This window comes from Sarcophilus harrisii, chromosome 1, assembly GCF_902635505.1.
Source record: "Sarcophilus harrisii chromosome 1, mSarHar1.11, whole genome shotgun sequence".
Taxonomy (NCBI): domain Eukaryota; kingdom Metazoa; phylum Chordata; class Mammalia; order Dasyuromorphia; family Dasyuridae; genus Sarcophilus; species Sarcophilus harrisii.
Window position 1 is genome coordinate 418989584 of NC_045426.1, and position 144179 is coordinate 419133762.

At 31.5% G+C, this 144179-nt stretch overlaps 1 protein-coding gene across 1 annotated transcript; it reads right to left on the bottom strand.

The window, feature by feature from the left end:
- Positions 1–29663: 29663 nt before the first annotated feature.
- CDH9 (cadherin 9) lies at positions 29664–98243 on the bottom strand. The gene is made up of 10 exons (XM_031946144.1): positions 97851–98243; positions 89337–89456; positions 88552–88719; positions 61467–61654; positions 59265–59518; positions 43932–44068; positions 42753–42874; positions 33291–33408; positions 32949–33200; positions 29664–30658 (listed from the first exon to the last, which is right to left on the bottom strand). Exons 1-10 carry the CDS (start codon positions 97861–97863, stop codon positions 30171–30173), a joined length of 1860 nt encoding a protein of 619 aa, XP_031802004.1. The 5' UTR covers positions 97864–98243; the 3' UTR covers positions 29664–30170.
- Positions 98244–144179: the final 45936 nt, after the last annotated feature.

Genomic DNA, 144179 nt, shown 5'->3' on the forward strand with positions numbered 1-144179 from the left:
ATGTATATATTTTTAAATCATTTTATTCTCTGTGTCCCTAAGATATGATCTGTAAGCAAGAGACAGCCTGCTATGGTAGGCACAGTATGTTAATATTAGAGTCAGCATGAGTGATATTCAAATGGATTTTGAACTCAAATTCTAATGGACTTTTAAGAAATTAAAAAAGAAAGAAAGAAAGAAAAGAAAAGAAACCCAACTAGGGTTCCAGTTGAATGGCCCACTAAAGAAAGAGTTGGACCCAAGGATAACTGTTCTTATAATTAATTGTTTTTGTATTTTATAAAATAAATGCTTTCATCAAATTTTACTCAAATGACTGGGTATTATAGTGTAGTTAAGAAGAGAGAATTATATAGTTTTTGTGAGTAAATCCATTAAGTAATAATATATTGCAGTATATTCCTCTCATTGTAGGTCTATGATAAATTCTTGAAAGTGTATAAGTAATATGGATGTATTTGAATCAAATCATATTATCAGTATAATTTAAGAAATGCTTTTCAAACTATATTTGCCCCCACCAGTTTTAAGTTGATCTATCAAGGAGCATATATTAATAATCTACTATGTGCCTATCAAAATTCCATTTGCTAAAAATACAAAAACATTGAAGGAGATAGTATGCTCTCAATGAACTTATTTTATTCATTCAATAAACAAGAAAAGTTTGCTTTTGACAATGTATACCTATTTTCTCCATAAAATAGATTTAAATGAATCAAAAGAAAGTATCTACATGATTTTTGCACACATAATTAAAATATATGGAACTGTTGTACACTACACATTTTATTTATATGTCTCTGGATATTCTGGATAGTCCCATAAATCTTGTATATCTATATAATCCCACTGACTATACCAATGCCTTATTATTATTTGAGCTACCCAATATCCCTCACAACTGGGTTATTATCACTAAGCACATAATAAATGGTTGCTGACTAAATTTATGTCAAGGATTATCAGGTACATTGATTTTTGATGTAAACCCAAACTCTTTAGTATATCTAAATTAAGAGATTAACATTTGTTCCTATGATGTTTGAGTCAGTCATTAAGAAGTTAGAAATTAACTTTAGCCATGTAGAATTACTGTCTCTTCTGAAGGAATCCAGAACACAAATTGGCATTAATTCTTTAGGAAATGTGTGACACCTGAGAAAATATTTGTTTGTTTGTTTGTTTTTTCTGATTAATGATTGCCAAACTTCAGTGGCTTTTATTTGTGGTTGTTTGTTTCATTTTTATTTTCTTCTAAAGGGGGAAATGATGACTATCTAATTGATGGTCATAATGATAATGATAGTGAAGATGAAGATTATGTTTTCTTGTCTATTTTATTTGAGAGTTTCAAAATTATTCCTTAGCTGTATTTAGTGACTCAGCATGGGAAGATATATCTTCAATTTGTCCACAGCAATTCTCTTGTATGAACTGGAAACTTCTTATTCCTAAGAAAAATGAATCAAAGTGGGGCATGGGAGCATTTCTGCTTTTTGTTCATGTTGCTTCTTAACCTGTTCATCTTTTCTCCAATTCTTAGTTTTCTAATAGACAGAAAAGAGACTCATAATGAATTCATTAATTAAAAAATTTTCAGTTCTTACTGTGTGGCATGAATTGTGCTAGCCACTGGAATTACAAAATAAAAAAAAATTAAAAACTGCCCTTTCCTTAAAATAATAACCACTTTATTAATACTGGGTCCCTAGAAGATTACAACCTCAAAGAATGGCAAATATATCAGTTGCAGAATTCTGAATGAGTAATTATAAGCGGAGTATAGAAACCTTGTCTTCAAAAATAGCCTAAAATTTCAACTGTGAATTTTACTTTAAAAAACTTGCAACTCATCCCAATTTAAATCATCTGTCTAACCACAGATTATCTATTCATGCTCTCCCCCTACAATTCTTAAACTCTTTTTAGAAAATAATGTTGACATTTGTTTGTTTGTTTTTCAGATTTCTTTTTGTTTAGCTTTTCTTTTTCACATTTCCCATTTCCTTAAAGGCTAGACTTAGGAAATTCTGCCAAATCCCCATCTACCATGTGCCTTAAATTGACCCTGAATTTGCCAATATCCTGTCAATGTTATGTCTGTGATAATATCTGACAATCTAATCCATATATTGGGAGAGCTACTGTAAAATCTCTTTTTCTTGTGTGAGAGCACCAAGAATTAGCCAGAGTACCTATGAGTCCTTCAATTAGCATCAACAAAAGTCTCATTAGATTAGAAATGAGTAAATTTCCTTAGTAGATTTTATCCATTAGGGATGTTAATTTCAAATTAAATTTTAATGCAGTAATTTCTTCTTCCTTATAAATTGAAGAATAAGGATGACCTTGATTCTTTTTTCTTGGTTGGAACAAATTTCTCTTGAAATTGCAGGCATTTTATGAGACTTACTTGATGTTTAAGTATAGAATTGATTTGTTTGATCACTTACTTTGAGGTTTTCTTAGGAATCAGTGAATTTAGATATTTTTGTAAAGAAGGAAACATTTTTACTAAACTTTCAATTCCACAGTCTTGTTCCTTGATTCATAATTCTTTTATATTTTGAAAAAAAACACATGCAAAAATTCATCAATAATTCATGGATGTTAAAACATACATGAGTTTTTCTTTTGTAGATATAATTTTATTTATAGGCCTGTGGAGCCCCCTAGCATACATATTAATGCAATTCTTAAATGGCGATAGAAATATATTTAGTGAATAAATAGTACATATCTTTCATAAAAGTACTAAAACTAAAAACTCATGTTAATTAATTTCTCACATATGAACTAACAACAAGCAATTTAACACAATTAGTTCTAGCTGAATTACAGCAGAATTTTAACTAAAATTTAGCAGGGATTCAAATCACTCCTACATTTGACATATATTTGCATTTAAATATCTTTTAACATTGTTTCTAAATTATTAGTTATTCAGGGAGCAAAATTTATGATTATTACATTGAAGCTTTAATGAAAAAGGGTTGAGCATATTTTAATATAATTTCATGATTATGAGAAATGAGAGTAGATTAATAATGAAAAATTCATAATACTATTTTTCATTATAGCTGGGAGGCTAAGGAATTAATTTTATAGAATAAGAAATGAAAATATGCTTCTCATTTTAGAAACCAATGCTTAGATCAATGTAATCAACCCAAGCTATCAAATACAATGTCATCTATTCATCAATTTGTTCTATACCTATATTTGCAGCTCTGTATTGGATTAAACTATGTTTCATGCCATCTACATAAGAATTAGATTATGGCATCTAATTATTAAGTATTATATTATTTTAAGATAAAATATGTGTGATCTTATAACTTCTATTTTCTTATGTTATCGTAAGAATAATTGGTTTCCATCACTAAAAAACAAAAGAAAAATTTTAAAAATGACTTTCATGGGTACAATCCTTGGAAACTGGTTAGTTTAACTACAATTTGAGAAGCTTCCTTAATCAAATAGATGGTAATGTATAAGTCATGATCTGATTGTTCTAGATAATAAGAATAACTGATTAATAGAACTTTTTGGCCTGATTTAGTATTAAATTTGAAATTATAAATCATGGGACACATTCTCTGAAGGAGGAAATTTTCAGATGGACAAAAGGAGAATATGGAAATAAATGTTGGACATAAATAAGTTTTAGAATATTATGAATGTTGGCTTAGGTCTATGAAGTGGAATGTATTTTATTTAAAAAATACAGGTTAACAAGGAAGTGAGCCAATGAAATAATGAACACTAAGTGCAATTAAAGGTGAGCTCAAGTACCAATTGTACCTGAAAAACTTAAAGGACCCAGAAGATCTAATAGTATTTATTATAGATCTTCAAAGGTGATTTAATGGAAGGATATATGTGTGTGTGTGTGTTTGTGTGTGTATGTATATCAATATCTCTATATCTATGTATATAAACATCTCTATATACATAGATATAGAGATTTTGATATACATTCATACCTCTTTGTATAATGCAATTGCTTTAAGCTGATAATATGCACAGAAATTACTGCCTCATTTCAATGGCTGTTCAGATTTTTATATATTATGCTGTCTAATATTTTCTTATTTATTATATATTTATGCTTTCTTATGTGTAACAAAGTATAGCTGCTTAATGTCTTGTTTCATTTCTAGTGGTTTCTATGAATACTTAGTAAGTGCTTAAAAATTCTAGTTTTTGAGTATGTTTTCTATTTTTTTTCTCATCCCTTTAAATGTTCTGGAGTCTTATTTCTTATCAAAAAGGTAGGATCAGCTGGTGTGTTGTGAAATGCCCATTGTCAAGGATTTTCAACATGTGCCTAATAAACCTACTCATTAAATAGCACATATAGATCTGACAATTACAGGCAAAACAAACAAACAAACAAAACAAGATATTTTTTCTCCCCTTATGGAACTTCCCTTTTAGTTCTATGTCTATTATGACTTCTTTGTGAAAAGTAATTATAGCATGGAATATTGCATGGACTAGCTCCAATTTCTAGGCATGCATCTTCACAAATAAAGAGAGGCAGGAAGTGGCAAAATATTTTTTTTTCCTTATGGGATTAATCTCAGGTCTAGCACAAGGTATGTTTTTTAATCAAATCCAGCCATTGTAGCAGGCTTTTTATTTGCAAAAATATATGCATGAGTAATTTTTCAACATTGACTCTTGCAAAACTTTCTGTTTCAAATTTTTCCCTCCTTCCTCCCATCCCTATATGGCAGGTAGTCCAATACATGTTAAATATGTTAAAATATATGTTAAATCCAAAATATGTATGCATATTTATATATATATATATATATATACATGTAATGTTCTTCTCTAAAATATATTGTTCTCTGGGAGTAGGTTTCTTGGGGGGCTTCTGGGAGCAGCCTTCCTTTCAGTTCAATAATCACCCCAAATGCAGCCAGGAGTTAAAAGTCCAAATCTTTTATTGTTTCTCTCAAAGTTTTGTCTCCTTCTTTGGGCCCAGTTAGCTTTCTTAGAGGCCTATCTCTCTCCTTGGTTCCAAGAGCTCCTGCTGCTAGTCCTTTGCCTCTGCCAGCTTCTGTTTCTAGCTCCCTCTGAATGTCTCCAACCAGCACAAAGGTGGAAGATGGAATGAATCTATCTTCTTCCCCAAGAGCTTCTAGTGGGCTCCTGTTCTTTGGCTCTGAAAGCTCCTCCTTATATATGCTTTCTTAAAGGTATGAATCTTGTGGAATTATAGTAAGTACTAACTACATGTAAATTAGAGAATCATTTATCTCATCAATTCCACTGACTTGGCACCTTGTAAGAATCCTAACAAGTTATCTTGCTGCACAAGAAAAATCAGATCAAGACGGAAAAAGAAAACCTGAGAAAGGAAACAAAATTCAAGCAAACATCAATGGAAAGAATGAAAATGCTCAATTCCCACAGTCTTCTCTCTGGCTGTTGATGGCTCTCTTCACTGAACAATTGGAACTGGTTTGAATCATTTCATTGTTGAAGAAAGCCACGACCATCAAAATTGATTATTGTATAATCCTGTTGTTATCATGTATAATGATCTCTTGGTTCTCCTTAGTATCTTAGTTCATGAAAGTCTCTCTGGGCTTCTCTGAAATCATCCTGCTGGTCGTTTAGGAAACATAGGAAAAACAACAGATCTGGAGAACATATCAAGAAAAGAATAATTGGACTACCATAAAGTTCTGACCAAAAGGAGAACCTTGACACAATAATGCAGGAAACAATCCTGGAATTATATCTACCAACAATCAAAAGAACTAAGCCTACAGCCAAAAATATATCCAGCAAAATTATCTATAATCCTAAATGAGAAAAAAATGGGTATTCAATGTACTTGAAGGTTTTCAGGGCTTTCTATCAACCAAACATGAACTTAACAGAAAATTTAACATATAAGAGCTAATATGAATGATAAATTTTAAGAAACTTAATATGGACAAACTGTTTAAACATGGATAAATCATTTATATTTTAATATATATGTATATAATATTCATATCAACAAAAGGATAGGTCAAAAGAAAGATTGGTGGGATTAAGTAAAAATAGCAATCATTGTATAAGTAAGGTTCAGAGGAAGAATAGACACAGAGGCATTAGAAGGGGGGAGGAAGGCTTGTAGTTCACAAAATGTATACACATCAGAAATGGGTTCAATAGGGAACACTACATATATACCATAAAGTATAAAGCATGCACTGAAATCTATAAAGAAATAAGACAGGAAGTAGGTGAATGTTAAATAACAGCAAGACAAATTATGGAGGAGAATTTAAAGAGGCAACAAGGATAGGAAAGACATATGTGTATATGTGAGGTGGGTGTGGCTGTGAATGTGTGCATATATGTATGTGTATATAGATATATCCATATATCTATATACACGTAGATATATGTATACATAAATAAATATTTTCTTGAATGTAGCTTGCTTGGGAGTGGCGGATGAAAAGAAGAAAGTAAAGAAGGTGAGCAACAGAGAACCAAATAACAATTTATAAGGAAGTAAAGAAAAAAATAATCATTAATGACTATAATTAAAATGAATTAAGTTATATTCATTAATATATACTTTCTTGATCTGGTAATTTGTTGTTATGTATTTTGAATTCTCTCTGATGTTCTGCTCAGTGTATGACAATATTTTCTTTTGTTTTGCTTTTTTTTTAATAAAAGAAAAAAAATTAAAAAATCAGAAAAGGCCAAATTATAAAGGAGTCACAAAAAGCAAATGAGGAGATTGCCTTAAAAAGCATTATTGGCCAAATTAAAAAAAAAAAAAGACAAGCACAAAAATATACTAAAGAAAAAAAAAAAAACTCTTTAAAAAGAGCTGACCAAATAGAAAAGGATCTTCCAAAGCTCCCTGAAGATAATGATTCCATAAAATTAGAGTAGAAGCTAGTGATTTTATAAGAAATCAAGAAATAATAAAACAAAACCAAAAGAAGGGGGAAAAAATAGAAGGCTATCTGAAATACATCATTGCAACCACAAGTGATATGGAAAATAAATCCAGGAGAGAAAATTTAAAAAGTCAAAAAGGTAAAAAAACTTATATGAACAAAAATATTTGCAGCAGTGCTTTTCTTGCTTCAAAAACCTGGAAATTTAAGAGATGCCCATCAATTGTAAAATGACTGAGTAAATTGTGATATGTAATTATGACAGGATATTACTGAGCTATAAGAAATGATCAGTAAGATGCAAAAACCATGAAAGATTTCCATGAGTTTATGTAAAATGAAATGTGCTGTGCACAAAGTAACAGCCATATTGTAAGATGATTAGCTGTGAATAATTTAGCTATTCTCAGCCAATACAATGACCTAAGACAACTTTGAAGGACTTATGATGAAAAATGCTGTCCATCTCAAGAGAAAGAACTGATGGTGTCTCAATTACAGGTTGAAACTTTAAAAAAAATTTTTTTTTTTCTTCAGTGTTTTTATTTATTTGTTTGTTTCTTAATATATGTTTTCTTTTACAACATGACTTTTAGGGAATTGTTTTCACAGTTATACATGTATAATCTATATAGAATTCCTTGCTTGTTTTCTCAATGAGGTAGAGGAGGATAGCAGAAGGGAGAGAATGTGGGACTCAAAAGTTTCAAAAACAAATGCTAAAAATTGTTTTATACATGTAAAGGGAAAATAAAATACTAAATTTATTTTGAAATAAAAGAGTAAAAGACAATGTTAATCTCCTGTACTGTGCTTTCTAGAGCACCCAAATTGAGGTGCCAAAATGTATAGTGATTTTTAGAGCCCCCACGCTGGGGTACCAAAATATACCGGCCAGACTAGTTCTCTGGAATATCTCGGGACCAGCCCAAGTCCTTGGTCTTAAAAGAGGAATAAAGAAGGCAGGAGATGCACAAGGCTGGTCAAAGATGGAGTCCTTTATTTCAAGTCCTCTCAGCCCTTAAATATCTTAGGATGATTACATCACCTCAGCACACTGTGCAAGTGCTAACTATAAGCACCCTGCTGTTGACATGTAAATGCCTCTCTTTACAGTAAGTATCCCTTGCTTCAAGTGGAACACAGGTGGTTAAGCCCTCCTTAACTTCTCAGGAAGAGTGAGAGCCCTCAGGGGACATGAGAGCCATTGTCAGCAGGTTCCCTTCTGGGCTGAAAAGTCTTATTCCTTACCCAGAGTATCTCCATTATCTGCAGCCCACTACAATCCCCTACCTTTACTTCCTTTGCTATTCTATTCATATTGATCTATATGTCTTATCACACACCAGCTAATTTAAATAGCCTTCAATTTCCCACTTAATCCTGTGCCACCCTTTCCTTCTTTTTTCATGCTTTTGCCATTAATATATACACCTTGACCCACTGCCATACACCCTTCTATAACCCACCTTATTCCTGCCCCCTTATTTCTTTATAGATCTTGGTGTGTGCTATACTTTTCATGGTGTGTGTGTGTGTGTGTGTGTGTGTGTGTGTGTGTACTTCCCTATTTAACCCATTTCTAATATAAGTAGGTTTTGACAACTAGTAGCCTTTCTCTTCTATCTAATGATTTTGTGCAACTCATTTATAGAGATTGATTATTATTTTTTACCTTTTCATAGAGAATTTTGCTTATATATGTAAAATATGAAGTTTGTTTTTATTGAGTTCATGAAATTCACCTTTGATATTAACATAAATATATTAAATTTGATATTAAGTTTAAGTTTGAAACAAAATCCTGAAAATCTGTGATTTCTTTGAATATTCATTTTTTTCCTAAAATAGGATTAATTTTGTTGTATATAATGTTTTTGGCTATAGTCCTACTTGTTCTGATTGGCGATATATAATATTTCAGGATCTTCAATCTTTTGTTGTAGGTGCTGATAAATACTGCACAATTCTAATTGTAGTGCCATAATGTTTGAATTACTTTTTTTTTTTTTTTGTTTTGTTTTGTTTTTATAAAATTTTCTCTTTGATCTGGAGGTTTTGACATTTAGTAGCAATCAATGTTCCTATATGTTTTCCTTGTAGGATCACTTTGAAGTGGTGGTTGATGGATTTCTTCTATTTCTAATTTCCCTTCTTGTTTTATAACTTCAGGACAGTTTTCTTTCTTGTATCATTGTGCCATTTTTTTTTCTTTCTTTACTTTTTTTTGTTCTAGCTTTCAAGTAATACAATTATTTTTATATTTTCTCTTCTTCATCTGTTGTCTAGTTCTGTTGTTTCTCTTGCAAGATGTTTCACATTATCGTATATATTTTCATTCTTTATTTTTTGCTTTGTTATTTCTTAGTCTCATAGCTTCATTAGCTTCTTTTTGCCCAATTCTAATTTACAAAGAATCATTTTCTTCTTTTAGACTCTGTATCTCCTATTCTGGTTGGTTTATTTTCTTTTCATAATCTTCTTGTTCTTCTTAGATGAATCTTCTTTTATAACTAATTTCTGGGCAGATAGAAGAGGCTTTTTTTTACTTCACTTTCTTCTTCTGAAGACTGGTCATTCCTATTCCCATAGTAAGTTTCTATGCTAGAGTTCTTTCTCCTTTCCCTTCTTCTTTTTTAAAAAAATAAGAGCTTATTACTGTGATAGCCTTTAAATCCTAGGGTGGAGTGGGCATAGTGCCTCTGACTTCATTTCAATTCTCCCCTCTCTTCTGGAATCTCAAACTAAGAACTCTAGCATCCTGCAAATGCCCACAACTATCAGCTTCCCGGGCCACTGCTTCTGCACTTGCAGGGTGTATTGATTCCTTCTTCTCCAAGGCTGAGTTTCAGCAGCACAGCTGGGCCTGATATTCCTTGTAAGTCAAAGTTCCCTCAATCTTGCCACACTCAGATGCTCTTCATTCTTTAAAAGTGTCTTAGCATTTGGAGACTTGCAGGTAGATTGGATTTAAATGAGGAAGGTCTGTGTAAAATCTATTTCTCCTCCAGAGTCATCTGGGTTCTGTGGGAAAATAATAGATCAGGATGACAAGAGATGCCCTAGATGCAATGGGAAACCTCAGCCTTTTGAAGTTTCCAGATCTCATTTTATTTGAGACAATACCCATTCAGTGATTAAGATTAGGTAAGAAATAAGAGGAAGAATAATTTCTTTTACTTAGTTCAAAAAAATCAGTCTGGGAGGGCTAGATTCTTAGGGTTTCTGGACAAAGCAGCAATAATTGTTTACTTTCACTCTGAGCCTTCAGGGCCCAAACAATGACTAAGTGTAGCTTGATTTGGGATTTATTATGGGTCAATCAATGAGAGCCAGAGTAATTTATTTGGGTTTAAGGCATCATCCTTAAGAATGAAATCTTGTCTGTAAACTTCAAGATCTCTTTCAAGTTTTCAGAGATCAAAATTTATATTTCTTTGGACAGAGTACCTATACATAAGGATATGATAGTTTGTGGGGAAAGAGGGAGAAGAGGAAAAGGAAGAAGGGAGGAAGGAAAGGTAAGTGAGAGAGTGATGGAAAATGGGAAGGAAGGAAGAAAAAAGGAAGGAAGGAAGGAAGGAAGGAAAAAAATAAAGAAACTGTATTGTCCACTGGCATAGGCCAGTTGGGTCCCTAGTGGGGCAGCTCCTACTACTCACAGAAAGGGCAAACAATAATGTATAATGTACATAAAGTAATGGAAGTGAACAATTATATGAAGATATAATCAACTGAGTTTAGCAACAGCAATAAGACCTGTGGGAGCTGAAATAATAAAAGATAACCTTTGTGTTTTTTTTTAATCTGAGTGATTGAAGAATGTTTTTACCATCAATTTTTAAAAACAAACAAAAAAATAGGAAGAATGGATTTCTAGAATAAGACAATTTCATATTTTTATGTCAAAAATTCTTGATGTTAAATAGTGACATCCATTTTTGTGAACACTACAATTTTGCTTAATGTCATCTAGTATATCATTTGCTTTCTTTGCTGCTATTTCACATGATTCATTCATGTTGAGCTTTTCAAGTCTTTTTCACAAGAACTGTTATAAAGTTTTATCTCCCCCAATCTGTCTTTATGAAGCTGCTTTTATATATTTTCAAGTAAAACATTTTATATTTAATGTAATTACGTCATTTATTTGTTTTGTTTTTTGAAGCAATTGAGGTTAAATGACTTGCCCAAGATCACACAGGTAGCAAGTGTTAAATGTCTTAGGCCAGATTTGAGCTTAGGTCCTCCTGACTCCAGGGCTACTGCTCTCTCCATTGTGTTATCTAGCTGCCCCATTGTATTTGATTTAGTCTATGGAGTTAGCTACTGAGATCATTTTAGTTCCTTCTCTGACATGGAAAATATTAGTTAACCTTTTCACTATGTGGATTTATGAAGCACATCTTCTATACTTTCATCTGAATAGCTAGTAAAAATTAATTTAGAACAGTAAATAGATCTAGTCTTTCATAAGTTTTTATACATGTCAGACATTATGCTAAACTAAGATGATACAGATACTGATACAAATGATCTTACTATTGAGAATTATACATTTTATATTTTGAAAAAGAAACCACATAAAAAGGAAGGAAAATGAATACAAGGTAGGGAGGAAGATACAGACTTGTATTCTCACACAAAAATAAGGTTTTTCATGATGTGCTTGAGCAATCTAATTCAGTGAGTGAGTGGAGCTGGGAGTAAAATAAGCATGACTAACATATTTCTTGAAATGCATAGGCTCACTAATGAGAAGAACAGTGCCAAAGGTGGAAATTTACACATGGGCAAGGCTGATAATGAGAAGATCAAGAAATCTAGAAAGCAAATTGAACTTGGAAAATAAGCTCAAGAATGGTTCCCATGGACACTTTACTAAGACATCTTCCTCCAAGCTGATGATGAAAACAATAAAAAATATAGCTAACATAAGTTGCTGTGCATAAAGCTATGAAGAGTACTTTACTAATATTATCTCATTTTCACATCCATTTGTATCTGGGAGGTAGGTGCTATTATTATATCCATTTTGCAGATGAAGAACTGAAGAGAAATGAAATGACTTCCCCAGAATCATTCTAGTAGTAAGTATCTGAAGCCTGATTTTAATTCTGATCTTCTTGGCTCCAGACCCAGCACTCTATCCACTGTGCTATCTAGATGTCCTTGAAATCTGCCCACTAATGACTGTTCTTTGGAACTGGTTCAATAAATCTCTTCCAAAGGCATCTAAGAGTATCATTGCAATTACATCCCTATTTCTGCATGTTGATGAAAAGCACAAGAGAATCAAAAGATTCTTTGTCAAATCTTCAACTTTATTTGGATTTACTACAATTTTTAGTTATACCATCAAAAAATCCTTCATTACCTATTCTTTATTATGCTATACTGGCTTTTAATGATCACTGCTTTGCTGCTAAGTGCTCCTAAGTCATTTTTTTAAAATAATGTGCTCTCGAACTTGGCTAAGACAAGAAGTTATACTTATGAAATACTACTGCTCTCATTATTCTTTTTCCCCTTCATTTAATCTGTCATAAAGAGGAGGAAGGACTAAGGTTTTCAAGGTTTTGGCACCAAGGACCATTTGGAATTTTTAGTCATGACCTACTCAGGAGAAGAGTAATGTGGAGATTCTGACTGAAAATAAAAATGCAACAGAAATTTCAGAAGATATTCTCGGGAAGAATACATATTTTATATAGGGCAAAAAGACAGTCATTTTCTTGATTTTTGATACTTCTTTGCCTTACGGAATGTCTATAAGAGCTATTAGAAAAGATGAGACTAGCAGGGAGGGGGGTGCAGAGAAGGGGAGGAGAAGAGAGGGGGAGGGAGAGGAAAAAGGAGATGAAGAGGAAAAGAAACAGGGAGACAGACAGAGACAGAGATAGAGACAAAGGCACAGACAAAGGAAGCAACAGACACAAAGATAAATAAAGACAGACAGAGAGACAGAGAGAGAGAGAAAGACATAGAAAGGCCAAGAAAGACAGACATAGATACAAACAGACATAGGCAGATAGACAGACAGAGACATAGACACAGACACAGAAACAGAGAGACATAGTCATACCTGGAATGTGGCAGACAAGCATTCATAACAATTTTTTTAAAAATGTCTTTTCTTCTTCTCATTGCAAATCAGAATCACAAAAATGTTGGCTTGTTTACTTACTAAATAAACATTACTTGACTATTCATTATGGAAATTGACTTTGATTCAAGGAATAATTTAGAATGTTTTAAAGTAATTTTTAGTGTATTTCAAGGTAGACAAGTAGCAAACACAAACAAAGGATGTATTATTTCAGCCTAAATTAGTCAAGCAAAATTAATATTGTTATCATTTAGATTAACCTAGTTCAAAAACAGGGGGTATGTTATGTATAGTTTTTTTTTTTTTTTTTTTTTTTTTTTTTTTTTTTTTTTTTTTTTTTTTTTTTTTTTTTTTTTTTTTTTTTTTTGCCACTGCTGGTATTGCTGTTACTCGGTCATTTTAGTTGTGTCTGGCTCTATTTGACCCAATTTAGGAATTTTTTGCAAGAATATTGGAGTACTCTGCCATTTCTTTCTCCAGATCATTTTACATTTAATTAAATTTTACTAAAATATTTCAAAGATAATTCCATGTTATTCTTTTAAAAATTGATATGTAGGATAATCCATAATTAAATTAAAAATGGGAGCAGATTAATTGAACAAACTCAAAAAGTAGTCATGAATGCCTTCATTTCAATTTGGAAAGATACATCCTGTGATGAGTTCTTGGTCCTTTGCTGTTGAACATTTTTTTTTAATTATTTGGATGACATATTTATATTGCCAATGACAAAATACTTGGAGAGATAGTTAACACTTTGAATAATAGTATCCTAAAAATTACAGAAGATTAGAACACTAAATAGAATTTAATAAGATAAAATTAAATATGAATAAATATGTGAAATGATAATGAAAAAAATTATACATTTTATTTCTCACGTATGTGTTAGTAAAGCATGATTAGGTGGACATTTGAAATAAACAAACAACAACAAAAAAAAAAACAACAACAACAACAACAAAAAACCTCCTTTTGTCCATGAGTACCAATATGTACTAGTAATCAAGGCTTGAGTTAACAGCATTGTTGATGAAATCAGAGATAGTGAGGTATGCCTGGGAATGGTACCTTGTTCTGTGGAGTCAAAACCAAGTAAAGTAGAAGAATGGTAACTTCTTATCATTTAGGTAATAAAGGATATTCTTTTTATTTGTTTGTTTCTTGGTTGTTACTTTTATTATGGTCCCTCCTACTCTGGGATTCTGTGGTTTTATGAAAAGTATACAGTCTGATATTGACCTCTTTGTGATGTTTTCTTGTCAGAAGACTATCAGTTAGTATGGGAAGAACTCTCGGCACAAACATTCGGTATGTGTCCTTGGTTTAGGAAACAATGGATTGATGCCATCATCTGTGGGACAATGACAGAAAGCTTCTGTCAAACCTCCTCCTAAACTTAATGATACTATGTTGCTAAAAAACCATTGTTGGCTTCAGTTAATTCATCTCCACCTTGCTTTATTGCAAGCTCTATTTTCTGCTAGGAGTTATCAGATGCTGTTGCATGTTTTTTAATAAAAACTTTTTATTTTCAAAACATATACATGAATAATTTATATACATGGATAATTTTTCAACATTAACCATTGCAAAACCTTGTATTTCAACCCCCCTTCCTTCAACCCCTCCCCAAGATGGCAAGTAATACAATATATGTTAAACATGATAAAATATTTTATATCCAATATATGTTGGATGTTAATAAATAACCTACTTCTATTTCAAAGTGCCATTTTTAATATTCACCAGCTATCTTGCTAAGATCTGTGGAATGTCAGATCCTAATACTAGCTTTTATCACTTTATTTGTCTAATAGTGTCATGGCTCAGGGACCAGTCAAATTCTACTCCTAACATATCTCATTTCCTAAATTCTTAGAGTAAAACTTTTGGACTTGGTCAACATCTTTTCCTTGCTTTAAGAAAAGACAAAATTCCTGAATTTCCATCCCGCTGTGGGATAGGAAAATGGGGGGAAATTACACAATATAATGTCCCTATGTTCCACTCTGAACAACTCCATGAATTTGGAATGTGGGCAGTAGTCTTCAAGGAGAAAACCATTCAGTCATTTATGCCAGCTCTCACTCCCTACTAAGTTGATTGATGAGCCCAAATTTGATTTTGATTTTGAGAAAAAAAATACTTAAAATTTTTTCTTTGTTGTGGTGGATAACCTAGCAGTACAAATAAAAAGGAGAATCTATTTCTAAGGAGATAGTAGCTTTTGGGGGGAAAAAAAGAGAGTTGATAAGCATTGCAAGAACAAACTGGGAATTAGTTTTCAGAATTGGATGTAACACAGCCTTTACTACAACTCTTTAGGCATAGTTATGGTCTTTTTTTTTTCTTTTTATTACTTTGCATGGAACAACTTTGGCCATTGTTTTCTATCCTCCCAAATCTGAAGGTAATTCTGCTTTGTCATAAAGGCATCAGCTATTGGGCTCCTTTTGCCCTATAGAGTCTTTATTAAAGGTAATAGGTGAATATGTATTAGCTCATATTTACATATGCTAGACAGGCAAGGGAATACTTAATTCAGTGGCTTGAAGTTCAAAAAATAACCACTAGAAAAATAGCAATACAACATTACCAAAAGTAAATTTTTTCTGGAGACGCTCTAAGGGAGGGACAATTCATGTCTTTATTGTTATAGGGCTGCTGCTGACTTTTAATGTAGACATGGCATTTTTCTTGTTGGGGCTGCTCCCTAAAAACATGGAATCTCTGTGGCTTTACACTTGAGATTTCATCCCATTGGATACTTTTAATTTCTTACTCTCACTCAACTATAATTTATTATTATTTAGATTCTTCAGAACTTGTCATCTGTCTTTAAGCTTAGAATACAAAAGGTAAGTTTAATACTTTTAGAAATGTGGTGTCTTCATACAATTAATAATGAACCCAAGGAAAAATAACATTCTCTACATTAGGTGTGTATTTTATTAGCTTTCAGAAAACAAGCTTTTTTGGAACATATGCAATAAAAGCAAGTAATTAAATCATTGCACAAAATAATCAATTTATCTTTTGAACATACTTCATCCAGATAGCAGAATGAATATCTCTGATTTAGGGTTAGAAAATACTTGTTATACCCATTTATTCCCTAAGAAGGATTCTGTCTCCTAAAACTCATTTCAGGGGTCTATGCCAGAAACATATCAGAGGAGATGTGTAAGTCAGAAGCACCATGTTTTCCCTTACTGGTCTCTCCTCCCCCCATGCTGTAGATTAGAATGCAAATTAAAAGGAATCTTTGACAAGAACAGGAAAAAAATATGTAGAATGTTACAAATCCCCTATTTTGCATAACAGCTCCCTTGTTCAAAGTTTCTAAATTCCATATGAAAGTTTAGTAAACAACAAGCCCTATAAATTATTTGTACTCATATTCTATTCAAATCAGTATTGACCAATTTGATAAAATCATATCAAAGTTCTCTATATAAGGCTCCAGAGCTGTAAACTATAGATTCTAAATTCATTTGCTTATAGGAAATTAACTAAAGCCTTCCACTCTTGTTTTGCCTTGTCATGGTGACCAAGTTCAGCAAGATAGACATGACAACTACTAATTCTCTAAAAATATTTTTGTACTTCTAAACCAATCCCTTATCCAATGGGAACAGATGATCATCTTATGATCATTTAGGTCACTGACTGTGATAGCTTGTACCATTTCTTCCTATCCAACTTAAGGAAAAGCTTGTCCAACTTGTATGGAGATATTTCTTACTTCACTCAACTTAAGACCCTGCTGATATATTATTTAACTTATTTTAGTTTATGCATTACATATCAATCAATGGAATTCTGATGACTGGTCATCTAGCCCTTTAAAAATAGGGTCCTGGAGAGAGGAGGCATCTCAGATCATCCCCTTTATTAGAGGGGACTATGGACTCTTTAATAAAGTGCCATTGGCTCAGACTTCTGCCTCAATCTTGTTTATTATGGTGGGATAATTTTAATCCACACACATAGAAAAGAGAGCTGGGGAAGCAGGAAGAGAAAGGAGGAGAGTATCTGAGTGACATTTTCTCTATTTTGTTTTTTGTCATTGACTCTTTTGTCTGTAGAGACTACTTTTTATTTTCCCCTCTTTGTACCAATATATTTAACACATTCTTTATTTGTCATTATTTTCCTTAGTATTTCTTCTAGGCTCAGATTTTTTCCATCACTGGCTTTCCTTCACTATCATATAGTTCCTCTAACCAATCTTTAGTATCTACCTATTTACTTATTTGGATCCTATTGCCTTAAGAAAAAGACATCCAAATCTTCTCTATTCTTAAATTATATATATATATATATATATATATATATATATATATATATATATATATATACACAAACACACAAATATATGTATAGATGTATGTATGCACACATACATATATATGCACATACATTTATTCAAATATTAATTCTATTTAAATAATCCTTTATTACTATTCACGTAGTCTTAACTTGATGAACTTGCAACCAAACTTGCTGCTTCCTGAGGCAACCTATTCAATTTTCAGATAATTTTAATTTTTAGAATGTTCTTTCTCATGGTGATTCTGAAGAAGACTCCATGACTGCTGTTTCTTCTAACTATCCTCTCTTAGGCTAAGAAGAAGTAATCTTGTTCATGCCAGTCCCTCAGAAACTTAAAGGTACCTCTCATACCTACTCAAAGTCTTCTATTCTTCATCCTAAACATTTCCAGACATTAATAATGATTTTCATAGAATCTTGTCACATATTGATAGTCTTCCTTTAGACAAGATCCAACTCAATTTCCTTTCTTAAATATGACTCCCAAATGCTACATAATATTCTAGACATATTCTGATAAAAACAGAATATAACTTGAATAGCAGAAACTTTACCATGATCATTATATCAATACAACTCTTCCACTAATGCAACTAAAGATTGCATTCATCTTTTCAACTGTCAAACCTTTCTCCATTTTTCTTGCCTCCCTTACTAACCTTTCTCTCCATTTTAAAATAGCAATCAATGCTGATCAGATTTTCTGAACAGTTTCATGAACACTTTATTATATAGTCAGTTTTTAAATTAAGATTTGGAAGAGGAATTCTGATGGAAAGCACCAGCTATGAGCCAGTAAAGACAGCATATATTAGCTATAAGTGAAAATATAGGGTGGGGTGGGAAAATGGATTGTGGTTCAGGGTAACATAAAGCTTTATGGACAGTTGGAATAATAAGAATGCAGGAAGAACAGTCTGTAATACACCTGAAAGAGACCTATTCAGAGAAGAATTATTAAAATATTTATACTGCACAGAATTAAGCAAAGATAGATTATCACTTGTACTTTTATTTTTCCTAGGGGTTCTTGCTACAAATTCTTTTTATATCAATTTGTAAGCAAAACTGTTCATTCATGGCTTTCTTGCACCCACTGGAGCCCCTCATACTCCCACATGCCCTCAACAGTCAAAGTGTCATGATCAACAAGAATATGACAGTTTGTATCAGCATGGCTGATGTGAAATTCTCCTTTGAATGTTCAGGCACCCTTTTGCAGAAGAACCAGAGGAGATTAATCATTTCTGAAGATGTGGAGTTTTTTATTACTGCCATGGAAACTAGTGATAAGGAAGGTACCATTTGCTGACCTCTCCAATGTTGAAATTGGCACGAAGATTGCTCTGGAAGTTCTAGAAGATACCTCCAGGTATCTTGCCACATGTGTGTAAGTTCATGAAGTTCTGCATGAATGAGGACCAGCCAAGAGGCCCAAGTTTGATATGATTGTGCCCCTCTTAGAAAAGATGCAGGACAAATAAGAGCCTTATGGAGGCAAAAGGGTACACCTATACCCCCTTCCTAGCAGCAGGCCCCAGGGACCCTCCTCCCCTGGCAATGGTACAGCACCTCAGTCCACCCCTAAATTAGAGGTTATTCTCCCATCCCATCTGCCTACTTTGGGGGTAAGCTCAGCTTTATTTCACATCATGCCAAGCAAGCCCCACTTCTCTCTCCCCAATATGGAAGTAGCAGCCACCTGCTTCAATTACAATAAAAATTTATTATGAAAAAATGTTTATGTATTATGACACAAAAGTATACTCTTTTATAGGAGGAAGAGGAAAAATGTCAGATACTGAAAGTTCCAGATGTGTTGAAGCAAAGAGTCAGAAAAGTTAGCAAAATCTTAAAGTATACTGGAATCTTCATGTCAGGACTCAATTGTTAGTCAATAAGCACATGTTAAGCACCTACAGAGTACTAAAAACTGAATTAAGCTATAGGGCTCTTGAAAAGCAAAATAATAGTAACAATAATAGCAAAATTAACAATAATAGTAATACTTGTTCTCAAAAAGGTCACAGAAGACAACATGCATATAAATATATATGTTTATACATACATATCCAACACATACATACATATGTGTATATATTTATACACATAAGACATACATTACAAATTGGAGAGGAGGGAAATTGCTAGCATTAAGTGGTATCAAGGAGGGTTTCTTGTAAAAGGAAAGACTCTAGCTAGAACTTGAAGATGGCTAGGGAGGTCAGTAGATGAAGAGAGAAAAAAAAGAGATAATTCCAGACATTCAAAATAGTTGGTGAAAATGTTCAGATTCAGAAGATGGATTGTCTTATGGGAGCAACAGCAAAGCCAATGAGCCTGTACTGCAGAATAACTACACAGGAATATGGTATAAGAAGATTGTAAAAGTAGGAAAATCCAGGTTATGAAGGGCTTTTAAATATCAGGTTATTTCATTGTGATCTTGAAGGTGTTAGTGAATTATAGGCATTTTTTTGAGTAAAAAGGTCACACATTTAGACTTGTACTTTAGTAAGACTAATCTGAAAATGGACTGGAGTGTTGAAAGCCTTTAGTAAGGGAAACCAAACAAAAGAAAGACATTGCAATAATAAAGGCATGAGTAATAATAGTGTACATCAGTATAATTCCAATACCAGTAGAGAAAATGGAGTATTTATGAACATGTCCAAATATAATTGATGCAAAGTGATAATCCATTGGATATGGGGTATGAGAAAGTGTGAAAAGTCTAATTTGCAAGTCTGGGTGATTTGGATTATCCTAGGTAATGGCAACTAAGATAGCACAAGTGGATAGAACAAGGGCTCATCTTCATGAGTTCAAATCTAGTCTTAGACAATTAGTAGATTTGTGCAAGTCACTTAACTCTGTTTGTCTCACTTTTTCATTTGTAAAATGAGCTGAAGAAGAAAATGGCAAATCACTTTAAGGACCTTTGATCAAAAAATCCCAAAATAGAGTCAGAAAGATTTGTACAACAGAAACTTCACAACAATAAAGGAAGCAATGGAAAAATTAAGAAGGTAGTTAGGGTAAGTGTAAAGATAATGAATTTATTTCAGTTGCATTTAATTTAAGATGTTATGAAGACATTCAATTTGACTGGTCCAACAAGCAGTAGAATGCATGAATAAGAAGGTTTGGAGGTCAGAAGAAGTGTTAGAGCTAGATAAATGGTCTGAATATCATCAAGATATTATCATTCCTATCAGCTGATGAATGCACTAAGTCAAATAATATAGAGAAAGAGGAAAAGAGATCCAAGGATAGAGCCTTGTGGGACACCCATGATATTGATATAACAAAGAAGATTGAATAGGAATACTTAGATAGGGGGAGATCCAGGAGAAAGTATTATCACAAAAACCTCAAAGAAAGAGTATCAAGGAGATAATGATCAACATTGTCAGTAGGGATAAGAATTGACACAAATCTACTAGATTTGATATCATTAGTAACCTTAGAGAAGTAATTTCAATGAAATGATGAATGTTGATATCTATAGAAAGGAAGTCTTTTCTATGAGAAAGAACCTGAGGGATTTTTTTTTTTTTTGCTTCTCTAATCCTCTTATAATTAATGTAAAGCAAGAAATAAACCATGTAGAAATAAGACCAATAGTGTTTATAAAAGTTTTTTTGAAGATTTATTACATTGTACAAGATTCATACCTATGATAATGTAATTATAATAGAGTATATAAGCTGGAACACACTCAGCCAGGTTCATTCATTCCATCTCACATCATCATGGTGCTTTTTCTCCTTTGCTTCTCCACTGAAACCAAGACTTAGAGCGCTCAGAGACAGACTCAGAAGGGGTTTAGGGACAGACTCAGGAAAGAGCTCGGAGACAGACTTGTAGAAGACAGAAGACTGGAACTGGAGCACAAGCTCTCAGACTGAGATAGACTTCAAGACAAAGACCATGGTGGCAGTCCTCCTGCCTCCCCCACAGAAACCAAGACTCATTTTGGAGGACCTCAAGAAAGCTAGTCCAGGCCCCAGGCAAGGAAACTAGATTGTAAAAAAGATAATAAAAAATTTGGACTTTATCTCTGGCTATTTTCATGGTGATTATTCTGCTGAAATGAAGGCTGGTCCAGAGACCTCCAGAAAACCAAGCAGAACATTATATGAAAAACTATAAATAACAGTAAGAAGAACTATAGTAAATAAAAGAAGACGATTAGTCATCTGCATAGAGAAAACAAAATCAGTGAATAATAAATACTACCACTATTATGGTATCAAATTTGATAGGTATCCTATTGAACTAGTTTATTGTGAGATATCTCTTACTGTTATATGAATATATGTATGTTCACAAATTATATATATATATATATATATATATATATATATATATATGTGTGTGTGTGTGTGTGTGTGTGTGAATAGATATAGATATAAAAGTGTGTGTGTGTGTGTGTGTGTGTGTGTATGTGTGTATACTGAAAAGTTCTTCAAAATAAACTAAAGCCAAATAAAATAAAGCTAAAAATTGGGCTAACAAAAGTTAAGGAAAAGAATAGTAAGCTACTTCATATTTGGTATTAGTACAACTTATTCCTTTATATTAAAAAATCTAGTATTTTATCCTAATATATATTTTAATGATGTTAGATATTTTTGAATAATAGAACACCATAATGTCAGAAAAAACAACTTTGTGGATGTTTCAAAAGATAATGGGATTACCATATAAGAAACATAATGGGTATTTAGCAGGGTTAAGTAAACTATATTTCTAGGCCAAATCCAGCCTATTGAATGTTTTCAAAAGTACAGTTTCACTAAAATACAACTATGCTTATTCGTTTATATATTGTCTATGGCTGTTTTTATGCTACAATGGAAAAGTTAAGTATCAGTAACAGAATTCACGTGAGATGCTCTAATCTTAGACACTTAAAATAATGAAACCATCATGCTATTTTTTCATTTATTTATGTATTTATCCATATGTAAATATGGATACATATACATACAGATAAATATACGCATACATATATATATATATGTGTGTGTGTGTGTGTATTTTGAATACATAAAAAATATACACATGGGTATACAATTCATACCCATTCTCTTAAAACAAAACAAAAAAAGATGAAGGGAAAAATAATTTTATTTTTTCAGCACAAGGTCAAGGTTTTTTTTTTTTTTTTTGCCTGAATGACAAAGAAGGCCCACAACTTTAATAGAATAGTGAATGTCTTTGGAAATTAGATTTTTTGGTAAACTTGTTTTTCCTTGATGAATTCATCATAAAATTATGAGACAAAACAGAGCTATCATATGAAACATATTCCCTAAAGTCAATTCAACCACAATTAATGTTGTTTGAATCATACATAATGTCAAAACTATATTATACACATCATGTGTTGTCAAAAGTTAAACCAAGAAGACATTTTTAAGGAGGAAACATAAAGTCTCATTAACAGATAACATTAACAGATAAATATTGATAATCAATTTTGTCGATAGAGAACACTGGCTTTTTACCCCCAATTAAGCAAGATGTTATCCCACAAAAAAAAAAAAATCATTCTCATTAATAGACTAGTATTACAAAAGTGCTCTATTATTATATTTAAATACAATCATAGGTATTGTAAGTATATATAAATGATCTCACTTCTTGGTTTAACTTTTGACAACACAGGATGTGATCATAAGGTGATTATAACTGCACAAATATTATTATTCTACTTTGAAGTTTGTCAGCACAAAATTTGAGAGGTAGGCACCATTATTATATTCATTTTATTGTGAGAAAGTTGATGCAAATGCAAGTTAAATGACTTTCTGGGGATCACAAGGCTAGTAAATATATTAGGTTGGATTTAGACTTGGGTCTGATTCCAATGGGCAATTTTGCTACTTTTCCTATCATTTTCTATTGTTTAAACTCTCCATTAGTATCCTGCTGACTCATGCCTCAGTTCATCTTAGAATGAGAGCCCTGTCTTCATATCAGTAATTGTGCTAGGAATTGAGGTCCTGCTCTGAGTCCTGGGACTCTTGTTTAATGCTAAAGTCTAACATCCATAAACTTGGTTATTTTTTTCCAGCAATGTAAGGGTGCAAATGAAAGAAGACAAGGCTTTGACTTCCAACTGTCCTAGTTTCTGACTGATGCAAACTTCTATTAGGTGAAAAATAAAATGATTACATTATTTTAAATCCTCTCACAATCTTAACATTTTTTCACTGTCCCAAACCTCCTCACTTCCTGTCATCTGCTTTCTTTTGTATATACACTACTTCAATAAGTTAATATATCTTGAATGAGACTTAAGTCTCTATTGACTGTCTATCCTCATACTCTTTGGAAGTCTCATTTCTTTCAGATACTTGGAAAGTATCCTTCAGCTATTCTCTGTTTGGTTTTTCCTGGATCACTGTCAATTCTGTTTAATCATCGGATCTTGCTCATGATACCATTTACCAAACACCAGGACTAGCACTATTGGATCTGAATTTTGATGAATTGCCAATATTTCCATGAAATGAACATGCTCTTACATAAATATTGGCTAAGCAAATGACTGATTAAGGTTTAATGCTTGTGATTAAATTAAATCTTATGCAAAGCTAGGGGCACATTCAAAGGATAGAATGTGTGGATAATCTATATATATTCACAATCTACATTTTCCACTATTAACTCAAATTAACTTATATGAATTATTTATAATTTATAAAGGACAGGTACATTGTGGATATTTCTAAAATTCAAGCTTAGAGACATAGGCTGTTAATTTAAAAAGAAAACTCTAATAATGCTTTGTACTTCCAAGCATTTTGATTTCCCAGATTTTGATTCAAAATGATTTAATTTTGTGGGATTTAAGCAAAAGGTAGATGGTATATTTGTAAGTACCTTCTGTTACCATGACTAATTTGATCTTCATGAAAATTGCAATTAAAGTTCAAAATTATCTCATATTAAAAAAAGAAAATCAAACATACCCAAATCTAAGAATTTCATATAGAAATATTGTTATATCCCTAAACTGTTGATAATAGATTAACACATATATTATATTATCTATGTTATTTACCTCAAAAGAATGTGAGGCCCTTGGGGATAGTAACAAATTCACTTTTTATTCAAAGCATATTGAATGCACTTGTGCAAAGTTGGAATTTAATAGATGCTTATTTATTAGTTGATCAGAAGTCTATTAGTGCTCTATTATAAAATATTTACACATTTTTGGTAAAAAATTAAGCAATTGGTAAATTTTCAAAATTGACTTCTGATATTGGGATAAAGGAGCAATGATAGATGGATATAAAAAGTATAAATAATATAAAATATATTAAAAAGATAGTTATGCATTTATAATACTTATATATGATATAATACTTAATTATGTTTGTTATAATATTTATAATATGTATATATATATATATATATATATATATATATATATATATAAGATATATTTGTATATAACAAACAAAAAAAATAAAGCCTATCATTTTCCTCATTTCTGGTTGAGTCTAAAATTGCAAAATGATCAAAGTTTTCTTGATTCTATCTTTGGAGTTAAATAAAAAATAAAAGATTTGTTTTAATTCTCTGTTTCTGTCTTTATGACTCAGGTGGACTTGTTGTGGGATCATGGATTAAAGTTTGGAGCAACTATGCAGGGAGAAACAGATGGAATGATTTCATGTGTGAATGAATGTGAGGCTCAGATCTTTTATCTAAAGCAGATATCAAAGTAACCTCTTTGTTTGGTTCCTGAAACCATTGCAATTTGCAAAATATTGCAGCATCATGGGGTACCTAATGATAGGGTTACCAAAATTACTTGCATTGCTCTACTTAAAATCTACTGATATCACAACTAAGTTGCACAGATAATAGAGTACTAATTTTGACTCATGAAGCCCTTAGTACAAATTCTGCATCAGATACTGCTTAGTTTTGTGATCCTGAACAAATCACTTCACTTCTCTCTGCCTCAATTACTTATCATTTTGCCATAAGAATTAAATTACATATGAAAAAAATCCTTAAGAAACTACAAATCAATATAAATTAAAGCTGTGATTAGAATCTTTGTGATATGTTATGATAAAGAGCAACCAACCATAGGTCAACAATTTATTTGGTTGTTTTATATAAATATATCTTTAATATAATATATATAAATATTATAACATAAACATAATGTGTAAGTATTATATTATATATATACATATACTAAATATACCTAGTTCTTGCTTAATCAAAATAGGAAATAAGTCTTGGCAAAATGAAGTCACTGTATTATAAAATTCATTTTCAATTTGTCATCATCTCTAGTAACTGACTTTGAGAATAGTGATTAATGGACTAATATCAACCTAGAGAAAGATCTCATATATTGTGCTGCAGGACCCTTTGCTCAATTCCATTCTTTCTGACATTTTGATCAATGACTTGAATGAAGTCATGGATGATCTGCTAACCAAATGCATAGATAACTCAAAGTTGCAGGAATGGTTAACACATCTGATAAGAAAACCATGATACAATAGAGATCTCACAAACTTTGAATGATGTGATAAATCTAACACGACTAGATATAATATGAATATATATGAAGAATTGTACTTATGTCAAAAATCTCATTCATATGTATATATAAATGGAGCACTGATTTGCAAAATTTTACTTACCAAAGATTAAAGAAAAAAAATTGTACCAAATACAAATGCAAACCCTTGGGCATAAAGAAACATGTTTTTGTTTTTTGGGGTTTTTTTTGCAAAAATTTAGTCAGAGATTTTTCTTTGACAAATTCAATGTATCAGTGATGTGGTATCAATAAAAAAACTAATGAAATTCTTTAGTAAACTGATGAAATTAGAGAATCAAAAGTAGTGGGATCGATCTGGAAAGAATTTTGCTAAAAAGTATAACTTGAGGTGAGTCTTGAAGAAATCCAAGATAACCATGAAGCAGGGACAAAGTGAGACGATATTTCAGATGTAGGGGAATGACTAAAACTGAGAGTAACTAAGGGATATCAAGCCCTATGATGAGTTAGGGGTTTGTCTACAAAGCATGTGAAGACTTCCCAACACAATGATGTTAGGTGAAGTAGATGTGAAGTGCTTAGAGCTTGATTAGACATGGAAAACACGAAGGTCATCCACTTCATTTTGAGTCATCACCAGTCATCCTGATTCTGTCCTGCAATTGGACAGTAATAACGAAGATAGCCTGAAGCTGACAACTTCATGCAACTCTGCCTCACTTAAATCCAATTTAGAGAAGAATCAAAAGGCACCACAATACCATTTTACAATTTGGAAACTAGTATGGCAGAAACAAGGCATTGCACCACACCTAACTCTCTATACCAAGATAAGATCGAAGTGAGTTCATGATTTAGAATAAAGAATGATATTATAAGCAAATAAGAAAAACACAAGATAATTTACCTCTCAGATCTGGGGAGAAGGCAGGAATTTGTGACCAAAGAACTGGAGCTCATTTTTTAACACAATATAGATAATTTTGCTTATATTGTTATAAAGTTTTTATGCTAAAAAATAATACAGACAATATTAGAAGGGAAGCAAAAAATTGGGAATACATTTTTACATTTAAGGGTTCTGATAAAGGCCTCATTTCTAAAATACAAAGACAGTTGACTCAAATTAATAAGAATTCAAGCCATTCTCCAATTGATAAATGATCAAAGTATATGAATTGACAATTTTCAGATGAAGAAATTGAAACCATTTGTAGTCATATGAAAAGGTGTTCTAAATCATTATTGATCAGAGAAATGAAAATTAAGACCACTCTAAGGTACCACTACACACCTCTCAGAATGCTTACGATGGCAGGAAAAGATGACAAATGTTGGAGGGGATGTGGGAAAACTGGGACACTAATAAATTGTTGATGGAGTTGTTAACTGATCTGACCATTCTGGGGAACAATTTGGAACTATGCCCAAAGAGTTGTCAAACTGTGCATATCCTTTGATCCAGCAGTCTTTCTACTGAGCCTATTTCTCAAATATCTTAAAAGAAGGAAAGAGACCCATATGTACAAAAATGTTTGTGGCAGCCCTTTTTGTAGTGGCAAGAAATTAGAAACTGAATAGACGCTCATTAGTTCTAGAATAGCTGAATAAGTTATGGTATATGAATGTTATGGAATATTGTTCTGTAAAAAATGATCAGCAGGAAGATTTCAGAGAGGCCTGGAGAGACTTGCATGAACTGATGCTAAATGAAATGAGCAGAATCAGGAGACCATTGTACAAAGCAACAAGATTATATGATGATCAATTCTGAGGACATGGCTCTCTTCAATAATGAGATGATTCAGACCAGTTCCAATAATCTTTTAATGGAAAGAGCCATCTTCAGAGAGAGGACTATAAGAATTAAATGTGATTCACAACATAGCATTTTCCTTCTTTTTGTTATTGTTTGATTGCATTTTATTTTTTTCTCATTTTTTCCTTTTTGATTTAATTGTCTTGTGCAGCAAGATAATTTTATAAATTTGTATGTATATATTGGATTTAACATATATTTCTACTCTATTTAACATATATTAGATTACTTGCTATCTGGGGGAGGGTATGGGGAAAGGGAGAAATTGGAACACAAAGTTTTGCAAAGGTTAATGTTGAAAAATTATTTATGCATATGTTTTTAAAATAAAAAGCTTCAATTAAAAAAAAGACTATGCTTGCTGAATGCAAATTCTGAACCTAGATTAATCATATACAGGCCAAAGGCTACCTGACAAATCAAGGCAAAATACCTGATGCAGAACAAAGGTCTGCATACAACATTTGTAGATCTGACGATGGCTTTTCATAATGTCAGTCATGAGGGCTTATGGAAAATTAGGTGAAAATTGTGTTTCCCAGATAAGTTCATCAGTAGTGACATCAATTCCATAATGGCATGCTTGCCTGGGTTCTGGAGATGTCCTCAAGCTTTCCAATTCACCAATGAAATGAAACAAGGCTATGTGTTTGCTCTCATGTTTTTTAGCATGATTTTTCAGGCAAGTTGTCAAGTGCTTTTTATAAGGACAAACATGGCACCAATCAGCTACTGCACTGATGATGAATTTTTCAACTTGAAAAGTCTACAAGTCAAAAAAGTGGAGGGAATGCTAGTGCATAATTTTTTGTTTGTAAATGCTTTATTTGTACATATAGATGAAATTATTAGACTGATATTTAAACTAAGGCTTAAAGAGCACTTGTTGTATGACTGTGAACCCTTCATTGTATTTCAACACCATTCTAGGAAAGTGAATAACTTTCACTTGACTTGTATTAGGAAGATTCTGATTATCACCTGGCAGGATAAGATACTAGACACTGACATTCTTTCTCGCACTAAACTGCCAAGCATTCAAATTCTATTGCAGAGAGAGCAATTTTGGTGAGTTGGTCACATTATGCCAAAGAACATTTATGGAGAACTTAATACAGGTCTCTCTTAAGAATTTAGAATTGATTGCATGATATGGGAGACACTGACACAAAATCACCCAGCACAGAATGCCCTCATTAGAGAAGATGCTGTGCTCTATAAGCAAAATAGGATTAAATTAGCTCAGAAGAAACTTAAGATGCACAAAATTTAAAAAAAAATCACCCCAAATAGTCATAGGGACCATAGCTGTAAGTCCAGAGGTTAGGCATATATTAAAATAATATTTGACACAATTAGTAGAAAAATGATTTGATTTACTTGTTATCTTGAGAGAGCAAAATTGGATCAATGCATTGAACATGGCAGATGAGAAGATATTAGTGGTCTGAGAGATATCAGCCAAGAATGTATATTACAACTGCAAGAGTGACTAGTACACATCATTTAGTGAGAGGAAAGGACATCAGATTGTTATATACTTGAAGTGTTACATTAATATGCATGCAATATTAAAAAAAAAGTAAAGGATATTGGTTCATTTCTCTGTATGAAATTCATATAAGGAATATGGGTAAAATAGCATGAGATCAAAATTCTTCCATGGATTATATTAAATTCATATTGATGTATATATTCATATTGATATCATATAATTTATAATAATTAGAACTGAAAAGTGAACAGATGATTGCCTCAGGAGATAATGATATTCTTGTAACTGGAGGTATTCTAGCGAGTATTGATTAACTATTTGAAGTTTGGACATGGTTAACTCTAAGATTCTATGATTCCCTATTTAAAAATGGGAAAGGGAAACATCTTTAGAAAACAAGAAGCATTTGGTTTTTATAAATACTAATTTATTTCATAAAAATATAAAAATATAAATATACATTTATAAAAATATCATGAATGAGTCAACACAAAGACTTTTTAAATCAATAAATATGGCAGGCATAGTTGTAGTTGCTATTTAGATTTTTTTCATATTAATTTACAAAGTAGTTGCACAAATGTCCCATATAATAAAGGTGATTGTAAGCAAGATAAGAAATTAAAGTTTCCTTCACTTTGCAAAGGCACAAAAAGCCTTTTAAAGGTCTCTTCAATGCTGATGTGATGCATCTTTCTTCCAATATTTTTAGGCAAAGAGGGTCAAAACTTCTTATAGCTATACAGTTCATATTGATTCATGTGGACATATTGATTAAGCAAACCCTTAATAAGACAACACTTAAATTTTGTTTGTATGTTTGTTTGTACTTTCCCCCAAGTAAGAGAATGCAGGTCACTTAATTTAGTAATAAAGATATTACTTTCATTAATAATGACTTAACAAGTCACTAGTAACTTTTCTCAGTCTCTATCACTTTCATCTCCCCCATACATATCTGCAAGTTTTTTAAATCGGGGTCCCCAGTCACTGAGATAATCATAATCCTGGTTACCATCTGCAGCAAGAGATTCCAAAGAACTGAGGGAATCTGCTATGGAATCATTCCCCTCATAAGCATATGTTGCTAGGGAATCATAAGGTGGAGCACTGGGGTCTGAATCATTCTCTTTTAATCTTCTGTGAATAAAGTCTTGTACATCAATGTTTTCCCACAGTGGAACAGTCCTCCTTATCTGAAAAATACTTTCAGGCATTATATCTCTTCGGTGTTTACTGTCTTCTCTGGCTTCTGGATTCCGTAGTGTCCCAATGTCAAAAGCCTGTGTATCTTCTTCCCCACCCCCTTCATCATTGTAGGTTACAATATTGTCTCGAACATCATCTTTTGAAATGATTAAGGGTTCCTTTTTCCTCTGTCTCTTGAGTGCAGTGAATAGCACAACTAGAACTGAGAAAGAAAATGGAAAAAAAGACAAATTTTAAAGACTGGGATTAAAACATATAGCTAGATCTTTAGCTATATTTTTTAGCTATATAAAATTAATTAGTAAAAATAATGAATTCAGACAAAGTGATTACATTTTTTCAAATTCACACTACATATTTACATTGGGCTAAATTAATTACCATACTTTACATAGTCAAAACATTTAAAAATGTTTGTCTTTTTTCTGTCCAGGTCTGGAATTTTGTGTAAGCCTGACAACAAATTATATAGTCCTTTTCCATTGAGGAAAGAACTATGAAAAGTCAGGCTGTCCCTTGCATTTACTTAGTATCTTAGGGTTTGCTGATCTTCCTAAATTTAGAGGAAAAGCTTGTGACTTTAAGTATTATATATGTATTCTGCTTTTGTTTATTTAACTCTTCAGAAAGCAAGTAAAGCTTGATATGCCATTTATGAATAGACTTTTTTTGAAAAATACCATTTGGTATGGTGCAATGACTCATGGTGCTCCAAATCGACATTGTATTATATTTTACCTTTAAGTAGTTGGATTTTATCCCATTTTTAAACTAACTATAATGTAATGTGCCTTTATCCTCATCAATATCATCATAAAAATGTTCTATGCTTTTCTACTTTTTAAAAAATTGGCTCACAATTATTTAACCCACTCCTTTAAAACTTGTATCTTCCATTTTAATTCTAAAAATAGATATTTTAGAATGATTTCTTAATTTTTGTTTCTTTCATTTAAATTATATATATGTGTATGTATGTGTATATATATATATATATATATATATATATATATATATATATATATATTTGTGGGGGAGGGAAGGTGTTATACTGCCTAGCACTATGACTTTCAAAAGATGGTTTTGTGTATGATCATACTGCAGCCATCTTATTCACATAAGAAAAAGACAAAAGGAGGTTAATAAATACCTGTTTAGTATACTTTTTCTGAAGAATTTGTGCCATATAAATAACAGAAGTTCTAGAATGGGAGCAAATTTTAATGGAAGAAAGAACTAGAGATAAATACAGTAACTAGAAGGAATGGTTAAAAAGTGAAAAGAAGGCACTTTGGACTTTTCTAGTTGTTTAAGTTGAAAAGGGAAGAAACATGTCACTTCTTTGTTCAGAGAGAAAAGTAGATTGTATTTGATAAATTTTCCAAATTCAAGGAATTTATTGGAAATCAACTGTTCTACATATTATATGCTTTACTGATATAGAGAAATACAGAATTTATAGGGCATATATTGCACAAAGGTATTACTATGTGTAATTGAAAGAAACTGCTTAAAATAATAGTTCCTTATGGATAAAGGAAATGAGATAAATTCAGGAGTAGTTGGAGCAAATGTATAATCAAAACTAAATCATCTTGGGGACATAAAAAATATTTTTAATGTAGGTGAACAGTTGCATCCTGACAGCTGGTTGCAGTTATTTGTGTATTGGCTGCTGACATGATTTGCCCCTTCCTCTACACCAAGAAAATGTTTTTTTGTTTGTTTTTTAAAGAATTTGTATCATTTTAATTGCACAAATGATTTCTTGGCCATTTCCCTCAGGCTTTCACTGAAGTCCTGCAAGAGTTCCTGGCCAATGGGAAGTTATCCAGGTGGTCTGTAAGGGTTTTTAGTGAAAAGCTTCCAGCTTGGAATAACACTTGAAAATAAATTTGGCTAGCCTCACTGCCCTCAGCATAAGGATTTCTGGCTGAACAGCTAGGAAAATGAATGTTTTAGGGTTGTTTGACAATGGAACAACTGTTTAATTGAATCAAATGGTTGTCCTATTAGTATATACTCAAATAATACATTAGTTTTTGTGAACCCCACACTTATATGGAAAAAAAATTATAAGCCTTGCTATAGTCATGGTGACAAATCAAAATAAATGCCCTCTTTCATTTTTTTAATTGGAGCATTATACCTTTATATAAGAAATTTATATTGCATTATTAAGGTGTTCCTTATAATTAGTATGAACATTGCAAAAGTTTAAATGCATTTTACTTATTAGACACCGGATATTTTTACCAAACCCATTCTTATTTTGGAATTGTTTATAAACACCAGCAGTGTCAGTCTGCCCTTTTCAATATAATTACAAAGTAACCAGCTAATGTCACTATGTAAAACTTACTAAGAGAATATGAAAATGAAAATAGCATTGTATATTTTTCACCTACAAGTGTTTGCCAGATGTAATGCTGATTTAAAAAAGAGGCAGATATTTTCAACTTGAAAGAATATTTATTTACAGAGTTACTTACTAAGCAGAATGAGAATGCATAGGAGAATAGCAATGAGAGCTCCTGTACTCAGACCAGCTGAAAGGATCAAGGCTTCTGCATTGCAGGACTGCATATTTCCTTGTTTATCACAGGCACACACACGGATAGTTAGTGTTCCAGTACTACTTTGGATTGGATAATCATTGTCAAATATTAAAATTGGTAGGAAATATGTGTTCATTTTATGGCGGCTATACCCATCCTTTCGAGTCAGAACACCAGCTGTGTTATCTAGAAGAGTAAGAATGAGATATGATAAGCTATATAGTATCTCATTAAAGTAAATAACAGATAAATTTGATGATTAAGGTTCACATATACCTTTATTATCTACAATTGTGAAGTTTGGATTAAGAGGAAATTCTGGTACTGGTTCAAAGAAGAACTTGTGTCCTCGAGGAGGGTCATCTTTGTCCATGACACTGATTGTCTGAATCAACTGGAAATATAATAATTACATTGGCATTAGAAGAAAATTTAAATTGATTTGTTTGCTTGAAAATGTTCCACTAAATCATGTAGATTTTAGAATCATTTAAAGAAAAATTTCCAATGTGCTTATCATTATTTATTTGTATGCCTTTTTCTTTAATGCAACTGTAAGAATAAGAATATGCTTAATATATATTTTTTACCATTTAATCATTTCTTTAGTAGCAGCATATCAAACAAAAGGCTTTTAAATCAATTTCCTAAGAATTGATATGTAGATTCAAACTTTGAGCAATAATTTACATGCATATCTAACACTTGGGACTGAGCTTTAAAAAAAAAAAAGGTGATAATTGACATTTTGAGAGTAAATAGGATTGCAAAGAGAGCTTAAGAAGAAAAGTGGAGAGGAAATAAACACAGAATCTTAAGTATTAACCATGTTTAATAGATCACGTAGAGGACAAAGAGTTATTGGGGAAAATATTTTTTATATTACTGTTGTTATTATTGTTGTTGTTGTTATTGACTAGAGATAACTGGCCATATTTGCAGAAAGATGGGAAAGGAGAGACTCAAGGTAAATGAGAAAGATGACATAAATTCAGGATTAAGATCCCATAGAAGATGTGCAGGAATTGGCTAAAGAATACAGGTAGAGTTGTTATTTTAAGAAAGGGAATAGGATATATCCCCTTCCTCTAAGTTGAAGAAAGGCAGAGAAATGAAAGATGCAAAAGAGATGTGCTTAAGAGTAAAGAAAGGGAATAAAGAGAATTCTTCATAGTTTTCTAAGTCTTCTTAGCAAAATAGAAGTCTAACCTTTTATTCTATGTGTAAAATAAGGGTTATGGAAGGGACATTAATTTTTTTAATGATGATATTAAAAAATTTGAGGAGTTAAATAGAAAATTTTCCAAATAGAATTGAGGGCATAACAGAGTTTATACACACAAAGTTTCAGTTTATAATGAGTTGAAATGAATGGGATTCCATGACTTTCTCTAATATTGCCAAGGAATTTTGGAAGATTTTGGAAAGAGATAAAATAAGTGGTAGAATTTGCCAAGATTTAGATTTCCACTTTGTTAATGATGAAAAGATGATTATTAAAATGAATCAACAATAGTCCATCTATTTGACTATTTGACTTTAGTTTAGATATCCAAAAAATATTTTCCATCTCTCAAATTCTTCTTGATTCTGCTTGAAGTGATGACTAACTTATCCAAAAACTATATCTATCTATCTATCTATATACACTATAGTAATGTTTATGTGATCCTCTTTATTTAAATCTCCAGATTATTTGTAATAATTTCATTTTTAAAAGTTAGTTTATGGGGGACAGCTAACTGGTGTGGTGGATGGAGCACCAGACTTGAAGTCAGAAGGACTTGGGTTCAAATCTGCACTCAGATGCTTAATACTTCCTGGCTGTGTGACCCTGGACAAGTCACTTAACTCAATTGTCTTGGGGGGGAAATTAATTTACAAAGAGATTTCAAATTTTAGGTAAATTACAATGACCCAAACTTTAAGTTTTTATGGTAATTTGTCTCCCCATTCTACTCAATGTCTTCTTTTATAGTTATGGAAGAGTCTTGAGAAATCTCTCCAAACTAATTACTTTTGAATGTATTTAGTTCATCTTTGTCTTTTTTTTTTTTTATATAAAATCCAGAGGTTATAGGATGTTACAAGTAATAACTGTTTCTCTCATTTCAGACTATAATGAAGATGCATTGCTTTTGTTGAATGATTCCATTTTGCTCTCCATATTCAGAGAGAAATAAACCAAATAAATAAGAGAAATATCCTAATGATCAGACTGTCATTTTTTCTGCCAAAAAGGATTTACTAATATATTTTTTACAAAGTATAAATTAATTTCACTTTTAGAAGAGAAGATGAAAGATCTAGAAAATGTCTACTTTCCCAGTTATTTTTGTAGATGAATTATTCTGATTAATTTGGATTTAAAAAGACTTGAGGAGAATGGGGCGGGTGGTAGAAAAAGGTTAAAAAAAAAGTAAACAAAGATGAACATACTAAGCAATAAGAGAACTAAAACCAGAAACTATGAGTAAAAGGAAGCTGAAAAATAGAAGAATGTTGAACATTGAGAGAAAAATCTTTTAAGTATTTAGGCATAAGTTTAAGGTTCTTCTCAAAATCACCAAGTTTTTGGTAACAACTTTACAAGGGCTATAAAAGCATAAAGACTATCAATAGACAACATCAAGGAATTTGTTAACGAAAAACATATGTAAACTCACATATATATATATATATATATATATATATATATCTATATATATATATGTATGTATGTATATGTATATCTATCTTTCTATATCTAGATATAGAAAATAGATATAGAGTGGTAGATATAAATATATACATACATCTTTATCTATCTTTACCTTTCTATCTACTTATATATCTGTCATCTATTTCTAGGAAATAGATATTGCCATAGTCCACAAAGAAAATAAAAGATATTCTACTTATGATGGTAGCTTGTTAAGAAGAGTGGCAAAATATTCCAATAAAATAAGAACTATCTACCCATAATATAATTTTGAGATTAATAAAGACTCCTTAAATGTATTGAATCTGGTACTGCTACCATTTAAAGGATTTTCTTGAGAACTAGTGATATTAACAGAGTAATTCGATTGTTGTAAGATCATGAAACTTTGGGTAGAAAACTGAATGAATTAAGAGGCAAAAATATGTTTTCATCTCTGTTGTCAAATGAAGTTAGACATTTAAAGCAAAATAAAACATTATGCAGTGACATTTAAGAGATGGAATAGAAAATGGCTGGGAATGAGTTTGGGGTCTGTACAACATGCTATGCCACAAAAATTATAGTCTTGACCAGAGGTGGAACATTTCTAATGAAGTAAGAAAAAATGTATCATCATAAAATATTTTCTGATCTGATTAAGAGAAAATGAAAGGAGAGAGATAAATTATGATTTGGATGTGATAATAAAGGTCAAGAAGTAGAATATAAAAGGATAGGAAGAAAATTATCAATTTCAATAAATCTTTGAAAATTATGGAAAAAAGAAAGGCTATATTTATGAATTTGGTTGTCTAATACCATAGAATATTGCTAATATATAAAATATACTAGCAATATTAGCATAAGGAGACAAATATATCTTTTAAAGAAAGGTGAAATGAAGAATTCCTGGAAAAGTACAGTTAATAGGTATACCTAGTTCAAAAGAAATAGAGAGATGAAAAATGGAATGTGAATAACTTGGGGAGTTATGGAGCTGCCATAGTAGAATAAGTATACTAAAAGCTATTGAGTTTCTTAATACTAGGGGGAAAAAAAACAAGCTGAGGTTAGTTGACCATTTTGTTGGCATTATTTTAGAGAGGATTTATATTTTAGGTAAAATAAGACTGATTCAAGGATCCCCTAATATCCTAAAAAAACAAAAAAAACTATGATTCTAATGCAAAGGGAATTGGGAAGCCTCAGATAAATTTCCTTCCTAGCTACTACACTTAATGTCCTGTTCTGTATATCCTATATATATGTGTGTGTATATATATATATATATATGAGGATATATCCTATATCCTCAACAAAGGGGGCAGGGAGAAACTCCAACACAAAACAAAAAATCTTAAGTGTAAACATATTGTTACTATTTTATTGCTCATATTAACCTGCTCTTAATGCATTATCTTAATACAGATGTTATCCAAGTACATGATAATCACTGATTGCCTTATAAAAAACCTAGTGATTATATGACAGGCATTTAGAATTATTACATTCTGAAATCATGGCAGCATATAATGATTCCCTAATGCTTATGGCACTTAACTAGAATACGTAAAACTGCATTAGTTATTCAAAAAGTCAATTGAATAGTTCTCATATTTGTTTTAACTTTCTGTCCAGTCACATTTTTCTTTAGTTTTTCAGTATAAAGTGATTAGAAGTTCAGTAGAGTGGAAATGCGTGGTTAATGCTTTTGTAAAGTTATCTTTTTTATCCCTACCCTTTACATTCCATGATAGATATCATAATGACATTACCAATAATGACATCAATGAACATTTCATTAGCAAATAAGGCAGCACTTTTTATATATTTATGGTGCAAAGAAACTCAGGATTTCTTTTTAATTAACAAATAATCAAACATTTTATAACCCTATACTTCTTTCACATTTTTCAGACCTCTGGGAAAAATGCTTATCCAATAAATAGAAAACATAAGAAAACATTATGAAGCTTTGTAACAAATGCAGTTGTTGATTCAAAATAGAAGACAGACATAAAATAGAATAACTAATAAAAGATGTCAATATGCATATGATTTTGATAAAATTTTAATATTATTAATGCAATTTAAATTCTTTATTAAAATAAAATACATTTATAACTATTGTATATGCAGACCATTCCTCAAAATATTTAAGAATCAAATGATATTATACAAAATGTCCCAAAATTCTTAGTGCAAGTTAAAGTCAAAAGTCAATATAGTTTTACATTTAAAACTACACTAAGACTTTTACGAAACCCTGTATAGATTATCTCAATAGTCATTTAATTAACCACAAACCATGAGCTGGACACTGTGGCAAGTGCTGTGGTTCCATAGAAATGAAAAAAAAAAAAGTTCCTGCTCTCCCCAATAGGGAAGAAAACAATTATGTACTGATATAATATAGACAAGAGAAGTTGAAGATAATATTAGAGGGAAGGAACCAAAATTAAGAAGGGTCAGGAAAGGGTGTTTTTTGTTATTGCTGTTGTTTTTTTTTTTCAGAAAGTAGGATTTTCATAGAAACCTGAAGGAAGTCAGGGCAGGCAGGTAAAGTATTTTTCAATCATTTAAGCCATTAGGAGTCAGTCATCATAATCATCATCATTAATGATACTATTTCTATTATTACTAACAATACAAGACAAAATAGGCCATAATTTGACTTTTGTGTAATGATTTACATTCATTTGCATAGGTTCTTAGATTTTTAGAGTAAGGACGACCCCAGAGAAAACAGTACAATGCTAATATTTTATAGATGAGGAAATAGAGATTCAGAATAGTTACATAAGTGAATTCCTGTTAATTCCATATCTGATTTAGGCACATTAAATTCTTGAACATTCTAATTTTGGAAAGAGACAACTTGGAAATTATATGGAACAATGTAGAGTTCTAAATGATTCATTACTTTTCCATGGTGACTGAGATTTTAAGTGACACATTTGAGCTTGATTTTAAATATCAGTGGATTTTAAAATTAATCAGGTAGTGTGCTCTCTACATCCTGAGATCCTGTTATATCTCAGTTATAATTGCAGCTTTCTGACATATCAGTTAGAGAATTTGACTTTTAATGTATCACAATACTTTTAATTAATTCAGAAGTAAAGTTGAGAAGAATAGTACATTTGGCAAGAGGTCTGATTATATTAATTCACTTCTCAGTATAAAGTTTGTCTGACTCAGCTGCCCTGAACTCTAATGTGAAAAAGTAGTTACTGAATATTAATTCAAAATGACATGGTGCACATTCAAAATTCCTTTGCTTTGTCAAAAACAATAAGACTTACCAGTGGTAAAAAAAAAAAAAACAAACAAAAAAACTTTGCTTGATTTGAAATTTGGGTGGGGTAAGATGAAAGGAAAATTAGGTGATGATGGCTGGAGAGAGAGAAGGCAATATCAAAAAGATGTACTATGCCATATGATGCCATTGTAAGTAAGTCAGTCATTGATGGGGAGAGTAGATGTGCCTATTGTTTCTGGGTGTGCTAGGCATACATATATACAGCCAGAGTATGCTCCATGCATATTTATGGTAAGGAGTGTGTCAGGGGAGAAAACATATCACAAAAATACTTAAAATCACTTGGGAACATAGCCTTTGAATAGGACAAGTTGTTCATAGGCAATAAAATTTGACTTCTGGAAATATCACTATCACAATATATTTCAGCAGATTATTTTAAAAAATTCATTTTGTCAGGACAGAAATCAGCTCAGTGATATATGGCTTCACAACATCTTTCTTTTAACGTGTCAAATATAAAGTCCTCTGGCATTTATTGTCCTTCACAATGTGTCCTTCCTCCTTTCTACCTTTCCAGTCTTCTTACACTTTACATATTCCTCATACTTTTTCTTTTATTCAGTAACCTTGGCCTTTGTATTTTTTCCCACACAAAACTGCATCTCCAAACGCTAGATATTTTCACTTGTTAGCTTCCATACTTGGAATATTTTAACTCTTCATTTATTCTTTTATTTCCATAGCTTCTTTCAACCCCCAACTAAAGTTTTACCTTTAAAGAAAGTCTTTATCCAATTTCTCTTAATTGTAGTGCCTTCCCTAATAATTATGCCTTATTGTAGCCTTATTTGTACATAATTTTAAAATGTTGTCTCCTCCCTTAGATTTTGAGTTTGTAAAGGGACTTTCTTCTTAAAAAGTATATCCCTAGAGCTTTGCACATTGCCTGGAATTTAGTACATGCTTAATAAATATTCATCAATTTATTGACTGACAACACTCTTGGAAAATTAAACAGCCATTCTAACATGATTGACAGATCTCAGAATAAATTGGTTTACCTTATATTAGAGTAAATTAGTTTAATGTGTTTGTTGTCTTTTTACACTAAATTTACCTTTACCTCTTTGATAAGTACTAAAGAAGAAAAATTGGAAAAAATTATGACATTGTACCACTAGATTCACTAAAAATTTATGTTGTAAAATCTCACTGAAAAGAGACAAATAATTGACTCACCATCCCATTTACCAGAGCAGATTTTCTAAAGCTTTTTATTTTTATTCCAACCTTTCATAGTTCCTACACTACTCACTATTTCATGTAAGAGACTTGCTTCATGTTTTAATGAAAAAATTGAGATAAATCATTCAAAGACAACTCCCACTTTTCAACTCTTCTTCACCTCAATTTTACCAAATACTTTTTGCTACTATCTTTATATTTACCCTTATAACACATGAAGAAGAGATGTCCTTTGTCCTTGTCAAGGGAAATGCTTCTATTTGTACAAGTCATTCTATTATACTTTGTCTTCTCCAATAGATACCACTATCTATTATCCTACTCTTTTCTACTTATCTTCAAACTCTCCAAATTTACTGGCTGCTTCCCTGCTGTCTAAAAACATGTCCATGTTTTCCCCATCTTTAAAAAAAATCCTCACTTGATTTATCTATATTTGCTAGTTATTATCCTATACCTCTCATCTTTGTTGTGGCTAAATTCTCTAAATAACTAGACTGTGTGGGAAGTAATTACACAGCTAGGGGCACCTTGTTCTACAGAGATGAAACCAAGCAGAGTTGTAGATAGGATGTGGAGTGAGATATCTGCAAAATAGATGCTTCTGCTTTCTCTCTTCTTAACTGTTTATAGTTTGGCTTCCATCTTTATCATTCAACTAAAACTTTTCTATCTTAGACATTTCTTAATTGCTAAATTCAATGGCAGGCAAATCTACCTAAGAAATCACAGAATCATAGAGGCTCAAAGTTGGAAGATACTTAAAATACTATAAGGACTTACCAATGACTTAGCAAGAATCCTTTCTACAATTTATCTGAAAAGTAAACATCATTTATCCTGTATTTGAAGATTTCAGTTAGAAGGAAACCACTAACACCAAAGGTAATCATTTTGAGTATAGTTTGCTATAATTGATAAGAAATTTTCTCTTACATAAAATAGAAATCAAGCTTAATAAGTTATATATATCCAGCTTTTTTTTTTTTTTTTTTAGCAATTTCCACTTAATGTTCTAGATTCCACCATCTGGGACTTAGCAACACATTCCTAGAATAAAACATTACACTCAAAAAGCAATCTAACATGACTTACCATTCCTTAACTGATCTTGGATGCTATCTGTCTCTCAGTAAAACATAAAATCTCATCATCTTATCTATAAGAGGTTTCATTAATGGATTTTTAAAAAAATTATTCAACTATTAGGTCATGGTAACCATCCTAAAATACTTGCTAAGGAATCTGTAACTGAAATTTATACTGAACTACATTTATATGTGAATTCATCCTATATCTTTTTCAATTTGTTTTTCTCGTCAATTTGCAAATATCTTTTGAATAGAGCTGAAAAAACTTTTGAAAAAGTGAGAGAGCTTCACCTTTAAGGCATGAGGTTTCTCTTTACAGGGACTATCTATCTATCTATCTATATTCTTTAATTTACATCAAAATATGTGTCTAACACAGATATAGGAGCGCATTGGAGAGTTTCAATGTGCCTGTGTACATATGTACATGTGTATAGGTTATATATGGGCCACTGAGTCATAAATCTGTCTTTTAACAAAACATTTCCCTTTATTATATGTTTACAAATGATTTTAATGTTAATAGAGTTAACAAATTTGTGAGCTGTTTAGATCTACTTTAAGATAATATATCCTATGAATATAAAACTATTATTTATTATGCATGCATTTTACTTTTCAATTTATGAATTTTCAAGTAAAAATTTTTATGACTATTACTTAGAGTCATATATTTCTAATGCAAATTCCTTGCATGATCAATATTAGCCAGACCATTAAAATAATGGCGAAAGAAGCTCTCCTGGCAGAGCTTCTAAAAAAGCAGCTAAAATAATCAATAAGAGAATCATTACTCATAATTTTCTTTATTGTAGATAAAGTTCATCTTTACGGACTGCAAATGGCTTCCATAAGGATTTCCTTCCAGTGATGTGATGACACTCAATATCAGCACAATAATGACTATGCAAAATTGTCTAGGATCTATAGCATCTTCATTATATGTTAGCTAACTAAATTAATGCAAATTGTATTTTTCTTCTCTTATATTCCTAAGCATCTACAACAACATTATCAACAAAGAGCTTTCTCTGAAGTCAGAGTAAGCTGTGAGTGTTTATATAAAATAGGTAGGTGACAGAGGGGAAAAAGAACAAACCATTTACATTTTAGTATACTGATGCATGTGAAAGGAATTTGGGACAAGAGTATCAAATTGAAATCCTCCTAAAATGATGAAGAAGAAGAAGAAGAAGAAGAAGAAGAAGAAGAAGAAGAAGAAGAAGAAGAAGAAGAAGAAGAAGAAGAAGAAGAAGAAGAAGAAGAAGAAGAAGAAGAAGAAGAAGAAGGGAGAAAGAAGAAGAAGAAGGGAGAAAGAAGAAGAAGAAGGGAGAAAGAAGAAGAAGAAGGGAGAAAGAAGATAAGGAGGAGGAAAAAGGAGAAAAAGGTAGACAAAGATAATGACAGAGATAGGCTGCATGCAGACAACAATTTTATATATAGCATGCGTTTACCTGTCCAGGTTTTGCATTTTCACAAACAAATGTTTCATAATATTTGGCAAACTCTGGCGCATGGTCATTTATATCTAAAATTCTGATGAAGACAGGAATGTGAGTACTTTGCTTTGGGTTATCTGGAATAAAAAAAAAATAACAAGCAATTTCCGTCTCATTTACAAAATTACTATGATGTCACTTGTACTATCTGTAACCTAGCAACAAGTAACTTCTATGATTTTTCATTTTCTAGATTGGATTACTTATGAACTTCAGTATACTTAGAAGATCCAAATAAAAAAAAGAATTATTATAAATTAGAATATAATATTAATCCTATTAACTAATTATCTTAGCATGATAAATGATTTTATTTATGTTGTTTCCTCTAGATCACAAAAGGACCTAAAATGTCATGTTCATGTAGAGGTATGAATACATTATAAATGCATTTATCGTGAGACCAAGAACTGATCTATTATTTTATTAGTATAGGGAATTTCCAGTGTAAAAATAACTCCCTTCACTGATTCAGATGAGAAACTAGTCTTAGATAATTACCTGGTACTCTCAGAAGTTAAGTGACTTTGCTTTAATAATAGAATATATTAGATACAGGAATTGAGCTTAGATCTTCTTGACACCAAGAAGGATTGAATTCTTTGTTTCTATTTCTTTCTCTTTAATTTTCTGAATATTTTTTTCATTCAGTGTTTTTCTGTATATCTATATCCTTTATCTCCTTGTTTGTGTATGTCTCTCTGTCTGTGTATTTTTATAACAATTCTCCTAAATCTTCCTGAATATATGACCATATCAATAAAATATAATTCTTTCTATAAATGCATCATTTTATTTATTTATTTATTATGGTTTTGGTGAGGCAATTGAGATTATGTGAATTATTTGGGGTCACACAGCTAGTGAAAGTCAAATTTCTGAAGTCAGACTTGAGCTCAAGTCATCCTGACTCTAGGGCTGGTGCTCTATTCATTTCTCAATCTAGCTGCCCCTAAATGTAGTATTAATGATATAAAAATGTTTTTCATAAATGAATATCATGTAAAAATAGAAGCTATGTAAAATGTTATAATATAAAAAAGGAAAACAAAACCTCATAAGATTGATTCTTGTAAAGTATGGATATGTGCTAATGAAAAATAATAGCTTTGAATAGATCAATCTCCAACTTACTAATTTCAGTTGCAGTAATGGTAATGTTGTGCCAGGGAAATGATTCTCGATCAAGGGATTTCAGTGTGAAGATTGATCCATTTGCAGAGTGGATATTAAATATTCTGTCCATATCAGTGTGTCGATCCACTGAATATCTATCAGGAAACAGAGGCACATGTCAATATATTTCACAATTGTAAGCTGTATTATTGCTGTTTGAAGAAACAGATAATTTGATAAAATACATCTGGATGATTTATGGATTGTGACTCCAAGACTCTCTTAACATTGGTATTGACATTTTGGAATGAATCTACATACTTGGTGTTTTCTAGCTTTGCTGTTTTGTAACAATTAATTATGAAGCACCTCTAACATTCTGCTAAAGTTGACCTAGCTGCACTTTATTTATTCTAGGTTAACTTTAGCAGAATGTTGGAAATGCTTCATAATTAGTTATTTAATTGAATTATTAACAAATAATAGTTTAACATTTTTAAGGGGCCCATGTCTCTATCCTAATAGATTACAAATTAATTGATGCAGGTTTCTGTTTTGAGTGGAATTGGAATCATAACTAAGTGATCTCTGTTGTTAAGTTGTGTCCAACTCTTCATAATCTCGTTTAGGATTTTCTCAGGAAAGATATTAGAGTGACTTGCAATTTCCTCTTCCAGCTATTTTTTTTTAAGAATTGAAGAAACTAAAGCAAACAAAATTAATTCACTGGCCTGGTCATGCAACTAGTGTGAAGCAAAATTTGAAATCAGTTCTTCCTCACTTCAGAATCAATGCTTTATTCACAGTGCTGTCACCTGTCTGTACCAGGTGATTTGTAGTTAATTACAATAACATCAAAGACTTCTATGAAAGCAAAATTCTCTATTTTTAATGTTCTATTCTTCTTATTATTGCTGTTGCTTTAAATCTTTGCAGTCACTCCTTTTGCAGAGTATATTATGGAGCACCAGAAAGTTCTGATTCTGCATTCATTGGTTTTAACAAATATGTCAGGAAACACACTATAGAAAATATTATCTTATAATCTAACTGTCTGAATAGCTGCCAGTGATCTACAAGTAGAAATCCCTCAGTTCCCCAAAAGCTTAAATCCTTTATTAGCTAGCTTCTCAATGGTTTATTGCACAATATTTTAATTTCTTTTGTCAACTTTTGTTGAGTCCTTTATTGATGAAATAATCAATATTCTATAGCTGATATAGAAGCAGAGTATAAAGCAGCTTGCCAGAATTGGTCTTTATGCTAAACTAAGAATTGAATTAGCCAAGGGGGCAACTAGTCTACATGCTATTTGCTCTTATAACATATCAGAAAATTTACCATTGCATATTGCCCAAGAGACTAGGCAGTATCCAATTACTTTCTGATATAGTTCTTGCTGGCCTACTGACTTTATATCTATAGTAGTTAAGGACACAACATCTGTCAAGCATTATAGTGAGTTTGAAAATTACAGCTTTTTACCTACTATTTTCTTATATACTGTAGCTGGATATTGCTGTCAGTTTTAGCACTGGCTTATTCCCTTTGAATAATGACTACATAATTCTAAAACCAAACACTTCTCATTTTTCTATTTACATATATTAATATAAAACAATACATGTATGTGTATATACATATATATGTATATAAGAACATATATGTATCTATCTATGGCATGAAGGATCTTATTTTTAGCCTTTCAGTTAACTAATAAAGGGCATGAGTTGGGTTCTATTCGGCAGGGGAATTACAACTTATCCCTCAAACCCTTGCCATAACATTATATACAGCAGCAATTGCTGCTTATGATATTCCTTCATGTGAGATAAACTGTTGCTCTAGCATCATGTAAATTAAGTAGCCTAGAGCGTGTATGTGTGTGTTGAGAGTCACATTCTGTAGCCGTCTTTTAAGGGCATCCTTAAAATCAAGGATGGGTTGAATTTTTGGAGCAGAAGATTAGGGAAATTTTAGATAAAATTAATATTCAAAATCTGTTAAGAGAGGTAGTGGCAAGGGAAAAAAAAGATTTATGGCAGTAAGTGAAAGATGAAGTTGAATAGGTAATATGAAGACTGATAATATAAAACAATGGAATTTGAAATTGACTCATTCATCCTAAAGAAATCATGAAGATTTCTTTTTCTTTATTTTCTTATCATTTTTTTGAACCAAAGGATTATATACTGACATTTTGTAAGGATTGTGATATTCCTGAAAAAATAAATAACAAAGACTATTTCCAAAAGGAAACAAGAAGAAATATCTTCTAAAGTAATAATAAATCATATGCTTTTATGAACCAATGAACAGGAGTAAATTGGCAAATAAAAAAAACTTTATATTATTTAGAGTTCAACTCACATACTTGTGGCATATGGAAAAGGGAGTTCTAGTGCTTAGTGTTATAATACAAATCTGTACTGGGAAAATTAATTGATGGCAGAGAAAACATATTCCATAGAGGGGATGAGGGAAAATAATCTACATTAAATTACTTCTTACAAGGCATTGTTCTCTAAATAATAAGGGCACACTTTGTATGACAAACATCAATATTAATACACAGAATATTCTACCTTATATCATTGATTATGATATAATATTCTCTCTCTTCTTTTCCCATTCCCCTGAACTTCTTATTTTACTTTTGTGGTTTCTCATTTCATTCAGTCTTCATAAATGAAGACTTTTCAAACGAGTATGTGTGAAGAATAAACTTGAAATACATAAGTTAGAAATACCTGACTCAAATATGAACTCAAACACCTGCTACCTAGTACAAATCACTTAACCTCTGTTTGGTTCAGTTTCCTCAACTGTAAACTTGGGGTAAAAATTAGCATCAACCTCCCAGTTTGAGGATCAAATATTTGTAATGTGCTTACTATGTTATTGGTACCTAGAAAGTGATATAAAAATGCTATTATTACACCACCACCACAATCATTACTACCATTATTTCTATAAGTACTATTACAACAACTATTTCTACTAGAACTACTGCTACTGCAACTACTATTATTGCTACTACTACTGTCTACTACTACTACTTCTACTTCTACTATTATTTCTGCTTCTACTACTACTGCTGCTACCACTGCTACTATTACTACTGTACCAAATTTAGAGGAAAAGAACAACACAGAGAGAAGAATTTATATTAATTTTAAGAGAAAGAATGAATGACATGAGGAGTACTAGAACTGATGTTTTTATTACTGTTTTATTCCTATTTATGGAGCAGAAAGGTGGTATAAAGCAGTATTTCTCAAACTTTTTCCATTCCTGACCCTTTTTTGTGACACTGGGTACATAGGTATATAAAATAGATATACAAATCAAACATTTATTAATAATAAAATAACCATTTTGTGATCCCCGCATTCAGTTACAAGATCCCACATGTAGTTGTGATCCACACTTAAAGAAGGTGAAATATAGTGCTGACCCTGGAGCCCCTGACTTAAAATATAGTCTCAGCTTTGTGACTCTGGCCAAGTCATTTAGCCCTGTTTGCCTCAGTTTCCTCATCCAAGAAATGAGCTGGAAAAGGAAATGAGAAACCACTCTGGGATCTTTGCCAAGAAAATCCCAAATGGGATTAGTCAGACAACTAAACAACTGAATAACAACATAACTTATTTAAATGAATTCAAAAGTCTTTATGTTGATTATCATTTTGTTTTTTGATGTTCAGTGAAACTGTCATTTGTTAAAAATGGCATTCACATTTATCTGAAGCAAATAATTGCCAGATTATAATAAACACAAGCATACCTAGGAATAGTGAAATCCTTTTACAATACTAGAAATACTAGATTTGTACTAATACATGCTTCATAGTTACAAGATGCTGCTTAGGTTAAGAGCAATTCACTTCCTATTCAATATAGGAGTATGTAATACACCAAATATAGTTTTTCACTTCTATCCTACACATTTACATGATGAACAAAATGCTAGTAGTTAATGTAGAATACAAACATTAGCACTGACTCTGCAGTTAGAAGACTTAGATTCAAATTTTACCTTAGATCATTATTGTATGACTTTGAACTTAAATTCTCAACAAAGCACAGTGGAACCTCAGCATCACACAGTAATTGAGGAGCACATTAATGAATACATTCTTACAAACAGATGTGGTTATTCAGCAACATTTAGGAATTTTGCATTGGTGATAAGAAATGAAGAATAATGGAATAAGCAATGGGCAAGAAAGTTAAGGAACCTGAGTCTTGACTTCATTAATAAATATTTGCACAGAAATATGTCTATTTCTAGATACCTAAAATTCTTCATATATATCTAGATATCAAATGATTATATTTTTGGATATATGCACACATATTTATATATTCAGCATTCTTAAATTAAAATATGCATACAATATAAGGATTGGGATAGCAGTATCTATATAATGTATCTATGTCTTAAAACATGCATTTTGATTTTACAATCAATGGAAGGAAATTGGGTCTTTTCCTTGACTTCATTAATACATATTTGCATGGATATATACATATATTTATACATATGAATGTTCATGTATCCCCTATATTAATGAAATCACATATGCTCTACCTCTAGATACCTAAATTTCTTCATTTATATCGAGATATCAGATGACTATATATCTGGATATATGCATATAAGTATATGCCCACATATGTATATATTCAGCATTCTTAAATTAAAATATGCATACAATATAAGGATTGGAATAGCAGTATCTATATAGTTTGTCTATATCTTAAAATATGCATTTTGGTCTTACAGTCAATGATGCATAAAGCATGATTTAATATTTATTATTATCTATACATTCTAAAATGAGCTAACCTGGACTGTTTGTCTGTCACACATGACATTCTACCTGCAATCTCTATGCCTCTGTAATGTTATCCTTATGTTTGAAAAGCTCTCTATCATCTTCTCTTACTTTCTTTATTTTAGCTAAAATCTCAACAAATTCCACCATCTATACAATATTCTTCTTGGTCTCCCAGTTGCTAGTATCTTCACCTTCTCCTATTTACTTTCTAGATATTTTGTATACAAGTTGCTATTCACATGTATATCCTCTCCCAGTGATTTCAGCTCTTGGAAGATAGGGACCATTTTAACCATTCTTTGTGTTCCTAAAACTTAGCACAGAGAACCAAGCATAGTGAGTGCTTAAAAAAGCTTTTATATTGATTAGGTTAGTGAGATGATATATGTATAGCACATTGCAAACCTAAATGCATTAGATAAATGCCATTATTACTATTTTGTTACATGATAAGTAAATATATTCCAATTGAACTATGTTTTCACCCATTTGGTCACTGCTTTATTGATAAAAACTGTAATGAATCCATTTCTTCTTATCCAAAAGCACAGTTATCCATATTTTTTTTTCCCATAGGTGAACCACACACACACACACAAACATTCCATGCAACCTCTTACTGTAGTTTTCTTAGGTCTTTTTGCCTTTTATGGGAATCAGTGGAACCCTCAGGCTTTCCATCTGTTAATCCTTATTCATGCTATATAATTATCCCAATTCCCCTTCTCCTTAATAATAACTATCATAAAGATATCAATGTAATATGCTATATACTAATTCTAACTAAAGATAAGAGGAATTCTAAATAGATCATGACAAAGTTACTTTAGTATGGAATCTTTTATGTGGGTGTTTGTAGATAATGTGCTAATTGCAAAAACCCCTCTGATCCCAAACATTGAGGCCTTTCTTAATGCAATTCATTATAATTTGAAAGACATATGTCTTAAAATGTATGTAGAAAAAATAAGGACAAAAATACCCTCTTCCTTATGTCATGCAGTGGACATGAGAATCCATCAATACCTTGGATAGGCACATCAGAAGATGAATTGATTGGACCAAGTATTGAAAAGAAAGAAGAATTATGTTTTTTTCTTAGTAAAAATTAATCTTATTTTTATAATAATAAATGACATTTTCAGAATTCTTTTATGTTTCTAAAGGCCATCTTATCTTCACAACAATCTTGTAAGTTAAGTGCTATACATAATATAGATAGTACTATTCTTATTTTACAAATGAGGAAAGTAAGATTGACAGAAAGTTTCCTATAATAATAGCCAGCATTCATGCAGAGATTTAAGATTTCAAACTATTTAAAAATTTTATGTCATTTTGTCTTCACAACTCTAGTAGGTGATGCCATTTAAAAATGAGGAAACTGAGGCAAGATGACATTAAATGACTTCCCTCAACATCACATAGCTAGCATTTGAGACCAAATTGCATTGTCTAACCTCTCTTCTCTTCCTGCTACTTCTCATTACCAGTCCCCAACACCTGTGTCAGCAAAGGCTGTCCTGCAACTCCTTCAGATGTTATGATTCACAGCTGTGGAGGCCCTCAGAGAATTCACCTGTCCCTCAAAACTTAATTACAATATATGTATACATATTTATAGTTATAGTTTTATAACTCTACAGAGTTGTCTTCTTGCACAAGAAAAATCAGATTTAGAAAAAAGGTAAAAAGAAAAAAGAAAAAGAAAAATGCAAGCAAACAATAACAGAAAGAGTACAAATGCTTATGTTGTAGTCCACACTCATTTCAGGGGACTAGAGTACCCACGACGTAGTAGGCAATGATTATAGAAACATATTGTTTTATAAACACAATTTTCCCAGCTTTTGGAATAAGAAATCATCTGGCAAAAAAATTCTGGGAAAACTGAAAAACAATAGGATAGAAACTAGGTATAGAGCGACATTTCATACCATACACCAAGATAAGGTCAAAATGGGTACATGATTCAGACTTGAAGGGTGATACAAAAAGCAAATTGAGAGAGCAAGGGATAGTTTATCTTCCAGATCTGTAGGGAAGGGAAGAATTATGACTAACAAGAGAGAAATTATTATAGAATGTAAAATGGATCATTTTTATTACACTGTTAAAATGTTTTTGTGCAAACAAAACCATTGCATCCAAGATTAGAAGGAAAGTAGAAAGATGGTAAGCAATTTTTACATTCATTGTTTTTGATAAAGGCCTCATTTTTTAAAAATATGGAGAACTGAGTCAAATGTATATGAATATAAGTCATTCCCCAGTTGATAAATGGTCAATAGAAAGGTACAGGCAATTTTCAGATGATGAAATTAAATCTATTTATAATACATATAAAAATGTTCTAAATAATTATTAATTAGAAAAATGCAAATTAAAATAATTCTGAGTTCTCACTTTACACCAATTATATTGACTTTGATAATCATTGGGAAAGAAGTAGCAAAATTAGGACACTACTGTGCTTTTGGTGAAATTTGAACTGTTTGAAGGATTTTGGAGAACACTCTGGCACTATTCCCAAATCCAGCAATACAACTTCTAGGCTGATATCCCAAAAAGATTATGAAAAAGAGTAAAAAAAAACCCATGTATAAAAATATTGATAGTAGCTCTATCTACATATTTGAGGGGAAAAGAATTGAAATTGAAGGGATGGCCATCAATTGGGGAATGGCTGGATATGTTGTGCTATATGAATGTAATGTAATACTTGCCATAAGAAATGAACAGGTGAATTTCAGAAAGAAATTGGATAGTCTACATCAACTGAAATGTAGTGAATTGAGCAGAAGCAGGAAAATTTGCAGCTCAAAATCTTACAAAAGTGAATGTTGAAAATGTTTATCATTACATAATAATTGGAAGATACTATTAACTGGGGAAAAATAAACTGTGGTAGTTCTCAATTGCCTCCAAGATCCAATATACAATACTCTGGTAATTCAAAGTTTTTTATAACCTGCACACCTCTCACCCCTCAGAAACAAACAAACAAAAATAAAAACAAATCTGTCCATTCCAAGACTTTTTACACTTACTCTCCACCTATTACTCTTTAATCAAGTGACACTGGCTTCTCCCTATTATTCCTTGAACAAGATATCCTTGATTCTAGGCATTGTTTTAATTATTCTTATGTTAAGAATGCTTTCTTCCTTAATCTCTGCCTCCTGGTTTCTCTGACCTCCTTTAAGTTCTAACCAAGATTCCATTTTCTTTGGGAAACCTTCACAAATCCTCTTAATTCTAATGTTTTCCCTTTTTAAATCAGATCACATTATCCAATAGATAGATAGATAGATAGATAATAGATAGATAGATAAATTGTCTCCCACATTAGATGGTGAATTCCATAAAAGTAGAATTTGTTTTTGCTTCTTATTTTGTTTCGTTGTGTTTTATTATTGAATCATTTCATTTGTTTCTAACTTATGTCTAACCATTTGAGTTTTTCTTGTCAAAAATACCAGAGTGGTTTTCAATTTCTTTCTCTAGCTCATTTTACATATTAGTAAACTGAGGTAAACAGGATTAAGTTACTTTCCAGGAATCACACAGCTAATAAATATCTGAAACTGGATATGAACTAAGATCTTCCTAACTCAGGACTGATGTTTTCTCCATTGTGTCACCGTCAGCTCCCTCTTATATATAGTATGGATTTAATACATAAATATTAACAGATGCTCAGTTGTTGGGAAAGATTTGTAAATATTGAGAAATTAGTATCCTTTTTCTTTTGAAAATGGAGGTTATATTTCCTGTTTTTCTTCCACAGAATCTCCTTTAAGCAAATTATCAAGATTCATTTTGGATATTCTAATCTCAATAAATGGATTGTTAATAGAATTCCTAGATGTTGATGAATTAATTATCCTCTATGAAGAAGTATCTGATTCCCTTCAGACACTAGGGAGTAAGGGGCAGGAGGAAATTCTTTTCATTGCAGAGTAATTAATTGGTCTTACTACTCCTAAATGGATTTTGCATCAGTTTTATCATGCATTTATCTTTAGAGGCATCTGGTGGTATAGTAGATAGAATGGATTGAGTGCTGGCCCTGGAGTCAGGAAGATTAGAATTCAACTCTTACCTCAGACATTTGTTAGGTGTGTGACCTTAAGCAAGTTGTCTACTGTCAGGTTTCCCAACTATAAAATGCAGATAATAATAACTACATTCTGGATTACTGAACAATTCAAATGACTCAATGTCTGAACAAATGCTTGACACATATTAGGTTCTACATAAATTAGCTATTATTATTAACTTTTTCAGTATGGGAATGTTATTTTTAGTTCCATAATCTTTGAAATGAAATTCCAATCCAAAACAACAAACTGGAGGTCTAATGTCTTTACTTATACTTGGACTTTTTTTCTGTAAAATTATAATACCTTTGTCAGGAATTAATTGCCTTATCTTTTTCTTTGCATCATCACTGGAAAGAAAGCAGCTTGCTTTCTCTTTGATGCCTCTCTTTGATAAACTTCTAACTTCTGAGTCATAATGAAATACCTCGGCAACAAGTTGTGTTTGGTTATATGAGCTTTTGAGTTGATATCAGTGGCAAGGGTGCTCCTAAAAATAGTTGAACTTTAAAACGCAGTGATATCATAAGAGGTGGGAGGTAGGAAGCATCTGTTCTCAGAAGCTGTGAGGATATAATCAAGTCTGTAACCTGAGGGAAACTTGATTACTAATGAAGTGAGGCAGAGCTGACAACAGCTGCTAATTTTAATGATAATCTCAAATCCTTTTTACATGTTGTAAGTGGCACAAGAATTTCCAAAAGTGTGTGTGATGAATGTTTTGCTGTTTAGTAGAATTAGTTTCCTACCTTCTGAGGCAGAGAACTCCTAATATATTCCTTTCCTTCAGAAGCTTCTTGAAACCCTCCAACTTGTAGGAGAGAAGAATTAGACCTTCTGGGTCCTATTCTTATTAAATAAGAATCCCAGAGTCTCACTGCTAACAGAACTGATATTCTAAATTATCATAGATTAGTAAGAAAGCATCATGATACACTGAAATATATATGGAGTTACCATAAATACTTGGATTTGAACTATAGATTATACTTGTGTTATTTGTGTAACCCTGGAAAAGTAACATATCCTTTAAGTTCCTCCTCTGTAAAAATAGCTTCTGCTGAACCTCTCTTCTGTTTCTAAAATTTTATGGTTTTATAATTCTAAGTGATTCTACATATGATATAAACTGAGAGATTGATATCATCTTTTAGAGAGAAAATAATTCTCCAAGAAGCTATTATAATTCTGTATTAGATGTTTCCTATTAAAATGTAAATATTGCTATGATGAATAAATAAGTACAAATTTTTAAAAAATAACATTTCTAGAAGACTATGGACCAAAAATATCAAAATTTTGACTCACAAGCCAAGAGCCCTAAATCTCCTAACCATGTAATAGGGAAATGTTTAACACAATAAATAAAAACAAAATACCACACAAGTAATGTTAATTTATGGATTCTAAGTCAAAATGCAGCCCATAGGATTCTTTTCCTATTTTAATGCCAAACTACTAATGTAACCCAGGGAAGTTTTGGAGGATGCTTCTTCCAATTCCCACTCCCACTGTCAAATTCAAGTTCCAAAAACTAATTTGACTAACTTTCCCTCAGAGTTCTTGGGGTGCTTCTGAAGTTTCAAGAATACTCCTCTAATGCCATTGGTTAAACCTCCACTGATGTGCTCCCTCCCCCCATTAGGAGTTGAAAATCAATTTAATCAAACTTTTGATTTGAGTAACTTTTAGAATTTACTAAGATGATACTGTAAGAAAAGTTTGCACAAAACATTTCTCAACTCCCCTCAAAATATATGATACATAAAACTTCATATTGAGCTTATGGAAAAGCAAGTTCAAATTTGGAGACCACATGTGGCCAAGGCATAGCTCATAGCTCCTCGTTGCTGAAAGTCTTTTTTTCTCATTGTTGAAGTGCTCAAAAAGTTTTTCTTAGACTTGTGGAGTGTCTTTGATAGGATGTTTGTAAAGCCACAAATCCAGTCAACCGTGCATCTCCGATAATCCAGAAATGTCCAAAATCTAATTCAGAGATGCCATTTAAGACCATGATATGAACATGAGAATCGATCCTAGTGTAATCCTAGCATGTTGATGAGAAAGTGAGAAGTTCAATATCTTCTAGTCTATTCAAAGATGGAAAATCCTCCTAAAGAAGAGAAAGGAACCCTGTTCAAAGTCAAAGTCTTATTCTTTTTTTCCTCTTCTCAATACCTATCTAAGTTTCCTTCTCAAGAGTTTCATCTAGAACTCTGCAATCACTAGTATTTCTGTAATTTCCTCCCTTCTCATATCCATTGATTATTTTTAGATGATTTTGTGGTCAAGTTTCTTCAAGCTATCAGAAAATATTTCTTATGCAATACCATTGTAATCTAGAAATATTATACTGAGATTAAAATCTTTGGATTGATTAATTGATTGAAGAAGTGAGTTGTGTTTTCACGCATTTAATATATTAGAGCTAAAATGAGGTCTTGGTTTCATCTGCCTCCTTGTAAAGAAAACACCTGAAACCCTTATCAAATAAAGACAAATTTTATTACAGAATCCCTCTTATCAATTGAGGCAAAGATATGTGACTTTAGAGAGGCAGAACTTGAAGAGAAGATCAGTTAAAATAGAAAGGTACAAGAGAGCATTTCTACCTGATTCACAATGTTGTTTAGGGATTTTCTTGATTTTAACCTATGTATCCATATTACTGACTTTAATCTTCAGCAACTGCATTATCCAATATGTTTGTTAAAATTTTACAGAAAAGTATACTCCTTTAGGATCTATAGATGACTTACTAATCTCTTAGTTTATGTTTTTTTTTATTTCATTCCCATCACTTTGGAAAATCAGGAAACTTCTCTGGGCATAGTGTATTTATTATTTTAAGGGTAGATTTCATTTCCTACTAGATTACAAATTGTTTAATATTCTAATTGCATTCTTTAAATCCCCTCTAAATCATTCTCATTAGATCCTATGTCTTCTAAATTTAAGAAGAGATTCATAGGATCTGCAAAGATTTTCAATGATACAATATTTCAGAGTGTGGAAGTACTCAATCATTAGTAATATAGTTATCAAACAACAGTGACTATAATATGACTTCCCAGTAGTCTTAGTGCTTACCATATTATCCTATGTTATATTCTTATAAAGATCCCTTATTAGTCACTATTCCAAAGAATAAATCTACATAAATTCAACATAATGTCCCTAACAATTAGGCATACAGTTCTTTTCTGGAGGCATACATATCAGGTACTGCTTTGAGAGTATGCCTGAATGAAAGGAGAAATGGTTGAGGCTCCCTCCGCAGGTTATTGACTATTCTACTGTGTTTTCATGACTTACTTTTAAAGATGTCATCTTTATTTAAAATAATTCAGCAGCAATTTAAAAATTGTTCAACAGCACCCTTATTTAAAATAATTCACAAGCAGTAAAAACAAACAAACAAACAAAAAAAAAAAAAAAACAAGCCACAACCATAACCACCACCACAACAACAATAAGAAACTGAATAATCAACCACCAATCAAAAATAAAACAAATAAGATTTCTTCAACATACTTAGATCTTTATTAGGGGCTGTTAAACTTTTGATTTTTGGCTTAGATCTTTTGGATAGTCTTGGAAAACCTAAAAAAATTCTTTTCAGAATAATATTTTTAAATGTATAAAATAAAGTAAATGTGATTTCAAATGAATGCAATTATATTAAAGTATAGTTTTGAAATTATTCTTTTTTAATTTTATAAATTCCAAGTTAAGAAATTTAAAAGTTCTTAGCTCTAGAAGAGATTATAAAGCTGCATATGAAGATTATAAATTCTAAATTAGACAGGAACTTTTGTGTTAACAGAAGAATAAATTATATCAGAGGGTACATGTGATGACCAAAGTTATTCAGATGTTGAGCATGAGATGGAAAATATGTATACTGGTCCTTTGGAATCAGAGTTCATATGTTTCCCTCTTACCACTTACTATGTTATCCTACCTTTCTTATTACCACTTATCAATTCAGTAAATGACAAAGTGAAAGCAAGAAGAAGCATTACATGGGGAAAATTCTCCTCAGTAGGTACCATCTATTGGTTCAGTACTTAAGTATCAAAGTATCAACATAGCTAAATTACCCAAGGACCTAATTAGCTAAAGAATACAGTTCAAATTCTTTCAATCCAGATGAAATTGATTTAAACTGGTTAAATTAAATCATTTTGGCTATTATTAATACTTAAATTAACTATGAAAGACAAATAAAAAAGAGACTGCATCCAGAGGAAACATATAATAGAAGTTTGTATAGAAAAAATTTACATATATATATATATATATATATATATATATATATATATGTGTGTGTGTGTGTGTGTTTATATATACTGTATATATGTTCATGTATGTATGTATGTATGGTGGAAGGGAGGAAGAAAAATAAAAATAGAAATTTACATGATACTTCTACTACATATTTAATGGAATAGCAATTTCTTTATAATACATTTGAAATATGTTCAATCATTTTAAAAATAATATGGTATGGAAATGATTTTTGTTTAATAATTTAAAAAATATATTTTCCTAAAGCACAGATTTAATCTTGTCATTTTTCCAATTTAATAAGCTCAATATCTCTCTATTACATCTAGAATCATATAGAAAATACTCTTTTAGCATTTTAAATTTTTCACAACCTGACCCCTTTTTCTTTTTTAAGTCTTATGAGATTTTACTCCCTATCATGTACTTGATAATAGAGCAACACAGGCATTTTTCCTATACAACATATTATTTCTGCCAGTTCCCTGCTGTTTTACTGACTGTCCTCACAAATTAAAATACTTTCTCTCTTTATCTCTCACTCCTGTTTTCTCTGGCATCTTCTAAGATTCAGCTTATTTCTATATATAATCTTCATGCCTCTCCTTCTATTCCTTTCTTTCCTTTTTCCAACATACAATTTGTGCTTTCCCTCTGAGACTGCCTTCTAATTTCAATCTATATGCTACATGTATAGTTTTTTGATTGATGCCTATTAAAATGCAAAATATTTAAAGGCAGATTTATACAGATCCCTTCCCTGCCTTACTCTGTATACTCTGTGTTTAGCATAATGACTATGACAAATATAGAGATAAGTAAATTTATATAATAAATATATAAATTTATTTTCTTATGTATATATATACATTTATTTGTAAATATAGTTATGCATATATAATTGCATATATTTGAAGAAATTCATTTCACAAAAAGTAACTTCTGAAAATGATATATTTTTTTTTTATTTTAATATCAAATGTGCCACATATGTTGAGCAAATTATACCAAAAAACTTGGCTACATGTAATACATATACAGTTAACAGTGTTTTAAAATTAGTTATCTTAATTATACTTTTATTAATTCCTTTGTTTGCAAAGATGACCATTATATTAGAAAGATAAACTTATCGTATTAATATATTCACAGTTGGTTATACATGTAGCTGTTTGCTTTGAATAAAGTGCACTGTAATATTTCTTTCTGAATGAGATGATGTTATTGTTAAAAGTCATTTTTAATTTAAATATTGTTGGTTCTTTCCTATTAAAATATTTTTCCTATTAATTTTTTCCTATTTAAAAATGTCTTATTCCTAGAACAATTTAAAATGCTTTTAAATAAATTTCTTCAGAACAGGGACATTACTTATCAATAAACATTAGATAGCTAGCATTTATGAAAAGAAATTAACAAGTGTTATACAGGTTGAGAAAACAGAGAGGGATTGTAATAAAGGGTACAGCATTCATATGAATGAAAAGAAAGATCAAACAAAATTTAATTAAAATCAAAATAACAAACATATGTCTCTTAATAACCTTGAGAAAATCATCTTGAATTATAAGCACTCAAAACTCTAGCTTTGACAATATTTAATTGACAAACATCAGGAAAACTGATAGGATAAAACAAAGTCCTAAGGTTTCATCAATTATTTTTAACCACATAAAATGCATCTGTTATACCAGGCAATTCAAAAAATTATAGTTATTAATATCTAATGTTGGTTATGGGAAGTTCTATTAGCCTAATTCCAATATATTTCCTTTTATATATTGACTTTTATGTTAAGTATGTATGGCATCTTAAGATTCTGCTAAAATGTCAGAAACAACTATCTCCTCCAATTTTTCAGTTTTACTTAGAGACATCAATAATAAGGAGAGTATCAATAGATTCATTATGCTATCTATATCCATGATTTAGAATTGTAATGTTTTCTTATGATTTGCTTGCTAATTTTGATTTTTTTCTAAAGGACTAAGGTGAAAGATCATTACTAATGAATTTAAGAAAAAAATCATATAGTATTTAATTTTTTTATAAATAATAATAGAAGGAAATTTTGATTTTTGTGTGTGACAATGTAAGTATTTTTGAAGTACTTACTTTATCAAATTCTTCATGGCATCTGGATCATAAGCTATGACTTGTCCAATAATGCTACCCTCTTTGACATCTTCATCTACTTCAATCAAATAAAAGGGTTTGCTGAAGACAGGGGATTCATCAACATCTTCTACAGAAATTTTGACTACTGCTGTATCCTTGAAGGGCCCCAGGTGTCGGAAACGTGGATCGGGGTGGGTATTACTTGCTTCCACCCTTAGAGAATATACCATTTTCTTTTCAAAATCTAATTGCTAGAGAAGAAATTGACAAGATTTTTTACATTTAACAGTAGCACATTCCCATGAATGAGTTAAAACATGAGAAGTTAAAACAATAGCAGTCATCTCTCTAGATAGCATGAACTACATATAAATAGCTTCCTAAAGTAATGATCATTATATAAATGACAAAGTTAATGCTTACATATACCTAAAAATGTAAGCTCCCTATAAAATAGGTATTTCTTAAATGTTTGTGGAATTGGAATGCATAAGCCACTGAGCTTAAAAGATAGCCTGAATTTTACTTCAGATATTTGTCATCTTTTATAAAATCTATTGCAATTGACTCAGTCTTCAGGATTTGAGTTTCTTCCATATTTAATACCTCTATCAAATATCTGCCAAATTGATATCATAAAATACATATTTTCTATATTACCTCCTATTGGAAATCCAAGAGTCTAAAGTGGCTTTACTATTGACTCTCTAATACAACATAAAATCCTTCACTTGAGGATCACCATAATCTGGTTCCCACTTATCTTTCCACTCACATTTCATATTATTCTTATTCACTGTTCTTTTTGGGCAAACTGGCTTGCTAGCCAGTTCTACACAAATCACATTCCATATTCTACCTCCGAATTTTTGCTTAAGTTAAGAATAAGCTTTCACATATAATATATATTTATATATGTTTTTGGAATCTCTTGATTTCTCCAATGTTCCGATTAGGTGATGCTTGTAATATGGGCCATGTTGTGATCCTATTTGTTTTTATTTTGTTCTTGTTTTTTTTTTTTTTTTGTTTTGTTTTTGTTTTTTGTCTTTGTCTCCATCTCTGTCTTGGTGTGTGTGTGTGTCTTTGTATATATGTATCTCTGTCTCATTTATTGTGTGTCTGTCTTTCTTTTTCCTATGCTTCCCCAGTAGAATGTGAGCTACTGTGAGTAAGTACTATTTATTATGTTTTTTGATCTGCATGTTTTAACACATGTGCTCACTTGTTTGAGGCAAGTATGAGCTTTTAGATGCAAATGTCTATATTTTTAATTAGTCTTATTCAATAGTCTATATAATCTCCAACAATTAAAGCTCTCAATTTGGCATTCACATAGATTGAAAGAGAAGAGTAAAATGTAAATTAAAATAACCAAGTGTGTCTGATATGAACTATTTAATCATGTCAATTTTTAACAGTCTCTACCTGAATCTTAAGAAAAGGAAATCACACATTTTTATTGGCAATTGGCAGGAAATGTTGAATTCATATTATCTGTTATAACATAAAGTAAGATAATCAAATATTTAAAATTTAGCTTAATAGGGCAGTTCAATCATTCAGTGGATAGAGCTTTGGACGTGAATTCAGGAGTATCTGAGTTCAAATTCAACATCAGAGAATTAACACTTGCTAGCTTGTATGACCCTGGGCAAGTCACTTAATCCTAAATGTCTTGCCAAAACAAACAAAAGAAATAAAAGATTTTTCTTCATATCTGTCTATCTGAGCATATTTAGAAAAAAAATTATTATCTAGTCTTAAAAATCATCAAAATTATTGTCATACTTAAAACAAAATTTGTACTTATTGTCAATATCAATATTGGACTGATGTGTTTGTGTACATAATATGTAATAGAGAAGGTGATAACCTTCAAAAGAAGTTCTTTGTACGGTAGCCTCCTAGTAATCTACTCTCACCTAGGATATCTTTAATGAGGCCAAATAAAATAAATTTCAAATATATGATTACAATTATTTTTATATTAAATTTTATTGCACAACTATTAGTACTGGATTCATTAGTACTGGATGTTGCATGTGATTGTTAAATGGCAATAAGGAGGTCTTCTGGGAAGCAAAATACCAAAGTAATTCTCACAAAATAAGTTCATAAGGGATGTATTTCTCATAAAGAAGGTAAAAAATAAATTCCATATTAATTTAGAAAAACATTGCAACAGAGATAACAAACCTTTTTGACAGTTATAATCCCTTCTTGTGTATCCTTGTCTGTGATGATGTCAAACATGTCTGAACCATCTCCTTCCACAACACTATATTCCATCTCTGCATTCTCTCCCACATCAGGATCATTGGCCTTTACTCTTCCCAATGGGGTTCCAAGGGGCACAGATTCCAGAGAACTTAACTGATATGTACCTGAAAATTAAATAAGTGTTGCTTTGGCACTGCTACTTAAAATACTGAGTAATATTCATTTCCGTTCCTTATTTTTATTTGAATAAAGTGAATTTAAAATTGCAAAATAATTCATATAATTTTCATCATGCAGAACTCAGAGCTTTGTATTATAAAATTATTAAAGTTAAGATTTGAAAGACACCTTAGAAATTGTGAAGTTCGAACTGCACATTTTACAAAAGAGGACACAGAGATGAAGTAATTTTATCAAAATCTCAGAGTTAATTAATGAAATATCTGTAATCTATCCCATGAAAGGCAGAGGGAAAAAATCTATTTCTTTCCTTTTTTAATTGTCCTTAAAAATGATTGATATACATGCCACTTAGAATACATACACACACCCACACTCACACCATACCACCCACGAGACACATATGCACATTTCCCTCCCTATGTTTTAAATAGCCAGTAACTTATCAAAATAATTACTTTTAGTTTTCGTCACTCTAATTATACTGTAGAGTGATAATACATCCATCTAAGCAATAAGTCTGATTTTTTTAGCTTTCATTATTATTTTGACAATTTAAAAAATCATTTAATTTGTTTACCTTTTTATTTTCCCCACTTTCATGTAAAAACACTTTTTAAAATTTGTTTTTAGAGCTTTGAGTTTCAAATTCTCTTTTCTTCTATTCTCCTTGATTCTCAGCACTATTGAGAAGGTAAGCAATTCAATACAGATTATATATGTGTAGTCATGCAAAACATTTCCATAATAGTCATGTTGTGAAAGAAAACAGAACAAAAAAAATGCTCAAGATAAAGGGGAATAAGTATGATTCAATCTGTTTTCAAACACCATCAGTTTTTTTTCCCCAGAAAAAAATAGCATTTTTCATCATAAGTCCTTCAGAGTTATAGTAGATCATTGTATTGTTGAGAATAATAGCCATTCACAGCTGATCCTCAATATTGCTGTTACTTTTTATATAATACATTTCATTTTGCATCGACTTAGGTAAGTCTTTCCAGATTTTTCCTATAAGGATTCTAGTCATCATTTCTTATAACACAATATTTCATTATAACTATATACCACAATTTGTGCAGCCATTTTCCAATTGATTGGCATCCCTTCAATTTCCAATTCATTGTCCCCAGAAAAGGAGCTATAAATATTTTTGCACATTATTTCGTTCATTACATATTATCGTAGATTACTTTTTTTCTTGTTTTTTATCTCTTTTGGGATATAGATCTAGGAGTGTCATTGCTAGATCAAAGAGTATACATGGTTTTATAGTCCTTTGGATAAAGTTCCAAATTGCTCTAGTGAGTAGTTGAATCACTCCAAAGCTCCATCAACAGCTCACTGTTCCATTTTTCACCATCCATTTTATCATTTTGCATTTTCCTTTTCTTTCCTATTAGTTATATTAATAGATATGAGGTAATGTCCTAAAATTCCTAGATTTTTATTTCTCCAATCATTACTGAGTTAGAACATTTTTTAATATGGTTGTAGATAACTTTGATTACTTTTTTGAAAACTTCATATCTTTTGATTATTTATCAGTTGGGCAATAGTTGTTATTTTTATAAATTTGACTCATTTCTATATGTGTTTCAGAAATGAAGCCTTTTAGCTGTACCAGATCTAAAACTACATTATAAAGCAGCAGTCATCAAAAGCATTTGGTACTGACTAAGAAATAAAGTAGCTAATCAGTGGAATAGATTAAGTTCACAAGACACAATAGTCAGTGACTATAATAATCTAATGTTGTCGTTTCCTTACATTTTGTTTCCTTTCCCAATTTTTTTCCCAATTGATCCAATTTTTCTTATGCAGCAAGATAACTATACAAACATATATGTATATATATACATATATATGTATATATATATACACACATATATATTGGAATTAACATGTATTTTAACACATTTAATGTGTATTAGACTACCAGTCATCTAGAGAAGAAGGTGGGGGGAAGGAGGGAATAATTTGAAATAAAAGACTTTGCAAGGTTCAATGTTGAAAAATTACCCATGCGTCTGTTTTGCAAATAAAAAGCTTTAATAAAAAAGAGAGTGATACTCTAAAGCAAATTCAGAGAACAAAGAAACACCTCAGATCTGTGGAGAAAGACGGAATTTATAACCAAAGAAAAACTAGAGTATAGTAAACATGGAAAAAGAATAATTTTGATTATATTAAATTGAAAAGTTTTATATAAAAAAAAAAGTTTGCAGATAAGACTAGAAGGGAAGCAGAAAACTGGGGGGAAAACTTTACATCCAAGAGTTCTAATAAAGGCCTTATTTCTAAATTATATAGAGAACTGACTCAAATTTATGAGAATACAATCCAATTGATAAATGGTCAAAGGATATGAACAGACAATTGTCAGATGAAGAAATTGAAACCATTTCTATTCATGTGAAAAAAAAGCTCTATATCACTATTGATCAGAGAAATTCAAATTAAGACAGACTCTGAGGTACCATTGAATACCATGGCTAAGATGACAGGAAAATATGATAATAAATGTTGGAGGGGATATGAGAAAACTGGAACACTGATACATTCTTGGCAGAGTTGTGAAATGATCCAACCATCCTGGAAAACAATTTGGAATTATGCCAAAGGACTATCAAACTGTGCATTCCTTTGATCTAGCAGACCTCTCCTGGGCATATATCTCAAAGAGATCATAAATAAGGGGAAAAAACTAACATGTGCAAAAAATGTATGTAGCAGCCCTTTTTGAAATGGCAATGAATTGGAAACTGAGTAGATGCCCATCAGGTGGGGAATGGCTGAATAATTTATGGTATATGAATATTATGGAATATTATTGCTTTATATGAAATGATCAACAGGATGATTTCAGAAAAGCATGAAGACATTTACATGAACTGATGCTAAATAAATTGAATAAAACCAAGAGAACATTATACACAGCAATAAGAAGATTATGTCATGATCAATTATGATGGGTGTGGCTCTTTTCAACAATGAGGTGATTCAGGCCAATTCCCATAGACTGTGAAGGAAAATCACCTACTTTCAGAAAGAATGTTGTTGGCACTGAATGTGGATCATAAAATTGTTTTGTTTTTTTTTATCTTTTTTGTTGATGTTTGCTTGCTTTTTGTTTTCTTTCTTATTTTTGTCCTTTTTGATCTGAATTTTCCTGAGCAGCAATATAAATGTGGAAAATTGTGTAAAAGAATTGCACATATTTTACATATATTGGATTATTGGAGGAAGAAAAATCTGGAACACAAGCTTTTGCAAGGGTGAATGCTGAAGACTATCTTTGCATATTTTTTTGAAAATAAAAAGGCTGTTATTTTTAAAAAGAGAGAAATGAAGCTTTGATCAAAGAAACTTACTTCATTTCTATCTCCCACACATTTATTTTTGCTAACTGTATTTTCTTCCCTAAGTCGATTACTCTAAATTCTCTATCTTTTCATTCTGTCCCTCCTCAAAAGACTTTTGCTTCTGACAACACCCTCCCTTTTCTCTCTTCTGTCATTGCCTGCATCCCATTGTCATATCCCCTGTCCATCCAATTTTTCTGTAGAATTAGATAGATTCCAATACTCAATTGAGTGTATATCTCACTCTCTTTTTGAACCAATTCTGATAAAAGAAAGGTTTACTCACACCCCCTTATTTCCTTCTTTTCCCCTTTCACTGTAAAAGCTTCTTCTTTTCTCTTTTATGTATGATAGTTCATCCCATTCTATCTCTCTTTTTCCTTTCTCCTAATATATTGCTCTCTCACCCCTTCATTTTATTTCTTAGATATCATCCCATCATATTCAACTCATAGCTGTATTCTCTGTTTATATATAGTCCTTCTAACTGCCCTATAATAAGGAAGTTTTATGAGTTACAAGTTACATCATCTTCTCATGTAGGAATGTAAACAGCTTATCAAGTCTATTATATATCCCCTTCATTGCTTACATTTTCATGCTGCCCTTGAATATTATGTTCAAAAATAAAGTTTTCTATTCATCTCTGGTGTTTTCATGAAGAATGCCTGAAAATCCTCCATTTCATTTAATGATTACTTGCCCTCTGAAAGATTGTACTCAGTTTTGCTGTAATCTTTTTCCTTGTAATCCTATATCCTTTTTCCTCTTAAATGTCATTTTCCAAGTACTCTTATTCTTTAATGTAGAAGCTGCTAAATCATTTGTTACCATTATTGTCACTCCATAACATTTGAATTGTTGCTTTCTAGCTATTGCATTGTTTTCTTCTTGACTTGGAAACTCTGGAATTTTTCTGATATTCTTGGGAGTTTTCATTTAGAAATCACTTTTAGGAGATGATTCTTTCAATTTCTATTATACTTTGTGATTTTGTAAGATCAGGAAAGCTTTTCCTTAGCAATTTTTTGAATGGTAATGTCTAGACTGGGTTTTTTTTGTTTTGTTTTGTTTTGTTTTTATCATAGCTTTCAAGTAGTGTAATAATTTTTTATTGGATCTATTTTCCAATTCAGTTATTTTTAATGAAATATTTGGTATCATCTATTTTTTCATTCTTTTGGTTTTGTTTGAGTATTTCTTGATTTCTTATAAAGTCATTAGCTTCCATTTGCTTCAATTTCTACTTTTTCAAAGAATTAATTTCTTCAGCAGATTTTTGTACTTCCTTTTCAATTTGTCCAGTTCTATTTTTGTTTTATTCAGAGGATTTTTCTGTCCCCTTTTTCCCATTTAGATACTTCTGCTTATTAAGATATTTTATCTTCTTTGGCTATTTGTACCATTTTACCTATTATGTTTTTAGGTGTTATTTTCTTCAAGATTTTTTTTCCATCTCCTTTACTAAGCTGTTGATTCATTTTTCTTGGTTTTCTTGCATCACTCTTATTTCTCTTCCCATTTTTTTTCTCTAACTCTCTTACTTGATTTTCAAAATCCTTTTTCAGCACTTTTTATGGCCTGAGACCAATTCATATGTGTGTGTCTGTGTGTGTTTGTGTGTGTGTGTGTGTGTGTGTGAATTTTTCTTGTAAGCTTTGGGTGTAGGAGCTTCAACTTTGTTATCTTCATTTAATTGTGTGTTTTGATCTTTCCTGTCTTCATAGTAATTTTATATGATTAAGTTTTTGTTTCTTGTCTTTTAACTCTTTGTTAAAGTGTGGCTTTGTTTTCAGGATGGACAATGCATTGTTCCAAGCTTCAGGTGTTTTATCCAACTCCAGGCAGAGATACACCTAGGGGCCTGTAAATCTTTTGTTTTTCCAAAGTGGTATAATCTAAGGAAAGATATAAACTATTCTCATTATCTGTGAGTTACCACAAGAACTTTTAAATGCTTTGGAATTGGGAGGATTGCTGCTCCACTGTAGCAGGAAGCCCTGGCAGACAGGTCTGTGGCCCAGATAAAAGTATAGGCAAAGCAACAGAGTCCTACCTGACTCAATGTTAGCAAAGAGACTCCTGAAATCTCCTTCTTACCAGTTGTATGAAACTTACTGTCTGTGTGCTAAGAGCTAGAAGTAGTCACTGCCACTTCTAATTCAGAGGCTCCCATATAATGCCCCTGGTTTGTTGGGGCTGTGCCTGTGGTAGAATGGGCTGCACTGGGTGTTCCACTCTTATCCAGGTATGACCGAACTTTCCTGCTAACCTCATAACCTCATGAGTCTTTCATGTATAAAGTCTGAAAACCTCCACTGCTGCCATGGACTCATTCACCAACACATTGCTTCTGGTTAGCTATAGCTGGATCTGTGTTGGTGTAGGCTGTGCTGGACAGAGCTCTCATTTCATTCTGGTACAACACCTTTCATGTAAGGTTATATGAAAGTTACAACTTCTTGTAAGTTATCTTAAATTGCAAAATTGTTTCATTCTGACTCTTGGGGTTCTGCCACTCTGCAGTTTATATAGAGTTCTCATTTAGAGATATTTGGAGAGGTCTGAGAGAGAGGTCAGGCAAGATCCTTTTTTTACTCTGCCTTCTAGGATCTGGCTCCTAGAATTTGGTATCTCTATGAAAACAGGCCACATAAAAATAGAATTGCTTAGCTATTAACTTCATTAAATTTCTCTTTGCATAAGCTCTCAGTCATTAATCAATGGCCCACCTGATCATATAGAAGTAATAAATATCTTTTATGGTCCCAGTATATAAAAGAATCTAGTTAAAGAAAATTCTGGAATAGCAATTTCTTTTTAGAAATCTAATTTCATTGCTTTCAGTAATAGAAAGGGATGAAATAATTGCTAAAAACTGGAAGTAGTAGTCTTATCTGATCTACTAATTCTCAATTATAAGTATAATCTAAGACTCTCCTCACTGGTAGAGAATGATTACCCTTGCTCAGTGTCTACATGAGAAGAATTGTTGGTTACAACTTGAATGTGAGTAGAGATCCTAACTTTTCTGGCTTCCAGCTTCCAAAGAGTAGATAATGAGTTTTATATTTTCTTCAAGGAAAGATCCACTGAAGGGAGATAAAGAATCCAGAGAGAAGCTTATTTATAGAGGACTTGCAACCTTGAACAAGTCTCTGTTTATAACTTACTATGTTAGAATTTAAGGTGATTACCCCTTTTGTGACATCATGGATTCCTTCTCTTATGATTTAGCTGAGTTCTTTCACTACTAGTGGGAAAACTTATTCACTCTGTACCTTGACAGTATACACACACTTGTATAATTGTTCTTTTTCCTCATTTCTATTTGCTTGAATTAATGGGTTGATTTGCTATTCACCAAGTATGATAATCTTTATCAAATTGGCATTTGGTAAGAAGGAAGTCTTTGAATATATTTTGGTGGCCTTCTCAAATGATAGCAATCAAAAATACAGCTTGAGCATAAAGTATTTCCTATTAACTAAAAATATTTAAGGGTCAGAGAGGTATAATTGCAGCCTGGTACTTCCCACTATGAGGAAAGCACACTGACCAGCATTATTTTGTTGTTCACTGACTAGAAGGAATAAAATTCACCCTTGGAGAAGGTTAGGTAGAGAAAACTTTAATCACATCTACAGAGAATCTACCCATTCATCATTCAAACTTAAGTACACATATAGATGTCTATATCATGCATATATGTATATGTATATACAACATACATATTGTACATATATTGTCTATATAAATACATACACACATACACCATGAAAACACAGTACAAAAGTAAAGTTTATTTGTGCTACTATATACTGCAACAAGTAACAACTGCTCTTATAGCCAAAGTAGCAGCAAACCTTGATTTTAGTCTTGGCTATTTCAACTTCTGGATGTCATCTTGGTTTAGTTATTTACTTACTCTGGATACCATTTGTCCATGACTATAAAAGAAGTAAAATGAGGTGGAGCCAAGATGGCGGAGAAGACACACACGACTTTCTAAGCTCTTCTCTTACCCTCTTTATCAATATTATATCGAGCCTCAAAAATAGTCTTGACTGCTACAATTCGTAAAGATAAGAAGTAGAACAACTCACTGGCCGAAGGAAGAAAATCTGCAGTCTCGCCAAAAAAAGGTTGGTTCCGGGGCCAGGGGGGAGATCAGTTCAGACGGGGAGAGAAATTAGGTTCCGAGGAGAGCCTCAAACCGAAAGTGAAAGCACAGATCTCAGCAAAAGCTCGCAGCCCCAATCCTCAGTACGGGGCTTTTCCTTGGGGCAGTTGTGATCCTGCACAGCAGGAGGACACAGCCCGGGTTAACCTCCAATCCGCGCAGTGGGGAGCTCGGCTTGGGGCCATAGAGCTTTTCCAGGGCCGATTTGCATTGGGCAGAGTTCAGGGCGGTCTGCGGTCAGCTGCTAATACTCACAGTCCCACAAGAGGCTCCGGCCTGGGGCAGTGACACTTTCACCCCTTAGTCTCTAGCCGAGGGCAATCGCTAACCCACACAGCCCAACTGGGCACTTTGATAGCTCGGCCAGTGCTGAATCCACTTCCTGTTGGAGGAAGGAAAACTCTCACTCAGAGCACTCCCATACCTCGGAGCCAGAAATCGGTTTATATCTTTCCCTGCTCTGCAGAGAAGCTGGTAACCCCCTTGCCTAGGAGACCTACCCTAAAGGCTTTAAAACATGAATAAAAAGATGAAAAGAACTATCTACAGCTTCTATGCAGAAAAAGAGCAGGTCAGCAAACCTGAAGAGACCTCAAACAGCAAAAATGCATCAGACTGTCCTCCTTTACATGATGCTCTCATAGAAGAGACCATTAAAAGTCTCAAAAGAGAGTTAGAAGATAAATGGGGAAAGGAAAGAGAAGCCTTACAAGAGAGCAACAACTTCCTGAAATACGAATTGGAAAAAGTAAAAAAATCTCAGGAAAGTAAGAATTGTGATTTGGAAAAAATAAAGAATTCACTACAAAGTAGGATTTAGAATTGAAAAGACAAAGAACACGCAAGAAAGTAGGATCTGTGAATTGAAAAGAAAATAATTCACTAAAAAAAAAAAAAAAAATTAGTGAAATGGAAAAAATTCCACAGACCAAAACAATACATTTAAAAACTCAATTGACATATACAGAAAGAAGTAAAAAAGCTAATGAAGAAAATAATTCTTAAAAATTAGAAGTGAACAAATAGAAACTAATGATTCATTGAGACAGCAAGAATCAGTCAAGCAAAACCAAAAAATTGACAAACTGGAAAAACCATGAATTATCTACTTGCAAAAACGACAGACTTGGAAAATAGATCTAGAGAGATAATCTGAGGATTATTGACTTTCCAAAAACTATGATGAAAAAAAAAAGAGCCTAGATACTATTTTACAAGAAATCATCAAAGAGAACTGCCCAGATGTAATAGAATCAGAAGGTAAAATAGGCATTGAAAGAATTCATCGAACACCTTCTGAAAGAAACCCTAAAAATAAACCCCAAGGAATATTGTGGCCAAATTCAGAACTATTAGATTAAGGAAAAATTTTACAAGCAGCAAAAAAAACAAAAAAATTTAAATACCGAGGTGCCACAATAAGGATCACCCAAGATCTGGCTGCCTCTACATTAAAGAAAGAAGGGCCTGAATATGATATTCGAAAGGCACAAGAACTTGGGATGCAGCCAAGAATAAATTACCCAGCTGTTGAGCATTTTCTTCAGGAAGAAGATGGACATTAATGAAACAAATGAATTCCATTTGTTTCTGAAGAAAACCAGAACTAAACAAAAATTTGATCTCCAACCATAGAACGCAGAGATGCAGAAAAGGTAAAAATAACTTTAAGAATTGTATTTGTTGTGGATATACAAAAGAATACATGTATAATTTGATTGTATGTATACTAAAAGGAAGTAGATATGAAAAGGGATGATGGCAGAATAAGGTGGAAGGAGGGTAAAAGAGGAAACCACATCCACAAAGAGGCAAAGGAAACTTATCTTATCTGAGGAATTTAGAGAGGGGAGGAACATTGTGAATATTACCTCATCAGTGGCTCAAAGAAAAAATAATTGACATTTGTTTTAGAGAAAATTCTCTTTCCTCATTAAAACGGGGGGAAGGAAAAGAGAAAGATAAAAGGAAGGAAGGGAAAGACTCAAAGGGGAGGGAGGGATTATAAAGAGGTAAGCATCGTGATACAAGAGGGACATAAGTTAAAAGGGAAAAGAGGGTGGGGGAGGCAAGAATAAGTAAAGCACAATCTGGGGTTATTAGGATGGTAGGAAATACAGATTTAGTAATTCTAACTGTAAATGTGAATCGGATGAATTCCCCAATAAAGAGGAGGCAGATAGCAGACTGGATCAAAAGTCAGAACCCTACACTATGTTGTTTACAAGAAACACATTTAAAGCAGGAGATACATATAGAGTAAAGGTAAAGGTGGGCAAATTCTATTATGCTTCAGGTGAAGTCAAAAGTGACCATCCTTATCTCAGATCAAGCAAAAGTAAAAATTGATCTAATCAAAAGAGATAAGGAAGGAAACTACATCCTGCTAAAGGGTAGCATAAACAACAAAGCAATATCAATATTAAACATATATGCACCAAGTGGTATGACATCCAACTTCCTAAAGGAGAAGTTAAGAGAGTTGCAAGAAGAAATAGACAACAAAACTGTAATAGTAGGAGATCTCAACCTTGCACTCTCAGAATTAGACAAATCAAACCACAAAACCAATAAGAAAGAAATTAAAGAAGTAAATAGAATATTAGAAAAATTAGGTATGTTGGATCTTTGGAGAAAATTGAATGGAGATAGAAAGGAATATACTTTCTTCTCAGCAGTTCATGGAACCTATTCAAAAATTGACCAAATATTAGGACATAAAGACTTCAAAATTAAATGTCAGAAAGCAGAAATAATAAATGCTTTCTTTTCAGATCATGATGCAATAAAAACTACATTCAACAAAAAAAAGGGGGAAATAGACCAAAAAGTAATTGGAAACTAAACAATCTCATCTTAAAGAATGATTGGGTGAAGCAGCAAATTATAGATACAATTAATAATTTCACTAAAGATAATGACAATGATGAGACAACATACCAAAATTTGTGGATGCAGCCAAAGCGTAATATGTGAATTTTATATCCTTAGAGGTTTACTTGAATAAAACAGAGAAAGAAAAGATTAATGAATTGGGCTTGCAACTAAAAACTAAAAAAGACCAAATTAAAAACCCCAATCAAATACTAAATTGAAAATAAAAAAATTAAAAGGAGAAATTAAAAATATTGAAAGTAAAAAAAAAAAACTATTGAACTAATTAATAAAACTAAGAGTTGGTTCTATGAAAAAGCCAATAAAATAGATAAGCCTTTGGTAAATCTGATTAGAAAAAGGAGGGAGGAAAATGAAATTAGTAGTCTTAAAATGAAAAGGAGAACTTTCCACCAATGAAGAGGAAATTAGAGAAATAATAAGGAGTTATTTTGCTCAACTTTATGCCAATAAATTTGATAACCCAGTGAAATGGATGACTACCTCCAAAATATAGACTTCCTAGACTAACAGAGGAGGAAGTAAATTGCTTGAATAGTCCCATTTCAGAAAAAGAAATAGAACAGGCAATTAAACAACTCCCTAAGAAAAATCCCCAGGACCAGATGGATTTATATGTAATTTACCAAACATTTAAAGAACAATTGGCCCCAATGCTATATAAATTATTTGATAAAATAGGGAATGAAGGAGTGCTACCAAATTCCTTCTATGACACAGACATGGTACTGATACCTAAACCAGGTAGGCTGAAAACAGAGAAAGAAAATTATAGACCAATTCCTAATGAATATTGATGCTAAAATCTTAAATAAGATATTAGCAAAAAGACTACAGAAAATCATCTCCAAGATAATACACTATGATCAAGTAGGATTTATACCAGGAATGCAGGCTGGTTCAATATTAGAAAACTATCAATATAATTGGCCATGTTAATAACCAAATTAACAAAACCATATGATCATCTCAATAGATGCAGAAAAAGCATTTGATAAAAATCCAACATCCATTCCTATTAAAAACACTTAAGAGTATAGGAATAAATGGACTTTTCCTTAAAATAATCAGCAGCATCTATTTAAAACCATCAGTAAGCATCATATGTAATGGAGACAAACTGCAACCATTCCCAATAAGATCTGGAGTGAAACAAGGTTGCCCACTATCACCGTTACTATTTAATATTGTATTAGAAATGCTTGCTATAGCAATAAGAGCTGAGCAAGAGATTAAAGGAATAAGAATAGGCAATGAGGAAACCAAATTATCACTCTTTACCGATGACATGATGGTATACTTAGAGAACCCCAGAGATTCTGCTAAAAAGTTATTAGAAATAATCCACAACTTTAGCAAAGTTGTGGTTATAAAATAAACCCAATAAGTCATCACATTCTTATATATCACTAACAAAATCCAACAGTCAGAGTTACAAAGAGAAATTCCATTTAAAGTAACTACTGATAATATAAAATATTTAGGAATCTATCTGCCAAGGGAAAATCAGAAACTTTATGAGCAAAATTACAGACCACTTTTCACACAAATTAAGTCTGATTAAACCAATTGGAAAAATATTAAATGCTCTTGGATAGGGCAAGCAAATATAATAAAAATGACAATATTATATAAACTAATCTATTTATTTAGCGCTATACCAATCAGACTCCCAAAAAACTATTTTAATGACCTAGAAAAAACAACAACAAAGTTCATATGGCAAAACAAAAGGTCAAGAATTTCAAGGGAATTAATGAAAAAAAAATCAAATGAAGGTGGCTTAGCTGTACCAGATCTAAAATTATATTATAGAGCAGCAGTTACCAAAACTATTTGGTATTGGCTAAGGAATAGATTAGTTGATCAGTGGAATAGATTAGGTTCAAAGGATAAAACAGTCAACAAATATAGCAACCTTGTCTTTGACAAACCCAAAGATCCCAGCTTTTGGGATAAGAACTTACTGTTTGATAAAAATTGCTGGGAAAATTGGAAACTAATATGGCAGAAACTAGGCACTGATCCATACTTAAAGCCGTACACCAAGATAAGGTCAAAATGTGTTCATGACCTAGGCATAAAGAATGAAATTATTAATAAATTAGAGGAACACAGGATAGTTTACCTCTCAGACCTGTGGAAGGGAAGGTCTTTATGACCAAAGCAGAACTGGAGATCATTACTGATCACAAAATAGAAAATTTCGATTATACCAAACTGAAAAGTTTTTGTACAAACAAAACTAATGCAGACAAGATTAGAAGGGAAGCAATAAACTGGGAAAATATTTTTACAGTCAAAGGTTCTGATAAAGGCCTCATTTCCAAAATATATAGAGAATTAACTCTAATTTATAAAAAATCAGCCATTCTCCAATTGAAAAATGGTCAAAGGATATGAACAGACAATTCTCAGATGAAGAAATTGAAACTATTTCTAGTCATATGAAAAGATGCTCCAAGTCATTATTAATCAGAGAAATGCAAATTAAGACAACTCTAAGATACCACTACACATCTGTCAGATTGGCTAAGATGACAGGAAAAAATAATGATGATTGTTGGAGGGGATGTGGGAAAACTGGGACATTGATGCATTGTTGGTGGAGTTGTAACGAATCCAACCATTTTGAGAGTAATTTGGAACTATGCTCAAAAGTTATCAAACTGTGCATACCCTTTGATCCAGCAGTGTTACTACTGGGATTATATCCCAAAGAGATTATAAAGAAGGGAAAGGGACCTGTATGTGCACGGATGTTTGTGGCATCCCTTTTTGTAGTGGCTAAAAACTGGAAACTGAATGGATGTCCATCAGTTGGAGAATGGCTGAATAAATTGTGGTATATGAATATTATGGAATATTACTGTTCTGTAAGAAATGACCAACAGGATGATTTCAGAAAGGCCTGGAGAGACTTACACGAACTGATGCTGAGTGAAATGAGCAGGACCAGGAGATCATTATATACTTCAACAACAATACTATATGATGACCAGTTCTGATGGAACAGGCCATTCTCAGCAACGAGATCAACCAGATCATTTCTAATGGAGCAGTAATGAACTGAACTAGCTATGCCCAGAAAAAGAACTTTGGGAGATGACGAAAAACCTTTACATTGAATTCCCAATCCCTATATTTATGCACACCTGCATTTTTGATTTCCTTCACAAGCTAATTGTACAATATTTCAGAGTCTGATTCTTTTTCTACAGCAAAATAACGTTTTGGTCATGTATACTTATTGTGTATCTAATTTATATTTTAATATATTTAACATCTACTGGTCATCCTGCCATCTAGGGGAGGGGGTGGGGGGATAAGAGGTGAAAAATTGGAACAAGAGGTTTGGAAATTGTTAATGCTGTAAAGTTACCCATGTATATATATCCTGTAAATAAAAGGCTATTAAATAAAAAAAAAAAGTAAAATAATGTTGTCACTGACTGCCATACAAGATTATTGTGATGCTCAACTGAAGCTGTGTTTAGAAAGCACCAATTGAATTTAAATTTAACCACATTTAAGGCATTATTATGACATAAACATAATTATGCCTACACTGTTCTTTATGTAGATATAATTTTTTTTATTATTTTGATGATGATGGTGATGATAATAATGAATAATTTGTTCAAGAACATTTTTTTTATAAACTGGTCAAGTATATCATGGTAAAAATGAAAAGAAAAGTTTTTTCTTTATTTACATAATTCTAAAGTTGTAATATGTTATGGAGCTAGAAAAGTAGGTGCTTCCTAGCTCACAATTCAAATCCCAGCAAAAACAAAACACAAAATAAGTGCCTCAGAAATCAGTAAATCAAGTTCCAAATGCCACTGATGATAATTGCAACTTGTATGACTGCTCTTGAAATCTTAGTTTTTTCAACTATAAAAAAGTGGGGATTAAATAGATAGTGTTTGATGTCCTCCATGCTCTATATCTATTATTCTTTAATTTATAATTTCTTTTTGTCATTTAGCTGTTCAGTCATGTTTAATTTTATTGTGATTTCTTTGACCATAGTATCCCATATTTTTCTCTCTATTATCTTTTGAAGTCAAACTTCATGTTGATTGTTCTATGATACTATCGATCCATTTCATCCTCTCCTATCCCCTTTTCCTTTTGCCTTCAATCATTCCCAACATTAGTGTCTTTTCCAATGTCACTTATTTTCTTATTGTGTGACCAAAGTATCTAACCTTCAGCTTTAGTATTTGACCTTCCTGTGAATATCCTGAATTAATTCCTTTAAGTATTGAGTGATTTTATATTTATGCTATCCAAAAACTCACAAAAGACTTGTCTAATATCACACATTTAAAGCATCAATTCTATAATGCTCAGTTTTTATTGTAGTCCAGTTCTCATGGTCATATATCACTAGTAGAAAATGAACAAACAAATGAAAAATTATAGCTTTGATATATGGAATTTTGTTGGCAAGGTGATATTTTTTCCTTTTTAATATTTTATACACATTTGGCATACCTTTCCTTCCAAGGAGAAAGAATCTTTTAATTTTATAATTGTATTTTCCAACTAGAGTGATTTTTGAGTCGAGGCATATAAAATCTGACTTTGCTTCCAAATCATTCTCTCTATTTGGCATAAGGTAATGAGACCCATTATTAAGATCTTACTTTTTTATGTTAATCTTCAATACAGCATTGCACTTTGTTCTTTTACTCTTATCAAAAGGCTTCTAAAACATATCAATAACAAAACTAACAGAAGTCATATATTCTCAAAGCAAAAAAAGCTTTTAACAAAATGCAACACCCATTCCTATTAAAAACACTGGAAAGCACAGGGTCAACAAAGGAGAATTTCCTCCAAATAATAAGCAGTATCTATTTAAAACCTACAGCAAGCATTATTAGTAATGGAGAGAAGCTGGATGCATTCCTAATAAGATAAGGAGTGAAACAAAGATCCCCCTCCTTTTTTTTAACTGATGCAATTGGGGTTGTGACTTGTCCAGGGTCACACAGTTAGAAGTGTTAAGTTTATGAGGCCATATTTGAACTTAGATCCTCCAATTAAGGGCTCGTGCTCTATTCTGTGTGCCACCTAATTGTCCCAAGGATGCCCATTATGAACACTATTATTCAACATTGTACTAGAAATGCTGGCTTTAGCAATAAGAAAAGAAAAAGTAATAAAAGAATTAGAATAGGGCAGTGAGGAAAGAAAAGTATCACTATTTGCAGATGATATGATGATATACTTAGAGAATCCTAGAAAACCAACCAAAAACAAATTCAATCTAGAAACAATTCATAGTTTTAGCAAAGTTGCAGAATATAAAAATAAACCCATACAAATCAATAGGATTTCTATATATTACTGACAAAGCCCATCACCAAGAGAAATCAGCATATGAAGAGAAATTCCATTTAAAATTATTGTAGACAAAATAAAGTACTTGGGGGTTTACCTGCCAAAACAAACCCAAGAAATATAAGAACACAATTACGAAATGCTTGGCACAAAAATAAAATCAGATCTAAACATTTAGAAAAGTGTCAATTGTTCATGGCTAGGACAAGCTAATGTAATAAAAATGACAATTCTGCCTAAATCGGTCTGCTTGTTCAGTGCCATACCAATCAAACTATCAAAACATTATTTTATAAAAATAGGAAAAATAATAACAAAATTTATCTGGAAGAATAAAAGATCAAGGATATTAAGGGAATCAATGAAAAAAAATTACAAAGGATGGTGGCCTAGCATTCCCAAACCTAAAACTATATTATAAAGCAGCAGTCATCAAAATCATTAGGTACTGGCTAAAAAATAGAGTGGTGGATCAATAGAATAGATTAACTACAGATGACACAATAATCAAGGCCTATAGCAATCATAACCCCCCCTCCCGGGCCCCAATCCAGCTTCTGGAATAAGACATTTTATTTGACAAAAATAACTGGGAAAACTGAAAAATAATATTTCAGAAACTAGGCATATGCCAAGTTTCTCAAGCCCCATAGCAAAATAAGGTCAAAATGGATACATTATTTGAGTATGAAGGAGTATACTATAAAAAAAAAAATAGGAAAACAAGGGATAATTTACTGAGCAGATCTTTGGAAAAGGGGGGAATTTATAATCAAAGCACTAGAGAACATCATGAAAAGGATAAGGGAAAACTCTGATCACATTAAATCAAAAATATTTTTGCACAACAAAACTTAACAGAAACAAGATTAAAAAGGAAGTGCAAAGTTAGGGGGAAAAAAAAATTTACAACCAGTATTACTGATAAAGGTCTCATTTCTAAAATATATAAAGAACTGTGTCAAATTTATAGCAATACAAGTCATTCCCTATTTGATAATTGTTCAAAGGATGTGAACAGACAATTTTCAGATGATGAAATTGAAGCCATCTATAGTCAAACATTTTTTCATATGTAAATCATCATTGCTTAGAGAAATGCAAATTAAAATAGCTCTAAGATATCATCTTATACTTCTCAGATTGCCTAAGATCATTAAAAGGTAATAATGATATTGATGAAAAGATAATAATGAATGTTGAAGGTGATGTGGGAAAACTGGAACTCTAATGCATTGTTGGTGCAGTTGTGAAAAAATCTAATCATACTGGAGAACAATTTGGAACTATTCCCAAAGGGCTAAAAACTGTGCATACCCTTTGATCCAGCAGTGCCATTACTGGGTATGTATCACAAGGAAATTATAAAGGAGGGAAAAAGCCCCACATATTCAAAAAAGTTTGTAGCAGCAATTTTTGTAGTAGCAAAAAACTGGAAACATGTTGTGGGCATATGAAGGTAATGAGATATTATCATTTTATTAAAAATAATGAACAAGTTGGTTTTAAAAAGTCCTGGAAAGATTTACATGAGCTGATGCTGAAGGAAACAAAAATACATTGTACACAATAACAGCAAGAATGTGCGATGATCAACTATGAAAGACTTGCTTCTTCTAAGTGGTTCAGTGATTCAAAGCAATCCCAATAGACTTTGGATAGAAAATGCCATCTGCATGCAGGAACCATAAAATAAAATAAAAAAACAAAACAAAACAAAACCTTAGGAGATTGAATGTAAATTAACACATGCTATGTTGGCTTCTTTATTCCATTTTTTTTTATAACTCCCATGGTTTTTCCCTCTTTCTCTGATTTTTCTCTCACAATATGATTCATAAAGGAATGTGTTAAAATTAATTTTAAAAGGCTTCTTAATTATCTGCATATCTCATATTGTTGATATTTCACAAGTATTTTTACATAAAAGCTTTTGGTTCATGTAGACAGGCCTTTAGCATGATATTTTCATAATAAAATTTAAGTAAATAAGGTGACAACACATAGAGTTGTCTTAATTTGCATTTCTCTGATCAATAATTATTTGGAACACCTTTTCATATGACTAGAAATAGTTTCAATTTCTTCATCTGAAAATAATTCATATCCTTTGACCATTTATCAATTGGAGAATGCCTTGATTTCTTATAAATTTGAGTCAATTCCCTATATTTTTAGAGATGAGGCCTTTAGCAGAACCTTTAGCTGTAAAAATGCCTTTCCAGTTTATTGCTTCCCTTCTAATCCTTTCTGAATTAGTATTGATTTTAAAAAATATTTTTAACTTAATATAATCAAAATTTTCTATGTTGTGATCAATAATGACTTCTAGTTCTTCTTGGGTCACAAATTCCTTCCTCCTCCACAGGTTTGAGAGGTAAACTATTCTATGTTCTTCTAATTTATTTATAATCTCATTTTTTATTCCTAGATCATGAACCCATTTTGATCTTATCTTGGTGTGTGGTGTTAAATGTGGGTAAGTGCCTAGTTTCTGCCACACTAATTTCCAATTTTCCCAGCAGTTTTTGTCAAATAATGAATTATTATCCCCAAAGCTGGGGTCTTTGGGTTTGTCATACACTAGATTTCTATAGTTATTGACTATTTTGTCCTGTAAACCTTACCTATTCCATTGATCAAATAGTCTATTTCTTAGCCAATAGCAATTGGTTTTTGTGACTGGTGCTTTTTAAATACGGTTTTAAATCGGGTACAGCTTGGCCAACTTCATTTGATTTTTGTTTTCATTAGTACCCTTGAAAGTCTTGACCTTTTGCTGTTCCAGATAAAATTTTTTGTTATTTTTTCTAAGTCATTAAAATTGTTTCTTGGGAGTCTGATTAGTATAGCACTAAATAAATAGATTAGTTTAGGTAGTATTGTCATCTTTATTATATTTGCTTGACCTATCTAAGAGCATTTAATATTTTTCTAATTGCTTAGATCTGACTTTATTTGTAAGGAAAGTGTTTTGTAGGTTTGCTCATATCGTTCCTGACTTTCCCTTGGCAGATAGATTCTCAAATATTTTATATTATGGACAGTTATTTTAAATGTAATTTCTCTTTATACCTCTTGCTGTTGGATTTTGTTAGTGATGTATAAAAATGCCAATGATTTATGTGGATTTATTTTGTATCCTGCAACTTTGCTAAAGGTGTGGATTATTTCTAATAGCTTTTTAGTAGAATCTCTAGGGTTCTTTAAGTATACCATAATATCATGTGCAAAGATTGATAATTTGGTTTCCTCATTACCTACTCTAATTCCTTTAATCTCTTTTTCATCTCTTATTGCTGAAGCTAGTGTTTCTAACACAATATTGAATAGTAATGGTGATAGTGGGCAACATTATTTCACTCCTAATTTTATTGGAAATGGTTCCAGTTTATCCCCATTACATATGATACTTACTGATGGTTTTAAATAAATGCTACTAACTATTTTAAGGAAAAGTCTGTTTGTTCCTATACTATTCTTTAGTGCTATTAATAGAAATGGATGTTAAATTTTATCTATTTTTTTTGTTAATTTGGTTATTGATATAGTCAATTATGCTAATAGTTTTTCTAATATTGAACCAGCCTTGCATTTCTGGTATAAATCCTACTTGGTTATGGTGTATTATGCTGGAGATAATTTTCTGTAATCTTTTTGCTAATATTTTATTTAAGATTTTTGTATCGATGTTCATTAGAAAGACTGGCCTATAATTTTCTTTATTGTTTTCATTCTACCTGGTTTAAGTATCAGTACCATGGCTGTGTCATAAAAGGAAGAACTCCTTCACTCCCTAATTTTTCCAAAAAGTTTATATAGCATTGGAGTTAATTGTTCTTTAAATGTGTGGTAGAATTCATATGTAAATCCATTTGGTCCCGGGGATTTTTTCTTAGGGAGTTGATTAATAGCTTGTTCTATTTCTTTTTCCTAAATGAGACTATTTAACCAATTTACTTCTTCCTCTGTTAATCTGAGCAACCTGTATTTTTGAAGGTATTCATCTGTTTCATTTAAATTATCAAATTTATTGGCATAAAGTTGGGTATAAAGAGCAAAAGTATTGCTCTCATTTCCTCTTCCATGGTGGAAAGTTCTCTCTTTTTGTTTTTAGGACTAACAATTTGATTTTCCTCTTTCCTTTTTGTAATCAAATCTACCAAGGGTGTATCTATTTTGTTGGGTTTTTTTCATAAAACCAACCCTTACATTTATTTATTAATTCAATAGTTTTTATTTACTTTCAATTTTATTAATTTCTCCTTTTATTTTTTAGAATTTCAAGTTTAGTATTTGATTGGGGGTTTTAATTTGCTCTTTTTCTAGCTTATTTTAGATGCAAACCTAATTCATTGATTTTTTTCTTTGTCTATTTTATGCAAGTAAGCTTCTAAAGATGTAAATTTCCCTTTATCACTGCCTTGGCTGTATCCCACACATTTTGGTATGACGTCTCATTATTGTCATTCTCTACAGAAATTATTAATTGTGTCTATTATTTGCTGTTTCAACCATTTATTCTTTAGGATGAGATTATTTAGTTTCTAATTACTTTTTGGTCTATTTTCCCCTGGCTTTTTATTGAATGTAGTTTTATTGCATCCTGATCTGAAAAAAAAAAATGTATTTACTGTTTCTGTCTTTCTGCATTTGAATTTGAGGTCTTTGTATCCTAATATATGGTCAATTTTTCTATAGGTTCCATGAATTGCCAGGAAAGTGTACTCCTTTCTGTCTCCATTCAAATCTGTCAGTGTTCTATTTACTTCTTTAATTTCTTCCTTATTTATTTTATGGTTTGATTTATCTAGTTCTGAGAGTACAAGGTTGAGATCTCCCACTATTATACTTTTGCTTTCTATTTCTCCTTGTAGTTCTCTTAATTTCTCCTTTAGGAATTTAGATACTATACCACTTGGTGCATATATGTTTATTATTGATAGTGCTTCATTATCTATGCTATTCTTCAGTAAGATATAGTGCCCTTCCTTATCTCTTTTAATTAGATCAGTTTTTGCTTTTACTTAATCTGAAATCAGAATGGCTACTCCTGCTTTTTTTTTATATCACCTGAAACATAGTAGATTTTGCTCCAATCTTTTACCTTTACTGTGAAGGTTTTCTGGAGGCAGCCTTAATCTCAGTTGAAATAAATAATTACTCCAAAATGCAGCCAGCTGGTAAAAATGCAAACGTTTATTTCTCCTTCCAAATTAGCCCGGTTAGTTCAGAGACCTATCTCTCTGCTTGAGCTCTTGCAGCTTTGTCCTTGGCTTCTACCTCTGCTTTCTTCAGCCTCCAGCCAGCACCAAATTGGAAGATGCAATTAATCTCTCTTGCCTCGAAGATAGGGCTTGTAGGATTTCTTCCAGAGTGTCCCGTCTCTGAACCCCATTGATGTTCCGGAGAAATTCCCCCAAAAACTCTCTTGAGTTGCTCACTGGAACTGTATTTATGCTACTTCTCTGAGAGTGGGATTGTGGGATATCTCCCAGCATGCTCTCTGAAATCTCCCAGACGTGTGAACTCCATTGAGTAAGATACTTATGAGCTCTCTAAAGGTGTGAACACAAGCATTGTTTCTATCAGTATTAGCAACTTATCACCTTGTAAGGATTCACTCTAAGGTGTGAACCAATAAACACTGTATCAATTCTATTGAGTTAACACCAGAATTCTGACATCACCCTTGAGTTTTCACCTTGTTTCAAGTTGAGTTGACACAAGGATTCCAACACTTTACTCTGCATGTATCTTCCTGCTTCCGGTGTGTTTCTTGTAAACAACGTATTGTAGGATTCTGGCTTTTAATCCAGTCTGCCATCTGCCTCTGCTTTATGGAGAAGTTTACTCCATTCACATTTATGGTTAAAACTATTAATTCTGTATTTCCTGCCATCTTATTATCCCCAAATTATGCTTTTCTCTTTCCTTCTCTTTTTACTTCCCTCCCCAGTATTAAACTTAAGAGCACTACTTGCCTCACACAGACCTACCCCTTTAGAATTCCTCCCTCCTCCTTAAAGTCCCTCCCCTTTTCTTAAACCTTTCCCTTATTATTTCTGTATCTCCTTCTATTTAGCCTACCCCTTCCCTTTACCCTTTTCCCCTCCCACTTTTCAATGAGGTGGGAGAAGTTTCTATGTAAACCAAATATGTCTATGATTTTCTCTTTGAGTCAAATCTGATGAGAGTAAGATTCACATTATGTTCATCCCCCTCTCTTCTTTCCCTCAGATACAATAGGTTTCCTTTGCTTCTTCATGAGATGTGATTCAAGCCTTAAGTGAGTTTTGGACATGGACCAAAATCTATGAATTATAGGAAATGAATTAAGACCTGAACCTAATAGTCTTAACCTCCCCAAAGATTTAGCTGGCACAAAATGGGGATTGAATTAAGCCTCATATTTTGGAGAGTAATTTTGCCTTTTGAAATAAATAGTCCTCTCAAAATGTAATAGGACTGTTACTGGACAAATAAAGTTGAAGTCCAGGGACCATCCTAAACTGAAAAGAATTGCTTGGGGGGAAGAGGCTGGAGCCAGTGGCAAAGAGCCTCTCCCAGTTCCTCTAAAGAGTATCAGAGAGCCTTGAGGAAGAGGTTGAAATAACATATCTGGACTTTTAGGCAATGATGGCCAAGATCAGCAATGTTACAAATATAAAACTCTTTGATAACCTTAAAAATAATATTTATTGTTATTAAAGGAAATCTGAATATATATCTTGAAGAGAGAAAAACTGTCTTGTGACACTCCCTTATGCAAAGCTTCTTTGAAGAATATGTCTGCTTAAACTACAAATATTTTTTAAATTACAAAAATGAATTTAAAAACTTTTAGATTATCAAAATTGTATTTGTTTTCGATTTCAAAACTTGCCCTATGCCCTTAAGTCATTATCTAACATATCTAAGATAGTGGACATGAGAAGGCAATCTATATTAAATCACATTGCTATGGGGAGAACAATCTTCAGAAAACATCTAGTCAAATTCTTTCATTGAGCAGTTGAAAAGAAAACATCTTGTGTGTGTTAAGCAAAGTTCCCAAAGTCAAACATAGGAATGCAACTCTGGAATTATACTCAAACTCATATTCTATAATTCTAGAATCAGTATTTTACCCCATTGTGCTGCTTAGCTATAGTTACTTTAATCTGAAATGTAGGCAATAACATCTAAAGAGATCATTTGGGACTAAGTGTAATAATGTATCTGAACCAATTTAAGCTTTTCAGAAGAAATTATTAGAATTTCTAATTTTATAATCTTGTAAATCAAATTTACAAAGTAATCTAATAAAAATGCTTATGTGAACATCAAAATATTTAATATATTATGGAGCAGTTCTTTATTTTTAAAGAATGCCTTTCTAAATTTAGTGCTATTTATTAGAAAATGAATCAACAATCTAAATAAATATTGAAGATTTTTTCAAGATGTTTTAATGATGGTGCAGAAAAAAAATGATTACCATTTATTTTTATCAATGACATGATCTTTGTGTGATCAAATATACCCCAAAACACAGAGTCTAGTCCTAATAGATACATTCAAGTGAAGAGCTAAGTATTGTGTGGTGGATATGAGTAGCTGACAACTAAAGTTTCGGTTTAATAACATTCAAATAAGCTCAGTTTGATGGGATTTTGTTCAATTCTCTGTTTTTCTCTTGTGGTATAATTGAGACTGTTTCATATTAAAATTTAAATAAACAATTAAAACTTGTTAAGGAAAAAATGCATACCAAGCTTATGTGTACATTACAAATTGAACATTTTAGGGAAAAAATTGTTGAATATACATTTACATAAATACATTATGATAAATAATGCATTTGACAGAACATTTAATTTTCCAGCAATGGTTTTAGGGTCATATTGATGACATATGCTGATATTAAGATAAATTTAAGATATCGTTTAAGAATCTTGTTTTAAGTTGATTTTTTCTGAATTTGTCACCAAAATTTAGATTGTATTTTGACTGGGAGCCTCCTTTTATGTAGTTCTTTATCATTTATGAAGCATATTAAAATACACAATCTGTTTTCCCCCCTCCCCAAATACTTTTTGAGATAGGTAATTCAAGTTTTATTAGACCTGCATTTCAGAAGAAAAAAGTGACTCAGAAAGAAGAAATACCTTGCCCACATACATAGCAGAACTATTAGTTAACATAGGGTTGATTGATTCCAAATGTGTTTTATTTCTCACCTCTTATACACAGAGTTGTTGTTAACAAAAGAGAAAGATTAGGAAGGGAATTTTCTATCATGGAGTTGAGGGGATTCTCTATCATACACATTCTTAATAGAGCAAATGCACAATATCCTAGTAGGTCTCACTTATAAGAATGCTTTCAATATTCTTAATGTATATTCTTTCACTTTATCCACAAAAACTCTTTGAAGTGTGTTATACAAGGAGAATAATTTCCATTTAATAGATGAGGAAGTCTAGAATTAAAACAGGTTTTACTTTTATATAGTCAAACATCTATGGTTATACAGGAAGTAAAAATGAAGGTTTCATTTTAAAATTTAATGTTTTTTCAAATATAATTTCATGCATAGAATATATATATATGTATATATATATATATATATATATATATATATATATATAATCTTCTAACAATATTGTCCCAAGTTTAGGCTATGTCTGAGAATAATGAGATGATACACTGAGAGTTTGTTTTAATGGGCTAGTGTAAGGAATAAATTTTAAGGGACTCTCATGTTCACATGGTACTTGGAATTTACCAGGCCAGACAATCTGAGTCTCAGAATTTTCTCCCTCAAATATACATTATCATCAAACATGATATATTTTTGAATATGTCTTTTGTTATATATTAACTATGGCCAATGCCATTTTTGCTAAAATGAAAGTCTTTTTCTTATCAATTAAGAATTATAAATATGATCACATGATATGAAAACATATCCAAATCTCATCTGATTTTAGTCTCAACATATAAAAAAGGGATAAAAGAGAATTAGAAAATATTTGTGTCTTAAGATAGGAAAGTATTATTGTATGAAAATTTTGGCTGTATAAAACAGTTATAACATCAATATAATTATATTATATATCTATCTCTGAATTATTACAAAAAATTTATTGATTTTTTTTTCTCTTTCTACAAAAGAAAGATAATGCTGTGTTTTTAAAGAATGAAATAAAAGATTTGAATTCCTGATAGATCATTCCTACCTCTTAACATTTTCAAATTTTGGCCTAATAATGAACTTTATGTCTGTTATTAAAAATCTTACCTAGTTAATTTTGAGATTCATTATCAAAGATAGTAAATCTAGATACACTTTGGAATATGTTTTGTCTTGTTATTGCTTATTTTGTATTATTATGATTTTTGTTATCAGAAAAATAGCAATCAAGTTGTGAACTAGAGTTGTTTCAATTTGAGGCAATGAAAGGAGTATTCATGATGATGATGATGGAATGATAAATTTTTTCTGCTCTCTTTTTAAAAACTTTAGTTCATGGGGCACTAGATAATACATTAAATACTATATTTACTTAACAAAGACAAAATGCAAGTCATATAGGAATGATTCTCTGATATAGTCTGTTAAAATCAACAGGCATTTTGAATAATTCAGAGCATAAAATGCAGTAGGCAATTTTAAATATATACAATAATACTTCAAAATATAATTTTAATTAATAAATGATTTAATTAATTAAGATTGCCTTAAACCCTTTTTATAAATGGGAATTTATTTTGATAAATTCCAGTATGTGAAATAACTATGAGGATGACCGGATGTCCCTTAACATGTAAGTACCCAGGAAATGAGACTATTATGTTATATACAAATTACTAATCTGCCTCAGTGGGAAGTTTCTCTACTAAACACCAATGATATCATAGGTCCAGACAAAAAAAAAATAAGTTTTAGAAAACATATGAAAAATAAAGATTATGATCTTCTATTTCTGTTAAGGTTTGTTAGATTAAATAATGGTTCTATTTTTGAGTTATCATAAATCCTTGTTAAGATGTGAATCAATGCTTTACAGTGAAATCATTTATTTGTTTTGTTCATTTTCTTATTAATTCATTCATTTATTTAAACAATGAAATATTTAAAGCTCCAATTGTTCTCTATAAACTTCAAGGGCACAGTATTTATTAACATTCAATTATTATTAATAACAATAATCATTATTATTATAATTAAATGAGATTAATTTGTATTTTTGGTATTAATGATTAGGCTTCAACATTGATTGAATGTGTGTTGATTGAACTGAATTGAATCACTGGACCTATTAATAATTCTGTCATAATTGAAACAGGCAAAGGTAAAATAACTAGCATGAATAGTGTATTATATTTGAAGAGCTGAGCTCAGAGCTTGGGGTGGTGCCAGGGAGGAATTGGAATGATTCTCCTCATTAATCTTGTCTATACTCTGGTACAATTTATAATACCTTCCAATTCCTCCTGAGTCTGAATGCTTCCCATTAGCCAATTTGGAATTTGGTAGCATGGTATAAATTGATAAAGAAGAGGAGCTGGTAAATTTAAAAGATAAGTTGATGAGAAGGCAGAAAATATATAAAGATTTATGGACTAACTCTGGCTGGAAAGAAGGATAAGGAATTTAGCCAAAATAGCTAAAGTACTTGTTCTCTTAATTCCTTTTACTTTTCAATTCAATACTAGTAAAATTGAAGGGTTTTTCATTTGTTTGTTTGTTTTTTTTAATTATCGAAGCAATTACATGACAGTGGCTGGAGTTAAACTTCTTTTAGACATGTTACTTATATGATTCCTGGAAAATTAATAAATATCTCCTAAGATTTAGTTTCCTCATTTATAAAAAACACTAATAATGACACCTTCTTCACTGAGTTGTTGGGAAATTCAAGTGAAATAACATGATATGTATAATATCTTGAAGCTTTCTTCCACTTATTTATGTATTCTACATAAACTTCGTTTTTCTTTAAAAACACAACAGAGAATCTACCTTAAAATAGTGTTGTTTCATGAAAGTATTTATAAAAAGACTTCAAATATATAAACTTCGAATATTCCTTACTCTGGGGGAATCGTGGAGGATTGTTGTTAACATCAGTCAAAGTGATATTCACTGTGGTTGTTCCTGATAATCCACCCATCTGGCCTCCCATATCTTTGGCCTGGATGACCACTTGATACTGTTCCCTGTTTTCTCTGCTCATATCTGGTAAAGCTGTTTTTATTATGCCTTTTGGAAAAAGGAGAGAGAAGTCATGTATTTTAATGGTAAGGTTTTAAAATGAATTTATACAGGTTATATTGAACAGATGTTAATCACAGCAAACAAAATTTAGGTATACTGAAACAAGCTTTTTAATTTATAGTCAATTTAATGTAATTGATAGAATAGAGAGTTTTCTAGCCCTGCCATTATTATGTATCATCTTTGCTCAATCAATTTAATTATCTTTTTTTTGATAACGAACATGGCTTTTCAGTCAATGAAAATCTTTCAGTTGAATGTTTCATTTTAGAAATTGTCACAACCTTCAGATTTTGTCTTTCTTAGATTATCTTCATGTTTTATTTATTTGAATGAAGCTGTATTGAACTTTTGGTTTCATGTTTAAATGCAAACACAAGAAATTAAAGCACAGAAGAATATCATTTTAAAAGTTATATACTTAAACAAAAGGAAGACTCCTCTTTGTGATACAGAAATGCTTTGAGTCATATAATCAATGATTTTTTGAACAAATATAAACTTATTATAGAATAAAATTATGAAAGACCTAGAGGCATTCATTTGACATCTGTTACTAAAAAAATTATATTAGTAGTAATGTTAAAATATTACTTTCTTACCAGATTCTGGGTCTATTGAAAAGTATGGTTGTCCTTGAAGTATGCTGTACACAATTTTGGCACTATTTCCATAGTTGGCGTCATCTGCATCTGTTGCCATAACTTGGATAACAGATGTACCTAAAGACAGATTGCCCCCACCATAGATATGCACATGAACACAAATGTGAAATAATGAATTGGAACATTTTTTGATGGTTTATGATTATATAAACATTAAATCAGGGAATCATGAAGTACTGACTTTGACAAATACTAGTATCCAGAGTAAAGGAAGTTCTTCTGTAAACTAATAAAAATATCAGTCTTCTCCCTCTTTTCCTGGCTATTTTTTATTAAATTAAACTGGTTAATTTTAATCTAGTTGTATCCATAAGTGTATATTAAGGACTCAATAAGATCTTACCATGTAGAAGGATATAATGTGATTTAATTCTACACATTGCTAATCTATTTGAAGTACTGTGAAGGGAAAAGATTTTGCCACTGAATATAATATGTGTGTAATTTTCAGATAATGTAATAATTGCTAACTGGATAATATTTAATGCTGGATATAATACTTATAGCCCTCCTGTTATTCCTTATTTCTATTATTTTAATCATCCTTCTTTGTATAACTTTAATCATCCTTTGTAAATAGGATGAGACATAAAAGGAACTCTACTTTTGTAATAAATCAAATAAAGCAGGACATGGAAAGAAAAGTTTTGATACATTTTTTTTTGTGCATGTGCCTATCATATTTATGCTACCATGCCATATTTATGTATATCTGTGTTCCAGCCCATGTAGAAAAAGCTAGATGTCACAGTGAATAGAGTGCTGTGCCTAAAGTCAGGAAGACCTCAGGTTAAACCTGCTTCAAACACTTAATAACTATATGGCCCTGAGCAAATCACATAATCTCTGTTTACCTCAATTTCCTCAACTTCAAAATTAGTATAACAATATCATATAGCAGATGCTTACTAAATGGTTTTTCTCTTCCCCCTTTTTACATAAATAAGCTTAGAGAAGCAGAGCAGGGTAATAAATAGAGCTTTGGACAAGGAAGCAAAAGGACTGAGTTTAAATATAAACTCATGATAAGTAATTTGTTCAAGGATAAGTCTTCTTATCTGTAAAATGAAAATAGAGCAGTATTAAACAGTGAATAGAAGTCTGACCATGGAACCAAGAATCAGTTCAAATCTTAATTCTTATGAATTCAGACTGTATAATCCTAAAAGACCATTTAAAGTATATGTAAAGTTAGAAGTAGTTTCTCAACTAAATCTACATTGATGAAAGTGCATTTTAAGTTTAAAAAAAATGGAAGTAATAATGTACCAAATTTGAAGGTATCTGTGAAAGTCATATAAGCCAATGTTTTCAAAGTGCTTTATAAGCCGGTACTATTATGTGAATGTTAACATGATGAAGAGGAGAGGGAAAGAGAGGGTAAAAGAGAGAGAGAGAGAGAGTGAAAGAGAAGAAACAGAAAGAAAAGGAAAAGAAGAGGGAAAGGAAGAGGGAGAGGGAGAAGTGACAGAAAGAGAGAGAGAGAGGATAGAAATGCCAGCTTTAATTTTGTGAATTTAACAATTCTTTATGTTTTATTTTCTATTATGAAAATAACCTGCTTTATTGTGTCTAAATGATGCCAGAATATGAAATAAAAGTTATAGAGTCATTTTACTCTTTTAGACTTGATCTACTACAACTCAGTAGCTATTGGCTATTGAATTAGCCATGTCACATTGAATTACAATGGTAGTTTTATTCTTTGTTGAACTCAGATTTCCAAAAAGAATGAAAACACCACTTTGACATTTCATTTATAAACACGTATGCAAATTCCAGTTGATTTCGAATATAATTTATTCTTACAGAAAAAAAGTTATTTTTAATTAAAATCAATTTCTGACTTTAGTGTGATGACCCTATGATATACATAATTGTATAGACAACTGTATTTCCCATCTCTTCTTTTATGTAATAACACATTTATGTAATATCTATCTTCTGATAAATGATCTATCTGTGAGATAAAGAAGAAATATTTTTGCTTATGCTACAAAGTAACTAAGGCAGAAAGGAAAAAAGCAATTCTCCCTGCATCAAGATTATGAATCATTTATGCAATAAGAGTTAACCATATCCTACATTGTATTTCAAACTCTATTCCCTAAATCACTTGTTGATATCTCTGGTGCATATTTGTCAGAATGGTAGTCTGACTGCCCCTTCAACAGAGATATTAAACATCACTTGAACACAACACTTATCAAGATTATACAAAACACAGAGCATAACTATATGAACAGCATATATTACGATACAGTTAACAATCTGACTTCAGTTCTTCTTTTATTGGACTTCTTTGACTTTCTTATTAGCCACAAGACTGACTTGTATGTATACAAAACTGCTTTGTGTGAAAATAATGTTTTAATAATAATTTCCAATGCAATTAATACTTTTATATTTTAAACATAGCAGTGGAAAAAGGAAGTCAGGAAAAACAACTTTGTGGAATAAAAATAATAATACTGCAAACCATTAATCCAAGTTCAAATAGAATAAATCATTTAATTTCTCAGACTATAAAGGAACAGAAACCAATGGAAGATGGAAGAAAATAATTCCTATCTGGAAGGGAATAGTAGTGATAGAAAATAGGATAGTCATGAAACATTTCGCCATATTATCTAAAATATGATGAAAAGCCTTAAATGTTAGGTATTATTGTGTTATAATGGAGAAGGCCCAGATAAGTTTCTTATGTTGTTGACAAAAAAATCTCCAAATCAAAACTATGTAACTCTTTGAGTCTTTGTGTGTTGTCTATACTATAAAAAATGCTGGTTAATTTTGATAACTTTAATATGTTGGAAGATAATGAGTAATGATTTTAAATGGCTTTAGCTTAAATAATTTCAGAAAAATTAATAAATTTTAATAATAAATAAAATAATAAATAAATTCTCTATATCAAAATTTTCATACTCTGCTTATACATTTAAAGATAGTTTTCTCATTCTTGAAAACATTCTATTTGGGAAACTGAAGCAAAATGAAAATTGAGTGGTCTAATCCCTAATTTGAATTGGCTATTTTAAAATCTATCTGTAATGATTTGGAAAATGAACAAGCTCCATGTTTTGTTGTAGGAAAATAATTGTTGCCCCTTACATTGAAAAATATATCTTTATGAATGTGACTTCATATACCAAATAGGGATCCCTTGTCAAAAGTATTATGGAGAACAGGGATATTCCTATAAAGTATATTTTCAGTTTTTTCTATGCATAATTTATTCAGTTTAATTCAATGATCAGTATTTGTTTATGTTGTAGCAAAAACTATTGCTGGGCCCTGGGGAAAACATAAAGATAAATATAGCATTATCTTTGCCCTCGGGGAACCTAAGTAAATCCATTTATTAAGCAATGTTATAATTTTTCTCAAAGAACAAAAAGAAAATACAGAATTATTTTTTACATTTTAGAGTAATTTATGAATCAGAAAGCAACCTTAAAAAATCTACATTTATGCACCAATAATAATTTATGCCAAGTTTTAGTAGAAAATATAAGGAAGATAGAACAGTTAATTTGGCATGTATGGCAACTATATCTGCAAAATTAGCATATATTTTAATAAGTGGAGAGTGGGCAATACTATTTAAGTTAAATATTTCTTCAAAATGTGACTTACCTAGTCTATTTTTCTTTTAAATAAAATAAAAAAACATTTCATCATGAAAGACAATTTTACTAATATCTTCAAAGATCAATAATACATAAATGAAAATGGTTAATGTAATTATTTGAAAATCCAGAAGGAATTCATTATTTTATTTTTATCGTAGGTAGCTATATTAGCCAAAATGCCCTCCTGTGTGTTAAAAAAAAAAACAATAATAAATACTATTACTAGTACTACCACCCACTACTACTACTACTGACCCTACTGCAGCAAGCTGAAAAGAAGTCTGGAAAGATTGCATTGGATTTAGTTTTAATATCATAGCTAAAACATAGCATTCTTAAAAGTATAGCATACATCCCTTCACACTATTTGAATATTATATATTAGCATATTGGTCCATGGAAATTATTTTTGGTCATATGGGCTCATGCATATGTTATAGGTATTATTATGAAAACAAATTTACATATTTCTCCTTATATTTTTAATAAAGTCATCTATTTGTAAACAAGAAATTCACAAAGCTAACCTTTGTCTAAGAAGCTTAAAAATTATTTCACATGCAAATGCCCCAGGAAGAAACACCTGTGAGTTTTGTGATCATAGATTTAGAGTCAAAAGGAACATAAACACGTATTTCAGCAGCCTCATTCCAAGAATAGCGATGTTAGGGATTGATAGTGAGCACAAGGTTGCCCTGGTAGTGAATGGAAGAAAAATGAATTTAATTCCAGACCTTCCAACTCCTAAGCCAAAACTTTTCAATAGAATAAAAGCTGGCTTTTTGGCTTTGAGATAGTCAAAATCCAGAGATCCAGAGATATGTCTCTGGATTTAAATCTTCACATTTTTAAAGTAAAGGGGTTAGAATGAATGATTTATAAAGAGTCTTTCCAGTATAAAATTAAGTTTTTGCCATATAAAAAAGGAGACTCATGGAACTTAGCTTACATGAGAAATAAAATTCAGGCAAAGTAAGTATTACATATAACATTTTACAGTAACAATAGAGTGAAAAGAGGGAGCTAAGCAAAGAAAAAGAGCATATACAGAAAAAAATCAAAACAATCTTTCAATTCACATAGCTTTCTAAATGTCACTACTGATTAATTTCAGCCTGATTTCACATGGAATTATAAATAATTAGGATAAAAAGTTTTTTTGGAGAACTACTAGAATATTCTCCATAATGCAAAAGGAAGAATCATACAGATAAATCAGTGTGGATTAACTTGACAAATGAATCCTTTATTATATAATATATGGGGTTTAATCCATTATTCAGCTTATATGTTATCTGTGAAAATGTATAAATGCATCATCTTATATTTCTATTAAAAAGAAAATTTCATAAGAATATGCAGGTTGGTGATAGGAAGGGAAATAAGAAAAACTAAATTTGTAATGAACTGAATGAATTATTCTCTTTTCTGATGAGAAAAAAAAAGACATAATTCCTATCTTAGAAAATTACTGTAGTTTTAGTCAAAAAGAGAAAAAAAAATTAACATTAGCCCTTTTTTTTTCCCAAAAAAACAATTATCTATTTCCAGATAAACAGATAAATCAAGATTAATGGTGAAATTTGGTCATTTTATTATTTTGTATTAACAGTTAACATTCATATACTACTTACTATATATCACGAAATAGGCTAAGCATTTTACAACAATTATCTCATTTGATACTGACAACAACTAAAGGAATAGGGGTTAATCTTATAATTTCCATTTGACAGATAGAATTGAAACAAAGGTTAAGTTACTTACTCAGCATCACATATGTAATCTATCTATTTTAATAGGTAAATTCATTTGGATTATAAATTGAACAAAGCAAAGCACATCATTAAAAACAACTAAATGTCAAGAAATAAAAACAAATATGAATCCAGAGGAAAGTCGCATGATTTTATGAGTGATATGCATCAGTTTTACTTGAGTAAAACTAGGTGATGGAATACTTTTTCAGTCATTTGCTCACTTGACCTTGGTTCTACCAACATTTCTGACATGGCAATCAAGATTCACAGAGAATCCTATATTTTGTAAAACATTTTCTTCAAAGCAATACTGTGCAGTAATATCACAAGTGTTACTGCTTATTCTCATTTTACAGATGAGAAAACAGGCTCAGGGAGGTTAATTGCCTACTGTCTATCTAGTAAATATGAATGTCAGGATTCAAATCAAGGCCTTTCCATGCTCAATATTCTTGCTACATTTATTATTAACCAGACCTGTGATTTCCTTGGCATATGGATCTCAAAATCAGGAAAATCACTTTGTCAGAGTATATTTGGCCTCCTGTCTGCAATTTAATGTCTTAACAGAAACATCTACAACACTGAGAAGTGATTTGCCTGTATCAGCATGTGGTTGCTCATTTACTGAGCTATACAAATCCTTATTTCTGTGAAAATCATTTGCTAATTACACATGACTATCTCTTTTACCTAGATGGGGATTTTTGTGGTGGGGGCTCATTTATACAGGTGGATATCCCAGCCTACATAGTGACATCGGCATTTCACAAGCAAACTTATGTCCAATGGTACTACTTCTTTGAAAAGGTTAATTTCTATCTTACTTAACTGTTTTTACAACTCTATGGGATATACCATGAGAAGGCCTTACAAAAATAAGAATAAGGGTTCTAACTAAAAAGACTAATTTTCATACCATGTCCTTGACAAATGTCTACCAGATAATAATTCAAGAGTCTCTATCCCAACTACTTGAAATGTTGTATGCCTTTGGTCAATATTAACATTTAAAAATCTTCTGTGATTCAGTATTAGAAATTTAGATCTAATATGAATTAAAGTGAATTACTATGTGCCAAAGTTAAGTATTTTTAAAGGGTAGTTTGGCATACTGGATGGGGTGTCAGGATGATTTCATATTTTCTATTTCTCCCTAACACATAAGTTCTGTGGACCCAAATAAATCGCTTAAACTCTCAGTCTCTTAAGAAATTCTCTAGCATTTTAGATTGCAAAGCAGTGACTGTTCTAACCTGATTAGGGGAATTTCCTCAGAGTAAATTCCCTGTCCTAATGAAATTACAGGTGCAAGTATCACACTATATTAGCCATAATGATAATATGATGATGATGATAACAATAATACTAAATGAGGAAAAGGAAGAGGAGAACTCCTTTCTTAGAGAATGGACATGGAAGAAATAATAAAAAAAATCAAACTGACAGATGTACCAAAAGAACTAGAACAACCATACAGTATTAGAAAAATTTAGAGGGAAATACTTAGAAGGTTTGGGAGAGCTATGTCATTTCTTAGCAGGCTATAAAAGGTAATCCTATTTAAGCTACCCCTAAATTTAAGGGGAGCTAGGTCACAAAAAAGAAGGAATCCCATAGCATTTGGTTGGAAATATGTTAATTTTGTTTTTACCAAAAGGTAAAACAATTTCTTTCTTTTTTTTCCCCTTTCAGGAACAATAATATATTCTCAAGCAATGAGTTTTAGGACATTTAAAATATTTTTTTAATTTCAACCACCTCTCAACCTCCAGATGAATAATAATTAGTACTTTAATTCTTGATTCTATTCAGAATCAATGAAGCAACCCCTGAAGCAACTTAAAAGGTATAGTTTCTTGACAATTATAACATCTAGAATCCTTTTGAAATTGTTAAGATATACCGCACAGGTTTTCTTTATTAGTTTAGAATGCTGTGCTATAATTAATTAGGACTATTTTCCTTGACTTTTTTTGTGATGTTGGAGAATTTTAACCATGGTACTACACAAAAAAACATTTGTCCATTTTTTTATTTTTCTTTTTAACATCTGTGTTCTTCCCATAGTTCTTTAGCTTTATATTAAAGAACTTTAGACTTTAGAATCTTGCAGTTTATTTACCACTCCAGAGCTATAAGGAAAACAATTTATTTCACATGGTAACTGTGAAAATTAAAGGAGACAAAGCATATTCATGCATATTAAAATGTGCAAAGTACCACACAAATGTAATGGGGTGTAATAGAAAAATAAGTCAACTATTTTTTCTCAAATATTCCCAGAATTTTATGAAGTTTTCTTTTCTATCCTCATTTCAATTTAATTCTCTTATGAACTAAAGCAATGAAAATATTATGTCAGATAGAACCTAGATTTTGTTATTTCTGAATTGTCATACATGCAAAATGTATTGATGATGATAGCATATGTGTATGTGTGTGTATGTCTATGATATATTACTTTCATATGTCAAGCACTATACTAAGCACTTTACAATTATTGTCCTATTTTAACATCATCAAAATCTAGTCTGGGAGGTAGCTGGTATTAATAACCCTATTTCACAAATGAGGTAACTCAGGCATGTGTAGATAAAGTGACTTTCCTAGGATCAAACACATAGTAAGTTTTTAAGGCAGGTTATTTAGACTTCAAGTTCAGTGCTCTATCCACCATACTCATTGAAATTACCAGATTTCATCATAGTTAGTTGTTGAAACAGCATTTTACAACAAATGTTGTAAGTGCTCATTGCCTTAAGGGGGAAAATTAAGGTAAGTTGAATTTAAACAAATAAGAAGGAACAATTAGATTGTGTTGTGGATAGAGCAGTGGCCCTGGAGTCAGGATGATCTGAATTTAAATCTGACCTCTAACACTTCTGCTACACAAAAGAAAAAACAAAAGGATTAAGAAAAAGCAAATAAAAAAATCAAATAGTTAGAAAAGTATTTTATACCTCTTCCATTTTATAAACAATGATCACAGCTATCAATTATTATTGCCCTAATCAGAGAATATTAAATCATTTATGAGAACATGTTATACCTACCAACCCCAGACATTTCTGGAACACTGGCAGTATATAAGTCCTTTGTAAATTTCGGTTCATTGTCATTGATATCATGGATTTTAATGATGAATTCGGATTCAGGCTCCACTTGTCTTCCAGTCTTCCTGTCTATAGCCTTGGCACGTAGCACATACAAGGATTTTTCTTCTCTGTCTAATTTCTTTGCAGCATGAATATCACCTGTATTTTCATCTATAATGAACAGACTGCCAGCCCCATCTCCCGTTAATATGTATTTTAAATTTCCATCTCCTTTATCTTGGTCAGTGTGTAGCTTCAGGGAAGTAGAAAAAGAAAAAAAAAATCCATAAATATATCTATTGTCATGACAGACCACATCATTCAGCACACATGAATAAGTCTGTTCAAATCTTAACTATAATTGGGGTCAGCAATGGTTATCTTCTTTCTGTCTTGTGGTTGAAAAAAATTACAAAATTCAGACTCTGTCACACTCAAAAATCACTAAGCAAATGGATAAAGCTATGAGGGTATATACATGATAAGAGAGTAGAATTAAACTAAAATGACAGTCAACATGAGATATTGTTCAAGTCAATTCAATAGTCTCCAAAACTTTTCAATAAAGATTAGAAAAATCTGCCACTCTATAGCTTTATAAATGAGTAGATCAAAGATAGACAGACAGAAAACATTTTAGTTGTGTGTGCAAAATAGTCCTTGTTCTTTTATAGACAAATACATATAAGTTTAAGTACTTTCATCAATTTTTAAAGTTCTGATGTAACCATCAACATATTTGTTTAATATTTAATATTTAATATTTAAAAAGGATGTGTTTATATGAGAACTACAAATTAAAAGGAAGAAGCAGAGTAAAGAACATTTGAGTAAAGATCTACCAAAGGATATAGAAAATAGTTAATTTTATACATAATGTTTATACATTAAGAACAATTAATCAATAAGACCAATTAATTAAAAGAAAACAATTATCTAGAATACAAAATTGGGTGGTCTGATGCTTTCTAATTGGAGGAAATACTAGGGACTTTTTAAATCAGGAAGGGAAAAAAAAACCTTGACATCTGAAAAAAAAGTTGTTCTAATTGTCTCTAGTACCAGTATTCAATCAAAGGAATACTGAAACAATAATTGACCAATGTGGGGCCAGTTTTCATATAATATATATATATATATATATATATATATATATATATATATATATATATATATTGAGTTTCATTGATGTAGGAAAACTCCTTATATCAATCTTTGGATCCAACTGGGTTTCTGGTTAAGGTAACTGAGGTCTTCAGTTGAGGATCTCTAAACAGCATATAGAGTCCAAGTTCCCATACATATGAGGGAAAGTTCAAACAATGCAATAAAGGGTTTTTTTTTTATAATTTTACAAGTGAATAAAGTTTTCTCAGAAGACAAAAATTAAATAGATCCACAAATGAATAGAAATTGACTCACAAGACAGAGTTATCAGTGTGGTTGAATGAATGCCACAACTACTTGATATTCTAAGTCCCTCACATATCCTTAATTGATATTCTCAGAAGTTCAAATCTGTTTCCTTAGCCATTTCATCTTTGTCACCAACAATAGAATGTTTCTTTTTTTTCCTCTCTGTCTTTTCTCTATGTCTCTATCTCTCTTTCACTGTCTCTGTTTCTCTCTATAATGTGTACATACAAACACACATCTTCCTATTCTTGCTACTCAAGTGAATGTGTGAGAGTCCAGGAGACCTGAAATTCCTTCATAGGTGCTACCAGTGACTACAAGTATTTCAGAGTTTACTTACACTGGTAGCTGTAGCCACAAGAATGAGGGAATAACCCAGAAGGAATTTAAGTAGATATGAGATAGCTGCAACACTTGGAGGCCAGCAAAGAGCCACACTTAGATGGAATTTTATGATTAATCCATAAAAAGAGAAAAGGACTTCCTGTTATCCCAGGAATTGTAAGTTAACACTTTTGTAACATTTATTTTCTATATGTATTCCTTCCTACTAGCATGCTTATATATTTGAGCTCACTCTTAGGTACAGTATGTTTTCAGGGGGAGAAAGTCTTTTTTTTTCTTTTTTCTTTCTTTTTTTTTTTTTTTTTTTTTTTTTGTAATTACTGTTCTTGCTACATTTTCTAAGTAAATAATCTTTTCTTAAAGGTTATGTTCATGCATAATAAATGGTAACCAAATCAGAAGGGCTCATTAATGACAATCCTAGAATTATGAGGCATTGGTGACATAGAGAATGGAGATTGTTTCTAAAATAAGGAAGACAAGTTTAAATTCAGCTTCAGATATATACCAGTTGAACTGGTAACACTGACTAATCACAATTTCTGACTGCTTCACTTTTCTAATCCATAAAATTTGGATAACACCTATGTCCCAGGGTTATTGTTAGAATAAATGAGAAAATATTTATAAAACATTTAACAAATTTTAAAGTGCTACATAAAAGATAGAAAATAATAATAATAACAAATAATAAATTCTAGTCTCATGAGTTACCTAATATAATCTTGAGGAAAGTAATGATTTTATAGGAACCTCAGTCCATGAGTATAAGTGCAAATGCAAGTTTGTGGGGTTAGTCTAGTAAGAGTGCTTGATATTTGAAGAGGATGTGTTCATATGAGAAGATATACAATCTAATAGAAGGAAGCATAATAAAGAACATTTAAGTGAAGATCAACTAAGAGATATAAGAAAGAAATAATTTTGTTGGAGTGATATTACAGAAAACATTCTTGACAGAATGAGGAATTAACCAAAGCAGTTGGGAAACAACACAGAAACCATATGGAGTATTGCATGGAGGAATACTAGATACTGAATTAGAATAGCCTTGGTTGTCTCTAAACAATTTCAGCATGTCATCCTGAGTCTCAAGAAAATTTTAGGGATTATATAATGAAAAATAATCACTGATATATATTGAGGTAAGAGAAGAGAATGTCTTAACTGGAAATGTCACACAATTGTGAAAGGAAAGGCCTAGATCAGACACTGATGACTGGGTGGAGTTAAATAGAGATTATAAAGATAACAAAGCAGAGGCAGAATTACATAACTATTTAAATCGTATTTGTTTCTGTTTCCTTCACCAAGAAGTTTGATTGATAGAATGAAATGAAAGAAATTAAAATAGTTGAGGAAGTATAAATCTAAGACATACAAGACAATAGAGTTATAAAGGAACATAGCTGTCTAAAATGAACTCAAGTAACTAAAGCCAAAAGACTTGCATCCCTACTAGATGAACTGTTTTCCATACTGAAAGAAGTGCCTATTGATTTCCCTTTCAGTATCTTTGAAAGATGATGGAAAAGGGAAAATGAGCCAAAGTAATAGAAATAAAAGCTGCACTGCTTTGGATTTGTTTATTTAATGTAGAGAATGTTTGTACAAAGAATGAAGACTTGAACTTGGCTTTTTTTTCTTGAGAGCAGTGGGTCAATGTGTGGAGGAAATCTTTAAAATGCTTTCAAAAATATAATTATAAACAACTAGAAAAGGACTCAGTGATTGGAAATAAATAATTGATTTTTCAAGAATCTATCATGTCAGACATAATTTCCTTTATTTGAACAGGATTGTTAGCTGTAAGCATAAGGGGTTTGCTCTAGACATCATGTAAAAAATTTAAGGGAAAACTGTAAAATCTCCAGGAGTTTTGGTTTCTCAATATTTTCTATTTTAAGTTTATGATTTGGATGAAGGTATAGATGCATTCTTACATTTCTTTTTTTTCCCTTTTCATTTATTTGTTTATTTAAAATTTAAATGGAAAATAAGGAAAAAATCATTGTCATACAAATAGTAGAGCATGTGAGATGATTCAAAATATAAAGCAATAAATTTCCATTTCAAGATAGCCTATAAATACCACACATTGTATTCAGAATATATCCATCTTTTCTGTTTTCTTGCAAGTTTTCTTTTGTTCTCGTTTGTGCACTTTTTACTTTATTCTTTTGTCCTCTTTCCCTCACACTAAAGAAGGCTATAATTAAGGATATGTATGTATGCATGCAAGCATGCATGCAAATATATGCATGTATATGAATACATGGAAACATATGCACATACCTATATACATGCATACATTCATTCACACATGCATATACATATATAATCATATGCACACACATATAAATATAAACATAATTTCCTACATTACAATAATCCAACATTATACTATTCAGTTAAACAGTTTAAAACAATATTGATTAATATGGCTGACATACAGAGCAATTTACCTATTTTTCTTTTTGATTAAATCTGTTTTAGCTTTAACTTTCCCTGACATTATAATTACTCTCCCATACTTTTTTTACATCACAAATTCTACTCCTGATTCTTATTTTATGTTTGTGTATATCCTGACTCCCCTACTTTCTACCAGCTACTTTTCCATCGTATTACTTATAGCCCCCCTTAAGATCCCTCCATTATCCATTTTAATCTACCTATCCTTCCAAAAATCCTTCCCTTATCCTCCTTTCTACCTTATCCCTTTTTGTCCCATTTTTATTCATCTATGTATCCATCTTCCTCCTTCTTCTTTTCCTTTACCCTCTTATTTCCTTCCAAATTTAGAAGATTTTTATTCTCTTCTAAATGTATATGTTGTTTTCTCTTAAAACTTGATCTGATGTGAATAGGATTTCTTCTAAAGCTCTCTCCCTTTCCCTCTCCCTGTTCTCTATCCCCTTATTCTCTTATTTCTTTCTGAGTTTAGAAGACTTTTATAACCTTCTATTTTATATGTATTTTTCTTTTTTTTTTCTTTTGAAAACATTTTCTTTACAACATTATCCCTTGCACTCCCTTCTATTCCTACTTTTTGCCTCCCTCCCTCCACCCCCTCCCCCAGATGGCAAGCAGTCCTATACATGTTAAATATGTTACAGTATATCCTAGATACAATATATGTGTGCAGAGTATTTTTCCCTCTTTAACCTATTCTCGATAAGGATAGAGTTTCAAAATTGCCAGGTTTCCAGCCCCATTTAATTCTTCTGCCTCAGTCATTTCTTTTGCAACTTATTTGTGTACAATAATTACCCTTTTTGCCTTTTCCTATATGGTTTTGCTTTTTAAAATCACATTATACTTTGCTCTATTTCACTCTTTTTTGGTGTACTCAATTACAATTTTAGACATACAATTTACATTTTCACATTTAAAAAGTAACTAAATTATTCTTATTGAGTCCCTTGTAAGTAGTCTTTGATCTTGACCTTATAATTGACTTTGATCTTGTATATCAAATTTTCTTTTAAGTTCATGTCTTTTGCAACTGAATCCTGAATGTCTGGCTTTTTTTTTTTTTGAATGTCCACTTTTTTTTATTATTCAGGATTCTTCTTAATTTTGCTGGGTATGATATTTTTAGACAAAATCCCAGTCCTTTTCCTCTTTAATATATAGTATTCTTAGACCTATGGTCTTTTAGTGTAGCCAAGGGTATGTTGTGATTCTTACTGTATTGCTACCATATTTGAATTAATTTTTTCTTGTTATTCATAATACTTTCTACTTGACCTGGAGATTTTGGAATTTGACTACAAATATTCCTGGAGGTTTTCTTCAGATGACCTCCTCTTTCAAATGTTGATTGGTAAATTTTTATTATTTTCTATTTTCCTTTCTTATATTAACACTTCAGGAAATTTGTTTTTATTTCTTTATATTATTGTATCAAAATACTTTAGATCATAATTTTCATGTAGTCTAATAATTCTTATATTTTTGTTTCTTGATCTGTTCTCCAGATCTGTTGATTTACTTATGGGAAGTCTAACATCCTCTTTTCTTTTCTTTTTTTTTTTTTCATTATTTCTTTCTCTTTAATAACTACACTGCATTGTCCCATTTGACAGTCTGAGGGACAGTGAACTGGCCCCTTATTTAAAAAGTTTGAGGACCCCTGTAAGGAAATGGGCTGTCTCAGGAAGTAGTGGATCACCACCTTCAAAAATCATCTAGCAAAATCATAATGATTACTTTTCAGTTATTGAGTAAATTTCTTTTCAGGTATGAATTGTGATTCCATCTCAACTTTTTGTGATTTAAAAAGCTGTCAAATGGGACATTAATTAGATTTACTAAAATTGGCTTAGGATAACACTAGGAGAAATATATAGAAATGGAAAAAAAAGACAAAAATACGTTAATGTAAGGAAACACTTTCTAAGAATTTTTAAGTCATTCTTTTCAATCACATCCAATTCTTTGTGACCTCATTTGGAGTTTTATTGGCAAGGATAGTACAATGGTTTGCCATTTCCTTCTTCAGCAATTCTAAATGGCTAGATTAGGATCATGCAGTTATTGTAAATATCTGAGGCTTGATTTGAACTCATTAAGATAAATCTTCCTGACTCTAGACTTGGTGCCCTATCCACTGCACCATCTAGTTGCCCTCCTGAGAATTAGAGCTAAACCAAAGTGAAAAAAGCTGACTATGGAAGAAATGGGCTTTCATTAACTAGAGATTTTAAAGTGAATGCTGAATGATCACTTGTCAAGTATGTTGTAGAGGTAATTTCTCTTTTGGAACAAGTTGGATTAGATGGCCTCTGAGATCATTTTCAATATAGAATCTTTGATTTTATGACCTTACCTCAATCACAACAATTCTTAAGCAGGAGCAGAATGGGACTTACCTCTAAAATCCCATAAGAGATTTGTTAAGTGTTTCTTGTACAAAAATGACTGCACAATTTCCAACAATTGTTTTCTTCAGACAGACTATTAAATCTTTTTGCTCTAGTGGTAAAGTAAAATTTACTAGTATGAAAAGACTTTTCATCAAGGAGTCCCTAGGTCAAGAAGCCACAGCTATTATGGATCTCCTGTCAACAATATATCTAATAGCATCCCAATGGGTATTTGTGGAGATGTTCTGTCTCTAAAAACCTGAGAGTTAACCTATTATTTCATCAATCATAGCACTGTACTGTGTGAGTAACAAGCTTGATTCATTGCCCTTGACAATAGTGCTTTCTATGATACATATATTTCCCATGATACTATTGTTTCTTAATTAATATTGTTTTGTTTATTGTTGCTTTACCTAACATTCTGCAAATAAGAATTAATTTCATTAAAAGAATTAATTTCTGATGAGAAAATTCCTCAGCTCAAGTCATTCATTCATTTATACATTTCACAAGCACTGATAGAGAGCCTACTCTACTAGGAACAGTGATAGAGACTTTGGAGGGTATAAAGATAAATAAGATCTACTTTCTTCTCAAGGAAATGACAGCTTAGTTCAAGACCAAATTTGCTAAATGCAATGAGAGGAATACGAAGGAGAGATTACATCTTGATAATGGGAGAAAAGAAGAGAATAAATGAGGGACAATTTGAATTGTGATTTGAAAGGTGATTAACATTTTAGCAGATAGAAATAAGAGATAGCCTTCTAAGCTCAGGTAAGGATGTGAGCGAAGTTAAGAGACAAGATTGTAGAATGTTTCTGTAAGAGTATAGCAAGAAAATACTGACATTAAGCACTATAAATATGAATTTTAAAAAGAGAGATTTTAACTAATCCATGTCAACTTCCCTGTTCCTGAACGTAGTTTCTCTATGCCAGAGGTTGTGTTAGGTGTTGAGGATATAAAGAAAATACTGAAACAGTGGCACTCTTCAATTCTTTGTATTATAGTAATATATAAAATATATAGACACACAGAACCATTAACAAGATGCTTTGGGGATGTAAGGAGTGCTGCTACTGGGGAGAGGGGATGGAAGAGAACTAGGTAAGGCTTCAGAGAAGAAATAAAACCCGAGCAGAGCCTTAGATGAACATAATGATTTTTGAGAGGTATCATCAAGAAGAGTGTAAATTTCCTAGGAATGAAAGATTGAAAAAGGAAGAGACAAGACAGTAAAAATAATTGGATTAAAGGTCATAAAGGTCAACTCTGGCAGCTATGCCATTGGAAAGAGGCAAAATTTTGAGTATGAATCATTAAAGAATAAAAAATAAATAAATAAAATCCTGATAAGTAAATGGAAAACTAGAGGAAGCAGGGTTATACGAATTATGTGAAGACACATCATAATAGAGTATATTATTTGAGAACATGAAAGCATATTAACATTCATCTGGAACAACCTGTACATAAAACTGACAAGATTTCACCAGGCCTATCTTTGAAAATTCCATGGAGAAAGAACCCATTACCTCTAGAAACAACACATTTCACTTTTAGACAGCTCTAATTTTAAGGAATTTTAAAAAATAAATATTAAGCCACAGTTTTCTTTTTGTTCCTTCACTGCTCCTGCTTCTGCCACTTTTGGCCAAATGGAATAAAACTAATTCAAAATTCATATGACAGCCCATTAAATACTTAAAAATAGATATCATATCCTTCTGTTTTTAACATTAAACACACCTTTTTTTTTTTTAAACAATCTTTATTTTAGAGGAACTCAAGCCCTTTCGCTATACTGATCATCATCCATTGAACACTTTTTTAATTATTGATTTTATTCTTAAAACATAATTGAACATAATATCTAGATGATCTAATAGTCTAGCTTACATTGCTATACATTATAATTCTCATTCATACTGACTTGGAAATCAACTAAAACCCTTAGATTATTTTTCAAAAAATATATAGCATTTCCAGATTCATTCATTTCATGTTTGTGAATTTTATCCAAGTGCAAGAATTTATTTTTAATCACTATTTATTTTATTTGATAAAACTTAAGCAAAGATCGAAATCAAAGGTTCCAATACACTGGCCACATTCCTGACTTCTGTCCAAACCAGACTAAATTCTATTGATAAAAACAAAGACAAAAGTTTAATATCTTTTAGTTGTATTTAGCATTGTTTATTTCAGCTCATGCAAATTTTACCACTTTTCATGCTATACAATAGCATGGAGGTACAATACATGGAGGTACAATAATGTCAAAAATAGTGAGTGTTCAAATAAGATAAAGATATGGAGGGACTTTGTATTTAACAATTGGGAGATTATTTGTAACTTTAGGAAACAAAACAAAACAGCAGGGGTGTTAGAATCCTTGTTATAAGGAATGGAGATGGCAGTGGGTGCTGAGGAAACAAATTGTTTCTTGGCATTGGCTGTGAAAAGATGAACAAATATGAGAAGAGAGATTGAAGGAATTGATGAGACTTCCTTATAGTTACATACAATAGTACATAAGAATCCTCCTAGAAAACAAATCTTATAAAATACTTCCCTTTACCAAGATCTAATTAGTTGTAAAGTTCTCTCATTCAAACTGTGCAAAACTTTTTATGTCCATATTCTCCTCTACAATACCTCTGTAACCTTCATAGCTCAGAATTGAATCTCTTTTCATTTGGTCTTTTATAATTGCTTCCTAAATGCTTTTTTGCCTATATTTTATTGCCAGTTCAATTTATTCCCCATATAGCTGCTAGAGTAATCTTCCTAATGTACCATTTTGATTATGCCTCTCCTCTAATTAAGAAAAGAAAAATCCCATAGCTTTCCATTAACTTCTAAACACCATTTTCAGTGCTGACTCTTAGTTTGTAAGAACCAGCACAAGATTTGCTGAAGAGGTAAGACTAAAGTCAGTAATTCTAGGTTTATGCATTTGTTTCCACTGTTTCCTATTCCTATTCCACTATTTCCAATATTTCCTATATGCACATATATACATGTTAATTTTCATTATTTGGGAGTTAAGGTCATTTCTTCTGTAATTTTTGGTTAACTGAAAGCCTGTCTTCTATTAATATTAATATCACTTGACCAAAACCATTCTCTTGGGATGTGAATATTTACTTAATGTCTTAAACATTCCTGAGATAAAAAGCCAAAAGAATATCTTTAATTGTCCCTGATTTCTTGGTAACATGTATGTCTCCCTGCCTTGATAAAAGTATTTTTGAACCCTCTAAATTCAGTTTAATCTGTAATGTGATTTACTTTACACACACATATACATACATACACATATATACATATGTATTAATAAAAGAAATTATATTTATATGTCCATTTTTTCCAATGAATACTTCTAATGTTCAATTAAACACTATAATCCATGAACCCAGCTTTTTGTTAAGAGAGTTAAAAACAACAACAACAAAAAAAAAACATTTTTTAAAAAATATTTTTACAAGTCTTGCTTTATAATACTAAGTTTAAGTTCCCCATGTTTCTGGCATGTGTATTGCACTTTATTTTTCTATGATCAGCTTTAAAATGAATCACACTTATCATCAAAGATCCTATTATTTCTACTTTAATAACTTTTTAACTTGTTGGTTTGGATGTTTTTATATAAAATATTCCATCACTGTATTCCAGGCATTTAAATTCACTGTCCTAAATTTATGCCTGGAATGCTTACAATGGCATTTTTACACTATAACTTTCATAAAGTTCCAATTAAAATTCTATAACAAGCCCCTCCCTCTCTGCTTTAATTCTTATACTTTTTCTTAGTTGTTACCTTCAGTTTTTCTATGAAGATCTTGTTTGTATAAAATCAGTTTCATGTTGCCTCATTCCATTAGATTCAAACTCCATAAAAGCAGGGATCGTTTTTTATCTTTCTTTGTATCCCCAGTACTTACTACAGCATCTTATGAGGCACTTAACAAATACTTGGCACCTTGCTATTGACTAGTCTGAATGAAAACTTGTTACTTCCTCTGACTTTAGACCAATAATATTAACTTGAAAATGCAAGAAAATAATTTATGAACTCTATTGTTTTGGACAAGCAGTGAGTACCAATATTTCTATGTCCAAGTCAGACATTGAAATGTTTTCTGAAATCTTCATTCTTTTCTCTAAATGATAGATAACACATTTTCATAACAATATCATTCTTATTTCTCCCTCTATTGATTTTCATATAAATTATTTCTACCGTATTTTGGATCTCTGGCTCCTAGGTATGCTTAAATGATTATATCTATTTAAAATTATGCCTTCCCTGTTTTTCATTTTTTCTTTTTTTTTTCTATTTCTGTATAAGTAATACCCTTCTATAATTATATATCACACATGGGTATGAGCACATGAAATCTCACTGATACCTCTGACTTTGAATTTGTCTTCCTTTAGAAGCTTGAGTATATGGTAATGGAGGTGGAGAAAAGTAAAGAAGCTGCTTGAGCTTTCCTAGTTTCCCTTGAAAAATCACATGAAACCAAGCCTCTCTGATAGAATAAAACCATCCTCCAACTCAAGATAGATTGGAAGGACTTCAAAAAAGGTCAGTCTAATTTGGGTGAAAAGGGTGTGCAGCCCAGTGGGGAATAGACTATGACAAAGTTGACGAGAAGATCTTAATCACAGCAAATCAGCAATTGAGATCCTCAATTCTGGCTCAACAGAGGAGGAAATTAGTGGGGCAGCACCCAGAAATAGCTCAGAAAGCAAACTCTGGGAAACCAGGCTATTTTCTGGAAAAAGCAGTCAAGATAATTCCTGTAAACACAAGGGGCCCTTATGCTCAAAGCCAACGCTCAGAGCTGCACAGGAAGCTTGGAACAGTATGATCTTTACCCAAGGAACAGAGTCAGAGAAATACCAAAATTAAAGGAAAGAAAATGAGCAAGAAACAGAAAATAATCTTGACCATAAAAAACTACTTTTGTGACAGGACAGAACAAAATATAAACTCAGACTAAAACAGGACACACACAGAAAAAATTACAAAGAGTGAGATAAATTGGTCACAAGTCCAAAAAGGCTTCTTGGAAATGCTCATAAAAAACTTCATAAGGCAAATGAGAGAGGTAAAAGAAAAAATGAGGGGAAAAAATGAGAGATATGCATGAGAGAGTCAACAATTTGGAAAGGGAAGAAAAAAATTCTGAAGATTACTCCTTAAAAAGTAGAATAAATGAAATGGAAAAAGAGATACAAAAGATAACTGAAGAAAATCACACAATAAAAACTAGAACAGAGAAAATGGAAGCTAATGACTTTGCGAGACAGCAAGAATCAGACAAAGAAACAAAAAAGAATGAAAAAAAATGAAGAAAATGTGAAATATCTCATTGGCAAAGCAACTGACTTGGAAAAGGGATCCAGAAGAAACAATTTAAAAATTATTGGTCTACCTGAAAACCATGATCAAAAAAAGAGCCTGAATAGCATTCTACAAAAAAGTCATTAAGGAACATTACCCCAATATTAAAGAAACAGAGATGGAAATACAGATGGAAAGAATCCCTTGATCACCTCTGGAAAGAGACCCTATAAGAAAAACTCCAAGGAACATTGTTGCAAAATTGCAAACCTATAATCCCAAAGAAAAGAGCTGCCAGACAAAAATAATTCAAATATCAAGGAGCAACAGTTAGGATTATGTAGGAGCTGATAGCTTCCACAATAAACGATTGAAGGGCCTGGAATAGATGACACACCTAGGTTACAATCAAAAATTAACTTCATGCCAAAACTCAACATCATCTTTCAGAGGAGGAGTTGGAGCATCAATGAAATAAGAGAATTTCAATCATTTCTATTAAAAAAAAAAAAAACAGAACTAAACAGGTAACTTAATTTCCAAACACAGGACTTAAGAGAATCATAAAAAGTAAACTGGGAAAAATATTTAAAGGTTTAACTGTTCATATACCTAGTAACTATAGTTACTATATGAACTATAAAACTATAGTTCATATACCTGTAACTCTTTCAAACTGTATCTGTCACTGGGGCAAAGGGAAGCATCATATGGCCTGAGAATGTGATTGTGAATGGTCCCTGATGTGATGACATAATTAAAAAGACATTAAGGAGTAGGAAAAAGTCTGTACTTGAAAAAGAGAAAAGAGGAGTTGTAATGGTTCAACTAGTTCCCATGAAGAGATGCAAAAGCCCTATTACAATTGAAGGAAAGAAGGGATGAGGATGAACATTGTTGGAAGACTGATCTCATCAATTTTGAATTTAACAGGGAATAATTTAATCATTCAAGTGGGTATAGAAATTTATCTAACCCTTCAAATAAGTAGGAGGAGAAAAAGGAAAAGAAAAGGGAAGAACAGGATGGAAGAGAGGGCAGAAACATTAGGGAAAAGTAAGAGAAGAAAGGAAGTATTGATAGAAGATAAGGTTGTGAGTGAGATTGGAAAAAAAAAAACACACAACTAAGGACAGGGTGGAAAGAGAGAACAAAAGCATATACAGAAGAAAAAATAGGATAGAGGGAAATTTAGAGGTGATAATCATAATTGTTAAAGTAAATACAAAGAATGCTCACATAAAATATCAGCATATGGCAGAGTGGAATCCTATAATATGTTGTTTACAAGAAACATATTTGACACAGAGAGACACATAGCAAGTAAAAGTAAACAGGTGGAACAGAATTTATTATGCTTCATTTGAAGTAAAAAAAAAAATGGGGTAGCAATTCTGATCTCAGATAAAGCAAAAGTAAAAATAGATTTTATTAAAAAAAAAGATAAGGAAAGAAAGTTCATCTTGGTAAAGGTACTGTAAATAATGAAGTAATACTGATATTAAATGTGTATGCACCATGTGGTAGAGCAGGCTAATTCCTAGAGAAGATTTTAAGTCAGGTATAGTAAGAATTAGATAGCAAAACTATTCTGTGGAGAGTCTCCACATTTCCTTCTCAGAATCAAAGAAATCTAACCATAAAACAAATAAAAAAAGCTAGGGAGGTTAATAGGATTCTAAAAAAAAAAAAAAAAAAAAAAAAAAAACTAGATATGATAAACCTCTGTAGAAAACTGAATAGATAATGAAAATAATACATCTTTTTCTCAGCAGTACTTGGCACCTTCACAAAAATTGACCAAATGTTAGGGCATAAAAATATCACAACTAAATGCAAAAAGCCAGAAATAGTAAATGACACCTTTTTAGATCACAATGTAATAAAAATAATACTCATTAAAGGACCAGAGAAAGATAGACTAAAAATTAGTTAGAAATTAAATAATCTACATCTAAAATATGAGTGGATCTAAAATATGAATCACAGAAACAATCCATAATTTCATCCAAGAAAATGACAATAATGAGACAATATACCAAAACCCATGGAATGCAGCCAAAACAGTTCTTAGGGAAAACTTTATATCTCTAAATAACCACATAACTAAAATAGAAAAGGGAATCAATAAATTAGGCATGCAACTAAAAAATCTAGGGAAAAAAAACAAATTAAAACCCCCCAATTAAATATCAAATTAGAAATTTTGAAACTCAAAACAGAAATTAATAAAATATGAACCAAGGAAATCATTGAATTAATAAATAAAACTAAGACTTGGTTTTATGAAAAAAAAACTAACAAAATAGATAACCTTCGGTTAATTTGATCAAAAAAAGGAAAGGGAAAAAAAAAACAAATCATGAATATCAGAAATAAAAGGTATGAACTTACCACCAATGAAAAAGAAATCTAAGAAATAAGAAGCTACTTTGTCCAACTCTATTGCAGCATGTTTGACAATGGAACTGAATTGGATGAATATTTTTTTAAAATATACATTGCTGAGGTTAACAAAAGAGGAAATAAAATATTTAAATACTCCCATTTTAGAAAAAGAAATTGAATAAGTCATTAATGATCTCCCTAAGAAAAAAATCTCCAAGGCCAGATGGATTCACAAATGAATTGTACAATTGGAAAAGCATCACTTATTCATGGCTATTGCTAGCTAAGATAATAAAAATGACACAATTCTGCCTAAATTGGTCGACATGTTCAGTGCCATACCAATCAAACTGCCAAAACATTATTTTATAAAACTTGAACAAATAACAAAATTCATCTGGAAGAACAAAGGTCAAGAATATCAAGGGAATTAATGAAAAAAAAAATTACAAAGGATGGTTACTTAGCAGTACCAAACCTAAAACTATATTATAAAGCAGCAGTCATCAAAACCATTTGATACTTGCTAAGAAATAGAGTGGTAAATTAGTGGAATAGATTACATACACATGAAACAATAATCATGGCCTATAGCAATTTAGTATTTGATAAACCCCCCAAATCCAGCTTTTGCAATAAGAACTCACTATTTGACAAAAATTGCTGATAAAATTGAAAAATAATATGTCAGAAAATCGACATAGACCTGCATCTCACAGCCCATACCAAAATAAGGTCAAAATTGATACATAATTTGGTCAAAAGGAGAATATCATAAATAAATTAGGAGAACAATAGACAATTTAACTATCAGATCTTTGGAGAAGGGAAAAATCTATGACCAAAGAAGAACTACAGAACTTATGAAAGGCACAATGGACAACTTTGATTATATTAAGTTAAAAAGGTTTTGCACAAAAAAACCCTGTAGAAATAAGATTCAAAGGGAAGTGCAAAGCTGGTAAAAAATCTTTGCTTCCAGTATTTCTAATAAGGTTTCATTTCTAAAATATATAAAGAATTGTGTCAAATTTATAAGAATGAAAGCTATTTTCCAATTGATAAATGGTCAAAGGATATGCCCAACTTTCAGATGATGACATTAAAGCCATTTATATTTATATGAAAAAAAATGCTCTCAGTCTCTACTGATCAGAGAAAGGCAAATTACAACAACTCTGAAGTACCACCTTTACTCTTCTTAGATTGGCTAAGATGACAAAAAAGATAATGGAGAATGTTGGAATGATGGATGTGGGAAAACTACATTACTGATGGAGTTATGAAATTATACAACCATTCTGAAGAACAATTTGGAACTATGCCCAATGGGCTATAAAATTGCACATACCCTTGGACCCAGCAGTGCCATTACTGGGCCTGTATCCCAAGGAAATCATAAAGGAGGGAAAAGGAAACACAGTGCAACAATGTAGCAGCTCTTTTTGTGGTAGCAAAAAATTGGAAAAGTGGTTTCCCATCCATTGGGGAATGGCTGAACAAGTTGTGGTATATTAAGGTAATCAAATATTATTATTCTTTTGAAAATGATGAACAAACTGATTTTAGAAAGGTATGAAAAGATTTACATGAACTGATGCTGAGGAAAATAAGTAGAACCAGGAATACATTGTACACAAAAGCAGCAAGAATGTGTGATGATCAGCTATGAAAGACTTGGTTCTTTTCAGTAGTTCAATGATCCAAAGCAATCCCAATAGACTCTGGACGAAAATGCTACCTGCATGCAGAAAACAAATTAAGGAGACTGAATGGAAATCAGCACAAGTTATGTTCATTTCATTTTTCTGTGTATTTTTTTTTAATCTCTCCCATGGTTTTTCCCTTTTGCTCTGATTTTTCTCTCTCAGCATGATTCATAGCATAAAACAGTGTGTATTAAGATAAATAAATTACCACACATAAAGAACCTTGGATGTATTATGTATACTTTGAACATTTCTGCATAAATATTGAAATTATGGATTAAATTACTAGGTAGCTTTTTGTATTTTATCATTGTCAATCACTGGGCATCTCTACTATATTTTTCTTTCCATAAAACATTTTGGTTCACTGTGCTGTCTAATTTAGTCATCTCTTTAGGAAAAATATTATAATGGAGGGAGAAATTTTTCTTCCTCATACTGAAATGGACATGTACATATTTCTCTGTTTATTGATTATAGCTTAGCACAATGTAAACCTTTTGAAAATATTATTCTTTTTTTTTTCCCCCTTGAGTTCTCAGGACCTAGCACAGTCCTTTTAACACAGTAAGAATTTAATAAATGGTGATATTTGTACATACATTGGCAATTTTCCTCTCCTCTTTCTTCTGATCATTCTACCTTTTTTCTTTCATAGATAGTGATATAATTTCTTATTTCACCCCTTAATGCTTTAATGTCTTGCTCAGAATATCCTATTCATCACCCATGATTTCTAAATTTCTTCTGATAATATCATTTACATCCATGTGAAACAACAGAACTTGGTAAAAGACCAACATTTTCTGTGCAGCTTTGAGATTTGAATTTTCTTAGCCACATCCATATCATGTTATCTCTTCTCTGGTCATCATTCTTTTCTGCTTTCCAATCAAACCTTAATCACTGTAGTTCTCATAAGTACTTGTTTGCCTTAACCTGTCCAAGGTTTCACATCATTTTCTAGGTATCCCTTCACTGTGCCAACACTTCTCCCACCCCTTTACATCATTCCTTATTTGGGAATGGAAAACTAATATACTCTTGGTGTTCTTATGAATTGATTCAACCACTATGGAGAGAAGTTAGAGGAATTATGCCCAAAGGACTACTAAACTGTACATACTTATCACTACTAGATTTATATTCCCCAAAACTTTTTTTTAAGTTAGGGAGAAGATCTTGTTGGTATAAAAATATTTATAGCCACTCTTTTTTTATTGTGAGTGAGAATTGAAAATTGAGGAGATTCCAATCAATTGAGGAATGACTAAACAAACCATGTATATGATTATAATGGAATATTATTATATAATAAGAAATGACAACTAGGATGATTTCAGAAAAAAAAAGAAAAACTGCAAAGACTGTAAGAGTGAAATAAGCAGAACAAAAAGAACATTGTACACAATAGTAGTATTATTTTATGAACAACTGTGAATGATTTAGCTATTCTTAGTAATAAAATGGATCCAAGACAATCCTAATGAATGATGATGAAAATGAATGAACAAAATGATGAAAAATACTGACTCTAGAGAAAGTACTGATGGTATTTTGAATACAGACCAAATTATACTTTTTTTTCTTCCTTCCTTCCTCTCTCTCTTCTCTCCTCTCTCCTTCCCTATTTCTTTCTCTCTTTCTTTTCTTTCTATTTTTTCTCAATCTTTGCACTCTCTCTCTCCTCTCTCTCCTCTTTTTTCCTCTCTTTTTGCCTCAAGACTCAGGCTTGAAAGTCTGGCACCTAGTAAGTAAATTCTTATTACCACTCAATACAGTATCACTTTCTTTCTTTGAATTACATCTACCTGGATAATTAGAGCATTATTTTTCATGTGATTGATATGTTTATATTTAGCTAGAATCTTACCCCATTTTTCATTTACATTCTGGTTTTGTGCTATTTTAATTAATCTTTGTCACTTTGATATTTGTGTATGTTTTATTTAGGCCTTTGCTTAATTGGCAACTTCATATTGTTCAGATAAAGAGGATGCAAAGCGTTTTGTGGAGAATGGTTAGAATATATAAATAGGATGCCCTATTTCACTTTTCAAATTATGACAATTCTGTTAACAATTGTCAGGAGAGCCAGGTTGCTATGGAGAGGAAAAGAGACAAAACACAAAATATTAAATATCCCTTTAACCACTCTCTTCAGCTTTATAAATATTGCCAGAGTCTAAGATTAAAAGTATTAACCTATATAAAGAATAATTTCCAAATTTCAGTTAAGTCTGGGTGCTTTCTAGGAGTCAGACTAGTTTCTCCATCCTATCATCCATTCATTCATTCTTCCATACACACACACACACACACACGTACGCACATGCACTTAATATGCAAACACTTAAAATATACTATCTATGCATATACATAGGCACAGTAATATATATTATATATGTGCACTTTATCTATATGTAATTATGCAAAAAATATACATATTAAATCTTGAGACATAAAAATTCCAAGAATAAGTGATAACCTCACTAAGCTTTGCCTTGCTAAGACTAGGTGATAGATAGATAGATACATACATACATACATACATACATAGACAGATAGAAATATAGATATAGCTGTGTAGTAATTAGAAAGTTTGTCTTGAACCCTGAAAGACCTGGTTCTATTTCCAATTTGACACAGGAGCAAAATTTTGGTAGTACTTAGGTAATACTTAAGAGGGTCAACTAAGGAGTCTATTCACTAGGAAAGTATAGCCTGTGAAGTAATTGGAAAAAGAATTTATATTGCCTTAGATTAAAAACAATCTACAATGAGAATTCTTATCAAATTTTCAGTTCAAATTCTACCTCAACCAACCTCAAAACAATGAACAAAATTTACAAAATAAACTCTCAAATAAAAGTATCATTTAATTTTTATGCAAATAAAACTTAAAATCATGAATAAATTCCTTCAAAATGAGCTCTGTACAGAGCACTATGCTCTGTGTTGACTAATGGACTTTACTTTTGAAAACCCACATCTTTAGTTGAAAAGCCATTGGATAATAATAAGAAAAAAATGCAGGAGTTGAGGTGCAGAAATTGTTTAATTAAAAATATTTATTTTTAATTAATTATTACTATATAATTATCACTATATAAACCAGATTTTTATATTTTAGAAATTGAGGAAAGCCCTATTAATTTCATTGATTAAATATTAAAGTTTTATGTAGAGTAACACTGCCATCTATTAGCACTTAACAAAATTGCACCTTATGTAGTGTTAGGCATTGGTGCATTTTTGTGTCTGTAGGATAAAATAGTTTAAAATACAAAAACATATATTTTCAATCAAAATGTTATGATTTATTTCACCCTTGAATGTAGGTGCTGATATTTCTTTTCATTTCCTAGCAATTTTCTTTAATCCTAATTTCTAGTTAAGCTTAAAACCAATCTGATATCATTTGACTTCACACATGTAGGTTTTATTTTAATTTACATAATTAAGAAACTGTATATTTAGTTTCATATAATAAATGGAAAATTAATTACTACCTTTGAAAAAAGCAAGTTTTAGCAATAATAGCTCTCAATGTTTTTAAAGCTTTTTTATTTTCAAAACATGCAAAATTGGGGCAGCTAGGTAGCACAGAGGACCTGAGTTCAAATCTGGTCTTCGATACTTAATACTTCCTAGCTGTGTGGCCCTGGGCAAGTCATTTGACCCCCAATTGCGTCAGCAAAAACAAAAAAAAATATGCAAAATTTTCAACATTCATTCTTGCAAAGCCTTGTCTTCCAATTTTTTTTCTCCCTTCCTTCCCCTAACCTCCTCTGCTAGATAGTAAGCAATCTAATATATGTTAAACAAGTGCAATTCTTTGATAATTACTTTCACAATTATTACATGGAAGAAAAATCAGATCAAAACTGATGAAAAAAGAGAAAGAAAACTAAGTACAATCAAATAACAACAAAAAAGTGAAAACATTATGTTGTGATCCACACTCAGTCCCCACAGTGTACTCTCTCTCTCTCAATACAAATGGCTGTCTTCATCACCATTGAAAGTGCCCTGAATCACCTCGTGGCTCTCAATTTTTAAAAATTACTTTGAAATTTGCAAGGAAGTTTCTTTAAATTATCCTCATGTTAAGGTAAGGATCCCATTTTACATATTAGAAGCTAAGATTTATACTTTAACATATTTAACATGTATTGGTCAACCTGTCATTTGGGGGAAAGGATGGAGGGAAAGGAGGGAAAAAGTTGGAACAAAAGGATTTGTAACTGTCAATGCTGAAAAATTACCTATGCATATATCTTGTAAATAAAAAGCTATAATTAAAAAAGAAGAAGAAGAAGAAGCTAAGATTAAATCCCATGTCCTCCACAAAAGTTCTCCTTCTCTCAACCTACAATAGATATAACACTTATTTTCAGGCAATGTGCTAAGTAGTGTATAATTATTGCCTTATTCTTCATAATAATCCTGAGAAGGTAGATATCATTTTTATTCTCTTTCGTTACAAATGAGCAAACTGAGGTAAATAGAACTCAGGTAATTTACAGTGTTATGCAGAAAATGTTTGAGGATACATTTGAACATAGGCCCCAAGCCTATATTCACTGTATTATCACTTATTTCAAATCTCTCCTTTTTTTTTTTTTTTTTTTTACTATGTTGTGATCTCTGACATTCTAAAAAAATTAAAAAAAAATCTCACTTCATCCTTTTATTCCCTATATCATCATAAAAGAATTTTGATCTTTTTAGCTATTCTCCAAATGAATGTCTATAATAGGTACCTCTATTTTCTTCCCCCTATTTATTAACTCCTTATAATTTGTCCTCAAACTTTATTATACCACATGATCTACTTCTTCTGAAAATAGAAATTCAATTCTTGGTTACCAAATCTAATGACCTTTTTTCTTTGTTATTGACCTATCTGCAATTTATGAAACTGTTAATCACTTCCTTTCTTTTTAAAACCTATAATTTTTAATAGAAAATGGAAAGATAAAAAAGGAAAAAAAAAAAAAAAAGAAAGTAGATCATTGTTATATGCCCAAGTAATTGTCAAGCTTTACTGTGTCTAAGATCAATGACTGGTAGTTGTACTTTTTTCTAATAAATTTGATCCTGATCTATGTCATAGTGTTTATGCACATCTCTTCTTTTCTATCTTTACTAAGTCTTCCATTTTAATTATGCTTTTTGACTTGCCTTGCTATTATTACCTAACCTCTCCCCACCTAAGGATCCTTCCCTTATCTTCCCTACCACCTTTTCATCCTCATCTGCCTTTCCAACTCCCTTTATTTATTTATAGATTTTGGAGAGTACTATACACCTTTGTGTTATATATGTAATGTTGCCCATTTAACTCATTCCTGATGGAAATAGGTTTTCAGTCCTATGAGCTCTCCTCTCTCTAATGTCTCTGTGTCTATTGTTCTTCTGCACCACATTTATATAAATTTTTGTTTTGGGCTCCCCAATTCTTAATGTCAATCATAAACATATAATATGCATTTCCATTTAGAAAATATAAGCAATTTATCAATTTTAAGTTCCTTTAAATTAACCCTAGATGTTGATTCTTATATCTTAAAATTTCTACTGAGTTTTTGTTTGGTTAATAGAAAGTCCTGAAAACCTGCAACTTCATTGAATATCTATTTCTTTCATTGAATATTATGGATAATTTTGCTGAATATGATATTTTTTGGCTGCAGGACTAATTTGTTGTTGTTGTTGTTGTTTTTTTGATAGCCAATATATAAGATACCAGTCATTTATTGTGACTGATGCTAAGTCCTGTGCAATTCTACTTGTGGTTCCAGTATATTTGAATTGCTTTTTGTTTGTTTTTTTCTTGTTTCTTGCAAAGCTTTCTCTTTCATTTGGGGATTTCAAAATTTGGCAATAATATCATTGTTTTTCCACAAAGGACCTCTTTGAGGTGGTGATAGTTGGATGTTTTCTATTTCTACTTTTCCCTTATGAGCCATCATTCAAGGACAATTTTCTTGGATTATTTCTTGCATTATTGTGTGAAGATTCTTTTTTCTTTTTGGTCACAGCTTTCAGGTAATGCAATTATTCTTTTATTTTCCCTTATTGATCTGTTCTCCAGATCTGTTGTTTTTCTTGTATTTCACATTCTGTTCTATTCATTCTTTATATTATTTTGTTATTTCTTGATCTCTTATGGCTTCACTGACCTCCCTTGCACAGTTCAAATTTTCAAAGAATTATTTTTGTCTTTTAAAATTTTGTATCTGGTTTTCTTGTTGGATTTTACCCCCCCCCACACACACACACCATAATCTTGTTTTTCTTGGATGTTATTTATTTATTTAAGTTTTTCCTCAATGTCTTTCATTTGATTTTTACATTCTTTTTTGAGGTCTTTAAATTCTTTTTTGACAGGGAGCTATTTAACATTATTCTTTGGAGTAGAAGAAGAGAAAAAGCTCTTTTTTTGCTTCAGTGTCTTACTCTGAAGATGAGCCTGATCTTCCATATTCCCATAGTAAGTTTTTATGGTTGGAATCTTTTTTTCCCCACTTTTTTTTTTTTTTAAATGAGAAGTATTAGTATAAGCATCTCTAACTGTAGGAGGGGAATGGTGCTTCTGCCTTAACTTCAGCTTTCCCCTTTGTACTGGAATCCCAAACCAAAAGTTATACCATGAATGTCCCTGCCCCATTGGTTCTACACTCATTAGGTCTTTGGTTCCTTCTTGCCCTGGGCCTTGTCTCAGCAGCATAGCTGGGATTGCTCTACCTTATCAGCAGAGGTTCTCTCAGTCTTCCCAGACTCAGACTCCCAACTCTTCAAGCAGACTGGCAGGTGAATGTCTCTGTGATTACTGCTAAGACTGCAGCCACCCTGGTGCTCACCACTTGATGTTTCCTGGAACTACCCTGGAAGTATTTACACTTCACCCTAATTAACCCAGTTTGAGGTCTTTCTTCTGATCTTCTTGAATTGTACCAGGAGGACTCCTGTTCTGCCCTAAGTCTTCCTGATTTTTCTCTAGTCTTATGTTTGCCCTGAGTCACAAATTTATTTTGTTTGCGGGAGAATTCTGGAGAGCATGAAATTTACTGATCTACTCTATTATCTTACAAGAATCTTCTTTTAATCACTTTCTTGTCCTTGATTCTCTCTTCTCCATAGATTTTTGGGGCATCACTCTCTCCTGATTCTCCTCTTACTTATCGTACTGCTCTTTCTCTTTTCTGGACCTTCTTTCATTCAATGCCTTATAACTACATGGGTCCTTCAGAGTTCTGTCTTGATCCATTTCTCATCTTCTTCAAGGTTACTTCACTTAGTGATCTTATCAGCTTTCTTGGATGTAATTACTATCTTTAAGCTGAATACTCTATCCCAATTCCTTGCTTACTTTAATTTTTTATCTTCCTCTATAAGACATTTTTGAGCTGGATGTCCATTGGACATCTTAAACTCAACATGCCTATTATGGAAAATTTTCTCCCTAAAACTCCCCACTTTGCTTTCCCTATCACTGAAGGAGACAACACTATACTACAAATACCTTACACTTATAACTTACAAATCATCCTGGACTTCTCATCATCTCTTATTCTTTCATATCCTATGTATTGCCATGAATTATCAATTTCACCTTGCAGCAATTTTCACCTAAGATCATATACCATTCTTTTGTTCTGACACTAGTGCAGGTTCTGATTATCTCACACCTAGACTATTGTAATAGCCTGATTGTGGGTTTGCCTGCCTCAAGTCTCACCTACCTCCAGTCCATCATCAATTCAGCGATGAAAGTGATTATTTTACGCACAATTTGACCATGTCATACATACCTCACTCAAAAAACTTCCATTGCTTGCCATTCTTTCTAGGATCAAATAAAAAATGATGTATGTGCTTAGTCTATTCATACTTTTCAATATACTTTATTTCCTAAAAAATTATCTTTGATGCAATGACATTGACCTTCTAGTTATTTCATGATCAATTTACTGTTCTCAATTTTGGGAATTTTCTCTGATGGTCCCAATTGCTGGAATGCTCTCTCTCTTCTCCTCTGTCTACTGAAATCCCTGGCTTTCTTTTTAGTCCCATATATAATCCTTTCTTTCATTGGATCTTTTCTCAAATCTTCTTAATTCTACTAACTTTTGTTTGTTAATCATGCTCTATTTATTTCATATAGTTTGTTTTGTATATAATTGTTTACATGTTGCTTCCCCTATTAGATGGCAAGCTCCTTGAGGAGAAAGGTTGTCTTTTGCCTACTTTTGCATCCTCATCATTTATAAAAGTTCTTGGCATACAATAGGCACTCAAATAAATGTTTACAGCTTAATAGACAGATTACTCTAAATTCTGCCCTCTGGAACAAAAAAAAAGAAATCACATAGTTATTTGTTACTTGTTGACATACTTGAAATCCATTATTATTCTCTTATAGATGTTGTTATAATTCTCTTAAATCTTTTATTTTCCAGGATGAACCTCTCTAGTTTCTTTAACTGATTCTTAGATGGGTAAACTGACTTCTAATCACTAATAAGTTTATTAGTATGCTTCCAAAAATATAGAACGCAGAATTGAGCCCAAAATTTTAGATGTGATCAGACCTGGGTGAATTACAGTGGGACGCTCATCTCCTTATTTTTGGAATTCTTGCATTCTATTTCATTTTAATATTTTATTCACTTTCTGGGCTAACATGACTTTATTGGTTCATAATAAACTTAAGCTCTCTAAAGAAAATTTAAACTGTTTCCTTTCTTCTTCTGATAAATGACTATAGAGCCATGAATCTTCTATATTTGACTTGTGAAGTTAATTTTTAGAAAAAGATTTTTAGCCTTGATATTTATTGTTCCATAATTTTTTGATTGGATAAAATCTAATCAAATCTGCACATGCTGATCTTGGTACCACTGTCTTATCTGTTACTCCAGATTTTGTATTACACTTCAAAGTTGATAAAAATAATCTCTGCTTCATTTAAGTCATTAACAACAGCCCTCTTGTTGTTGTCCTTCATTTTTGAAGAGGACCAAAATGACATCACTTTGTTAGAATTGAGTTATAGTGTGTCTCACTGTTGCTGATTAGACCAATATGTGGGGAATAGAGATAAAGTGAAGAACTTACAGGAATGTATGAATTTTTTTCTGTATTTTATTATTTCTGTGTTTCCCTTATGACCTATATAATATGTGCAGGCTCATATTTACTTGAGCCTTGGCCAGCTAAAAACATATTTACTTTACCTGAGCTGATGACATTTATTGGTATTTGACATTTATCGATATTTAGTCTATTAGCTGGACCACTATCTGCTTGATTAACCCTAAAGGTCTGACTTTCTGTTTCCTAGAAATCAAGAGATTTCAGGGAAACAGAAACCTTCCATTCCAATCTCCCCAAACAGCAACAACCAGTTAGATGCCTCCCCCTCCCCTTCTCAAAGCTCTCTTACTTGTGATGCAATTTCTTGTATAAAGACTAGGTATCTTTACTACTTCTTTAGCCCTCCTACCATGAGCTTTCTCTTTCTTATCTCGTGATGGGACCACTCATCCTCTGGAGGTTTTCAATAAACAACTTTTCTGCCTTCTACTGAGTGATCTCTGAGTAGTCATTTTGGGTAAGGTTCTTCTACATCCCTCACGAATACAAGCTCATACATAATATTAGGCCATAGGTTGGGCAAAATAGTTTTTATGAACATTTGAGGTAGCTTCAATTCTGATTTGCTCATCTTGATGAGCTTGTTTCCTCAAATATAAAAAAGATAGGGAATAATATTTATAACACCTACTCCATAATGTTCCTCTCAGAAAAGTATTGTGATTTTTATAATGTAACATATAGGTTGTTTAATAGATTTTCAAATTAATTTTTATAATTTTGTAGTATTTATATTTCTGAAATTATTAAAGCTTAAAACTGTATTAAGATCATTGGGACATTTTTTATAAAGGTAAATTGCTATTAGTAGTATTTTTTTGCTCCAATTAGAATTGGATCTGAATTAATGTAACTCACTATTTCAGACTAAAACATTTTCTCTCTGAACTTATATGGAGGGGAAAAATTTTTTTTATTTTATGTTTTCTCTGAGCAACATTTGCTTTTATCACTGTTATTTATCTACTGATACCTTGAACTCAACTATATTAATTTTTTTGGTAGAAAATATTACTTCTTACATTTTACAAAACAATATCTGTGATTTCAGAACCTAATCCCCATCATTTTTTAACATTTCTCATGAATTCAGTTTTCAACTCTGTTTTGGTGTAAGGCAACTCTCTATCTCAAACTCGGATTTTTCATCTACCTAGAGTTCTTTTGTAGCATTTCTATACTCAAAACATTTCAATTGCTATTATCCAAAATTTAATATTTGAAATGAAATGAGCTCTTTTGTCACTCTTCCCCATATACCCATTCTTAAATTTCCCATCACCAAAACCAATGATATATATTACATCTAGTCTCTATATTTAATATTCACCTCAAAATGTCTTTACTCCAACAATCAATATAGCTTTTTTATTTTGCATTAGACAAGTCTTTTAATTTTGTGCCTTTTCCTCTGACATTAGAATTGCCCTTCCACAAACCTAAATTTCTCTAATGATTAGCAAATGACAATCCTATACACTGTGAAGTATAGCATTCTTAACTTTGATCAGCTCCTTCTCCTGATGTATCTTTGTAAGCACTCCTCAACATTAATCATTTTAATCTTTTATTTTTAACTTAATAGCCTTTTCCTTGATTTGGTACTAACATAGATTTAATTATCATTGGTCTAAAGAGATGACAGATCTTTATGTACAGTTATATTTTTTCACCTCTCCTAAATTCCAGTCTCATGACTTTTATATTCTGTTGTAATGGCTAAACAATTTCTACCTGCATGTTCCATTGTAGATTCACTACCACAAAAATTGAATATAATGTTTACTCTTTGAACTATATCCCTTTCTAATTTTCTCATTTCTGTTCAAAATGACTATTTCACATTGACCTGCACTTTAAATCTTGGGGTAACATTTAATAATTCACTCTTATATACCACATACACCATCAAAAATGTCACCAAGTTCTGACAATTTTAATACCACTATACATTGCCTATATTACTTATATCTAATTATTTCTACTCCAACTACAAAACCTTTAATTTTTTTCTCTCTATTACCACTAAACTGTACTATTACAATAGTCTTCTAGTTGAACTCCTACTTGTCGTTCCCAATGCACTTTATCTTATAAACTGCAGCAGACTTCAGAGTTCATCAGTGGGAAATGTCAAAAGAATAGTGAGCTCAAGCAGAATTATTAAGAAACAACCAAGAAATAGTGTTTGACTCAATATAAGGAAGAACTTTGTAATAATTAGAATTTCCAAAAATCAAAATTTTCAAAAATAGATTGTATGGTCAGTACTCAAAACTACTGTGCAAGAAACTTATGATTCCTTTAAGGGTTAGGTTAAAAATCTACAGAAGTGTCTTTCAACACTAAGATTCAGTTTTTCTAATCTTCCTAAAAACAGATGTAAATAAGCTACTCTCCACTTCAAATTTTCATATCACTTTCCAAGGAAAATACAGATTTCTCAGCCTGATATTCGTGTGTTCATAATATGGCTCCAACCTCATCTTCCAGTATTGAATTATACAGTATATTTCCTATCCTTATATACCACATGTTTCATCCTGACTTATAGTTCTTCTGTAAGTTGTGCCATGCTTTCCTGATTTTTCATCTCTGCTTGTCCAGAACATTTTCTCTTCTTATCTCAAAGTTCACAAATGGTATATATGGCAGTAGCTTTGGCATAGGTTCATTTCAACTTCCATACAAAGAAAAAAATATTGGATATAAACAGTGTCCAAACCATGCTTCCAGGCCTAGATTAAATGTCATTTGCTCACAAACTGGGTAAACATCTTCACAGTTAAAGGTTCTGATAAAGGCCTCATTTCCAAAATATATAGAGAGCTGACTCTAATTTATAAGAAACCAAGCCATTCTCCAACTGATAAATGGTCAAAGGATATGAACAGACAATTTTCAGCTGATGAAATTGAAATCATTACCATTCATATGAAAGAGTGTTCCAAATCATTATTAATCAGAGAAATGCAAATTAAGACAACTCTGAGATACCACTACACACCTGTCAGATTGGCTAAGATGACAGGAAAAAATAATGATGAGTGTTGGAGGAGATGTGGGAAAACTGGGACACTGATACATTGTTGGTGGAGCTGTGAACGAATCCAACCATTCTGGAGAGCAATCTGGAATTATGCCCAAAAAGTTATCAAACTGTGCATACCCTTTGATCCAGCAGTGTTACTACTGGAATTATACCCCAAGGAGATACTAAAGAAGGGAAAGGGACCAGTATGTGCCAAAATGTTTGTGGCAGCCCTGTTTGTAGTGGCTAGAAGCTGGAAACTGAGTGGATGCCCATCAATTGGAGAATGGTTGGGTAAATTGTGGTATATGAATGTTATGGAATATTATTGTTCTGTAAGAAATGACCAGCAAGATGAATACAGAGAAGCTTGGAGAGAATTACATGAACTGATGCTAAGTGAAATGAGCAGAACCAAGAGATCATTATATACGTCAACAACGATACTGTATGAAGATGTAATCTGATGGAAGCAGATTTCTTTGACAAAGAGACCTAATTCAGTTTCAATTGATCAATGATGGACAGAAGCAGCTACACCCAAAGAAAAAAACACTGGGAAATGAATGTAAACTGTTTGCATTTTTGTTTTTCTTCCCGGGTTATTTCTACCTTCTGAATCCAATTCTCCCTGTGCAACAAGAAAACTGTTTGGATCTGCACACATACATTGTATCTAGGATATACTAGGACATATTCAACATATATAGGACTGCTTGCCATCTAAGGGAAGGGGGGAGGGGGGGAGGGAAAAATCGGAACAGAAGTGAGTGCAAGGGATAATGTTGTAAAAAAAATTACCCTGGCATGGATTCTGTCAATAAAAAGTTACCATAAAAAAAAAAAAAAAAAAAAATGTCATTTGCTCTATGACCTTCTCTGAAACCCATAGTTTCTTTTTAATTTTCACAAAACTTTTTGTTGATATCATTCATATTCAATTTTAATGTGTAACTTTATAATGCAATTATTTATTGCATGGATTAACTCCTGTACTACATTATGAGGCCCTTGAGTTCAAGAGATATGTTTCATTCATTCGTTTATTCCCTATGGTGGTGAGCACAGAGACATACACATAATTTGGAATAATCTCCAATGACTTCCTAAGCTCTCAGTAAAGGAATATTGGAATTAATTTATATTTTTGCAGACTTTGCTTTATGTTTTGAAAGAAAATGGCTCCATTACAAAATAAATCAAACACTCACTCAAGCTAGATAGTAGTAGATAGAATCATTATTCTGTCAATAAAAAAGAAGTAATTCTTCTGAAGGATTATGAAAAAATGAATAAGTTAAAAGATGTAAGTCAGACTAGCAGAAAAAAGGAATGATTGGAGCAACTGACAGGCTGTCAATCATGTATCTTAGCATGGACATCCCTAGCAGGATGGCACTGTAACTGACATTGTTGGACTACTATAAAATGTATTTTTGGAAAATATCAGGTCATTTTTTGGGTAATATGTACACTGGTTAGTCAACTAAAATTAGTCAACTAACCAAATAAACAAAGACATTTTGATTATTTTTGATACTATACTATACCCACTTGTGATGTTTTGGGGGAAGGGGAACCCTTTTGTTCACAAACAAAACATCATCTAAGAGCCATGGACAGAGGCAAAAATACAATTATATATATATATATATATATACATATATATATATATATATTTAAATTATGTGCACTTAAGTTTATATGTATGTGTATATACATATAGATACTTATTATTTATATATTCTTATGTTTATATTTAAATAGAAAATAGTACAATATTCCAAGTATAGTTCATTATATCTGGGAAGCAATTTAGCTATTAAATATTTTTTCATGTCTGTCCAAGATGACCACAGGTATAAGGTGGGTTTTTTTGTTTGTTTGTTTGAATGTATCCTCCTTCAGTCTACATATTTTAAATAGATACATTTTTACAAGTCAAAGCTAAGAAGTCTGCATTGGGATTTTTTATTTCATTATTGTTGGGAGTATAGTTTCTATTCTTTTGATTGTCAATTTCTGCCCTTCAGGAAAGCTAGAGAAAGCCTTTTCCTATTTTGTCATACACACATAAAGTAATAATATAATCATAACTTAGTTATTTAATTCATTGAATTTGAAAAACTAGCAATTGTTTTAGATTGTTAAATATCATATTTCATTATTGATTCAGAAAACAATTTTATAATAGGAACAATTCATTGCTAAATATTTTCCATTTTCAGGGCAATATAAACTTTTTTTTTTTCTGTTGTCAAAGATTTTTTTTTTTGTGAATTCTCCCCTGCATAACTCAAGTCAACAAACATTCATTATGCACATATTATGTGTCAGTCATTGTTCTATATGCTGGCAATACAAATAGTTATTACTGATAAGGAGCTCACAATCTAATGGGAAATAGTACATACAAAAAAAAATGAATAATCAAGATATTTACAGGATAAAAAGGAGGTATTCTCAGAGGAAAGACAAGAGCAGGGATTGGGAAAGAAGAAATCTTGTAAAAAGTGGGGGATTTACAAAATGTCTAGATAGTGTTTGTGAAGAAGGGACCCTGAAACTCTAAAGCTCTTTGAAGGAGAAAATCTGCCTCAGTGAGGGACTTTGCCCAAAGGAAACAAGACAAACAGTTTCATTCTGTTATCTAGGTGGGGTTGGTTCAGTCCTGAGCAAAAGAATTCCAACCCTATTGAATTAAAGAAACTCATTCAATTCTATTCAAATTCCAGTTCAAGCTGAAACCCAGCTTGTAGATGAGCCAACCTGGGACTCCACCCACTAGCCCCCTTCATCTTGTAGCCAAAGCTCCTATTATAAAAGAGCCAATCTAAAATTGTCTCTTTGCAGAGGTTCCAAACATGCCATGCTAAGCCAGGTTTAGCTAGGCTATGCCATGCTATGCCAAGGAAGCCTCTGCCCACTGGAATAATATTCTTTTCTGGTGCTACCCTCTTTTTACCCTCACCTATTTCCCTAATGAGCCTTTATGCCTCTGTTGAGATTTCTAATCTTACTTCCCAATCCCTGTAATAAATCTCTTTTATCAGTCTAGGTTTTCGAGTTTGTAAATTCCTTTACCACCTTTACTTCCTGTGCCACCAGAAAGGGGTTCTCAAAAACTCCCTACCCTTGCAACGAATGCCAAGGATGTGCAGGAGAGCCAAACCTTTCCATTTGGTTCCCTGAACCCTGGACCTGCCACTAGCCTTTATCATTTAACTCCCTGACCACCAGAAATCCTAATCTCATTTTGGTTCCTTAAATCTAGACCTTATCATTTGGTTCCCTATAAAGGGGAACCCCAAAACCTAAACTTCATCATTCTCAGTAACAGAATATACTGATTTGAATTGGTGAAAAGTTTTCTCTTCATCAGGAATTTCCTAAACCAGTGAAATTATGGACCCAATTTTATATTACAATGTAATATTGAAGAATGCAATCTCATCTGTACAGAAACTCAGGGTGCAATTTAGCTCTATCATGAAATTCCTGCATGAGAATATATAAAATAAGAAACATAAGATACTTCTATATTGTGTGAAACTTTGATTTCTAGGATAGTTATATTGTATTTCACTTGGCAGGAAATAAGAAGGCTGCCACATAAATAAAAAAATAGTTGTAAAGTTGAATTTTGAATTGCTTTTTAACACATTATTTAATCCCAAACAAATATCTTATAATAACTTTCCTTTTTAACATATTTTACTTTAGTTAGAATTGAAATATTTTATAAAATATTTAACCTAGAATTCACTATGCAGAGCCATTTGAATAACACATCTTACCTAGATCTGACTTTAAAGTAAAAGTACAACTAAAATTCATCAATTTTAATTACATAGATTTCACCTCTCTCAAAGAATTATGATGTATGATTAGCCAGAATGATTATTCAAGTGAGTTCTCTTACATTCAAACAGAAGTATATTCTACTTGAATATCTAATTAAGTCAAGTTATACATGAGCAAAAACTCTTATTTACTATAACTATCAAAAAAACAAGTTAACCCCTGCATGTGAATGTTTAGTGAGTGTATCATCACATTCCAAAACAGCCCATTCTACTTTTGTATAGTTTTCATTATAAGGAACTGTTTTTCATATTGACTTCTTTAAAAATGACTATCCAGTATTCTTAATTCTGCCTTGTGAAGACAAGCAAGGTAAGTCTAATCACTATTCAATGTGATACCTTCTAAAATACTTGGAAAGAGTTATCATAGAGACATTAAGTATTGCCTTTTATTCTCTTCTCCAGAATAAATGTTTTTTGTTCCTCTACACAATATACAGAATGATCTAAATACATGATATGATGATAAAGAATGCACAATCCTGATTTCCCTCCTCTAGAGATTACCAATCCTATGATCTTGTCTAGGAAGCTAATTGATATAATGGATGAATGCTGACATGGAGTTAGGGAGTCTTATTTTCCTAATTTCAAAGCTGGTCTGAGATTAATTGTGTGATTCTGAGTTTATGAAGCTCATGAAGAAGATTAATATGGCTGAAAATAGCAACAAATCTTACCTTTGGGGAAATAGCAGCCTTTGTGCAAAAAAAAAAAAAAAAAAAAAACCATTAATTGTATTTTGCATGTTTTCCTTATAGATTCAAATTGTTAAAAGTTTTGACTTCTCATCAATTAACACACATTTTAAAATTAAAGCAATCCCTATCCTTGAGGCACTTACACTCTATTGAGAAAGACAAATCTTACATAGAGAGAATATAGAAAATAAATACAAAACAGATACAGGCTACTTTTGTGAGGAAAAGAATGTATGGCTGTGGAGTTATAGAAAACTTTTTGCTGAAGGTGATGTTTAAACTTAGTTTTGAATGAAATAAGGGAACAAATACTAGAAACTAACATAATTGACATTCATTAGATTTCTTCAAATTTGTGCCCTCACCATGGACCTTCTTTTTTTTTTTTTTTTTTTTAATTTATTTTATTTATTTATTTATTTATTTTTGTTACCACGGACCTTCTTAAATTACTATCAGCAAATGTGAGCAACAATGTGCATAGAACTGTTTAGTTAGTAAGTAAAGAAGATATGAATGTGGATAAAATGAGTCCCTCATGTTACAATAATGATCTCACTTATTTTAAAACTCTGAAAGTCTAATCCTCAGGCACTGATTCTTTTGTGAAGGCAAAGGAGGCCATTTTTTTTTTTTTTTTGCCTCAATTCTTATTTAGATTTTACTCACTGAATGAGTGTTGCTTCAGAGAAACTGAGACTTGGGAAAGATCTTAGCTTAAAAAGGCCAAAGTCTCAAAGTCATGCTTTGACTTTGTGAACAAAGTATGAACACAATTATAAAACACTTTCCACACAAATAAAGTCAGATCTAATCAACTGGAAAAATATCAAATGCTCGTGGGTATGCCAAGCTAATATAATAAAAATGACAATATTGCTTAAGTTAATCTACCTATTCAGTGCCACCAACCAAAGTTCCAAGAAATCATTTAAGAGAGATAGAAAAAAAAAAAAAATTAACAAAGTTTATCTGGAAAAATAAAAGGTCAAGCATATCAAGGGACTTATTGAAAAAAAATGCAAATGAAGATGACTTAGTTGTACCAGACCTAAAACTTTATTGTAAAGCAGTGGTATCAAAGCCATTTGGTACTGGCTAAGAAATTGAATAGGTGATCAGTGGAATAGGTTAGGTCCACAACACACAATAGTCAATAACTATAGTAATCTACTGTTTGATAAACCCAAAGATAAGTGGTAAGATACTGGGATAAGAACTCACTATTTCACAAAAATTGTTGGGAAAATTGGAAATTAGTATAACAGAAACTAGGCACATTTAATGCTCTACACCAAAAAAGGTACAAATAGGTTCATGATTTAGACATAAAACATGACAATAAGTGCCAAGAACAAGCAGGCTGAGCACAAACACCAGCTCAGACAGTGCAAGAGTCTGGTCCTGGAGCGGTGAGGATTCTGCTGGGTAATGTGGACTCCACATGGGTGGAGAACCTACAGGGAGGAAACAGACCAGAAAAGGACTTTTTCAATCAGAAATGGGAGGGAGGCAGCTGAGCACAAGTGCCAATGCAAACAGTGCAGAGCCTGGGCAGTTCACTCTCCCTGGAGCTATGCAGACTTTGCACTGTGAAGAATCTACAGGAATCTACAACAGTGTTGGCCATTTTACCTGGTTGCAAGCCAGTAGATCAGCAGAGAAGTCTGAAAACATCCAATACAAATCCAAAAGGTAAATAGTGAACCTCAAAATGCCAGAATCTCATTGGACCTGGTCATGTCCATCCAGCACCTAGAGACAGTCTGCACTGACTCAGCACAGACTTACCTGCTTGTAGAGGAAGCCTGAAAAACCTTTTCTGCCCTAAAAGCAGACCTTAACTTTTTTTTTTTTTTTAAATGAGTAAAAAAATAAAGAAAACTCTGATGATAGAGAGATTTTATGGTGAAAGAAAAGAACAGATTTCAAATGCTGAAGAGACTAACAGCAGATTGTCTCCAGATGAAGTCTCCTGATATACAGGTGATATAACCTTGCCCCACCACACAAGGCTCTCCTAGAAGAAATTAAAAAAGGATCTTAAAAAAGAAACAAGTCAGATACCGATGAACCACAATAAGGATTACTCAGGATCTAGCAGCTTCCACTTTAAGGATCAAAGGGCCTGGAATCTTATATTCCAAAAAGCAAAGGAAATTGGAATGCAGTTAAGAATAAATTACCCTGCTTAAATGAGCATTTTCTTTCAAGGAAAAAGATGGACATTCAATGAAACTGGTGAATTCCATTTATTATTGATGAAAAGACCACAGCTAAACAAAACATTTGAACTCCAAATATAGAACTCAAGAAAAGCATAAAAAGGTAAGGAAAAAAAAAACTCTTGAGAACTATTTTTCTGTTATGGGTGTACAGAGAATATACATATATAATCTGATTTTACTGTTATAATATAAAAAAGAAACTAGAGGTTGAAAGGGGTTTTGTAAACAGGAAAAAAAGGGGGAAAGTGGAGGTAAAATGAGGAAAATTACATCAAAGGAAGAGGCAAAGTAAATCTATTATAACTGAGGGAAAGAAAAGAGAATGATGAATCATACTCGCATCAGAATTGGCTCAAAGAAAATATTAGATATATTTGATTTCACTAAGAAACTTCTCTTACCCTATAGAAAAGTGGAAGGGAAAAAGGAAAAACAGAAGGAGTAAGCTAAATAGAAGGGACAATAGTAGGGAAAAGGTATAAGAAAAAGAGAGGATCTCTAAGGGGGGAACTATTTGAGGTAAGTAGTGCTCATAACTAAAATACTAGAGAAGAGGGAAAGGTGGAAAATAAAAGAGAAAAGTATAATTTGGGGTTAATAACATGGCAGGAAATACAGAATTAGTAGTTTTAACTATAAATGTAAACAGGGTGAACTCTCCCATAAAGCTTAAGAGGATTGAAGGCCAGAATTCTACAATATGTTGTATAGAATAAAACACATTTAAAGAAGAATGATACATAAAAAGTAAGTGTAAAAGAAAAGGCTGGAGCAAAATCTATCATGCTTCAGGTGAAGTAAAAAAAAAAAAAAAGAAAATAAAAGAAAAGAAAGCAGGGATAGCCATACTGATCCCAAGTCAAGCAAAATTAAAAATTGATTTCATTAAAAGAGATAAGGAAGGAAATTATATCTTGCTATAAGATACTATAGATAATGAAGCAATATCAATATTAAACATATATGCACCAAGTGGTATAACATCTAAATTCCTAAAGAAGAAGTTAAGAGAGTTGCAAGAAGAGATAGACAGCAAAGGTATAATAATGGGAGATCTCAACCTTGCTCTCTCAGAGCTAGATAAATCAAACCACAAAATAAATAAGAAAGAATTTAAAGAGATAAATAGAATACTAGAAAAGCTAGACATGATAGATCTTTGGAGAAAATTGAATGGAGACAGAAAGGAGTATACTTTCTTCTCTGCAGTTCATGGAACCTAAAAAAAAAAAAATGACCAAATATTAGAACATAAATACTTTAAAATGAAATGTAGAAAGACAGAAATAGTAAATGTATTTTTTTTCAGATCATGAAACAATAAAAATTACATTCAATAAAAAGCCAGAGGACAATAGATCAAAAAGAAATTGGAAACTAAATAATCTCATCCTAAAAAATGAATGGATGAAACAGCAAATACAAAGACACAATCAATAATTTCATCCAAGAGAATGACAATAATGAGAAAACATAACAAAATTTGTGTGATTCAGTCAAAGTGCTAATAAGGGGAAATTTCATATCTCTAAGTGCTTACTTGCAGAAAATAGAGAAAGAAAAGATAAATGAATTTGGCTTGCAACTAAGAAAAGCTAGAAAAAGAACAAATTAAAAACCCTCAATCAAATACCAAACTTGAAATTCCAAAAACAAAAGATCAATAAAACTGAAAGTAAATAAAAATTATTGAATTAACAAAAACATTGAGTTGGTTTTATGAAAAAACAACAACAACCAAAGATAAACATTTATTTAATTTGATTAGAAAAAGGAAAATCAAATTATTAATCACAACAATGAAAAGGGAGAACTATTCAACAATGAAGAGGAAATTAGAGCAAGAATTAAGAGTTACTTTGTCCAACTTTAAGCTCATAATTTGACCACCTAAGTGAAATGGAGGACTACCTACAAAAATATAGATTATCCAGATTAACAGAAGAGGAAATACATTACTTAAATAGTCCCATTTTAGAAAAAGAAATGGAACAAGCTATTAATCAACTCCATAAGAAAAAATCCTCAGGACCAAATGGATTTACATGTAAATTCCACCAAACATTTAAAGAACAATTAAGTTCAATACTATAAAACTATTTGAAAAAATAAAAAAAATGAAGGATTCCTGCCAAATTTCTTTTATGATACAGACATGGTACTAATACGATCTTAACAATACCTAAATCAGGCAGGATGAAAACAGAGAAGGAAAATTATAGACCAATTTCCCTAATGGATATTGATGCAAAAATCCTAAATAAAATATTAGCAAAGAGATTACAGAAAATCATCACCAGAATAATACACTACGACCAAATAGGATTTATACAGGATTGCAGGGCTGGTTCAATATTAGGAAAACTATTAGCATAATTGACTATATCAATAAACAATTTTAAAAATATATATATATATATATATTAATTATCTCAATAGATGCAGAAAAAGCATTTTATAAAATCCAACACCTATTTGGATTAAAAACACTAGAGAGTATAGGAATAAATGGACTTTTCCTTAAAATATTCAGTAGCATCTATTTAAAACCATCAGTAAGCATCATATGTAATGGGGCAAAACTTGAACCATCCTCAATAAGATCAGGGGTGAAACAAAGTTGCTCAGTATCACCATTACTATTCAATATTGTATTAAAAAAGCTAGCTTTGACAATAACAGAAGAAGAAGAAATTAAATAAATTAGAATAGGTAATGAGAAAATCAAATTATCGCTATTTGCTGATATTATGATGGTATATGTAGAGAATCCTACAAAATCAACTAAAAAACTATTAGAAGCAATCCACAACTTTAGTAAAGTTGCAGGACACAAAATAAATCCACATAAATCATCAGCATTCTTCTACATCACTAACAAAATCCAACAGCAAGAGTTACAATGAGAAATTCCATTTAAAATAACTGTCATTAGTATTAAATATTTGGGAATCTATCTGTCAGGGGAAAGTCAGGAATTACATAAGCAAAACTACAAAACACTTTCCATACAAATAAAGTCAGATCGAATCGATTGGAAAAATATCAAGTGCTCATGGATAGTTAGAGTGAATATAATAAAGATAACAATATTCTCTAAACTATTTATTTAGTGCTATACCAGTCAAACTCCCAAGAAACTATTTGACTCACTTGGAAAAATAACAACAAAATTCATCTGGAAGAACAAAAAATCAAGAATATCAAAGGAATTAATGAAGAGAAAAGCAAATGAAGGTGGCCTAACTGTGTCAGATCTTAAACTATATTATAAAGCAGTGGTCATCAAAATCATTTGGTACTGGGTAAGAATTAGAGAAGTTGATCAGTGAAATAAATAGGTTAGGTTCACAGAATAAAATAGTCACTGATAATAGCATTCTGATATTTGACAAACCCAAAGACTTCAGCTTTTGGGATAAGAATTCCCTATTTGACAAAAACTGCTGGGAAAATTGAAACTAGTATGGCAGAAAGTAGGCATAAAACCACACTTAGCACAGTATACTGAGATCAAGTCAAAGTGGGTTCATGATCTAGACATAAAGAATGTTATTATAAACAAATTAGAACAAAGGATAGTTTACCTCTCATACCTATGGAGGAGGAAGGAATTTGTGACCAAAGAAGAATTACAGATCATTGTTGATCACAAAATAGGTAATTTTGATTATATTAAGTTAAAAAAGTTTTTGTACAAACAAAACTAATGTAGACAACATTAGAAGGGAAGCAATAAACTGGGAAAGCATTTTTATATTTGAAGAATCTGATAAAGGCCTTAGAATTGACTCAAATTTATTATAGTTCAAACCATTCTCAAATTGATAAATGGTCAAAGGATATAAAGAGACAATTTTCAGATGATGAAATTGAAACTATTTATAGTCATATGAAAAGATGCTCCAAATCATTATTGATCAGAGAAATGCAAATTAAGAGAACTCTGAGATACCACTACAAAACAATCAAATTGGTTAAGATGACAGGAAATGATAATGACCAATGTTAGAGGGCATTTGGGAAAACTGGGACATTGATACATTGTTGATGGACCTGTGAATAGATCAAACCATTTTGGAGAGAAGTTTGGAATTATTCTCAAAAAGTTATCAAACTGTGCATACTCTTTGATCCAGCTCTGTTTTTAATGGGATTACATCCCAAAGAGATCTTAAAGGAGTCAAAGTGACCCACATGTGCAACAATGTTTGTAGCAGCCTTCTTTGTAGTGCAAAGAAACTGGAAACTGAGTGGATGCCCATCAATTGGAGAATAGCTAAATAAATTATGGTATATGAATGCTATAGAATATTATTGTTTTGTAAGAAATGACCAGTAGGAAGATTTCAGAGAGGCTTGGAGAGACTTATGTGAATTGATGCTAAGTGAAATGAACAGAACCAAGAGACCATTATACACACCAACAACAAGAGTATAAGATGATCAGTTCTGATCAATGTGGCTCTCTTCAACAGTGAGATGATTTAAATCAGTTCCACTTGTTTAGTAATGAAGAGAGACATTTATACTCAGAGAGAGAACTGTGGGAACAGAGTGTAGAACACAGTGCAGCATTATCACACTCTCTGTTGTTATTTGCTTGCATTTTGTTTTCTTTTTCAGTTTTTCTTTTTCTTCCTTTTTTGATCCGACTTTTCTTGTGCAGCAAGATAACTGTACAAACATGTATACACATATTGGATTTTACATGTATTTTAACATATTTAGCAACCAATTTAGCATATTGGACAACCTGTTACTTAGGGGAGGCAGTGGGGGAAAGGATGGGTAAATTTGGAAGAAAAGGTTTTGCAAGGGTCAATGATGGAAAAATTACCCATGCATATGTTTTGTAAATAAAAAGCTTTAATTTAAAAAATAACCTTATAAGCAAATTAGTAGAACAAATGATAATCTACTTTTTAGATCTCTGGAGAAGGAAGGAATTTGTGTCCAAAAAAGAATTGCAGTACATTATAGAATGAAAAATGGATAATTTTGATTATATTAAGTTATAAATTTTTATACAAAAAAAACTAATACAGACACAATTAGAAGGGAAGCAATAAAATGGCAAAAAATTTACATCAAAGGGTTCTGATACAGGTCTCATTTCTAAAAATAGAGAACTGACTAATTTATAAGAATTCAAGTTATTTTTTTATTGATAAATGGTAAAAGGATATGAAGAGACAATTTTCAGATGAAGAAATTAAAATCATTTATAGTCATATGAAAAAATGTAAATTTTTATTGACATGATTGACAACTCTGAGGTACCACTACATACCTATCAGATTGGCTAAGATGACAGGAAAAGATAATGATGACTGTTGGAGGGGATGTGGGAAAATTGGAACAATAATTCATTGTTGGTGGCATTCATCCCACCATTGTGGAAAGTATGTTTTAACTATGCCCAAATGGCTATCAAACTGTGCACACTCTTTGATCCACAAAGATCAAAGATACAGACTACTGGACCTATATTCCAAAGAGATCATAACAAAGGGAAAAGGACTATGTGTGCAAAAAATGTTTGTAGCAGTCCTTTTTGTAGTGGCTAGAAAGTGGAAATAGAGTGGATGCTCATCAATTGAAGAATGAATGAATATGTTATGGTACATGAATGTTATGGAATATTATTGTGCTATTAAGTAACAATCAGCAGGATGATTTCATAAAGGCCTGGAGATATTTACATGAACTGATGCTGAGTGAAGTGAGTAGAACCAGGAGAACATTGTCACCAGCAACAACAAGGTAATACAATAAACAATTCTGTTAGACATGGCTCTTTTCAACAGAAAAATGATTTAGACCAGTTTCAGTGGTCTTGTGATGAAAAGAGACATGTGCAACCAGAGAGGACTTTGGATACTGAGTGTGGATCATAACATAGTATTTTTATCTTTTTTATTGTTGTTTGCTTGCATTTTGTTTTCTTTCTCATTTTTTTCCATTTTGATCTGATTTTTCTTGTGCTGCATAATTGTGTAAATATACATAGAATATGTATAGAAGAATTATACATGTTTAACATATATTTAATTGCTTGCCTTCTAGGAAAAGGTGTGGAGGGAATGGAAGGGGGAAAAAAATTGGAACACAAGGCTTTGTAAGGTGAATGTTGAAAATTATCTTGCATGTGTTTTAAAAATGAACAACTTTAATGAACAACTTCTAGAGAAATTCGTCGATGTTTTCAGTGTGGAAAAGTTGGACATTTGAGAGCTCATTGTAGATATGGAGATAGAATGAGAAGACAGGGTGAGAGAATAAAACCCAAAACCCCATGTCCAAAATGTAACCCAGGGTTTTACTGGGCCTCTGAATGTTAAGTAACCCAGAGAAATGAGAGGCAGGGCCCAGCTCCAAGTATCAGTCAAAAGACAGATGGAGCATAATAGCAGCTGAGGTTACAACCAGAGTCTTTAGAAATTCAGGACTCTGATGTCATCAACCACAGAAAAGCAATCAGGATTACATTTGGGGAGAATATAGGCCTTTTAAATTAACAGGGCAGTGTCCAGTGCAAATAGCTCCAATGTAATTGTCAGATGATGAGGAAAAATCCCAAAAGTGGTAAATAGAAGGGATTTAGACAGGTTAACGTAAAACAAGAAAAATCTATTATTAAAAAAAAAAAAAAAAAGGCCAAAGTGTTCCACTGAATTCTGGGTCTCCAGCCATCTTCACCTGTGTCTTTCTACTGGACTCAGATAACCCTGCAGAAGAGAATGAGCCTGATGACTTTGAATGGCTCTACCTCACTTAAATCCAATTCACTTGTAGTCAAGACATCACTCTTCTAATGTCATTTATTCTCTTCAGGAACTAAGGACTAATAACAACTCTTCTCATGATCTGAAGAAATAAACAGGCAATATTGAGTTGCCAATATGAGTTTAGTGATGTAAAGATGCATTTTTAGTAGTTTTAAATTAAAGGTAAACTTCATATCTTATTCTACATTAACCATTATAAAATAAAGGATCCTTAAAATAATTAGACATATATTATCTTTCCACACTCCCAAACCAACTTGATCTAAAAATAAGTAATAAAGTAACATGTATCTATACATATATGTATGTGCGTGTATGTATATATATATATATACATATATGTATATATATATATTAGCACATCAATTGGTAGTAAAAATATTTAGAGTTATCCAGAGAAAAAAGTTAGATATGTGTACCTATCTTTATCTCATTATCTTCATATGTAGATATACATATTCTATTGATCTATTTAGATGAATAACATCTATATTTACATGTGAATATACATACATTTTTGTTATCTATAATATTGATTATTAGCATTAATGAAATCATAGGCTCTTAGTATTCATTTATAAGTATTTATACAAATATATTGAAAGGAGGATATAAGATTTTTTTTCATAATCAGTGATTTATTATTAATAGTAATCAAGAAGGGAACATAATATTGACAATAACAAATTTTTATGAAGAAAGATATTTAACTATATTTTTTATATGTGGATTTGTTTGATATTTTTAAATTATTTTTAAATAAACCAAATCACTTTCTGCTATTGTTCTAAGCATATATTGCAAAAGTATAAGCCTACAGACTGAAAAAAAAAACTATTCATTATGGATATTTATTTGTGTGTGTATGTGTGTAACCACACACAGACAAAAACTCTAATCTCTTTGTTTTCTCCCTGTGTTGAACTCAGTTTACAATCAGACAGGTTATTTTTCAAACTTATACAAATTGTTATTCTAATTATGTCTCTACTGTCTAAAATCTTGATCAGAAATATTACTTGAGAATTTTTTTTTTCCCAAAGGGATTTCCTACTATGATACAGATTGAGTGAAAGTAACAGATAATTAATTAAATATAAAATATAATTAGGCATAGTAATTTAAGGCCTCAGAATGAAGTTGAATTAAAAAATGTATTTCTGATGAACTTGAATGCATGATACCTCAATAGAAAATTAAATGCCTTTTCTATTTATATGTGTGTATAGATTGTTGTGACCTGCATTCAACAAACATTTGATGCCTAGCATTCACACATTAATTATAAATAACATTCAAAAAAAATAATTTGATAGTGAATATAGTTTTTGAAATGGGGCTTGTTTTCTCCTAGTATACCAAGAAGAAGAAAAAAAAAATTGGTGGGGTGTAACATATTCATATGATTTTGTCTTATATTCGACAGTAGCAAGATTCCTTAAGCCCTGCTTCAATTTAGCTAGGAAATGTCAGTCATTTTTATATCTTCCTAAGCATTAATTATGTTGAATTTTATCTTATTTCATAAAACTGTTTCTATGAATACTGTCAATGGAAAAGTTTACTATGATCATTGTGTTGGTTGAATTAATTTTTTTTGTTGAATTTCAACAAATTAGTGACTAACAGATTTTTTATTTTAAGAAGTAGATCACATTACATCAAATGGAGTGAACACAATACTAATAATTCTATAGACTTTAGAAAATTAAAAATGACAACAACATTACTTTCATTTTTTTCCTGAAAGGAAAAACAAAACGAAACAAAACAAAACAAAAAAAATTTGGCACAAACCATTATGATAAAATTACCTAAAAAAATCTTCAAATATAGACTTTTTCTTCAAAGAACTATTCAAAAACCTAACAATTGCAAGTATTTGTACTACATCTGTTTTCAATTATATTATTTTTGCATAAGAATTATATATGAACAGGGAATACACAAGAATGCATTACAATGGCATGAAATTTTTTGCAAAATCTGCATTTGGAGAACACAAAAGGAAGATAATAGAGCAGAATATAGAATTATTTTTTTCTTGTCTCTCTCTCCTCTAATTTAAGTTTCATTGTATCATTCTAGCATAGAAGACAGAAACATCATGGTTAAATGCTATGCTATCATTGCCTAACAGTAGACCCAGTCTATTTAATCATTTAGAAAAGAAAATGGGGAATGATATGATTCTTAAAAGGGAAAAGAGAATAAAAATGAGGCTATAAGTGTCAAGTGGTTAGAAAATGAGATAATATGCTAAGACAGGAAGGTAAACAGTCTTCTGATTATTAACACCCATGATTTTTTAAGACAAAAAGAATGAGGCACAAAAAACATTTCCTCATGCTCCAAGAAATGATTATGAGTTGTACCAATATATTTACTTTTTTCTCTCCACTCCAGGTATGTCTCTATTATGTGTCCTTAGCTTCTTTCTTTTATAAATGTTATTAAAAGATTAAATAAAGAAAAAGATGGCATACTTATCACATTTATAAATTAAACAAAACAATTTTCAACTACTCCCCTTCCCAAAATACATAGAACACCTATTTGGAATGATGGATTAAATCGAACAGAAATTTTTAAAGTATAAATGAATGATCCTCTACTGGATTAAAGAAACAAAAACAAATCAGTTTCAAAAGTATGTGCTGAGAAGACATAGTTGTCTAGAAAAAAATGTTGGAAATTATTTGATATTCACTTTGGAACAAAGTTATCCCCTTTTATCATATTTTCTTTTTTGGTTTGTTTGTTTTGTTTAGGGAAGGATGGCATTTTTTCCCTTAATTAATGTCATAATGATTACAATTCTCTTGTTATCCCTATCTATTTCTATCTCTGTGTCTCTGTGTTTGTTTTTATCTCTTTCCTCTTTTTCTCCTTCTCCTCTTTCTTCCTCTTTTTGTTTTTCAATCTTATTAACACATATGGGTGTGTTTCTCCAATATAAAAATTGATAATTATTTAATTTAGTCATTTTCAATAGTTGATTTCATTGAAACCAGAATCTGTAAGAAAGGGAAATAATGTCCTAGGATTTTCAGGAATAAGGCACTTTCTCAAAGTGTCTTATAAACCAGGAAAACAGTTCATACTGTAGAATAATCTGGTTCATTGAGTTACAATTTGTCCTTTCTAGACAGATGCATATCTATCAAAATCATAAAATAAATAAAACCATAAATTACATTCTATCTTCCTTCAGTTCATCTTTTCTACTTTCACAGAAAAGTAACTGTGTTGATTGAGTGGGAGAAGTTTGCCCTCATGAATCAAACAACTCCCTCATCTACAGCTGAATTCAGGCACCTGTGATTTTTGCAGAGATAAATAAAGGTGCTTTCCAGTGTGCCTCGTTTAAAACACTATCTACTTTCTAAAAATGTTTCATCTAACAATTTTTCTTAGTGACCTCACATTTGGAGGGCTGGAAAATAATAATTCCCATTTAGAATGTAAACTTTAGAACCTCTTCAATCCTATCTATTTCTTGATTTTCCATTTTGTAAATACTATATATCTACCTGTCTATCTATGTGTGTGTGTGTGTGTGTGTGTGTGTGTGTGTGTGTGTGTGTGTGTACTGAAACACTCTCATATAGCCCTTGAATAACTCTTAAGAGAAGTTGATTCTGGAGTTTTACTCATTTACAATGTTGAAGATAATTGTCCCCTTTCTGGAGCATGAAGAAGTTAGAGGTAGATAGAAATGATAATGGGACAATCAAGTATAAGAAGCTTTTGTTGTTTGTCTTATTCTTTTCCACACATTCTGTCTTTTCCCAGGAAGTCTCAAACACAAAGGGATAGAAAAAGCCAAAGAATTGGGCCCAAAAAGTCCTTATTTTTGGGACAATGTACTATGTAAAGTTCATTTAAGCACAAAGGAAGCCTCTCCAGATTTCACAGATGACCCTACTCTTCATTGAATTTTGTGGCAATGGAAAGTAAGAAAATAAATGAGGCTTTTTTTTCTTTGAATTAATTATTGATAAAACCTAATAGCATTACACATCTTTTTCATTAGTATTTAAAAGTCATTAACTTATGTTGTGCTATATATTTAAGTTAATTTAAGTTTTTAGATTCAAGAAAAAAATCCTTAATATTTTGAATAACTCTAGTCAAAGCACTAATTCTGAATATAACATATTTGTTTCTTCTTTGTAAAGACTTACAGCTAACACCTTTCATTAAATTTGCACAATATGTGCTATAATATTGGTCCTTGACAATGCTATACAAGATCAGTTATAAATTATTACTCTTTCTACCTTTTGTCTTTTTGACAGATCAAATAACTCATGAAACTTGTGAAAATCAAGAGAATTAGAGTAGTTTCTTTTTGTATTGCCAATCATTTAACAGATTCATTAAACAGTTAATATGAGCAAGACATTTTGCT

Bases quoted from the DNA above. Each gene is read 5' to 3' on its own strand.
- CDH9 (XM_031946144.1), bottom strand. The intron at 59,519-61,466 runs GTTTGTTATCTC...TTTCTTCTCTAG, and splicing joins GGATTATAACTGTCAAAAAG to CAATTAGATTTTGAAAAGAA. The intron at 44,069-59,264 runs GTAAGTACTTCA...GTTTCCTGATAG, and splicing joins GCCATGAAGAATTTGATAAA to ATATTCAGTGGATCGACACA.